The 144,179-nt window shown below is 39.9% G+C and overlaps 1 protein-coding gene across 1 annotated transcript; it reads right to left on the bottom strand.

The window, feature by feature from the left end:
* Positions 1–70,661: 70,661 nt before the first annotated feature.
* ARSB (arylsulfatase B) lies at positions 70,662–143,449 on the bottom strand. The gene is made up of 8 exons (XM_068423238.1): positions 143,180–143,449; positions 138,143–138,329; positions 135,500–135,690; positions 133,081–133,288; positions 106,858–107,101; positions 98,565–98,635; positions 71,779–71,907; positions 70,662–71,231 (listed from the first exon to the last, which is right to left on the bottom strand). Exons 1-8 carry the CDS (start codon positions 143,447–143,449, stop codon positions 70,966–70,968), a joined length of 1,566 nt encoding a protein of 521 aa, XP_068279339.1. The 3' UTR covers positions 70,662–70,965.
* Between the last annotated feature and the right edge of the window lie 730 nt (positions 143,450–144,179).

Genomic DNA, 144,179 nt, shown 5'->3' with positions numbered 1-144,179 from the left:
CTAAATTCTTGAATGACGTACCCGCTGCTGGTTATTTAAAACACAAATGCTTGAGTACAACCTTTAGCTAAGGAGGTCCCTAAACCACTAATTAAGGGACCTAACCATGGATAAAAATCACTATATATACTTCATGCATTTCTTACATTTTTCTCCCCAAGCATCTTTACTAGCTGCCTTTAGAGAGAGTATGGAACTAAAGGGACACTTGGCCCAACCAGAACATGACAATTCTTCTGTTCTCATGAAATACTGAAACACATACCAAATACCAGATGAAGGCAGACAAACCAACAGGCACAAAATGTACACAGACGTTAGACTCTTACTCCCCTCCCAGTTCACAAACAGCATTAATCACCATTTCTGCAAACGGCATGATACAATGTAGGACACAACACATTTGGACAGTTATGCATAATTATTGTGAGAAACAAAAATTACAAAGGAGAAAAATTATTTTACCTCTCTCATATGTGTGATTTCATTCCCTACTGGGAAACAAGCCATGATCCACGGCCAGCTCTCAAACTGGAAAGCAAATTAGGTACAACCAGATTTAAAAGCTGAGGCTGTTTGACCTACAAAGAAGTTAAATGTTGGCCCACTTTTAGAAAGCTTTTCAGTGGAAATCAAGATTGGACAAGTGGACCCTGTATCTGAGGAATACCCCAGTGCAGTACATAGATCCTGTCCAGGATAAGGAGCAAGAAGTCATTTAAGCTAAGATTTCTCTTCCCTTAGTGTCTTAAATGTTTCTTTTCTTTTGTCTAATTATTAAATTTCCATCAAGATCTACAGTCCCTTCAAATTTATCTCGAAGTCTGTGAACTGGCCAATAAAATCCAGCTACACAGGAATGGGGTGGTTTGGGAGGTTGGTTTGTTCTGTTTTTCATGTTATGGTACTTATTGCATAAGTGATAATGCAAGAAGAATTAGGTATAGAGGAGTTTTTCACAACTTTTTCTAAAAATGAGGGTGATATTAAATCTGATATCCTTTCTATGTGAAAAACAACAAATAGACGAAGATTTAATTTTGTCATCACCTGTTTGTCATGAGATAGGATTTGATTCTTTTGTACAGAATTTGCTGCCCAAATTCTATTCGCTGCTATGCTCAATAGCCATGAAGAATGACAATAATACTTCAGCCTGGAAAACTAGCATGACTCTGATGCCCACAGCAACTGAGATTCCCTGATTCCCACTTAGGTGACACATGAGAACCTGTTCCTTCTAGTAAACCAAAAGGATATCAAGAGGACAACAGTTTTGGCATAACTGCTTTAGTTATTAAGGAGAGTTAAGGGGAAACAAACCTTACAGATTGATCTAAATGCCTGAGAATACCTCTGTCTTCTTTAGACAGCGTTAGCTCTACTCCCATGATTAGTAATACCTTCTTGTTGGTTCTGGTCACAAGCAAGTCCACTGAAAAAATATACCACCTTACTGCTCTCTGGCGCGAGATTTTCCACATGAATGCTTATTCCCATGAAGCTACACCATGTTTCAAGAGCCAGTTAGTTTCCCTTAACTAACATTGTTCCTATATTAATAAAACTATAGGAGGAGCTAGAAGATAATTCAGAAGATCATCTTATCTAACTACTACTGTGAGATACAAGCAACTATAGTTAGATCCCCCTTGAGACTTTTTTGTGTCTAACCTGTTTCTGGAAACCTCTAATCTCAAAAGCTATTCCACAATATCTTTAATCATTTATTTCAGTGCCTAACTATGCACACAAATGAGTTATTGAGACTATGTAGAGGGATAAATCACATAATAGATGCAGCATATTAGGCAGCTGCCACAGAAACTTGCATGACTAAGACAGTTCTTATTTTTCTGTTATCCACCCCAAGTCATGCTACTTTTTCTGCCCTCTTCTAACGGAAGACAGCATCTCCTATGAAGTTTTTCGCTTCTCATGAGATGTCTCTCCCACAACCCTTGTTTTTTTCCTATGAGACAAAACAAAGTCACTTCCTTCAAAATTTTCTTGCAGATCATATTATCAAAGCACTTTATAACAGCTGCTGTATAGAGTCCTCTACCTGAGACCTCATCAGTGCTAAGCAGAGAATAACAACTATGACCCCTTACATGTGACATTCCTTGTTCATACATCTCAGATGGTATTTATCATTCGACCATAAAGCCCAGGTTTTCATTGGCTAGACCACTTTAGCTTTTTATTCCTCTTTCAACAGTTACACAAAACATAGCAAGCTGTGCTCATCTTTCAGAATTTCAACTCATTGCATTTGGAATGTCTCTCCAAATTGTCAAAACAACTGCTTTTCAACCAACCTTTTTCCCCATGTGGGAACCCCTTCACATTTTCCAGTGGAGGCATAGGACCCTGTGTAGTGAATTTAGGCCTACTGATAATAGGCTTGCTTTTGTTAATTACCCTTCATGACTCTTTACAAGCAACCAGTGAATTCACAGGGTCTGCAGACCACAGCTTGAAAGTCATTTACTGTCATCACTCTGAACTCACCTTTAATTTCAACATGCTAATGCCACATCCCATCTTGCTGCTGTCTACAAATACATTCTCTGTATTCTACTAGCGAAGTGCCTAATAAAAATACAGAACAAAACCAAACAGAAGATACACTGGACCTATCTGAAACGCCCTCTCGGTTGTCAGTGAGCCATTAACGACACTTGGAGACCTTTTCTCAACCACTTGCTTCTTCACTTTACAATGATTCCTTGTGGATTTCCCCAGCCATGTGAGACAGAGTCAAGAATATCACATGCAGTCACTGCATGAAAAAAATAATGAAGTCAAGACACCTCATCCCTCTACCACTGATCTTTTATCTACTAGGCCAGCTATACTGCCAAGGAAGGAAACTAAAATTGTCTGACACAGTTTGGTCTTCCCAAATCTATACTGGTTGCTCACCAATTTCATTATCCCAGAGGTGCTTATAAAGCAACTGTTTAATAACTTGTTAAAAAAATATGTGGGGATTAAGGTTTCATTGACGGGCTTATAATTCCTTTCCTCTTTAAGGTTTTATTGACTCGCTTACAATTCCCTTCATTTTCCCCAGCACCTTCAAAAAAAAAAAAAAAAAAGAAAGAAAGAAGAAGTAGGGAGTGTAGTTTTACATTTGCCCTTCCCCAGTCCTCTAAAGAATCGCCTCCTGTCCTCCCAAAAACTCTCAGAAGAGCTGGACTAAAGGGTCCCTGACAAAGAGGAGAAGGACAAGGCTAACTTTTCAGTTCAGCAGCCTCCTAGTTCTTACCTGAGCACAGTAAGCTATTAAAATCAGTGAAACAGCGAGGTAAGTTAATCACACAGGAGCTTAAGTAGTATGCTGCCGTCTCTGGAGAGGACAGAGAGGAAAATAATGAGAGGTAGACTCTACTAAGGGTGACTCCTGACCATCTAGACAAAAAAATTTCACTAGTTTGCTGCCTGAGGGGATATCAGTGGTTCAAATGTTTTAATAAAGATAGTAGGAAAAAACCAGCCTAAGCCACTAACCTTATTGCTTACCTTCAAAAGCCTGTTAAGGGTCAATAAAACAGACTGGTTCAACACATGTTTAACAACACACTTCTGAACAACTTAGTAAACTCCTTTGGCCAGATTTGGTAAGTGGGGGCCTGCTCAGGTATTGCCTTCAGCTGCGCTGCTGGGAAAGAGCAGGAAGCTGGTGTCTCTGTCGTTCCAGTCTGAGGCACTCCTTATTGCTGTAGCAGGAGACTATTGTGCTAATGGAAATCCCCTGTTAGCTCTCAATTGCAGTCAGCACTGTCTCTTTCCTGCCAAGTTTTCCCAAAATGTGAGTGCCTAAAAAAGCCTGTAGTTAAGAAATTCTCCATGAGACTGGGAGGCAGCTCACCCTGTCAGGGACAAGAAAGAGACAAGCCATTCTAACAGCCTGTCAGGACACAGAAAACGCAGCAGGAATAGCAAGAAGGCAATCTTTCTTTCTGTACCTGCCTTGAAGTAAGTGGAAACGTCAAGTTACCTAGAAGGTAGGCTAAACATGGGATTCAGCACACGAAGAAGACCTTACTCCACTAATAAGTGTTGTTACACACTGATGAGCTAAAGCAGCCTGCCGGTACTGCCAGAAACAACCCTATCGTATGTGCACTAATTTAAATATTGATCACACTAACCTATTTAGCCTTCATGACACATCAAAAGGTGATTCTCTCTTCTTTTTTTTTTTTTTTTTAAGTAGAAGAAAAATAAAAGAGGAGGAAGTTTTTAAAGAGAAAGAAAACCAAGACAGACATCAAAAACTACTTCCCCAGTTTACTCAACACAGATAATTTCTGGCATTTACACACTCTGGTTCTGGCATTTACGCACTCTGCTGGAAATACAACATGGCAGAGAGGAAGCAATCTAGGAGATTCCTCGAATGTGTGGAGGACAACTTCCTCATGCAAGTGGTAAATGAGCCCACTAGAGGAGGGGCCCTGCTTGACCTGTTGTTTGTGAACAGAGAAGGACTAGTGGGAGATGTGAGGGTCAGTGGCCATCTTGGGAATAGCGACCACGAAATGTTAAGAGTTTTTGATAGTGGGGGAAGTAAGGAGGGGCAAGAGCAGAACTTCTGCCTTAGATTTCCGGCGGGCAGACTTTAGCCTGTTTAAGAGGTTGGTGGACCAAGTCCCTTGGGAGTCGGTCCTGAAGGGCAAAGGAGTCCAGGAAAGCTGAACGTGCTTTAAAAGGGAATTGCTAAATATTCAGGAACAGGCTGTCCTGGTGTGTAGGAAGACAAGCTGTCGGGGAAAAAGACCGGCTTGGTTAAACAGGGAACTTAGACTAGAACTTAAGGAAAAAAGAGAGCCTACTTGCTCTGGAAGAAGGGTCGGGTAACTTGGGAGGTCTATAGGGACGTGGCCAGGTCGTGTAGGGAGAAGATTAGAAGGGCCAAAGCTCAATTAGAGCTTGATTTGGCTGCTACAGTAAAAGATAACAAAAAAAGCTTCTACAAATACATTAACAGCAACAGGAGGGTCATGGAGAGCCTCCACCACTTGCTGAATGAGGAGGGTAGTGTGGTGTCAGGGGATGAGGAAAAGGCAGAGGTGCTCAATGCCTTCTTTGCCTCGGTCTTTAATGTCAAGACCGGTTGTCCTCAGGAGACTCGGCCCCCAGAGCCTGAAGTTAGGGGCGGGGGGCTGTGTGAACCCCCCCATAATCCAGGAGGAGACGGTTAGTGACCTGCTGTGCCAGTTGGACATCCGCAAGGCTATGGGCCCGGATCGGATTCACCCCAGAGTAATGAAGGAACTGGCAGATGAACTTGCCAAACCACTCTCTATTATCTACCGGCAGTCCTGGTTAACTGGAGAAGTTCCAGCTGACTGGAAATTAGCAAACGTAACGCCCATCTACAAGAAGGGCCAGAAGGATGATCCAGGGAACTATAGGCCTGTCAGCCTGACCTTGGTGCCAGGCAAGGTGATGGAACAGATCATCCTGAGTGCCATTACACGGCACATGCAGGACAATCGGGGCATCGGGGCCAGCCAACATGGATTCATGAAAGGCAGGTCCTGCTCGAACAACCTGGTCGCCTTCTATGACAAAGTGACCCACTTAGTAGATGAGGGCAGGACTGTGGATGTAGTCTATCTAGACTTCAGTAAGGCATTCGACACTGTCTCCCACAGCATCCTCCTAGACAAACTGGCTGCCCAGAGCTTGGATGGGTGGACTCTTCGATGGGTTAAAAACTGGCTGGATGGCCAAGCCCAGAGAGTGGTGGTGAATGGGGCAAAGTCCAACTGGTGGCCGGTCACTAGCGGTGTTCCCCAGGGCTCAGTTCTGGGGCCGGTGCTGTTCAATATCTTTATAGATGATCTAGACGTAGGGATTGAGTGCACCCTCAGAAAATTTGCAGATGACACCAAGCTGGGTGGGAGTGACGATCTGCTGGAGGGTAGGAAGGCCCTACAGAGGGATCTGGACAGGTTAGATAGATGGGCCGAGACCAACGGCATGAGGTTCAACAAGAATAAGTGCCGGGTCTTACACTTCGGCCACAACAACCCCATGCAGCTCTACAGGCTGGGGGAAGAGTGGTTAGAAAGCGGCCCGGCAGAAAGAGACCTGGGGGTGCTGATCGACAGCCGGCTAAGCATGAGCCAGCAGTGTGCCCAGGTGGCCAAGAAGGCCAATGGCATCCTGGCCTCTATTAGGAATAGTGTAGCCAGCCGGTCTAGGGAAGTGATCGTCCCTCTCTACTCGGCACTGGTGAGGCCGCACCTTGAATACTGTGTCCAGTTCTGGGCCCTGCACTTCAAGAAAGATGTTGAGGTGTTAGAGTGAGTCCAGAGGAGGGCGACCAAGCTGGTGAAGGGTCTGGAGGGTCTGACCTATGAGGAACAGCTGAGGGAGCTGGGGTTGTTTAGCCTGGGGAAGAGGAGGCTCAGAGGTGACCTTATTGCAGTCTACAACTACCTGAAGGGAGGTTGTAGTGGAGTGGGGTCGGCCTCTTCTCCCAGGCAACTAGCGACAGGACAAGAGGACATAGCCTCAAGCTTCACCAGGGGAGGTTCAGGTTGGACATTAGGAAGAATTTCTTTTCAGAAAGGGTTATTAGACATTGGAATGGGCTGCCCAGGGAGGTGGTGGAGTCACCATCTCTGGATGTGTTTAAGAAAAGACTGGACAAGGGACTTAGTGCCATGGTCTAGTTGACAGGGTGGTGTCAGGGCAACGGTTGAACTCGATGATCCCAGAGGTCTCTTCCAACCTGATTGATTCTGTGAAATCAGTAAGGTTAACAAGCATAGGTCAGTAAGCATAACAAGCTGTCTGAGATCTCTTGGTGAGTGACTATATTAATACTTATTTTTAAATGCTTCATAGAATCAGTGTGGAAATTCTGTGGTTCCATTCTCCATCAATGCTAGCTGCCACTACAGATGCTGAGTTAGGTTAACACATGCATCATAGCTTTAAACCTACTGTAGCCCAGAAAGTATAATAGTAAAGTCACTCCCTTTACCAGTACCCATTCAGTAAAATACCCATACTTTTTCTTTTAGCTTGATCAGCTTGGGACCTGTGATATTACTTGTGCAGAGTTACTGCACAATTTCAGTTCGCTGTGTGCAATGCATATATGGGACTCCAGCAAGTACAAGGCCTCATATCTTCTGTATGCTGGCAATACAGTGATGTACCTCATCAGACAGTAGAATGCTAGAGCAGTTAAAAGACTTACCCAAAACCCAGTTAGAAGAACTGAACTGAATACTAGCATACTAGAGAGAACCACAATAAAATACATGGACAAAGGAGGACTGGATCAGCACATTTCTTATCCCCTACTCCTGACAAATGTCCAACTTTCATTAATTAAATTCAGAATTTGAAATGTTTCTTGCCAGCAGTAACTATTTATACCTTCTTGTTCAACAAAGACTTGGCTGAAATCAACCATGCCTTTACCATGACGTCTTAGAGTCATTCAGAAACACAGCTGGCAAGGACTCTTGATCCACATTGGCAAACATCAATTTAGGTAAGCAGGAACCCTTCCATTGGGATTTCGGTCAAAATGTTACTGAAAAGGATCAAGGTTATAATACCTATACTGGTCTTCAAATACACTGCACTGAATTGGACAAATTCTTTTTTATTTATAAAGTTATGTATTAGCAGAAAGAAATCACTTTTCACAGAACACGGCAGCTGAAGGAATTAGATTGGGCATTCTCTTACTAGTTTAAGCAAAAGAGAGATGTACTGATTGTCTGACTCTGACCCTTTGTTCAGGAGCAACGTGCTTCCACTGATATATTGCTGTGTGTCCAGGAGCATCCATGTAATAGATACACATCACATTGCCTCGTCCAGTTCCTTCAACTACTCTATAGAGAACTAAAGGTAACACAGGGGTGAGCTGTAACACACCTGTCTAAAGCATAGCATGAGGAAAGGCAAGCCAAATAATTAACTAAATTTATAGCTATCCTTCTAGTACTTTAAGAATATGCACCTACTATTCACGTGACAACAAAACACCCCAGAAAAGAAAAATGGTGTCTTGACCCACAGTCCTGTTCCATGTTTTCCCCTTCTACAATATATAGTTCTTCATTATGTATTTGTTTGTAAAGGACTTAAATAAACACTTTGTTTAAACAGATCCTTCAGTCTAGAAGGATGGTTTGTAGCTCCCAGTTAAACAATTACAGTGGTGCATACCTGACTACCGGATTGCCTTAGCAGACCTTAACAATTCACAAATTTGCAGAGGAAACACCGCAGAAGCAAAAATGCCAGTGTTTGAACTAAACAACGGCAAGCTGAACAGTGAGCTTTGGCATCTAGTTTTACTTCACAACAGTGATCCCAATGAATTCAGTAGTATTTTTCCTACAGTTGTTCCAAAACCAGCGCTAATACCTTCTCCTTTTTTAATGCTAGGATCATTTAGTTCAAGACAAAAATGCATTTATCTGCGCTGAATAGATATGAATGTTTTTAATAAGATTTTGCCAGACAAACCCTTTTTTCAGATACATAAAATACATTTATTATCCCAATTAACATACATTTATGCTACATATGAAGTAAAGCAAACTCATGCTATTAGTAAACTAATTAACATGTTTCTAATGACACGCTAATTCATGTCATTAGAAAACAAAACATGTATTTCTGAATTATACACCTTCCGCTCCCAACTTGTCAATAAATTCAGTCTCTCTCATTGTTATTTTTTTCAGGATCTCAAGTTTTAGTACTGGTTTTCTATTTGAGTAGTCTAGCATAGCACCATAAATTGTTTTATCTAAGGCAAAAGAAACTACATGCATACAGATGCAGTGGATATGTTACATCCTTACAAAAATAAACCAAAAGCTGACAGCTCCCCTTCGGAAAAATAACCTGTCTTCAAAAAGAAGAAAGGAATATACTTTTGATGATTTCACAATACAGCCTGGCACCACATTTCATTTATGTTGTGGGTTTTTTTCTATTTTTGTTTTTCTCCCCTCTTGAAGAACTAGAGCAAGCTCTATTATGCATGTATTTGGAAAGTACAAGTCAGCCAAAAGTCGCAGACCTCACAGGATAGACACGTCCATCTGTCATTTCACAGCAGGAGAACAATAGCAGCTTCAATACAGACACAACAAACTCACACAATCCTTACACAGACAGACAGAAGGTCTGCCTTAGCTGATAGCTAGCTACCTTAGAAACTCCAGACAGATGTTCCTGCGTAACACCAGGATCAATTGCTGCTTTCTTGTTTCTGTATTTTCAAATTCCTCATTTGTTCATAGCAACCAAAATATAGTCAGTTTACTGCCTGTAATCTCTACAGAGCTTTGGGAAAATCAGATTTCAGAAGCAACAGACTTAAGACATAGAAGCATAGAGTACATTATTCTTTAATCTGCAATTTTTCTACTCTTGGGGCCTATTTTAGAAGTAGGTGATCCATAAAGCTTGACAAAGAGTGTGCTTGTATTCGTATAATGATTTTCTAGAGCTATGCTCAACAGCCTCCAACGATCTTCTCCATAGATCTGTTTAACAGACAGCATATTGCATTGCTTCTCTACTGTTGAAAAAATCAACTTTGATTTTTTTAATCACAGAATCAATCAAGTTGGAAGAGACCTCTGGGATCATCGAGTCCAACCATTGCCCTGACACCACCATGTCAACTAGACCTTGATTCATTTCATATCCGTAGATCTTGAAAACACAAGTTCTAGACAGAAAAAATAATTATTTGTAAAACACACTAATCTTTAAGTGGCTAAGCAGAAAAATTGGCAAAGCACTGGTTACAGTTCAAGTAAAAGAAAGTGTTACTGATAACACTTAACCAATTTACACATCTAAAAATAATCTCATCAGGCCCATCCATAAAACTTTTGTTTCTGTAGTATATGGGGTTTTTTTTCCCCGATAATCAGTCTCATTGGGTTTTGATTACAGCAAATTTGCAACACTGGCTCCCTCACAGTTCCCACATTTTCCAGAAGTAAACAAATGGCCCCTTCAAACAACAGAATAGTGCTGGTGTCCTGGGCCCTACTGTAAAGTTTGCCTGATTGAGAATAAGCTTCTAAAACAAGTTTGACTGCTCATAACTGAGGGCCCTCTGAAAACATTCGCCTTGGAGTACCTTCAGAAGTCAATGCTGGAATTTAAAACTAAGGAAACCCCAAATTAAGCAAAAGAATCTCAAATATTACATAACTCTACAAGATGAAGACTGACGTGTTACCCTGTAAAAACCTCACCAGTTGTTTTCAACAATGCTATCATCTGCATTTCTCCTTTTCGAGGATCACAAAGACAGAGAATGGTGACGGTCCAGGAATGGAAAGAAAATGAAGAAGCTTGGAAAGAAACAAGAATAAAATGCATGGAATTCCAAGACAGAATGGAATTATATGCATATTACTGATAGAAATGCTTTATACAACCTTTGAATTCCAAGGCTTTGCTTCAAAAACTTATCCGTGCCTCTCAAATATTTCTGGAAATTTTCCAGGCACTGGATGCAAAGTTCTTCTTAGCAAAATCATTCCTCTTTTTGAAACTATAAAGCAAACTCTTTTTTTTTTTTTGACATCCCACAAAGATGTAGTTCAGTCCTCCCTAACTAGCAAAGGCAATTAATCATGCATTAACTTTTAGTCTTTTAAAGTTTGCTGGGTAGGAACAGTATATAAAACTTGAATAAAGAATACCTCAAATCCCAAGACAGAGTATGTGTGTCAGAGCAGGGGGAAAAAAGGCAAAGAAAACTCTTCTAGAGAGGCTTTCGTTTAGCTTGGTTTTGGATGGCAGGGGTTGTTTGCTTTCTGTGTTGAAGCCTGGAATAGCCTGAAGCCACAGATAACACAGATTGAGCAGGAGTAAGAGTGCAGCTGGAAAAGTCTAAAGGTAATAGCAAATAGAATTCCTCACTATTAAGCAATGGAACAAAAGTTAAACATGCCACAAAGGAAAATTAAATTTGAAATACCTGCTTTTCACTTCTATCTAAATCTGTTAATATGGTTGGTCACTTTCCTTGTACATCAGCACTTTTTGTGAAGCCATATCATACTACATAAGCCCTGTATTTTCCAGTAAGAGGTGTTTTCCTAAATAGTAGATTTTTTTAAGCATACTTCAATGAATTTCTCATTCTGCAAAACAGACTATGTTCTACCTAGTAACAAATTCAAACTCTAAAAGGTCAATTTCCACTTTTTAGCAAGATTAATTAAGCTGACTTTAGCAAGATTAATTAAGCTGACTTAGTTGATGCAAACTTATCCTTTGAAGAAAATAAAGTTTCAGGTAAACATTACAGTCTTCCTTTTTTCCTTACATCAAGGTCCACAGATCCATTAGAATGGGACCTGTGTCTCCAGGAAGCAGAGCAGAGAAATAGTCTTCTGGTGCAGACTTACAGCACACCATAAATCAGCATCCCCCTCCTTCATCTGCTCTTTTCCCCTCCACTTTTCTCCCTCTCCTGTGCTCCTTCAGAAATTAAACATACTGATAACATCTGCAGTAAATAAGGACCAAGACTGAAAAAGAAAAGTGCACAATACTGCGCTAGCACGTGACTCAAGTTCTACAACAGTTCAGGGCAGAAAGTTCCTGAAGGACACAATATTGATATTAAAATGAAGAAGGAACAGTTTTCAAATTAATACAAGAGAGTGAATGGTCATGACAGTTACAAGGAATGGTTTCATGATTTAGAAATATTTACAGGAAAGTTCTTAAATTCAAATAAAATCTCCCAGTGGAGATGCAGCAGACCTCAAGATACAGCAAGACATTTTAACATAGTGTTGGGAGAAATAAAGTCACAATCTATAAACTGCAGGGCTGGAATGAAATTTGTACCTTAAGGAACCATTTAATGCTAGGATCCTTGCAAAGAATACTTTTCTTGCATGTGTTAATATCATCAGTGTAATATCATCATACTTTTGTCCAAAACTCTCATAAAAGGTCATTAAGATTATGCTTCATGTGTTTAACATGGTATTTAACTGCTGGACTTTACATAAACCAGTACAACACTTGTTGATGTTTTTCTGGAGCCTAGCTCAGCAATGTACCATCCAATGTATCATCCAAACACTCCATTTAAATCCATACCCACCCAGATGGAAGCCTGCTATTCACCAGGAATCTCCCTCTGCCAAGGTGCATTTGCAAAGCCTCCGTGTTTTGTTAAACAAACCAAAGAACAAGGAGTTCTTCAGCCAGAAATGTATAAAAACAGTGCCAGGGCCACTCTCTCAGTCCTATCTTTTGTTCCATTACAGGTGACCACTGAAAGAACGAATAAAATTTTTAAAATCTCATCTAAATACACCCTTAAAAAACAACAACAAAGAAAAAAGGCAAAAAACCTCCACCAGTTCCCACTGTGTCCTCACACACTGACTGGAAGAACAGGATTATCATTAGCAGTTTCCAGATGCAAAGAGACTGATGGGCAGGACTCATGACGCACTACATACTTCCACCCGGCTCTGAGAGCTGCTCTGCCTGCCAGGACCATCACACAAGTGCCAGTCCATCTTCCTTCATGTAAACACAAGAAGTGAGTGGACAGTTCACAAAGCAACAGGAAATTTTGATTCCCCTGGCACAGGGGAACTGCTCTGCAGGTCAGGAATAACTACAGCTTTCATAACAAGTATTGATGTACTCACCAGAATGTGCCTGCTATTTGTGTAGGCAGCAGCAGTGTGACACCTCAGACAGTGGCAGGTAAATGGAGCAGACCCTCGAATGCCCTTCACCTGAGCTGAATCAGGAAGATCTCTTCAAACAAAAGTTGTTCTCTACCACCAACGGATGCAGAAGTGGACAATACCCACAGCAGATGAGGATGCAGAAGGGTAACTCAACCACTGAGTATGTCTCTGCAAGACAGCAAATATTTTGATAGGTCTCAGGAGGAGCTAGGCTTTGTTTCTGTGATACCACTTATTCCTTGGTGCCAACAACTGTGTCTTCCATTAACGTTTTCCTAGGGCACAGCCTTGTACCTGGAAATGCTCATCTTAGCGTGCCTAGTGCCACATCTCCCAGTCACCCCTCAATCCAAAGTACTACGTACAGCGGCCACAGCACCACGGTTCTCCTTGTTGCATAAAGTGCTACTTCAATTTCCAGGAACAGACCAGCTTATTTTCCCCTTTCCAAAACGATCATTACTGCTACCGCTACTGGAAAAAGAGATACCCAGGGGAGAATCAAAAGGTAACAACATAAGTTGCAAAAACAAAATGGCTTCCTTCCATCTGCAAAACATAACCTCTGGGGAGGGTAACGGGGGAATGCTTTGAAGAGGAATCTCCGCATTAAGAATTTATTTAGATGTGTTAGACAGACAGTGTCCTGCTGTGCTTGTCCCCAGTTATCTGGGAAGTAGAAACAAGATCGGGAGTAGATTGCAAAGCTTTGATGTGAAGTGGAGCAAGGCTGGTTTCATGATATCAGTCATGTCATGGCCTTTACATGCTGCCAAGGCTGAGATCTGTTCCTAAAACTCTCATACATCTTATAGTCTCCTGTATCCACTGACCTCCTTTGATCAAAATGATGAGTAGCCCCTTTGCACCCAAAAGGAAAGCATCTGGTAGAAGAAAGAGGCCTGCATGTAACCCCACGGCTGCAGTTTCAGGAGCAGCTGAAGCAGTGTGAAGGTTTCCTGCCCCACGAAGAGGAACACCACAGAGGCCTGCGCCCTCCCTCCCGCCCTCCCTTCCCACTGCCCTGCACCTGGCCACTCAGCCCCGTCTCCTTCCCTCCTTTATGCCAGCACATGACAGACCCTCCTAACAAGACACTACACTTAAAAGCCTGGGTATTTTTTCTCTTGAGCTAAATTGGGAGAAGGGAAGAGGAAGGCTGGTCAGGAGCAGAGCCAGGGTATGCCCTCACTCCAGTCTGGGGCATCTGGACACTGGGTTGCTCTCAGGACTGCCCTCTACAGGCACCATTGAAAAAAGTTGCTCATCTATGAGATTTTAAAACATCTCTAATTCACCTCCTCTGTAATATTTTTTCTTGTATCATTTGACAGGAGTCAGGCCCATACATTAATTTTTTTCTGATGACTCCAGACATTTCTGCTTTCTATTAGGACTGCATAGTGAACAAATACTCGACCTTGGTAATTGCACATGCTAAGGCTTTCTGCAGTCATGGAAGAAGATAAACAGAAACACTCTGATTTTGGAGAGACCTACCTAAAGATGTTACTAGTTTGCTTGTTTGTTTTAACTGACTGACGGGTACAACAGTTTAACATAAACAAAACCATTTTCTTATTAACACAAACACCGTTAAGTTTGTAGCACACTACTTCATTAAACAACTGTAAACTAAGTAAAGAGGGCATGCTAGCATTATGTGTCCTAAATATTTTAATACAGACATATTCACAGTATTTTGTGAAGTAAACAACAAATGGATGTAGACTACAGATGTGTGCATAAAATTATCCCATTTCAGAGACAAATGCACATTTCATATTTTAGTTAGAAAATAGGATGCTTCTGTGGAATATTATACCTAGTCTCTGCCACTTCCCTTCGTTTGTTTAAGAAAACCAAGTTTAAAGTATATGATAGTAACTGCTAGTGATTTACTGACCTGCCTTTTTTAGGATACTTAAAGGATACTACTTCCACTATTCAAGCATCCAGGATCTCCTAGAATACCACATATATTTTAAATAGTGGTTTAGAATTGCGAGCTTAATTGAAGAACAGGAATTTACATGGCCTAAACTTATCCACCAGTTAACAAACTAATTTTATCTGACCATAGCTGATCACTTGGAATTAAGCCCAAAGTGATAAAGCACCTCTGTTGTGCCATTTTTAAGTCTAGCAAGACAATGCTCAAAAAAATCTGCCCATTTACCACTGTTTTAAACATCCGCAGAAGCTCTTCAATGGCCGAATGACCAAAAAAGCAAACAAAAAATTACTTCACAGAATCACAGAATCAACCAGGTTGGAAGAGACCTCTGGGATCATCGAGTTCAACCGTTGCCCTGACACCACCCTGTCAACTAGACCATGGCACTAAGTGCCATGTCCAGTCTTTTCTTAAACATACCATAAAACTTGCCTCATACCATCTGAACACTCCTACTTAAAGGAGAGTGCCAAAATTATATCAGGGTAAACGTGATATCCAAGCTTCACTATTGCAAGGGTGGATACCCTCTGAAGCTAAATTGTTTCCTGATAAGAAACATCAAGAGCTGGCCATTATGGAGAATAGACCTTTACCCTTGTAAGTGACAACAAAGTAAATTGTGACACCGGAGGAACCTCCTGTCCCAATCTTTTTTTCAGATAAGATTTCATTTGCAGCCTTCTGTGGAAGCAAAAGAATTGGCAAGCTCCTGTCTTAAGAGGGCAGAGATTTTACAAGGGAAAAAGAAAAAAAACAAACCAAACAAAAAAAAACACCACCCTTTTATAAAGAATTTCCAAGCTTTCAAGTTGGAAAGCACCTAGTTATCACAAATTTACTGCAAGTTGGTAATAAAAATGCAATAGTTCTTGTAATAGATGAGATAAAGACACAAAAAGATTACTATAATTCTGGAAGTAACAGAAATGTATGAAGTCATACTGCACAGAAAAATAGGCCCATTAACAAAAACAGTGTAAGTAGGATAACAGCATCCAGTCTAGCAACACACATGCCATGAGTAAACCACTGGCCACAGCTCATCAAGGAGCAGATCAGTGGCATTCTGTTGACTACATTAAGCTTCCTGAAACTTGCCTGCATTGGATCCCATTGGAAATGGTGGGATGTTTTAGTTCACTGGGTCAGAAGGCATTCTTCAGTCACATTCCTTTGAGATGATCAATATCCCAAATAAAAGGGAAAAACCACTCAAGAAAAGGCCACTCTTTATGCCTTTATCAGAGCCCCACTTCTTTGCTTCTACCCAACCACAAAGAGACCTACTTTCCCAGAAAAATGTTTCCCTTTTTTTTTCCTGGATACAACCAGTCTCCTTACAAAAAAAAAAAAACCACAAAACAACAACAACAACAAAAAACAAAACAAAACAAAACAAAAAAAAAAACACAAAAAAAAAACACCAAACAAACCAAAACCGCACCTCTTCCTGATCAGATGACAAATTAACCTGATTCTTTTCTTTCTAGCTCTCCTCTCCATGTCAAACTGCTATTACAGGTGTTGCAGAGAAAATCTGACAGGGCCCATAGTTCTAATTAATCCTCATGTGGCCAGTATACTACTTACACACTAAATACAGTGAAGCTCAGTTCTCAGTAAATGCAGGATAATTCCAAAACAGTCTCCAAAATATTCCAGATTTTAAACCCATTCACAAAAGAGCTGGTTTTAAATCAAATTAATTCACTTCCAATACACATGTCTTGCTGTGTCTCTACATCTGTCATCTCCATCTCTAGCAAGCTCCATGGACCTTTAGTTAACTGCATCAGTAACTTACAAGTATTTTCACCATTTTGGAAGAAAAAAAAAAAAAAAATCCACAAGACTTCTCTGGCAACAACATGAAGCAAAATTAGTTCTCACTGTATTTCAGAAAAAGTTCTCTTAAACCTAAGAGTTCAGTCAACAAACATTAGCCCCTTACAACAAATGTAGCCTATAAATGATAAAGCTCTAACAACCCCTACCCTACTCTGGAGGGTCAGATAAAATCTGTTGCTTCTTAATTGGCAAAATATTTAACTGCTCTGAATAATCACTTCAAGAGAAGTTAACCCCTTGATTTCACCTGTTTAAACATTAACATTTTCAGTCTGCAGAAAGTATAAGCCAGTTAGCCTTCAAAAACCATTTGCAGCCCATTTCCTTTGATGTGGAAATATATACAAGAGCCACTAGCAAATGGCAACATTTACTGATGAAGTAACTGTTTTTAAGGTTAACTAAAAACCTGGTGGTCTGAATGCTCTTTCTGATTCTTCATGATCCAAGAAACTATTTTAAACCAATTTTCTCAATTAAAGTCTTTATAATCTTACCTAACAAACAAACCTCTGAAAAATTTACCTGGTGAAACATTTGAAGTGAATTGCTGGATAAATTTCATTTTCTCAACTAGCAGAAATCAGAGTCTTTTCTTATATTTCTTCAGGAAGGGATTACCAATTTTAGAAAACAAAATCTTTTTTTTTTTAAAATCCATTTCTGACAAGCTCTTTGGAAAAACTAACATATATTAACACAGCTCCAAGTAAACATTCTTAAGCAAGCACCAAAAGCAAAAGATATGCTAGTAAATAGATGAAGTCTACCTTTAATCCTAGCACGTTTAAGAAAACCAAGATTACTTCCCTTTGATGTATGATAAAATGCAGTCAGGGTAGTGAACAGCATATCTTCCACTGATTTTTACTGGAGCCATTGGTTTTCAGCTCTCTGGAAATAATCAAGCCTTGAATATGAGGAATGTCTCAGTGATAAAGGATACATCACATCACATACTTCCAAAATATACTAGCAAATACCATGTAATTCCCTTTTTCTGGTGATAACTGCGAGTGAAACACAGCTGGTAATTAGGTGTTGCTTAAGTTGCTTATGCTGGCACCTAAAATTAGAATTGTGAGGAAGTTAACTTCTGAAATACAAGTCTAAGGAGACAATAGAGCAGCAGCCAGCCTGCCTGCCCACCTGCCTCACGGCACCAACAGCTCAGCAGTCATCTCTTTGTTGGCTGAAAGAGTTTTTTTCACCAGTGCCAAAACATGAGCACTCTTCACATGCAGAACTGTACCACACCCAACACCTGCCTTCATCACCAGTCACAGATAATCCCCCAAAATTCTGATTAAATCATGAGATGCATGTGATGCTTTCCACTCCCCTCTTTGGACATTTTATTAGTTCATATATTTAAGAAGTGACCTAAAACCAGTCATGCTCCTAAGCATAGGGACCAGAAACAATAACTCCTCACTCCCCGCTGCAGGCACCACTCCCAACTGCAGGCATCAGCTAAAAAGATGTACAGAATCAGGTTCCCTCAACCATTTTCTCCTTTCTCCTGGCTCTCTTACTCTCAGCATGAGTGGGTCAGCTTCAGTACGAGTGGAAAATACTCCAACTCCTCTCCCTCAGATAATTCTGTATCCTGGTGGTGAGGACACACCACTCGGAGGTGGTGACCGCACATGGGTCCCCCAGGCTGCAGAGAGATGTGAATAAAGGTCATCCATTTTCAGTGCAAGTGCCCCAACTAGCAGGCAAAGGGAGGTGACAGCACTACTTCTTTAACCAATATGCTGTGGGACTATGGAGCAGGGCACAGATCGTTCACCTACACGTCCTCAAGAGAGGATCTCATGTTGGTAGACATGACCAGCACCCACCAGCCAGGTACCTGTGCTCCAAAGGTAGGCAGGAGATAAGCAACACCTTCCATGGGCTAATTCTGCAAGGCTCACCGTTCCCTTGGAGACAGACAGTTCTGCAGGCTCTAAGCTCAGGTAACGTGAATCAGGTGCGGAATTTTTCATCTCTACATGGGATTTGCACGTGGAGTTGCTTTGAAATTGTACTCAGCATTTTTATGACTTAATATACTGGTATATCATTTTCTGGCAGAATTTTAAAGCAACCTATTCTGAAAACAAATTTATGGAAAAAAATGAGTCAAGGGAGAGAGAGATTCAGTTTCCTTTTACATGCATGACTCATTTTAATTATCATCCTGCAGGCAGATCAGTTAATTGCTAGAAACCACTGATTATTCACTCCTTTTCTTATTAGGTAAAAGTCATTTCACACACAGACTGAAAATTAACACGAACTAAAAGTAGACCTTCTTTGATATTTCTAGCATTTTTACTTTATTTTGTATTTTTACTCTATTTTCAAACTACTGTTTTTGCAAAACAATGGTAAGTCTACATTGCTCAGGCATGTTTTTCATTTGCTTTTTTAACATCTGAAATTGGCTACATCAGCAAATAAAGCATTGTACTATCTCATTTTTAAGCTAAATATCCAGATGTGTCTCTAGAAGTTTATATTTAAATCAATATATTATGAAGCCTTTATTCTACAGCATAACTCAGCACACACGATTTTCTTCAAAGCACTACATTAGATCAAGGGGTTTTTTATTTTACTATACCATAAGGGATCTCAAACAAAGCTAATTTTGCAGGGAAGGGCAAAAAAGACAAGAATTGTAATTGCTTTTTTGGGTTGGGTGGTTTTTGTTTTGGTTTGGGGTTTGGTGGGGTTTTTTTTTTTGTGAAACAGCAGAAGTCATGCTGGAAAGAAAAGACTTTAAAATCAAACAGAGTCTTCGTGACGTGACAAGTGCTCAGCTAATGAGATCATGCCAAAACCAGCACCTATAACAGACACGCAATGCAATGACAATGACAAAAGCTCTAGAAAAGGTATCTTTCCTTCTGTCCTGAATAAGTTGTGTACTGCAGCTGGGAAGACACTTTTCTTCAAAGAAATCAAATACACATGTTGGTGTTTCAGCTTGGAAATAAGACATAGCAGGTATAAATAAAGCAGTCCCCCAGCTGCCACGGTTTATTACTGAAGAGTAATATATCTGGAGAAATTATTTGGATTTACAGACATTCTCAGTTACATTCAGGTCTTCAAGAATGTATCGCTTCATACAAGAGAAGTCTCCAAAAAAGCATTCAAGCTTGTGAGGGGGAAAAACTCTAGGCCACAGGTTGCTGCCAAGGTAAGCACTAGTGGGGTCCATCTCACCAGCTAAACATGGCAATACTGCACTGATGTGTAAGTGACTGCGCTGCAGGAGGGACTATCCCAAAACAAGCTTACCAGGGTAGAAAGCACACCCAGAGACACACTGGTTATCCTGAACACTGGTTATCCTGACTGACATGAAAGCAGTGCTGCAGCTCAGCCAATTTCAATTGCTGCTAACTTTTTTTTTTTTTGGTCCAGACTTTTTCTAGAGTTCTCAAAGTGCATCACCTTAAGGGACTTCAGTGTTCACGAATCCTGTCTGGCACACAGATTAACCCAGAGTCTGATATATGAAAGCCATGGTTTTGTCAGATGGCCTCTATGGCCTCTATGCAAATACAAACAGCCACAAATACAGCCAATCTTCTGACCAGCAAGTGAAATAGATTCATACCGTATGAAGCTAGCAAGGAAGGACTGCTAGGTAACTCAAGCCATATGACTTCCCTGAAATAATTCCATGTTGAATTACGGTTTATTTTTCAGGGGGAAAAAAGTGTAATCTGGATTCTAGAATTGCCCATAACTTTCTTACTGACACCCTAAACCAAACAAGTACACTATAGGGCATAGTTCTCAGTCCACTATGGATTTATCTGGCTCTTCTCTGGTCACAGTCAACATCATCTTTGATTCATTGACATTAGCAGGGTATTCCAGTAGCAGCTGTACCAGTGCCAAATACATTATATAACCTCTACTCCTAGGCACAGCACCTCACTTTTAATACCCAAGAATTGCACTAGTCATTTCTGGGCATACTGCTACATTGAGAACTCATGTTGAGCTGATCATCTGCTGTGACCCTCTATTCAGAGTCGCCACATTTCACACAGGACATGCCCGCAGGAGTTATTAATGTTTCCTATCAGGATGTCTTTGCCATTAACCAGACTCAGTTTACCAACCAATCCACATCACTGTATCTTTTTGTTATTTGTCATTTCACTAATCTCTGTATGTCGCTGGTGGGGAAAGGAATGATTTTTCCATCACTGGGGATTTTTAAATTCACACAGAATGCTCTTGTTATGTTGCACCTCAAACAAGAATTCATTCAGAAGTGTCCTAATGCCTCCATTGCCCAGGAAGCCAGGCTGTCTGACCACAGGCGTCCTTTCAGGCCTTGCAGTCTCTGGTTTTCTGACTCTTCAGAGTTTGGCAGGGGTAATGTGATTTTTGTTTTATGTCACCAATAAAAAGATCAGTGAAGAGCCAGCAGCTTACCTGCAAACCCAGCTAAACAATGACAACTCCATATTTACCGTTACATTAGGCACCTGTCATTTAGCCAGGTCAAAGCTGATCCTTTGATTTTGCTCTGTTCTACTTCATGAACAAAAATGGCTGTTGAAAGATTGTGCTTGACCCAAGCCTGTTACATCTTTATCCATCAACTGAACTTGTCCCTTTACGTAAGAACAATCAAGTTAATTTTATCAGATAAATTTTCCACAAACCCGTACCAGTTAGTATTGCTTTTATACACTTCTTCCAGCACCTATTAATTCAACCCCATCATAGACAGCACAATGTCCTACCCTAAAGCCTGACTTTTCCAGCATTTCCACCCAGCTCACCCAGCACTTTTTCCCTGGAGGCGGTAGAGTGCAGTTTTCAGGTAGCACCCGCTGCTTGAGGAGCAAAATATTGCTGCCTACTACAACCTGATGCAGAGGGTCAGGCTGAAGCTGCTGGCGATGGGAGCCAGTGACTGCTGCTGGTGTACCACTGCCCACCACCATCAATCTGCTCTCAAGCAATCTGACCGTTCAGGGCTGACAGTACAGTCCACCCGCCCACCTGTACATCCAGCTGTCTTCCTAACCTCTCCTCCCCAGCAGCCTGTAACAAAACCCAGATCCAGCCCACAAGTCTGTGTTGTACAACATTAAGTCAAAACATGTAATCTAATAAACTAGAGACAAAACACTTATGTCATATTCCAGTCTCTGAAACTTCTCCAGAAGTAAAAAAAAAATAAAAAATTGGGGGGAGAGGTGATGAGGATGGGGTTGTAAATAGCATTAACAGAGCAGAGAACTCACTGCTCAGCTTTTCCAAATTTTCTGGATGCACTTTCTTTGGCCCTGGTGATTTTAAAAGATGCTGTTCAACGGCTGGCGTTACTTGACTGGAATGTGTTTTGTTACAAACCTGTGAAAAGAGCTACAGTGTCTCTTCCAAATACTGAACAACATCATCTAATAAAATCCTTGCTGGTTTTGCACTCTCATTTACAGTTATACCATTCCTATCAAGTAACACACCAACTGTAATGCTGCAGTTGGATCTGTTCCTCATAGAATAAACTCAACAGCCCCAAACACAGTGATGAGCACAATCACACCCATGGGGCAGAGTCTTGGCTTCTTTTAAACAAGATTTGTAGCTGGATCCTCTTCAGTGTCCAAAGATTGAAGTCACCTGTGAGGTGAAACAGGAGGAGACTAAGAAGTAGGAAGAGTGGCTGGAAAGCCACCAGGCAGAAAAGGACCTGGGGGTGTTGGTCAACAGCCAGCTGAATGTGAGCCAGCAGTGTGCCCAGGTGGCCAAGAAGGCCAACAGCATCCTGGCTTCTATCAGGAATATCCTCCAGGCTCAGGAGCAATGCATTGCAACAAAGAGGAAGGTAGGCAAAAACGCCAAGAGGCCTGCACGGATTAACAAGGAGCTCCTGGATAAACTCAGACACAAGAAGGAAGCCTACAGAGGGTGGAAGCAAGAGCAGGCAGCTTGAGAAGAATACAGGGAAATTGTCCGAGCAGCCAGGGACCAGGTTAGGAAAGCTAAAGCCCTGATAGAATTAAATCTGGCCAGGGACGTCTAGAGCAACAAGAAAAGCTTCCATACATATGTCAGTGATAAAAGGAAGACCAGGGAAAATGTGGGCACTCTCCAGAAGGAAATGGGAAACCTGGTTACCCGGGACACGGAGAAGGCTGAGGCACTCAATGACTTTTTTGCCTCAGTCTTCACCGGCAAGTGCTCTAGCCTCACCACTCAAGTTGCAGAAGGCAATTGCAGGGACTGGAAGGATGAAGAACCACCCACTGTAGGAGAAAATCAGGTTCGAGACCATCTAAAGAACCTGAAGGTGCACAAGTCCATGGGACCTGATGAGATGCATCCACGGGTCCTGAGGGAATGGGCGGAAGAAGTTGCTAAGCCGCTATCCATCATTTTTGAGAAGTTGTGGCAGTCTGGTGAAGTCCCCACTGACTGGAAAAGGGCAAACATAACTCCCATTTTTAAAATGGGAAAAAAGGAAGACCCAGGGAACTACAGGCCAGTCAGTGTCACCTCTGTGCCCAGCAAGATCATGGAGCAGATCCTCCTGGAAACTATACTGAGGCACATGGAAATCAAGGAGGTGGATTGGTGACAGCCAACATGGCTTCACTAAGGGCAAATCATGTCTGACAGATTTGCTGGCCTTCTGCGACAGCGTTAGAGTGGTGGTGGATAAGGGAAGAGTGACTGATTTCATCTACCTGGACTTGTGCAAAGCATTTGACACTGTACTGCATGACATCCTTGTCTCTAAATTGGAGAGAAGTGGACTTGACGGATGGACCACTTAGTGGATAAGGAATTGGCACTCAAAGAGTTACGGTCAACAGCTCGATGTCCAAGTGGACACCAGTGACAAGTGGCGTTCCTCAGGGATCAGTATTGGGACTGGTCCTGTTTAACATCTTTGTCGGTGACATGGACAGTGGGATTGAGTGCGCGCTCAGCAAGCTTGCCGACAACACCAAGCTGTGTGATGCGGTCCACACGCAGGAGGGAAGGGATGCCATCCAGAGGGACCTTGACAGGCTTGAGAGGTGAGCCGGTGTGAACCACATGAAGTTCAACAAGGCCGAGTGCAAGGTCCAGAATGTGGGTTGGGACAATCCCAAGCACAAATACAGGCTGGGCAGAGAATGGATTGAGAGCAGCCCTGAGGAGAAGGACTTGGGGGTGATGGTTAATGAGAAGCTTAACATGAGCCGGCAGTGTGCACTTGCAGCCCAGAATGCCAACAGTATCCTGGGCTGCATCAAAAGCAGCGTGGCCAGCAGGTCATGCAAGGTGATTCTGCGCCTCTACTCCACTTTCATGAGACCCCAGCTGGTGTAGTGCGTCCAGCTCTGGGGCCCACAACAGAAGAAGGACATGGAGCTGTTGGAACGAGTCCAGAGGAGGGCCACAAAAAATGATCAGAGGGCTGGAGCACCTCTCCTGTGGAGACAGGCTGAGAGAGTTGGGGTTGTTCAGCCTGGAAAAGAGAAGGCTCTGGGGAGACCTTATAGCAGCCTTCCAGTACCTGAAAAGGGCCTGCAAGAAAGATGGAGAGGGACATTTTACAAGGGCATGTAGTGATAGGACGAGGGGGAACAGTTTTAAACTGAAAGAGGGTAGATTTAGGTTAGATATTAGCAAGAAATTCTTTACTGTGAGGATGGTGAGACACTGGAACAGGTTGCCCAGAGAAGCTGTGGATGCCCCCTCCCTGGCACTGTTTAAGGCCAGGCTCGATGGGGCTTTGAGCAACCTGGTCTAGTGGAAAGGTGTCCTGCCCGTGGCAGGGGGATTTGAACTAGATGATCTTTAAGGTCCCTTCCAACCCAAACCATTCTATGATTCTATGAATAGTGTGGTCAGCAGGATGAGGGAAGTGATCATCCCCCTGTACTTGGCACTGGTGAGGCCACACCTTGAATACTGTGTTCAGTTTTGGGCCCTTCAATACAAGAAAGACATTGAGGTGCTGGAGCGACTCCAAAGAAGGGCAACGAAGCTGGGGAAGGGTCTAGAGCACAAGTTTTATGAGGAGCGGCTGAGGGAACTGGGGCTGTTTAGTCTGGAGAGAAGGAGGCTCAGGGGAGACCTTATTGCTGTCTACAACTACCTGAAAGGAGGTTGTAGTGAGGTGGGTGTTGGTCTCTTCTCCCAGGTAACAAGCGATAGGACGACAGGAAACAGTCTCAAGTTGTGCCAGGGGCGGTTTAGATTGGATATCAGGGAAAATTTATTCACGGAAAGGGTTATCAAGCAGTGGAACAGGCTGCCCAGGAAAGCGGTGGAGTCTCATCCCTGGAGGTGTTTAAAAGACACATAGATGGCTTAGTGGTGGGCTTGGCAGTGCTAGGTTAATGGTTGGACTTGATGATCCTAATGGTCTTTTATCAACCAAAGCAATTCTATGATTCTATGATTCTGAGAACACAGATTATTATTATTACCCTAATAAATTAAACCACAAATGATTAGTGTAAAAAACAAAGTTATTTTTGTATATTTGGAACCTAATACAGATATAATGTGTGTCCTAGAAATGAACAGACATCTAGAGTTTAATGGTAGCACTGGAAGCATTCTGAGTTGCATGTCATGGTGAGTGACGAGATACTCTGCAAATCTCTTAAAACTAGAAATATACTGTATAACTGCATTCAGCCACTGGAGACTAGACTTTGGGACCCAGAGGTCCTCTGGCAATTCTGTGCTCTTAAATAATTCACAAGGAAAGTGCCTGGGTGTTCCTCCAGAATTTTATGACAATTGAAAATGGGCATGGGGCAGCTGCTGCTGAAAAAGGGCTTTAACAGTGACTACATCAACTATGCTGGATTTGCGTTTTTAATTAAATTTCCAGCTTACATTTTGCATTTCTGCACATGCAGAACTAATTTCTTCTCATCTCTGTGATCCTAAGTATATATATCATGTATAATCTTGATGGGTGGAAACCATACATTTCAATTCATTTCCTCTTACCGTGCATAATACCTCTATAAACTTAAGTCAGATCTCTGCTGGCACTGCAACACTATCACTGCCAAATAGGTAGTTTGTCTTTCAACACTTTTAGGAAAAGTAATTTTCTTTCATTTTAGATCAACAGATTTGTATAAACTTAAAATACAAATATATAGCTAAAGGCTGTCTATAGCTATTCCTAGTTATTAAAATTTCCAGTATCAGTTTCTGTTATAATTGATGAGATATTTTCCCATAAAGTTAGTAAGCAGAGTTTTACAAAGGAATGGAAGATGTCATCTCTTAAAAGCCAGTCAAGCTTCTGAGACAACTTTAAAAACAGCCCAAACTCTCATTAAAATGAACTCAACACTGCATAATGGCCTTGAAAAGAGAAGCTCCAGACAATATTAATCAGTAATCAGTCCTGAAGAGAAGGAGAAGTAGACACAATGCTCACAGCACTATCTAACATAGTCTGGTTCCTTTTTTTTGTTTTTTAAACCCCCAGATGGAAAATGTTCCCTGTCACTCTAACAACTACAGTTCTCCTGAAAACACCTGAAAGTATGTCATAGGCAATTCATGGTGTAACTGTTATCTAGGCTTACCATATTTTAAGAATTGGAATTCGTGTCTTCAATGCTAAATTATATAAATAAATAAATGGAATTAGGCTTCTGTAAGTGATTGAAAATTTATTTTCCAACCCAATTTTACAAAGGAAAATTCCTGTTCATCAAGTACTCAGAAATCCTGACCTCAACTAGGTCAGTATGATCAATTCCACCCTCTTCTGAGCAAAATCAAACATTTCCCAAGCTGTGCCTATTGACTTCCTTCACAGACCTCTAAAGTTGAAAGGCAGGGCAGTTCTGCAAAAATGGTTTAAAGCAACAGACAAAAGATGAGCATTAGCTTTCCCCTTGGCCATTCTGAGATTAAAAGCTGATACAACATATGCAACATGACTCCCAGTTTCATTTTGGAAGTGTCCATTAAATAGAGGCTTTTGTGCCCTGTTCGTTTGGTACCACATGATGACTCCCTGTCCTGGACCCCCTTTCCAAAGCTGCTGACATGCAGTCTCAGAACTTTCTTCTTCTGTCAAAGTCAGACCAACCATAAAAAGAAGATAACAATGCTGTGATGTATCCACAAGAAGTATCAATGTAAGCATGACAATTTCTTGCTCACCAATCACGTTCCTAAAGGTAAATTTGTATTTCAAGATGGAAAAAGAATAAAATTTGAAGAGTTCTCCATCAGGTATGGGAGATTAATGAGATCTGGATGTGACAAGCTAACCAAAAGTGCCGCAAAATGGGACCATATGCTTGGTGTACATGAATGTACACCACACATATGAAGAGCACATGGAAAATATATTAGCATACACAGCACATAGGTCAGCGTGCGCTTCCTTGATAACAGCAATAGATCACTTACGTAAATAACCTCTCTCCTTTCACTATTATCTGCACTCATTTCTTTCTCAAATGCTCAAAATAAGCTTTATTAATTGACTGAAGGAATAACAAATATAGGCTCTGAGGAACAGGCAGGGGCAGCAGAGAAAATAATTCAAGGTACTGAACATGCACTCTCTTTTGAAGCAAGTGTCTTCATTTCAGCTGAAACAAGACAAACAGGCTCCCTATGATAGGCATGTCTTCAATACAAAAATCAATACTTGAAATTTTATCTAGAAATTGACACCACTCAGCCAAGATGGCTCAAATTTCTGCTGCCCTGTTCCTGTCAAACCAAAGGAAACTCCAATCTCGAATCTAATTTTGCATCTTCATCTGTTTATAGGATGAAAACAAAGATACTATCAGAGCGTGTTTTAGAATAACCGAATCAAGTGTTTTACAAATCTACAGAAATTGTTTTAAATGATCATGTTTAAAAAAAAATTCCCTAGCTATAAATGAAAGACCAGCTGATACTGTACATGTTTTACTAATCACACAACAATATTCTTCTGTTATGTTTCAGAATACTGAGGTGTCTTAGAAGCACTTTTTCTCAATAGCAGCCATGCCAGAATACGGACAGTTGAGGATTTGGTTGCTTCTTTAAAAGTCAACCGACTAAAACCATTCATGCATTTAAAAAGCCTCATAAGTCAACAATGTGATGAAAAGATAACTGTAAAAAGGAATAAACTAACTTTGCCTTTAGGAACTAGTTTTGTTCATTTTTTGATAATGTTCATATTTTTAAAATATCAACTGTAAATACACAAACTAAAAATAAAAGCAGACAGAATCACAGAAAGCTGCCTATGATTGTAAAGTATTCAAGTGCCTCATAACTTCAAAATTTGCATTTACCATAGATAATTAATTTAATAAACCACATTTCCTGGCAGTGTGCCACATCCCACCTCTTCAGGAAACACCAGAAGGATGTATGACTACGATGTGGTTGGTCCCTGAGTTATCTGAAAAGTACATTGTGAGCAGTACTTACTAATTCATAAGAGGTGACTTAGTCATGGGGTTTGGAAAGGGAATGGAAATAGCTCAGCTGTTCCTCCTGTTTAAAAAAACCTGCATCAACACTTCCTCATTTTATAAAGCAGAGGTCGTATTTGCTTGTTTTGTTTGATGTAGTTCACTGTCTGGTGGTTACATTTAAAGTTTCCAATGAAAGGTTTTATAAACCACCTCTTCACATCATCACACATGAAAGACTGGAGACTTTTCTACCAGCTGTACCATCCCTATCCAAAATATACAAATCCCCAGTATTTGTCCATGCTTTTAAGATAATAATGACTTCAAATGAGCTTGATACAAGAAAAAGGAATTGCATGGCTATGTCTGGTGGATGTTTGATGAAATGGAGAGTACACCCTTTTGGTTACTGCAAGACATACAGCTTCTCAAATATTCAGTCATAAATAACTGTGTATATACACTCATGCAATCAAAATGTATAAATCCTAGTTAACATAACAGGTACAGCATGATCTCTGGCTTCATGATCAGTATGTGTCCTCCAGTCATATGGCCATGCATCCACAGTGGACAAGGACCCAGCCCTGCTGCCTGGTGGGACTGTGGAATCCTCACGAGTGAGGGAGATGGGGGCAGGATACAGTTTGCAATTCATCCAGCTCAGTGCCCAATCTCCGCTTATGGCTGACGGGCCTCAAGAAAGAGAGGAGATGGGAATGACAGGCATAACCACATTATTACAGAAAACAAAAAAGAAAACCATAAAAGGGGAAAAATCATGGAAAACATGCCAGTTTAAATGCATGAAATGGAAAAGCTTCCCAGAGACAGAGAGTGAAAGGCTTAACTACAAACCTACACATCTAAGTATCGCAGTGACCCTTCAGGTTCTGTATATTAAAGCCAATATCGAACAAGTATTTCCATCACAACTTTAACATAAGTTCAAGAACTAGTGAACTTTAGCACTAATGAAGCTAAAGTTCGTTTAAAAACAAAACAAAACAAAAACCAACCCACAATCTGTTCTTAGAAACGAGATAGGGGACAGTCTGCTTAGTCTAGGTCAATGCAAGACTGCTCGTTACAGCATTGCTTTCTGAACAAAGCATCCTATTTAATTTTATCATACCTGACTAATGCAATTTTTGGTATTTGACAGGAAACAGTTCCAGAGAAAATTATTTCAATACACAAAGTCACACTGACACAAAGCCCACATTTTCTTCATTTCATCCTATTACCACCTTGCTTCTTTGACCTCATTTCACCACTGTTTAACAAAGCTATTAAAAGAGGTTTTGTTTTCCTCATAAATCATCCCACCAACCCTTTGATCCTATTGACACCTTCTTCTTAATTCCTTTGATTCTGTCAACACCTTTTCATAACAGGTACCTTAAACTGCCTGCAATTCAAACAAATGTAAATGTACTCCAGGACAGAGAGGCGTGTTATAAAACAGGGAAGAAACGCTTTTTCTTTCCCCCTTTCTGGGTCAATATAATATTTTTGTAGACAACTAGAACTGATGTTTTTTCCTTACTCTCTCAAACCCAGATCTTACATATTTTCCTATTTCTTTAAATATTAACAGTTTTTAGGCTTCTCAGACCCATTTGCTTTTTAGTTTAAACTGCATAGCTGCACATTATTAAACAACATTTCTCAAAATAAAACTCAATATAGTGGTTTTCCTGCTGATATTTAATTTGGGAGGCTTGATGATGAATGAGGGATGATACTATGATGTCTGTCTCTGCCGGTATTTTCTTAAGATTCCTGTCCTGAGAAATTATGTATTAGTTCTGCACAAGGGTGAACTGTGAGTTCTAAAAAATTATTTATGAAATCATGTCAATTATGGTCACATAATACTTTTTTCACATATCCAAGTAAATAAAATTAAGACTGTGTGTGTACACAAGACTCAAAATACATCTCAAAAGTTAACTACGTAACAAGCAATCACTTTATTATAAATATTAAATACCACAAAAACTGCAACACACAGCCACTTTTATAATATTTTCTAGACAGTGCATGTGTTTAAAAATTTAACTGTTCAGTATTTAAATAACTGTCTACCTTGTGCTGGAACAAATCAATGCGTAGGTGGTCAATCTTCCAGCTGAGCTGAGCAAAAACATTAGTACACAGACAAATAAGTGAAAGGGAGCCCAAATAAGTGAAAGGGAGCCAAAATAACTTCCCTCTAAAGGCAGAAACTCATGTAAGAGTATGAAAAAAACATAATCATTAGGGAAACTAGTTTATCTTCTGTTTCTGAAAGGATATAATAAGGAACAAACACAACTACAGTGTGGGCCACGTCCAGGAAATCTGTGAGGTCTCTTGGACCACACACTCCCTCCAGAAAGTCACACATAGTTAACGATGAAGCAATTAACCCGCTCAGGGCAATGCTCACATCACTTACATATGGCTAGAAATGTAGAGACAGTCGTTCACCAAATGGTTACCAGCACCCCAAGAACTATTACCACTTCCAGACTGAACACCGGCTATCCTAGTGGCACTTGAGGATGCAGGAACAGTTACAGGCCTCTGCACAGGCTTGCACCCTCAAATAATGCCAACGTGAGAGGATAAACAAATTCATTTCCAGATGAAGTCTTCAGTTGACCACTTCCTTTATTTTATCGAACTTCAAGATGCAAAAGCTTTCAGAACTGCAGAGCTCTCTGAGCCACACTCAGTGATCACAGAAGTGGGTATGGATTGACTTGTGCCAGCCTACAAGTTACAAACATCCAAATCTCTATGCAAAACGAAAGGGAAAACCAACTACTTACTGACCACATTAAATTCAGGAGAAGGAATATGAAATTTTTCATTCAACAGTTGCTTTTCCTCCAACCAGCTGACAGGTAAAGAACGTCTGCCCTTTTTAAAAATCAAACATATCCTATCTTCAAAACAAAATAGATTAAATAGGAGCCATTCAAAAACTTGGCTCTCAGCAGAGCCATAATCCAGGGGGAGGGACCAACACTGAATCATTTATTCCACTGTGAGAGTATGCAAACTTCACAGAACAACAAAAGAAAAAAAAAGATCAAGCTTCTGCTGCATAGACAGGTTTAGGCTGACTGTAGCCATACATAGTAATTTTCCCCTTTAAATCTTTATCTCAGTCAAATGACCACACACACAACCCCCCAACCTCTAAAATAAAGTATGCATGGAAAAATTAAGATTCAAAGTTTAAAACATGGATCAGCATCTATTCACTAAGGACAATCCTGAGCAGCAATTTTCATTCCTCTCTTGGTTCACAAAGACTGTTACTACATTACTCAACCATTAATGAAGTAACAGCATATGAATGTTGAAACAAATAAAATATTTAATTTGAAGTAGTTAAATCCAGAGCTACTAGGACATAACTGATCCAGGATCAAATAATTTAGAGTTATATGCAAAACCAGAATGGTAGTGTAGAGCAGAGAGGAAGTTGCCAGTTGTAAACAGCAGACAGAAACATCAGGTGGACATATTTATTATTTTTTAAACAGGACATTAGTTTCAGTGCAAGACCAGCAGACAGACTTTTTCTATCGTCTGGTAATGAGATAAACACAGATTAAGAGGTACACTGTTTGCTTGTCTCAAGAGAAATCAAGATGTCCGTGGCGATCCAAAGACAACAGAGCGCTCCCTGCCCTCAGCAAGGAAGCTCACAGAAAGCTGTTGGAGAGAAAGGAGAGAGCAGCAGGTTTTGCCAGCAGGAGCCCAAACTTCAGAGTCCATTTGTTGAGCCCTTGTGTCGACTCCTGCACCATCACTTAGACCTTCTGCCTGCTCCTCTCTTCATGAGGACAATGCTCTTCGCACAGGACTCTTCTAGACATCTGTGAATATGAAGCCAGTGCTTATTTGTTACTGTTTCTTGTAATGTTTTTAGCTATTTTTATCAATTACAGCTCCTTTAGAAAAAAATAAATGCTTGACCATACCTGCTTCCTCTCTGAATAACGAGATACATAATGATGTTCTGAGCTTCTGAGGCTTTTCAGAAAACTATGGGAAACGAATGTTAAAAACAAAACACTGCTTTCTAAAAAAGAAACTGGAAATAGAATCATAGAATCATAGAATGTTAGGGGTTGGAAGGGACCTCTGGAGATCATCAAGTCCAACCCCCCTGCCAGAGCAGGACCAATCTAGGGCAGGTTACACAGGAACGCATCCAGACAGGTCTTGAAAGTCTCCAGAGGAGACTCCATAACCTCTCTGGGGAGCTTGTTCCAGTGCTCTGTAACCCTTACAGTAACAAAGTTCTTCCTCATGTTGAGGTTGAACTTCCTGTGCTCTAGCTTGCATCCATTGCCTGTCGTCCTATCACAGGGCACAAGTGAAAAGAGGTTGCCCCTTTCCTCTTGATACCCAGCCCTCATATATTTATACACATTAATCAGATCCCCTCTCAGTCTTCTCTTCTCCAGACTAAAAAGCCCCAGGTCTCTCAGCCTTTCCTCATAAGGCAGGTGTTCCAGTCCCTTAATCATCCTCGTAAAGCTTTGTATTTTTGAGAACTTGACTGAGAAGGGGCACATAATGGTCTAACTCAGCTCACAAAAAGTAAGTATCGGATAATTTCGTTTCCCCCTAAACTGCAAACTGCTTCAGCATGTTACTCAATGGGACTATAATTGCCCATTCTTCCATTTATCAGACCAACATCTTCCTGAAATGCGCCGTAATGTCTGAGGATTTTATAGATAATGCGAAGCATATTATGTGTGTTTGCAAAGATGGCTACACATATACTGCTTCTCTCAGCCAATGAATGATGCCTCAGCCCAGACAGGCAGACACAGGTCTGATGCACTGGATTTTAATTAACCAGTGCTTAAAAATAACCTTTCATATTATCAGATACAGAAAAACACAAGCGAGTAATGACAGAATTGATTTTGATCAGTTGTTGTCTTTGTCAGTCTTTCCAGTAGAGGAAAGCACATTAGAAAGAGACACATTTGTTTTCCAAATTATCTGGCTTGTTTGATGAAAATCTGAACTCTTCATCCTCACTGAAAAAAAAAAAAGTACTCAATAATATATTCTATTTAGTCACAAGAACAAGCATGAACTGAAAGTGAAGCAATAAATATCAATGCCTGCAAATGTAGACTGTCCCTTGTCAGACAACCCTATGCCCATAGATAAGGATTCAGAATGAAAAACTTGAAGTGGAAGATTTGTTAATTGGTGATTAAATTATTTTTTATTAACTCAATAGCAAAAGGCTAAATGGAGAAAAACTATTAAAAATATTTTCTTTGAACTGTTTTCACAGATTGTATCTACAATATGAGCCTCTTGGATGTATTCTCTGATTCTCTGGCAAAGAACCTTACAGTATTCTTCAGCTAAAAAGCAGACTGTTAGATATCTTAACAGTAGCTTCATGTTACCTGACATACAACTCACTATAATAAGTAATGACATGGCCGAACCTTCCCCTGCCCGTATAGGAGAGGTGTTTTAGCCAACAGAAGAGCTGGACGACCTTCCTGTCTAAACAGAAAACTTATCTTCCTTTATCAACTCCGAAATACTCACCTGTGATGGTGTTGGCTATGACTAATTACATTTGGCACAGCTTTAATAAATCTTCAGAGAAGACAACTGTATTTGCAAAATGCAAATATATCATCAGTTCAAATATTGCAGGTATCAGATGATGATATTTGAACATGAGAATACTTCTGGGTTTTCCTACAGTTTATTCTTAAGGCAGTCACAAAAAACAATTCTGCTGTAGTAACGTTAATTAACGTTCACTCAGTGTGCAGAGATCAAAGTAGCTACTATATACAAACTTCCCCTCAATAACAAAACAGCACTCACAGTTATTTACAACAAACTTCAACAGTCTCACCTACACAAATCCAAATGTTGCCTTTCTTCCCCCATCTCCAAAGCCGCACACTTCAATAAAGCCCACTTTGGTATGTGAAGCAAACTGTACGGAGTTTCAATATGATCAATCTACTTCAGCAGTAGATGCAGGAACAGACTACAATGCGTTAGGAACTTCCTAATACCTGCATGGTCCTTGCCTCTTTAACCCAGCCTCCACTGCAGCAGCACAGGATAACCTGCGAACTCAACCACTGGTAACATAGAATGATCTAATACCTGGTACAAAAAAATCCTCTATGGCAGTATAATCACTGCATAGGCTTTCCATCTGCAGGCAAAGTTACTTTCCCCCATGCCTCAGACCACAGAGAAAAGGAGGATAAAATTTTTATTTGGTATTACAAGAACAGAGGAAACATCCAGGTGGTAAGACATGAAGAAGCCTGCAGATACAGTCTGGAGTGAAAGGCTTTGTTAATTTAACTCCCATAGCCACTTTGTAAAACCCAGTGAAAGTGTGTTAAATATATTAATACATGACAGAAAAGTGAAGAATGCATACGTAACACATGGCTGTGTCTTCATTAATGCCAGATTACCATCTGGTACATTACCATCTGGTATGATCACCATGCAATACAAATCTCCCCCCAAGCAGGTGCGGACACAATCCCATTTCTGTCAAGTTTGCCAGAGAGCCGGATGCTGTATTCATGCTGACTTCACACCAGCTGAAGGAGGATGAACAGTACCTGGTCTGGCATTGTCAGAGTCGTAGAGAGATGAACAATATCTGACAGAGCAGAAAACCTACTAGTACAAGGTTAACAATAAAATTTGGGCTGACAAGGTATGTTTACACAAGATGTTTGCATCGTGTGGTTATGCGTTTTTTAATCTGCTGGCAAGTGCCCTAAAGACGTACTATTGCATCAACATTCTTAAACCAATCCAGTAAATCAGTGTCTGTAGAACAATAAGTATCACAGCATCCTCCTCTCTCTGTACTGCTCTGTCCCAATCAGAGATCTAAGAGCTTTCAGTCTTTTCTCTAACTCTACGGGGAAACTCGCATATTTTGTGATCATGTCAGCAGTTAGAATGCATCTATAGTAGAAGGGTAGGGAAACTAAAAACTTCCATATTAAATACAATTCCACACACGCATAGGAGAAAATAACTCAGAAAAAACAAGTTAGGATTACAGATGTAACTGCTCAGATTCCCTGAACGAGACAATATGTATTATCTCATCTGGCAGTTTAGCATGACTGAAATGAAACATAATTTGTAGCTGACGCCAGCTGGCAGGAGACAGACAAGCGTTCATGGTAATTTTTGTGTTTTGTTAAAAATGTACTTCTGTCTTAAATTATAAGGAGAATGAATATGAGGCTTTAGGTCTACAAAGTACAAGATTTGCAGATGCTACCCTGAGCTGCTTACTCTCAGAAAAACGTGTCTTGAGTTTTTACAATTTAAAAAGACAACTCTAAAATCATGGCAGGTCAAGTCTTCTACCCACTACTCCCGTTTCCAAGAGCAGCCAAAAGCAGATGTGTGGGGAAGAGAATAAGAATAGTGTAAGCATTTAGTCATACTTTCCCCAAATACTCTCCAGTCTCCAATAATTTTCAGCTCAGGGACTTTCAAAGCCAGAGGTCATGCTTATGTATTTAATAATCCCCTACAGACTTTTTCTTCCATTCATTTTGTCCAGTCTCCCTTTGAATCAGTATAAATTTTCACTATCCACCACACCCCGTGGAGTTACACAACTTAATGATAAGGGCGTGAAACAAAAGTCCTCTTTTTGCTGTTCTGAACCCAACACCTGCTAGTTTCATTTCCATGCTCATTAGTTCTTGTACTGGGGGAGACAATGAACTGATCCCTATCATACTCATCATGCCGTTCATGTTTTTATAAAACTACCATCACATCTCCAGTTGTCTCTCCTCCTCACCAACTTAACCGTTCCTTGTATGGAAGGTGTTACGCATTTCTGATTGTCCTTGCAGCACTTCTCTGGGTCTTTTCCAGCTCTCCTGGATCCTTTTTGAGATGATAGTCCAGAAATGCATACAACATTCAAGTTGTGGGTACACCATTGACACAAATGGTGGATTTGTGCTCCACTCCTTTAAGTCAGAATTATAAAAACTCACATTTCTAAGACTCAGTTTGCTTTTCTGACCGTGACATACTTGCAGAACCATTTATTACAAATCTAGGGTCTTACATCCACGAGACAATATTCAGCTCAGAGCCCATCACTTCACAAGCAGAAGTAGGTCTGCTCTCCCTGCCCCCTGATACTTCATCACTTTTTTTTTCAACACTGAGTTGCATATACTGTTCTATTGCCTAGTTACTTGGTCTTATAAAGTATTTCTGCAGCTGTTTACCACTCTGAATAACACAGCAGCATATGCAAACTCATAATCCTTTCATATGAATCTTGTATGAACAAATGAACAGCAGAGGCACTACAACAGGTCCATGTGCATCTCCACTGGTAACTTCACTCCATTGTGACAACAAACCACTTACGTGTACCCTTGGTTTTATGCTTTCTTATCCATGCAGGAAGCTTCACTTTTCCCCCCATGGCAGCTTGCTTTCCTTAAAAGCCTTTCTGAAATCTCAGAAGCCTAAAACTAAAACTATCATCTATATGCTTGCAGGTTTATGAGGCATTATTTTCTCTTCGAAAATTTATGTTATCTCTTTCCCGTTACCTTGTATTCATAACAGTGTCCACTATGTCTACTCCTTGGTACACCTGTGTATTACAGACAGCTGGCATGCTGCTCTGTAGTTCCCAAATCTCCCCTGGAACCCCACTAAAACTGCCATGCATTTACCATTTCCAGTCATTAACAGCACACTTAGCAGATATTTCATTTCTGAGTGAATCTGAATATGGCAGTTTGTTCTTGTTCATTTTTGTCAATTCTTTTCTCTCTCCTGCTAACATTTTCAATTTGACTGACCCTCTAATAATAAATTATAATAAAAATAAAAATAATAATAATAAAAAAGAAATCCTCTGCAGAAACCTCTATCAATTTCTTCCACCATGAAGAGAAAAGCAAAATATGCACTTAGTCTTTCTACTCTGGCCTTACCTTCCCTGAATGTTCTTTTTATTCCTCAATAATCTGTTGGCCCTACAGACTCTCTGTAGCAGAGTTCCTGCTCCTTGACTTATTCCTCAAATTCTTTTTTAACCTGCCTTCTTATGGACTTTTAATTCTGCCAGAGTATGACCTTTCCGTTTTCCTCTGTCACATACAACTTGTACTTTTTTTAACTATAGCTACTACCCCGAAAGTGCATTTTTCAATGGGTTTCAATTATACAATGAACAAGTATTACTATTACAAAAATAGACAAGGAGGGAGGCCAAAAGTTTCTTGTGAAAATATTTACCTCCGTTACCTGTAAATTAATGGAAAGACTTGAGGAGAATAGAGGTTTCCCTCTGAGCATTAGCATCGGCATGAATTGCTTTCCCTAGTCCACAGGAATACCAGGAGTCTGGTGAATTTTTCTTTCCACAGATTCTTCAATACACATGGCTAATTTAAATCACTTGCACTACAAGGAAAATACTTTGTTCTAAAATCTTCTCTCTCCTCTACATTTCCTTCCCCGAAAAGGATCATTACAAGCAGAAAAAAAGAGAGTTAAAAATTTCTTCTCTTTTTTTAGGTTAAGATTTCTGAAGAATATTTGTTTCAATATTTTCAGGATCTGTATGATGTATTAAAGTGAGCTATTCTATTACCAGACAATGTTAATCTAGAAAAGGTAGCATATTTATTGGAGAAAAAGATGAGAATTCAAAATGACGAACTGGAGGAATGACCTGAAAAAACAGTGTCATCGTAAGTAAGAACATCTGCAAGATGCTACAGTTAGGCAAAAATAACCAGCTATAAAACGATCAGTGAGAACAATGTCTTAGAACATGTGTCCTTGGATGAGTATCTGGTGGATCACTGCCTGACCATGAAAAAGAGTCACAGTGCTGCAAAAGAGACATGCATTGTGTCAGCAAGTATGAAGAGGATCCCATTCAATTTTATTCAACATCATTAAAACCTCAAGTGGAATACAGTCTTAACTTGGACAGAACAAAATAGACGTGAAGTAATGGAAGATAACCCAAAGAAAAGCAAGAAAAATAACTGGTGTACAGAAAACAGCACCTGTGAGGTCAAAGAATGGAGCTTAAAGAAATAGCAGGCTATGATAGTTAAGAAGAAACATAATAAAACACACTGTAAGAAGAAAAACAATTATTTGCTTTGTTCAAGACAGATGCAGGATGACCAGTTATGGTGTTAAACTGCAACAAGAAAGGTGTGAACTGGATAACAGGAAAAGAAAATTTTCTCATGGCATGATGATGTAAGGGCAACCGGTGAGGTCCTTAGAACAAGTCACAGATGACAGATATGGATGATCCTAACCTGAGGCAGATTAATGGACTAGATGACTTTGTAAGGCCTCTTCCAGTCCTGTCTTTTTGTGTTCTTTTCCTTGGGATCTGAGGAAGAATCTCTTCTTTTCAGTGACTTAACAAAAAAAAAAAAAGGGGGGGGGGGCGGGGCAGGAATTAGGTTACAAAAAACCTGCTCACACATAAACTATTCATCCAGACCTTTTCCCTGCCCAAGTCCAAGAAGCCTGTGGAAAGAAAGGAAGACTAGCAGCCAAGAGCTGGAGAAATGGTGATGAAAGTATGGACTTCTATTCTCTGACCCTCCTCAGACATTCTTTAAACGTGGCTTGGAAGCAGATCCACAGAGTACACACTATACAGTACTCTGCAGAGTACAGTGCATAAGTGTATGTGCGACATTCCTGATGCACCCTGAAAGCAAGAGATTACACATCTACTGTGCAATGCATGCAATGTGCAACAGAAAAACTAGGTAAACTCTGTTGATAAGGGCTGGTCAAGCACCAATGAATTAGAACATTCCTAAGGCTCTGTTTAAGACTGGACTTCCACTCTTTCATGTTAACATGTCCCATTCTTGCACTGAGCAAACTCAAGAAAGGCTGGATATTCCTGTACTCCAAATTTGGCTGCGATGAAAGGCAAGCTCTAATTCAAGCTGTCAGGGCTGTCATGGAATGTGGTCTGGGTCACTTAGATATAAAGACTGGTTGAAGGTAATTACACTGATTTTATGCAGTCATGATCATGACTAATGACTGAATAAACATGTATGCGCAACACAAACCTCATGCACATTTCTGCAAACTGGATACCTCTGCTAAATTTTCTAGCATCTCAGCAGAGCAATCAGCTGGGCAGTCCATGGAAAATCTTGCACGCCAGCTGTCTTGTACTATGTCTATTAGTAGCTTAAAGAAAACCTAAAACAGAACGAAAAGCAAGATCTTTGTAAACTCTTGAAAGGCAAACCATACCAGAGCAACACTCTCCTGAGAAAAATCAATGCAGAGAGAGAAAGAGAGAAGAGACATAACATTGCATGAAACTTTCTACTGAGCATAAAACTATAATTTCATTACCATGCCAAACTTGGGCCATCACTTAATGCTGAATTCATAAGTTAAAGCAATTTTCTAAAAGCACAGAAACAAATCCACAAATATGACTGAATTTAAAATTAACATACGTGCAACTAATCTCAACATGTAAAAACTATAAAAGACTACATTATCACATTCAGACTAGTACTTACATCTGACATTTTCTTGTAAACTTTACATTATTGAGACTTGCCTGTGCAGAATAATGCTCAGGTTTTATCAGGTGTCTGTTCTGAAATAGAGTTACAATTGCTAAAATTGTCATGATGACCACGTACGTTTACTGCCTTACTTTGCGAAATAAGTGAGTTCCACGGGAGGCTAAGAGAGCTATAGTATTTGCATGAGATACCCTCTACTGTTTATATTACAAGCACAATTCAATACGTACTATTCATCAGTACTAAACAGTTGTGCAGAAAGATGCTGTTCTTCACACGCAAAGAACTCTCTTGAGAAATTCTGTACAAATCTCATTTCAGAAAACTCCAGACATCTGACAAATTGTACTCTTATCTGCAGCACCTTTTCTTTTACAGGTACTTTACTGCAGGAACAGTACCTCTATATGAAAACATGTTTTCTAACAGCTTTCACTCCACAAAACTTCTGTTTGCACAGGACATATCAAAGCAACACACACACACTAAGAGACAAAACAAGAGTACATAACCATTAAAATAAAGCTTGTCTCAAATGCATCTGCAGCATATAAAACTGGTGCATTAGCACCACCACGCACTTTAGAGGTGAGGTCACGTTTTGACAAATGAAAGTTCAGTGAAAACTCTGAAAAACCTGTTTACAGTGATCCCAGACATAAGCCTTGCAAGCTGCAATTCACTGACCTTTGTAAACTGATTTGGCTTTCAGATAATCTCTCAGTGAATACTATTGCAAAATCTATAAACACAGATGGCACCAACTGGTACCCTATCTGCAATCTCAACAGAAGATCAAATACAGAGACTGAATTTATCCTCCCACATCACAGGTGATTCTTTCCAAACAGGTTTAAGGGATTATGCCTGGAAGCTGAACCAAGAAAGTTTTGTCACAGCTACCCAAAGTCTCAGCCACCCTGAGATGCCGCACTGCTTGAACGAACCTGGTTTAAAAACTGTACAGCTTTTCATAAATCAATGCAACATTCAGTTCAGACCAGGCCCAGGTTTAACTGCTACAATTACCACATTGACCATTTCTATTAGCAGTAAACTTACAAGATTTTTTTCTAAAGCACGGCAACAGAAGAACCTACTTGGGATCAAAAAGAATCTTTCAACATGAAAAGGCCAACAACCTACGGTCAAACTTTAAAATAAATATCAATTGTACTATTAAAGCCTATTATATTATTTTCTCTACAAAACTTACTGTTATTCATGTGGAACAGAGTTACAGCATTAATACTGTTATTGGTGAACTGTCATAAACAATGCATGAAAATACACACAACATATGCAATGTCAGGTGTTTGCAAACATGAAGGTCAATTAGTGAACTTCAAAGCTATTTCAAACCCAAGACATTTTCACTAGTAAGATATTAGATACCATGTATAAAACATGAATCTAACAATCTCCACAGTCTTCAGGATAATAAGACAGTATTAAGACAAAGTAATTTGAAATGGAGCATTGACACAAATGACAAAGGAGGCTGTACAGCTGCTTCAGCAATATTTCTTCGTTAATCCTTTCTAAGCACTAGAACCTGCATAAAGATGAAAATGAAAAGATCTGAAAATCAGCTTAAAATAAGGCTTCCTTGTGTGTTTGGGTTCACTTATTATAGTCCTCTGACTGGCTGCAACACAATATGATGCTTTCCCCAAGACATTTTTTCCCTCTTTTTATAGTGTTTATTTTCCATGATTTATCATTTATTTCCCAAGCTTTCACCATGGGCCTCAAAGAAACCCTCAAAGAAAACCCAACAACATTTAAACCAATATAAATCAGAAATGTTTTAACGAACAAATATCACTGCAACACTCTGCTCATGCAGCTATGTCTTAAACATTCTGGATTTTCCTTTGAAGAACTCACATGTAACTTTACTACACAGCTCCAGGCTGAGAAAGATAGTATGATTATGAGGACCAGAAGACAAGGAAAACCGGAGAAATTGATCTTCAGCAACTGACTGTGATTTTTTAAAATTGTATTTTGTATTACATATATTGAATCAGGAACTGGATCCTATTGGTTGTGTGAACAGCACAACAGTCTCTAAATATCTTCCGCCATGATTTATTTGTGCTTGGTCATGGAAAAGATAATTGCCCAATTGCTACATGTATTCCTGAGTTCAGAATTTCAGATATATTCCACTCACATAGACTGGGCACATTTGCAGTCATCTGCTTGCTTTTGCAGCAAATTTATAATTTAATTATCTTTTCATTGTGGATTTTACTTTCTTTGGAATTATCTTCCAGTAAATTATCTTATAGGAAAATACTTCTAGGAAAACTGATTATTCTCTGATTAACTGGTGTTGAAATGCTTATCTGTGGTTTATGTCCGACCTCCTAAAGTCTAAACATTGAGAGAAACAAAGGCAATTTAAAAAATTTAAGATCTCAGATCAGCAGTAAAATATTTTCTCAAATGCATTAACTACGTTCAATAATATAACATGAAAATGACTGAAACTATTTGCTTTACTTAGAAGACTGTTTAAAAATAGAATAATAGAACTGATGTTTACACAACTTTCAGAGTACCTGACCATACCTCCCCAGCAAGTTTAAAAGACAAATGGTAACAACACTAGCTTGTCATCTGGGTTTTACAAAGGCCCTACATTCAGCTTAATTCCAGTTCATCTGTATGTAGGACAATGATTCTGGAAGAACACACCCTGTTAGCTCCATATTTCCAGGGAAGATTTTAGGCACCATGACCCAGGAGAATCCTGTTAATTTTTGTGGAAGCTAGAGAACCAGAAGGGAGAAATAATCTAAGTGAAAGCTTTTGGCATCATTTTAACAGACTTGTCAGCTATAATCACATCAGCAATTGTCTCTGCATCAAATAAAGGGCTCTGAGAGCCAGAACACCTTCCAGCCGCTCACCACTTCTGCCCATCTTCCCCAGTGAGTTCAAAACGTTGACACCCCAAATGATTTATCCCCTAGGCAGAAAGCAGAGAAATGGGAACTGTTGTGGGGAAAGATAGGAACCAAAAACAGAGAGGAAAGCGGCAAACAGGAAGACACAGAAAGCCCCTGTTCATGGGGAAGGAAGGAATGGGGACACAAAACAGCTTCCCTCGTTGCCAAAAGCCACCAGCAGTTCAGAAGTTGGTCTTTGCTCTCCACCCTGCAGGCTGGATGGTGCAAAGGGCCAGCCAACAAAAGCAGTCGCGTGTGCTCGTGCCTGTGCACAAACACACACGTGCGCATAGGAAGCAAGGAGAGTTAGGGACTGCACAGCAGCCATCCTCACTCCTCCTCCGAGCTTTACCAAACAGCTCTGGGACTGTTGCATGGTGAGGGGGAAGCCCAGCTGCTTCAGTGGGGGCTATTCCTATGTTAAGAGACTTTTTCCTTTTCCTCTTGTAACAAGTTGGCTTTAAGATGCTGAGGGTGAAATTCCTAGAAATTGGTTGTTGCCTACAGCGGATAACCAGGAATCATATCCAGTAGGCACTTCCATCCCGTGTTCAACGTGTCCCCTCGTCACAACCACCACTTCTCTTTTATTGGGGAGCCCTCCAGCTGGTACTGAATGTCTAACAAAGGAGAAGCTTCTGGAAATACAGATTTTGATGAAAAATAATTGTGTTCTTCACATCACTCAGAAAAATAACGCATCCTCCTTTTCATGTTAATTATTATTTAAACAATAATGTTTACACTGTAAACAAAACAAAACATTGGGTTTCTTGCCCGGTGCCAGCTATACAGTTACCTGCAGCCCAACCAGGTTCTGCTGACGCAACAGCATACAGCACCGAATATGTCATTGTCCTACAATGACAGACCACCACAAGCAATTTTCACAGCTACAAGCTAGGACATGAAAAAGGATCATGGCAGTTACTGGTTTCCTTTTAGTCTTTGCTCGCAGTATTCCTGATCCAAACTTACCAGCCTAGCACAATCAAGAGTGACTTAGAAGACGTGGAGGAATATGTTCTGATTAAATAGGTAAAAAGAAGGACTCTAACATTCTTACACAGAAATGCTACATTCAGTTCCAGTGATTTATATTCTTAAAAGCAAATGACACACTATTGTTACTTGCCTGACATGCGGGTACATTATCACCCAAGCATTTCCCAGAATGCTTAATAAAAACAGATGATTAACTAACAAAAAGATAAAGTGGGCAATTTCCTACATACTGATTAAACCCACTCCATGACCCAGCAGAGAAAACTTGTGAAGAAAGCAGCAATGTGATTAAAGCTGGAGTGGCTGCAACTAGCATATACAATGTCAATCGAGGAATGGTCCCATGAAACTGTGTATGAGATAAAATCCTCTCGACGGTCTGTCTGTGTATGCTGCATCTAAGAATGGGTGGACATGGAGAAAATACTCAAGTGCCAGAGATTAATTTGGATTATATTTTTGTAGCATGTTTTATTCAGAAGAATAAATTGGAACATTGATTTTAGTGTCGCTGACACTTTCTTATAAACCACTCTGGGTGCACAGTATATATTTAGGCCTTAATGAGTTACAGCTCTATAAGGTTTCTGTGACCAAAGCAAACCCCCTGAAAACAACAGGTCTCCTTGCAGGTGTGAGCTTCTGCAGCCAGAACCCACTGCAGGACTGGGACTGAGCAGTCATTTTCATTAAGGTATCTGTAATGGTGCCTAGGAACATTTCCCTAGGAAAGGCAAACCTTTTAATTAACATATGTAATGTGTTCTTCTAGATGAGGTCAGCTAGAGCTTTTAATTTTTTTTCAGTTATTCCTAATAACACGTCTCTCATCAGGATGCGCACACTCGCAGCGTCTTGTCTGCTTACTTCTGGCTCAGTGTAAACTTACTTCGATGGAGCAACTCAGGCTGCTCTGCCACCAGGCACTAGCCGCACACACACTTGTCCAGACACAGCACTGCCAGCCCACGTTGCTTTACCTGACATTGCTCCAACATACCCGCAACTTCTGAATTATGGGATCCAATCTCAGTGGTGTGTTACCACCGCTCCTTCGGAGTGACGCCTAAACTACCAACAAACCTTCACTGGTAACTTGTGCCATCCACTTTTTGCCCTTTCCTGAAGGACCATAAGAAACAAAATACCCTCACCCACACTCCTCCCTCAAAAACTGAGACCAGAAAGGCGAGGGAAAGGAAGAACATGCTCCAGAAGGGAAGGTGCCAAGGTGAGCTTTGAACCCTCTCTCCCGAAGCAGCTCGCCGAGGAGACGAAGGGGCTCCCGTCCGCCCTCCCCGGGAGAGGCCGCAGGTGCCGCGGCCGGTGGGCGCAGGCCTGTCTGGCGGCAGCCCGCCTCCCGCGTCCTCCCCTCCTCACGCTCCCTGTCCCGAACGAAGCCGCCACGGGACTCCCCCAGCGGGCGGCTCCCCCACCGTTCCGCCCGCCCCGGGCCCCCCCGTTCCCGCCCCGCTCCTTACGGCGCTTCCCGCAGAAACGGAACCGGAGGGAGCCCGGCAGCGCCCCGCCGCCCTCCCCGTGGCGACCGACACCCCGACGGCAACCGCGACCGCTCAGTGCTGCGTACGTGTGCGCGCGGCACCCCCTCCCAGCGCCGCCGAGGCCCCGCCCGGTACCGGGCGGCGGGAGCCCCGTCCCGCCGGGGCTGGCTGCTCGGCAGCACCTCCGCGTTGGAGGGAGGGAAAGAGGAAGAGAGGCAGCCCGGCGCCTCCGCCCGCCGGGTCGCCCTCTGGCTCCCCGCCGTTCCCCGTGGAAGGTGCGAGCGGGTGCCCTCCCGCCCCGCCGCTTCCCTGGCGGACGCAGGGCGGCTCTCGCCGGCGCCACAGCCCCGTCCCCACCGTTACCTCCGCGCCGTCCTCCGCCCCCGGCGGCGGTTTCCCGGCCCGTCCTGCGGCTACAGCCCCGGCTCGAGGGCAGCTGCAGCCCGGCCGCCGCACGGTCAATGAATGGAAACGCGCCCAGGGGTCCCCGTCCTCCCTCCTCCCTCCTCTTCCCTCTCCCTCTCCCTCCTCCTCCTCCTCACAACTTCAGTGGCAGAGCCGCCGCCTCGCGTCTTCCTCACCTCCGCCGGGCAGTGGCGGCTCCTCCGCGCTGGGTCTCCGCTCCCGCCGCCGACTCCTCCGGCCCGCGCCCCGCCGGGCTCGCCCTCCCTGCCTCCCGTCGCGACCATGCACCGAGGGAGGAGGAATGGGATCCCGACGAGAGCCGACTCGGCCGCCCCTAGCCGGAGGGAGGGAGGGAGGGAGGGAGGGTGCCGCGGCGAGGGGAGGGGAGGGACGGGACGCGGCCGCCCTGCCCTGCCCGGGGCCGGCCCCCTCACACTGACGTCCCCTGCTCTCACACCGCAGGCCGCGAAGGGGTGCCCGTGCCTGTGCCGGGGGGTGCGCGCCCGGCGCGGAGACAAGCGGGAGACGACCGGGGGAGGGTGTCCCCGCCCGGCCCACTCTGGGCCCCGCCGGCACCCGCCGCGGCGAGGCGGGCACCCGGCACCTCGGCCACGGGCGGGCTGGTGTGCCCCCCGGTCAGTGTTACAGCTGTCCCGGCGGGATGGCCAGAGGGGAGAGTCTCTGGCAACAATCCAAATAAACGCTGACCCGACATCCTGGAGGTCTACATAACCGGCAGTCACTCCCCTGCCTCCTCCAAGGGACCCGGCTAAGAACCGGCCTGCACGACCGGCACCGTCAGGCCCGGTGTTAACTATTGCACTTCTCGTCGCAGTTAATCTGCCCCATTAGACCTAGTCCTGGCGGATGCATTGAATGTGAAGCGGCAAACACCAGCTCCCCCCATTTCCACACATTCCTCTTAGTCTAGACCTTCTGAAAAAAATGCAGTTAAGACTTATACAACTTACATTGCAAGAAAACGTCTCAAAAATTGTCTGCAAATTTTCAGTTTTCAAACCTCTTCCCCTCAGAACAAATAATTTCCCACCAGTCTCCCTTTAAAATCCCAGTTAACACTCTTCCAGTTTCAAAGCAGCTCTCTGATGACCCAGACTTTTCAAGAATTTTGTAATTTTTCAAGTGTCTTAAGATGTCTAATGCTAAGCACATATGTGTCTACTAGCAATGATACTCATTTAAAGCATCTGCTGAGAAAACTAAAGTTTCGGCTTGGACATGTCTCCGCATGCCTCTGCTATTCCCTGCTCTTGTGCCCTCATGTAATGCGCTGATCCTGGCAAGTGGATGACAGGTGTCTAACTTCACACAGCTCTTCTCAACATCAGCTTCACTTGCTAGATTGGAACTGGCTGTTGTGATAGATAAAACCAGCCACTAAATGGGTAAATAAAATAACTCGCTCTGGGTATCTCAGAGACATAAATGAACTGCTATACCAATGCAAATCTTGATTTGCTACAGCTAATGCTGTCCTCCTCCTGGGAGAGTGAGTTCTCTTTTCACAGCTATCAATCAGAGCAGTATCTTTCACAAACACTGCATTTACTTGAAGCTATGGTTTTGAGCTGAATTACTCTCTTACTCTGACGATACCGAGGGATTGGTGCAGGCTAGCCCTGCTGACTGCTTGGGACTCCAAAGTCTTCAACTGTGCAAGGGCACCCTCCATCTGACTGGGTCCAGTTCCTGGATCTGTGCCTTTTTTATTAGTGCCTGCTGCTCAGAAAACCAAAAGCCAGTTAATGTTTTCCTAAGTATGTAGGTTTAATAGGAAGAAACAAGCACAAAAAAACAAGAATTATGTTCCTGTGGCAGAAACATTAAAAACATACACAGATATCTACACTTACTGAAAACAGAGCATATGCTTTCATGTCTGATTATTGTCCAAATTTGTATCCTTATGTTACTTTCCCTCTTCTTTCTGGACAAGTAATCAAATGAAACATTCTAAAAAAGTTTTATTAGAGACATTTTTGTTCCCATTAAAGACTCTGAAAATTCATTTTCTACAAAATAAGGGTGTCTTTGTAAAGCTGAACTCTGTGTGACCTCCGAGAGCAGCTACTTTAAGGTACAATAGCAGACAGCTCAATAGGCCTGTCAAAAAATAAACATCGTTTTAAAGAATATTTTAACCCTAGAGACTTCACACAAATAGAGCAGTCACAATGTTACTTGATAATACAAAATTAACATAATAGTTGTATTAATTTTCAAAAGCTATAATACTTCTGCATTCCAGTTTTTGAGTGCACTTTAGGCTAGTCTCTGTAATAGATGACTGTACTACTTTCATATCAGTTTTTCCAAAACAGATAAATGCTCCATGCTGTTTCAAAAGGACGTGTTAGAACCAAGACAGTCCATCAACAACGAAACCAGAAAGTATAAAACCTACACTGCAAACATTCTTGTATCAAAGATCAGTTTTCTCACTGATCATCTATTAACTTCTAAGAAGATAAAGTGAAGTACCTATTGATTTACTTAAGCTTACCTAGCTTACCTAGAATGAAAGGAAATAATTATTAATGCATCCCTGCCATATTCATTTATGAAGTTTGCTTCTAAACATAGACACCCACGTGTGTCCAAATCACATATAAGTCTCACTGCAATTAAGAGATGCGATAAGGAGTGATGTTTTGATGGCTGCTGTGGTATTAGATCCAGTGGCAGCAGCAGCCTCTTCTTCCTCATCCATTGATTGTTTAAAAATTGTTTGCTATTTAAAAATACACAGCGGGAACAGTTACAGAGTCCTGCTATCAGTGCTTATATGCAGGTTTAGCAACTGGATAAAGTAATTACTAATGGAAATGATGACACTGGATAATAAGAAAATGCTAACCCACAGAACACTATGATAAAGTTTTCAAGAAACTGAATACAGACTCACAGTAATACAAAGGGCAACCATGGCTTAGAACATTTTAATATGGGCTACTGGATAGTCCGAACCCACCAGGTGCTGTCTGATCCTCAGCATAGATTGTTACATTTACTTTTTACCATACTACCCTGGATGTAGAAACTTGTGTGGCAAGCTCGGTGCATCAGGTTGTGGGGCTGAAGGAGTCTGCGGGTAGAAAAACAGTCACAATCACGCAGTTTTTACTAGGAGGTAGGAAGCAGCACACTGAAATCCCCTAATTTGGCCCTGAAGACCAAGGATTGGGACTCAGACAGACCTAAGCATAGCATATAATTTTCTTAATTTGAAATGCTTATTTATTTGGAATTGGTGTGAGGAACTTGTTATTTCCTTCTGTCGAAGTAGAGAGGTTTTAATGCTAACTAATTACGATGTTGGCTTTGATGTGCAGCTCTAAACATTTTTATTTTGATTATCTGAAATCCAACTGCACAAACAAATAACTCATCACCAGAACTTAGCACATATGCACTATCCAAACAGGAAACAGAGATGTCAAACAAGCACATGTTGGATTAAGTAATATATGAGATGGAAAAGATGATATAATGGCTTTTCCTCTTGCTCATAGATCTTCCCATGTATTAACTTCGTAGGCATTCATTTGTTTAGACAGTTTTCCTCCCTAAATATTGGTTTACTTATAACCCCAGATAGTAATATCTAACATCATTTTGATTGATCTATTTAAATTCTCCACGGACTGTTAGAGTGAAGGATTATTTTACCCTGAAATTTCCTGAAGTTCACCTGAACAAATACAGCCTTGGATGTGGCCCAAAAAAACATTCTCTGAAGGTTATAAGAATAGAATATAGACAGGGCAGACAAAACAGGACAGCAGAAAGTACAACCAAAGAGGCTATGACACCCAAATAACTAGCAAATAACATATAGGTTGGAAAGCAGAACAGACACTATTTGGCTCAAAATGAAGCTCTCACTTAGTCTGTGAATAGTCACTGGAAACTATTAAAAATATTGGAGAAGATACAAAAATGTCTATATGGTGCCTAGAAAAAGCTAAAAATGACAAAGGGAATATCATGTATGCATACTGCAATTACAAGAAGTAGTTAGACTAAACAGCTAATCAAACTCAACTTTATAAGCTTCAGATATATTCATATTAGATTTGTTCCCTGATTGTATTTACTTTCCTTGGTTTTTTTTAAGTGGCTGCTGTTCCAAAACCTTCTCATTGCAGAAGATTGGAATAAATTTCAACATTCTATTGAAATTAATGGTCTGACTGTAGAAACACAGAGGGAAGAATTTTATTGGAGAACCATAATGTTGGAAAAACAATGTTAAAACTGGAACTTGTCCTAAGAACTCCAATGAAAATGGAAAGAGAGGAGTTAAGGAGACAGAAAATGGTGGGAAATACACAAAAGAGAGGACTCAACTCTGAAAGAGCTAAGGAGAGGGAGGGAATTGAGTGAGGGCATGGGTGTTATTTTATTGTGTTTTGTTGTTCTTCTACCCCAAAGAAAAGCAAGATGTAAAACATCAGCTGAGATAGATCTCCAAGAAAATGTATCTGTCGCATGTAATGCTTGTTTTTGTTTACAGCTTCAGAAATCTCAGTTCCTGTAAGCACTTAGTTATGACATTTAATTTTTCAGTAGTTCATTCCTGTAGTGTCAACCAGCATATGGTGTTACAGAAAAGAATCTGATCCCTCTACTCTATAGCCAGTGACAGTAGAGACAAAAAAAAGGACATTTGAAGAATGGAGAAACCCATCTGTTACAACTTGGTTTACTACAGCTTGTAGGAACCTTGGTCACAGCTCAGACTCACACTGTACTGTAAACACAGAGCAAAATGAGGGTGTCCTGGACAGAAACATCTTACACTCCAAGCAAATCAGACAAAAATCTCAATGCCTAGACATAGACAAGCAGAAGGATGCTCAGAACTAAATAACAACTACTGATCAGCATTTTTGGCAAAAGTATCATTTGAAAAAAAAAAAAAGGCCCCACATTGATCATCATGGATTGTTTCTAATATAATGGACCTTTTGTTAGCAAATGAGAGATGAGAAGAGGCTGTGGTTAAGCTGAAAAGGACATTCAAAATTAGCACCTCATGTTGTAGATAATAGCAGCAGCATCCAGAGCAGGTAACAGCAGTATCATATTGAATCTATCAAGTTCAGAGAAAAGGAATTTTATAGTTCAGACCCAAAATAAAGTTTACATGAGCGTTTTAGCCATGGATAGACAGAAAACATACTATCTCAAAGTTATTATGCACAGAATCAATGTACAATATCTAGCCTATTGGCCTGTGAGTACCTAGGGAGAGATCAGTGCTGGGTAGCGGAAAGCATGGAGATGTTGCCTGCAGTGAGACAGGAAATGGGAGGAAGGTTTGGAAGGCAAGGCTGGGAGCTGTCTTTAACCATACTGAATTTGAATTTATGGCTTAATTCCAAAATATCCAGAGAGATATCTTGAGATTTTCATCTCTAAAGGAGAAAAAAGTCTAGGGTGACTCAGGAAAGTTAGTTTAATAGTGTGCAGGTTATTTTGATACTAGGAACAAGTGAAGGGGAGAAAGGACAGAGCTCCTTAGAGCTTCCATGGGAAAGTGATGAAGAAAACACTCTACCAGACATGCACACCAATGCAAGGCAGCAGCATGCATTCATCAAAATAAAAATAAATTGAAAAAATAATGTCGGTTAAAATAGTGTCTCATAGATTGAGACCTTTAAAAAGAAAGCAACATGAGAAGAGAGGAAGGACTTTGGTGGGTGTCAAGAGATCTCCATTGACCCTGGCTGAGTATTCTGAGATCTCACATTCCAGCTCTAAACCAAGCTCAGTGTTCTGGGGACAGTATTCATTAAACTAATTTGGGACTCAGCCAGTGTGGTACAAGCAGAAATCCACCACTGTATTTTAAGAAGGCTGTAATTGAATGCAGACACTCAGGCTCACTGAAGGGATCCAGATTTATCACTATGTCTAATCTGTATTTTTGAAACACATATTATTGTAAGTAGTATGAAAAAAAGCTGTCTGGCCAAATAAATGTTGCCTGACACAACAGCAGTAACAGCTGTTTTATCTTCTTTCCCATAATTTGAGGCTCTAGGACAGAGAATATTTTTAAGTGTACTTTGAGGTGGTAATTAATGGGAATTTAAACTAGCAGTATCCTTTCTGCTGAACAAACCGAGACATCCATTAGGTATAAATAATTAAAGAGGCAGTGTTTTAAATATGACATTCATCTATTGAAATTCCCACACTAATACCCAGCTATGCTAATCTGTTTCTCTTCTAATGTCTTAAAATCTCTTTTCATGTCCTAAGGAGTGCTAAGAGAAAACATATACAGTCAAATGATTTAATGATCTTGAGCAGGATACGATGCATATAATATTTGAAATTAATCTATCAACTCATATATCCAGTTGAAAAAAGCAACTCCAATATGTTCTTCAACTACTAGCTTATTTATCACAAATGAGGCATTTTCTAGGACTTTGTCCAAAATATCCTACAGTTCTACTGGCTGTGTTACAAATTATAAAAGGAAATAGTCTAGTGCTATTTCTAGGAATTATATATCTCAAAATTATTTAATATTTTTCATTCATCAGTGCTAACATCATTAGAGATAGGAAAATCTCAAAGATTGTAACACTGCCAAGTTTTTCAAAGCAATTTAAAACTTGAAGAAATTGCTTAAGAATTGGGAAGATTCACCCAAACTATTCAAAGAAATACAGTGAAACATCCATCTTACTCCATAACCCCAGCTCTAGAATAACTGCTTGAAACTTTTATCAGAATTGAAATGGGCATCCCAATGAGCAATCCTGCCTCGGGAAGAACTGAACCACGATTACACTAAGGCTTTCTAAGCTCCATGTGGAGTGTCAGTGAGACGCAGAGCAGCACAAATCAGAGCAGTTACAGACACCGACTACTCCCACTGGCAGTTTGTGCTGCTTTTGAGCTAATTTCCACACATTCCCCACGTTCAAGGATAGGAAGTGGATTCCTAGCATATTTTATGCTTATCTGGATGCTCAGGACTGTACACACTGACCGTGGCATTGCCAGGATGGAAAAAGAGGAAAAAATGATGATGTAGATCGTTTTTTGTTGGATTCCCCTTCTTTGTTTTGTTTGTTCTGTAGACTCATTTCCACACCTTGCACTCTAATAAAACTGTTCTTACAGAAGATATAATTATACCTTCCAGCCAGAGGTCCAAATTAGTAGTCTGTCCTCATCTTCTTGTCAGCCATCTGTAATACAGTACTTCAGGATGCTTTTGAAACTTCTACCTTTCTTGTCTCATGTGGCTCTAGTTTCACTCTGTTTTCCTTTCCTGCTCTTACCACAAATGTATTTGAACCCTCCCTACTTCTGAATATGGATAATATGAAATGATCACATCCACCCTCAAAATGAAATTATGTAACAGGCTTGATCTATCAGCTTTTGATTTCCAGACTGTGTAAAAGAAGGATGGAATTCTCATTTACATGTATATGGTTAGCAATACTGTCTTGAATCACACTTTCACCTTGATCCTTGTTTTTCCCTCAGAAGCATCTATTTTCTGTTTTGAAGCTTATTGACTGTAAAGTCAAATTTGAAAGCATGCAGTCTAGCGCTTTTGCCAACACTATATATTTTGGCTAAACCAGAACTCTGAAAATAAACACGACAACACAAAAAGAATTGTTCTGCATTTAAATTTGAGCTTCCTGAGAAGTAATTCTTTTTCCATCTGCATGGACCTTGCCACAAACTATTCCAATATACTCAAGATTCAAAAAATTAACTTTTGGAGGACATACTGTACAAGCCATCTTCGTTAAGAGAATGTATTTCATTTTTCCAGAAGGTAGTTAGCATGTAATGTATCATTTAAAAAATAACCTTGAGATAGTTTTAGCTGTAAAATAGCTACAACACCCATCAAATATGAATTGAAAATAATAATGTTACAGGTTAGACCAACTCTCTCAAAAAAAAGCCTGCAATACTATTAATGCATCCTTCACATCCTGTGGGGCTACAACATGTTTATGGCCTCACTAGAGGACTAATCTGACGTGTCAGATTAAAGAGATTCAGATGTCCTAAGCACCCTGGGTACATACAATAGCACTTCTCTTCCAAAGAACTGAAGATACACACAGTACATACTGATATTAATTTGGCAATGATCTTTTAATGTGGAGGAACAAATATAGTGTATATGACTTGGAAGAACCTGGATCTTGCTAAAAGAAAAGATTTGTAAACTGATCGGGAAAACGCCTTTATACTCGAATCCTGTGTTTTTGGTATAGCCTGTTTACTGTTTCTAGTGCCGACTCACACCAGGAGGCTTTTCTCTGTCAATCACTAATCACAAGTAAGTACTAACAGTTACATGGATGTAGCAATTTCCTTGTAACTGGGCAAACTACAGAGTATTACAATATTAGCTTCCTTGGGACATGGCCATGAATTCTGAATTTGAACAGAAAAAATTAATGTAAGATATACAAAGAGGTTTACACTTCATACTTTAAAAATTCAAATGCTTTTGAAATGAAAAGATTTCATTGTGCAGAGCAGCATGCAACACTAAATTTAAGACAGTCAGCCTAAACATTAGACACTTTCAGGGAGCTTATACTGAATACATTCGGAAGAGTGAGCAACCAATTGCCTAAAACTAGCAAACAAACTTGGTAATTTTACATTATTTTGAAGAAAACATATAACCTCAGAAGTTGTTCAGAGAGCTCGAACAGGAGACTAGAAAAAAATCCAAATCCAAAATTTGTGTCGGCACACTTACAATTGTTCTGGTACCTGAAGCTGTTAATGACAAGGTAATGTAATTCTTCTTTTAGATAACAATGTAAAGTCAAGTGAATGCAATAAATTCTTATTTTTTATATAACATATTAAAGTGTTTAATTGTCTTCACATAGAGCATAGTGCTGCATGAAGCTGCTTTGAAAAAATTGTGCCTTTTCTTTAAAACATGGCATTTCTGTAAAGTAATATTCTAACTTTGCATTTCAACTTAATAATGGCTTGTATGTATTATTAAGCCACAAAAATTGAGTGTTTTGGTTTTAAGATCCATGTAATTGACCTTACTGGTTTTTAGCAATAAAGTGTTGTGCTGACCAGAATGCTGGCTCAAACAAAGTTTGAAAACAAGTTTAATTACTAGGAAAACCCTGCTGAAGGAGCCTGACAATTAGGATTTACGGCAATTCCCTCTAGAGAGCATTGTCTTTCTCCAATTATTCACTGGAAGCTGAATCCATCACTTTGTTTGATATGGTATCTCTATATCAACTTTAAAAGAATGTGAAAATCAGCCTCAGGAGCTTTTGCTGGTCTAGAGCTTGAGGATTCTGGACCACAGGCTGAAGCTGGTGAAGGGTCTAGAGGGTATGTCCTATGAGGAGCGGCTGGGGGAGCTGGGATTGTTTCGCCTGGAAACGGAGGTTGAAGGGAGACCTTATTGTTCTCTACAAGTACCTGAAAGAAGGCTGTAGCGGGGTGGGGGTTGGTCTCTTCTCCCAAGTAACAAGTGACAGGATGAGAGGAAATGGCCTCAAGTTGCGCCAGGGGAGACTGGATATTGGGAAAATTTGTTCCCAAAAGGTTTGTCAAGCATTGGAACAGGCTGCCCAGGAAAGGGCTGAGTCACCATCCCTGGAGGTATTTAAAAGACATGTAGATGTGGTGCTTAGGGACATGGTTAGTGGTGGCCTTGGCTGTGGTAGGTTGGACTTGAGGATCTTAAAGGTCTTTTCCCACCTAAATGATTCTGTGATTCTATGATTATAAAAACTCAATATTTGAATCCTTGTCTTAAAATAGGTTGATGGCTCTCATGGAAAAAGGTCGGTTTTTTTCACAGCCCTTAAAATTGTCTACACTGTAAATACTGCTGCACCACCTCACTACAAGGGATTTAAATTTCTCTTCTAGGCCATTTGTTTGAATTTGTATATGTTCAGTGGTAACCCTGTCTTGTCATGAGTCAGTTGCCTTGTCTCTGTGAAATAATAAAATAATCTTATTCCCGTCTTATGGTCAGTTCTGACTGCTGCATAATACTAGTTTCCACAATAGCTATCCTTGTTAAAGACAGTTAATTCAAGATCTCTTGTATCACACGCTTAGGAGCAGTAAAATAGCCTTTTATTTCTCAAAGATTTTCTCACATGCTAAGTGAGTTTTGGCAAGTCACACTGCATCTTTAACTATTTTGTGCGTAAGTCGAAAACATTAGATTGCATTTTTATGTTTTTCATCTCTGTAAGAATTAAATTAGCTTTTCAGGAACTGATGAATGATCAACATTAACACAGGAATGAAAATGCTCAGCTGGAGATAACATTAATGAAACACTACAGTGATGAGTCCCAGAAATTCATGCTTTCATTATTTGAACAGATAAGATGGAATGAAATAATAGCTTGGAAACACAGTATTTCCATTTAGCTGCAGATGGTACTGATATTGCAAGGACACTGCAATTATTGAGAATAATAAGGAAAAAGAAATATGAAATGAGAATTAAAATACCACAATTGATTAAAAGTAAACATTGTTAATGATGATAATTATAGGGCTAATAAACTCAAGAGGAAAGAGAAAGGAAGAACCTAATTACAGAGAAAAATAAGGCACATATTGACCAAGAGTAGGTTGCATAGTTATTAGCCCATGCTTTTCCTGCAGTACCAAAACATCCGTGAAGAGCTGTAGTGAATAAAGAAAAATTTGACATGCAAAGCCAAAATAATAGAAATTGCAGTTTCATTGTCTAATGATCTTACTTAGCTATTACCTACACCTTAGGGCTTGGCATCATAGCCAAATTCAATAATTATACAGTACATCAGCTGTAGTTCACTAAATAATGCTGTGCTGGTCACCGCACAGTAATAAACCTAACTATCCCATTGAAACCTTTAATTATATGTGTTTTTGCTAGGTGAGTTAGTTTTAGCAAAATGGCAGATTTCAGCTTGAACTATTTCTCTTAAACGTTTTTTTTTCTAGCCTTTTCTTATTTGGTAGCTGGAGGACAGTTACACAAGAAATTGGTAGGCACATTTGCAAAGCCACTGAATGACATGTAAGCAAAAGTCGTATCTTAACATCAAAACTAATTCAGTTGATGATCTTTCCTGGGAGTCACATTTGGTGACAAATCCTTGAGACAGCACTTGGAGAAATTCCTAAAGAAGAAAATTGTAAGTATAATTTAGTAAACTAAGAATTAGATCTCTTTGCTGCAGTAAAGGGAAGCATCACGTTTTGTCTGGGAATTCACACCACAGCAGGGACGTGCTCAGTACGCATGGTCATTCAGAGCGCCGCAGGAAGAAAGGAGATGGTGCAAGGTGATTAAGAAATAGTTCCATGCAGCAGTTTCAGACCAAGTACTACACAGTGAAAGTTAGGATTAAAGCTACTGTTAGTATACAGACTATATATGTATTCTGGCTTTGGAACAGCAAACAAAGAAAATCAGCCTCGTACAGCAAAGTGCACATGGTTTCTCAATGATATAATGGCAGCAAAATTAACAAAAGTCTAAGCTAAGGGTACAGCAGAAGCTTTTATGTATGTCCTCTACTTACTGTGTGTATGCCAGTCTTGTGGATTCACATTTTTGGAATAGTCACCATTTCTAACAAGTTATACTCTTGTGGTTTTGGCTATCTGATTTCAATTGAAACATCTGGCTTGGAGCCAAATCATGATCTTTCCAAAACTGATTGTAGGCCAAGTGGACTTCAGGGAGCCTGATAGAGTATATGCAGTAAAACAAATAAGGGTCCTTTTTTTCTCTCATCTTTCAAATTAATTAAAGAACTATAATGGCCATGAATCTCCATTAGTGCTATTATAATCAGAAAAAATTAACCACTCCCTCTTTAAGAAAAAACAAACAAGCAACCAAACAGCAAACAGATTTATTTCTTTATTGTCTGGTCATACAAAATAAAATCCAGTGAATAAACATTTTGCAACTCATAGGTCTACTAGATCATTTGAATGACAGGTATCTTCCATTTTTGTTATGTAAATACAGAGAAAGAAGAATTGTAGAGTAACTCACAATAATAAAAATAAAGATTTTTCCCTGTACTTGGGGAAACCCTGTTAAGATTACCAGAGAAATGGATGGTCCGTGCCAGAATTTGAACAAATGATAATCATGGCTTGAGGCAGAGATCCAAAAATTGAATAAATACAAGGAGGTTACACATTTAGCCATTCAATGATCATCTCCAATGTCCTTTGCTGCAAAAATTAGTTTACAATGGAATTATTCTGCACTTAGAAACTGTTAAAGAAAAACAAGCATATTAAAGTGTTCAGCTAAAATAACTTGTGAACAATTGAATAAGTAAATCAAAGACTTGGAGTAAAATGGTTGTACAGTAAGTGGAACTACATTCAGCATCTTTATATTGCTTTATTTTTCTCTTAATGTTCAAACTAATAAAAATGAAAGATGTCTTTTTTACCCCATTAGTACACCATTAAAATTCAGTTTCACTGATTATAATTCACCATCCATTATTTTGTCTAGTAATTTTAACTATATAGGATTTCCTGTTGGCTTTTCCTTTTAGTTTTTCTGATTACAGTCCTTCTTTGTTATAAATACAGCAGGCATTTAGATCTCTAACATCTTCCAGAACAGTACCAAAAAAATCCCTACCAGAGGCAGTGAAGAATGCATAAATGAGTGACCCTTAGACTTGTGAGTCAATAGAGAAAGTTGATATAATCCACCCTCAACAACAACAGCACATTCTGTCAACTCAGCTGAAGTTGACAATATCATCACATTTGCGATAGAGATACAATTATGGCTGGAAGATTCCCACAGCCCTGCCAGATTCCTCAAGGGGATTAGCACTTGTCTGATTGCAGCACACAACAAAGACATTGTTAAAATATCAGTGCATCAATCAGGAGGAATTCGAAGACTTTGGAATTTAAAAAATAAAACAACAGTGTGGGAAAAAGAAGCAGTTACAATAGTTAAGTGCAGTTATGTTCATATGATTTAGTTAAATGACATACTTCTGACGAGAATTTTATTCTTGTCAGTAACAAATTTAGAAATAACTTTTTTAAAAAAAATCATAACTAATATCAACAGTTACTTGAAAGTACTTCAGCTTTATGTGATCTTTTCCCGCAAGGAAGAAACTAGCAAAGTATAAAGGAACATTAATCACCATTAACCATGAGTCTCAGGCTCCTAATTAACAGAGTGCAGCGCCTGAGACTGCACTTCCCTGTGCTATTGCCAGTGTTCCCTCCTCCCAACAGCTGATTTCAGAAGGTGGTGCAGAAATTCTAAGGTTGTGGACCTATTAAGAACAGGGTGTTGTAATTGCCAATGCACTCTCTTCTTAATCCCTCTGCTTTTTAGGCAATGCATAAATTTCAGCTGTATAGCATTCACTGATAGGAGTGAGAATGAAAAATACCCACATAATTTCCTGTGAGCATAAAGTCATTGTGCTGGAATTTACTGTTGCGACCTCCTTATAGTAAACATACAGAAATGTGCAGGCTTTTATTTTGCTAATTTACACGATTAGTCTCTGTCACTGTTTGGGTATGGATCCACGCTAAATGTCATATACTAAAGGTGTCAACTATAGGGATGTACTCAAACTCAAGGTGTAAGAATGCACCAAAACCTTGCTATGATTTCTGAAGAAATTTGCACTAGCTGCAGGAGTGGACTTTCTCAGAACTTCTCGTGCAAGTCCAGCAAATATTACAGTTTTAAGAAACATTCAAAAAATCAATCTCTCTTGAAAAGCATCTCTAACAGATTAGTTGCATAAGTGATTACAGATACATAAATTCAACATACGTGGGTAAAGTGCAGCACATATATTGAAAGCACAGAGAACATCAACCAGAGATTTCCTAATTTCTTCTTACTACATTTGTTCCTACTACAAACAAGACTTACGGAAGTTTACACAGTTCCAACTGAGTTTGCAGCTCGTGTCATGCTTGGTAAGTCTTTCATTGCAAATAATCTGATTTTTTTTCAAATAGCACTGAGGTCTTCCAATGAAGTCAGAGATCATGCTGACACCAGCATGAACTTGAACAAATCCTGAATGAGAACAAGCAGTTAAAGCAACTGGGTAACTTCCTTAGTCCAGAGTCCACAGACTTTGCAATGACCCTTGTAAAAATATACATCCATCATTTACAGCATCACAGAAAGATGAATAAACAGAAATGATACCAGCAACTAAAACTGCACGGCAATGAGCTTGCTCTATCCAGTGTGTTACAACTGTGTTCTACAACCAATGCAGCCAGTGGTCATCGGATGAGCAGGTTTATGCGCTGTTAGGACAGGAGCGTGCTTGGATAGACATACTGTGCTCACAAAAAAATTGTCTGTTTTTAAATTTAGCTGGCTTTCACCATCGCCATATCATTGGTAGATAACGAGCCTGTCAGAAAGAAATTACAGACTGACTGGAGTTGAGTTACTCACTCTGAGCATGAAGAGATCCAATTGTTACCACTACAAAAATATGCAGAAGCATGCCACCGCCACATGCTTGCTAGAGACCAGAAAGAAAAATAGAAAAAAGGGACTAATATTTTTCTAATAACTGCATAGTACTTACATGTATAAACTAGTATACCTCAGTTGGCTACATGAGAGGTATATCAGCCTCCTAACATGAAGATCTTGGCTGTTCTATGACTCCTATTACTCCTCAAGAGTTTGGAACAATAGGGCTGAAATCAGAGAAAGATGAAAGCACGAATTCTCAGTGAAATGTGCATAACTAGACGATGTGATGATAGCAGGAACTGACAAGAGAAAGGCCAGGTCATGAAGCTTTCAGTTTCTACGTGCCAACAAATCATTAAAGGTGTGTGAGGCTCTGCAAATGCTACACAATTTGAAAACCTGTTCTGCCTTTAATTTTTTGGTTTACTGCCTTTGAGAGGAGAGGAATGAAGAGTGTCAGATTACAAAGTGGAATTCCTACTGCTGACCAGAAAACACTGGATTTCCTTGTTCGGACCCTAAGGAAAAAACCAGTAGCCACTGTTAGGGCTTTTTGGAACTTGATTTCTAAGCAGTAATGTAAAGCTAAATATGGGCCAGTTTTAGAACTATAGAAATCTACTAGATTCACTGGGCTCTCTGTATGGGCCTTATTATGAGTCTGCCAGAAGAAAATTCTATCTTAAACATATTTTTTCTTTCTATGGTTTATAGCTAATATTTGATTTTTATGAACAAACCTCTTTCATTTCCAGGTTTTTGGGCAGAAGGATGAGGAAATGGAGATTATAACATTTTCAAGACAGCAAATTTTATTAATGATAGTTCCTAATACTAGCAGGTCTGTTTTGAAACTGAAGTTCTATGAATAAATGTATGTTTGATATCTTTCTCTGGAGTCAAATCTAGCCAACATTTATTTTAAAGATAAACACACAGTGAAAAAACTAAAATAAAATTAAACAAGAATAGAGTGTTTTTAATATGCATAGATTAAAAAACTGAGAATTTGTTAACTAAGTAAGTTTCTCTTCCTCCAACAGTGACATAGGTTAGCAGTAGTCATCACATCACATCTTCAGATTACTGTTCAATATAAGCCCATGATTCCACAACAAATATAACTTTATCAGCGAACAAAAATCAAAGAGCTTTCCCTGAACTGAGAACATGATTCCAGTTTACATTATAGATGGGAATCTTTAATTCTGCTCTACAACTGGACTGGGCCGGTGCATAATACAAGCTGGAACCATGACTGCACTCAGGTTGAGTGCCCAATATCCTGAACAAAGTTCTTCCAAAAGGCACTGGTTTTGGCACAGCCCTGTCTCTGTTTCTCGCAATATCCTCTCCTCTCCCTCGTCATATGGCAACTAAGACAAACAGATGTTAATTAATCATTAATTAATTCAGAATCTTCTGAGTGCAGCTCGTGGGCAAAGATCTTTCAGGAACACTGCATTTACTTGAAGCTATGGTTTTGAGTGGAATTACTCTGACTTTCACTCTGACGATACAGAGGGATCTATGCAGCAGCAGCTCCTAAGACACCAGTGGAAGAGGACACCGCTTCGAGGGTGCTGCAGTTGTGTGTGCATTTTGGGCTGAGAGTTATGGAGCTAAACTGCCAGATCTCTACTACATCTAGAGTTTTTATGATTATCAGTGTGTTATAGTCACTTATGGCCTGGCTAATGTTTAGGGTGAAACCAAGTGTCCTAAAACATTGTCTTTTATTCTAATGCACATCAGCATTACATTTATGCAAAGCCAAATGAAAATAAACTATGGATAAAACCAGCACTTACATATAAAAAGAAGTCATTACTTTATTTGAACATGCCATCAAACAAATGTCATTAAATCACATTAGGTAAAAAGATGGATAGTGGCTGCTATTAAAAAGTCAGCTTTTGCTAGCAGCTCATGCTGCTTACAAATACAATTCTATAGGACATGAGACGAATGGCTGTTAAATGATGTTGTTATAGCAGGGTCTCAGCATTATCACTACTTCTGAAAAAACAGATGCTAATGCACTGAGCAATTTCACCTTGGTATTTAGAATCAGAGACCCAAAATGTGAAATTCAGAAGTACAACAAACTTAGATAAAGTAGAAGCTTGCTTTGTTTAGTTTTGGGATTTGGATTGGGTTCATAGATATTTTATGTCACAAGTTAAACATAAAATGCGTAATTCATCGAATAGTACAAAAATCCTCAATAATATTGGTGGGTTAATAATTAGACTTGCCTCTTAATCCTACACTCAGTCTTTACAGCCAGAAAGATGGTTTCCTGCAGTTTTATTTATTGCTATAAATAGAAGAAACATTTACATAGAAAATCTTCCTTTTTCTATGAAAATGCTCTCCATTTTCTAGAGGCAGAATAATAATTGAAGAAAATTCTACTTTTAGCCATTTTTTTACTATACCATGGCCTTTTCTTTATTATAAATTAAATACAGAAAAAGGGTGAATTCTAAAAAATTCTCCATGTAAAACAATGTATGTTAAATACCTGTGTACTGTGGGCAGAAATAATTACCAAAAAATCCTGTTGTCAACAAGCAACTGTAACTCAAAGGAATTTCAGACACATTATACCTGCTGCCTCTAAGAGACAATCTCTCAATCATTCACTTCTGTAAATGTTTCTTCAGAGGGGGCTACTTTGTAGGGCAAATATAAACAGAAATGCAATTGTTCCACTCTATTCCCTCCTACATTTTTCAAAATCCAGCTGGGATATTTTCATAAGTCTTTGATATTATAAATGTGCCTATTTTTTACTCAGCCAAATGCTGTGCCATTTCAGCTGTTCTGGATTTCTTTAGGCTGACTTTATGGCAAAAGAAAATTACCAGTAAATTCTTAGCCAGGCTTCTCCACTATATTAGTCTCAGAGCTTTAGCTAGAAGAAGAATAATGGTAATGTATATGTTGCCTTTATCCAGTTGTTTAATATAACATCACCACGCTCTCTTCATTATAGAGTAAAGCCAAAACAGAACTGAAAAGGCAGGAGAATGATTTTGTTTCTACAACATGTCACTGCCTGGGCTGGGGGATGTGACCAGACCAGACTAATAGCCACCTTGGGATTATTTCAGATAGTGCTTTATCAATCAAGTATGACTTGTAAAACAGTGTATTTGAAAACAAAGCAAAGGGGACAAGAATTAAAGTGAAAATTCAGTACATCTGTAAGGGCCACCCACAGGACAGTAGTGTTTTCGTGGTTCTTGGGATGGCAGTTGTTCTGATTCTCACAGCCTTTTAAAAAGGCTCCTCTTACCACCAATACACAGGGCAGAGAGGAAAAAAATATGATCCTCCAGAAATTGACCATTTTCGTGGATAACCCCACACTGGTGAGCAACATCAAGAAAACAGCTTGGAGTGACGGTATTGCCATGACTGTAATCTACAGGAAAAAAAAAATATATTTGTTACAGTGAGTTGAGTCAAGCTGGAACGGAGAGTATGTCTGCTTGAAGTGAAGTCAAGCCTCTAACTTAATGGTCTCAACATTCATCTTCTCATCATCCAGAGAGACCAGTTAAACCTTTTTCCCCAGTGAGGCAGAATAAATGTAATGGTAACTTAAGGGCTCAGATGTTCTTGAATAAGCTATTTCAGTGCTTTCTATCCAATAAAAATTGATGACTCCTACTTCACGAGTGTTCTGGGAGAATGTACACAATGAAGAAAGTCTCCAACATCCCTGGTTAATAGGGCCATCGAGTGATGTTCCCAGGAGAACTGTAGATCCCATGAAATGATTTGGGTAGGCCACAGATGTCCCGATCAAAGTTTTCCATTCATTACCATGGGCTCTATGCCCAAAACTACTCAACAAGCATTGCTGAATACCAAACACAGCTTACTTTGTTTGTATGCGTATTCACTGCATTCTAACTCCTTGTTTGCTTGAAGAAATCACAAGAATGCACAGCACAAAGCAAGACAGAGCTCTTTTATTTTTATCACTGTCCTGAATGCCAGAATCTGGCAGCCCAGAACTGTGGCTTTGGTGTAGTACCTTGTTGTGGCTTTTGAAGACTCATCCAAATAAGCACTGCATTCCTTCGATCCAAATCTAGTGATTCTGACTGTACTTTTTTCTAACTATAGTCCTGCAGACAAAATATAGCTGCCTTTGTTACTATTGAGTTTAGCCAGAATTAGGGGATCAACATCCGGGAGCTGCTTTGATGATGGCAGCCACTTTTTTGAAACTTGGCAGCAGATATATCGCCAACCTTTCCAATATCTCCCTACTCCACCCTACAAAAATAACACTCTCAGGAGGGAACACTAACACAACAAGAACTGAATGCATCATCCTCTTTGCCTCTGCTAACCGTGGTATGCAATTATCACAAGGGCCGTCACTGAACCCGTCCATGGTTGGATGGTTGGCTCACTCTGCCTGCTCTGTGCCAAAATGTTTTTACTGTTCCTTGCAGCAGGACTGCTCAATGTAGATGAGCTCATACATGCATTGTATAGCACTGGATGAAGACATGTTAGAGCACTGGAATCAGAAAAAACACCTTGGGACCCCAGGGAACTCTCTACTCCCTATATTTAACCAGGATCTTCCCACATAACAACCCAACCTGAAACTGAATCAAGTTCACTGCATGCAGCTAACAAAGACAGTACACTGAAAGAGTTAAAACACTCAGCTGGAAACCTGCTGGCAAAAATATTGCTTAAAAACCTCCCCAGTCTTAGCATTGGTGGGTTTTTTTCCCCCCTCTTTTAGCAAAAGCACTACTTTCCCATTACAAACCTCAGCTTATTTATAGCTAGAAAGACACGAAACCTATGGATCCACTTAGGGTGGGGCTGCAAAGGGGCTGCCAAGGGAAGGGCTGGGCTGTAGAAAGGGTCTTCTGACCCCTCCATCACATCAGAGCTAAAGTTAATGTTATGAGAGAGACACAGCCTCACGGTCCAGCTGGAGGGGTGCCTGTGGTGGGCTGCCAAAGGGGCTGGTAGGCAGGAAAACGAATTCTCCCTTGCCAACTGCTATGTCTTGGAAATGATTTGGTGTTCCTAGGCTAAGCACAGCTCACCCCTACAGTTAGATTCTGGATCACCATGTATTGCTTGACATTATTTTTTTTTCTTTCTCAAGTTTTCTTTCATTTAGACTGTTAGACTTCTGTGTTTCGTGATTCAGTTGCCTGTTTCTCATTTGGGTTTCCCTGGCCCTAGGATTACAAACACAGCTACCCATACAGACTGCACGTCCTCATGTGCCAGACTCCATCACACGTGCCGCATCAGTGGCTCTTTCACTATCACCCCTTTCATCAGGACTCTTTGGTAAAACAGCAATAGGTTGGCACAGGTCTAATAGGATTCTTTGTGTAACCTCAAGCTCATTTAGTCCTTAAAGAAAACACAGAAGAGCTTCGGGAATATCCCTAGTAGCCTTACTACCATTAAACCACTTTGTCAGAAAGTAAGATGAGAGGGAAATTCACGGAGGCCAACAGGGACTGCTAATGGAGCTTCAAATCCACACAGACCACAAGGGTTTAAACTCTCGGTTCTTCTGTTCAGAGATTCTGAAGAGGATTAAACTCATCCAAGACCATTTATCAACTTTGGGAAAGTTGGACAAATTATTTTCAGGCTCAATATAGGTCCTCAGACTCAAGAACAGGTCCAGATCTTCTGCTTTGCTTATAAAATCATCCCTCCCTTGTTTGTGTGCATCTTTTTGTAAATAAGCAATGCAAAATTAGTAGCCAGTGTGATCATTCTTCCTAAACGTGGTTACTTTTCTGAAGCTTAAATCATTTCTACAATACAAAAATGAAGACTTTTGAATCCAAAATGTTCAGATGTTTGCTAGATTAAGAATGAGTCGTAACTTGGAAAGGGATGAAATGAAGTTTTATTTAGACAGTTCAAAATGCTTGCATTTTTGAATGTTACTCAAGTAACCACAAAACATATAAAGAATTCTGTATTTCCCAATTTGAAACAACTGAACAGTATACAACTCTTTGCAGATGCCAACCTAAACATGTCAGCCAGATGTTTTTTTCCCTAACCTAGTTAAATTAAAATATTTTATGAAGGACCACCCATGGAAAATAAATAAGAAATAAAATAAATAGTTATGTGTACTGTAGCTAAGAAAATAATTAATCCTTGGATTTTAAAATACAACAAGAAGAAATACAGGGTGAATCTGATACCTACAGAAGACAGTGACATGCCACAGTCTCTTCCTAGTAGATGAATTATATGAAGTAGAATATCAGCAAGATATTAAAATGCAGATTGCAAGACACAGAAAAGAGAACATATAAAAGCTCTGCTTACCTCTGAAATTAAAAGTAGACATTCTTTAATCTTTTGTAACTTTAGCCAAGGAGCTGACATTGATGGAAGACTCAAACACATTAACTACTTGAGCTTTTACAAGTTACGTTTCTGTCTTTTCCATGAAATTGGATATCAGCATAAAAAGAACAGTACCTGTAATAAAAATACCATTAACAAAAGTTCCAACTTTTGTGGGTAAGCCAACATCTTTCCTCATGTAATATGAGCGCTGAGTGCTGAATGACACCCAGGAATGTAGGGCAGAAATTCCCCCTGCCCCTGAGTCCAGCTCCTTGTTATTGTGGCAACCACACCCTGTAATTGCTACTATAAACTCAAATGTTGTATGTGGGTATTGACGGAGAACAGTTAGGTTCCTAGCTTTCCATGCCTGCTTGTGTAGACAGAGCGCTAAATACATATGCCCTATAAAAAAAACAGCCAGCTCTTTCAGGAGCGAGAATAATGCAAATTCATTGGATCTGCTTGCCTTATATGCTGGGGAATGTCTGTCAGCTTCTCCACCTGCATTTTGATTGCAAGAATAAACTAACTGACACATTCTGAACAAATGAGGAATGAAGTACTGGACAGATGGAACCTCTGATATTTGGATGATTTATTTCAAAAAGGGATTTGAAGGCCAACCGGTATCATTAATGCATAACATACAGAAATAGTAACTTTAAAAGTTGCACAAGGTGATTTGACACCTTATTCTTTCAGAACCCCATATTCCAAACCATGCTACTAACTATAGGTTACAGAAAATTAGGATATGAAACTTAGAAGTTGCACTACTAAACAAATAAGTTATAAACTAGCATAAATCATTATATTGGTATAAAATCAATAAGCTGCAATAGTTAGGAAAGGGAACTGCAATAAAGGTTTTTTAGAGCTCCTGAAGGAAGATGTGAGTTTTGTGAAGGTGATGCAATAGCTTATAAAAACGTTTTGTTGCTTAAATTTTCCATCCCTTGCTATGGTCAGTAAATAACAGAACCTGAGCCTCAGTTATCATAAAGAGTCTTCAAAAGCGAAACACTACTGTGCTGTGAAGCCAACATTGTCATGGTCCGTTTGGATCTCTCAAATTTACAGGACAATGTACTCTGTAAATTATTTTATGAGCTCATTAGGAAAGAAAACACACACCTCAAACAAGGGCTCAATCCCCTTCGTACAGACTAGTCTAATAAATGAATTCACTAATTCATCCCTTAATTAATGAGGTTTCTAACTTACAAGTTGTCTAATTCATAACTTGTAATTCATGCACCTATAAGCAAAATACTTACCTAGACGATGATGAGTGCTCACCCTTCCTCCTCCAGCACGGTGCACCCCTCCCCGTATTACACCAGGAAGCACAAAAGCCTCAGTAGTCTGGCTGCTGTTGGATATGCTTCAAAAAAGCCTTTTGGGTAAGCTGACGTGTTTATACCTTCCAGCTTGGAAATTTGGTCTGTACCATTTCCATAAATTAGTGGATTTTGAAGGAACCGCCAGACAACCAATAGCAAGGATTATGGCTGCAGGAGACTGCAAGCTGCAGGTGATAAAGGCTGCGTAATGACTTGCAGCCCTTCCTGCGGGTTGCCTACATGTTGCTCTCACTTTGAGTTAATGGTGCTGCTCCCAACACACATCAGGCCTTTGCATGAGCTGTGTGTTAGCTAAAATCTAAGCAGGGCTGAGTGAACAGTCACATGTGACAGAAAGAAAAGTTAAATGTGTTTGGTGAAATGGAAAGAGATATGATCAGGTATCAGTTTGGAGACTACATTTGCAGAACATACAAATTCTTTTTGATATTTTTAAGATACTGGTAATATGAAAGCTGCTAAATGTGGTATAATAAGAGCTTCTGCTCTTATAACACAGCATATATATTTTACCAGAGAAAATTCAAATTACCTGGAAGTGGGTCATAAACAAACATACAATTCTTCACACAGTGTCTAGTTAAGCTGTGGAAACATGTGATTGTGTGAATACCAACAGGTTACAAGGTATTGTAAGGCTATGCACTATGCCCAAGGACCCCAATGGAAAGGTTGTGCAACCTCATGGAAGAGAAGAAAAATCACCGAAGGCAACTAAATACACATAAGTTAAATCTCTGAGGCTCTGAGTGATTGTTTAGAAGGTGAGGGACAATTTGAAGAGCTTATCACATATGCTTGCCCTGGTCATATCCTGCTTCAGCCCCTAATGGATGAATAGAGAAGGATATTGAACCTTGGTCTAAAACAGGGTTCCAAAATATATCCAACCAAACCACACAGAATATACGTTTGCCCACTACAGGAGACTTTTTTCTTCCCAAATTATTTTTCTTCTTTCCCCATCTTCAAAGCTGAAGAAAGTGAATGAAATACAATAGAAAAATTACTGAAATAAAGGAGCAGAAGTGACAAAGGAGAGAGAGAAACATGAGGCTTTTGGGGAAAAAGACAAACAGCTGAACAGGCTTCTGGAGAGCTTTGGCTTCACTTCTACTTGTAGAAAAACATCAAAGGTGGAAAAGGAAAGCTAGATTTAAGACAGCGTAATGGAGAATCATCTGCATTAGAAAGCAGAAATTCCTGTTAATTTTTATATGCATTTTCAGTTCTCTTAAGTTGCATCTTTTCTGTGCTTTATCTTTCTATTTAAAAAAATGCACAAATTCTGTCATCCGTCTCTTCATGCATCTGTTTGTTTGCTAACAATTAGCACAAGTCTCCTGAGGGAAAACTGGGAAAAGGTGTGCAAAATTTTAGTCCAATTTATAGGAGTTGGTCCCGGAGCCAGAAAATAGGCATTTTCTGGAGAAGATGACAGCTAGAGCTCTGCAGCCTGAGAACTTGGCTAAGGACACTGAGCAGCAGTATCAGAGTCTGGCCAGACTCCAGAGGTTTGAAACATTAAGAGATCTGGTGGATTGATCTTGCATCAATTTGATGAGTAAGTGAGAAATGTTGCTTGGCCTGGTTTCTTCATGGCTCAGAGCCCACTCCAGAATGAAAACAGTCTCTACTACAGTAATAAAGAAACAAAATCTGAGAAGATAGGGTACTCACCAGGCAGGCAATAAAAGTAAGGTTTTGTTCATCATAGAATTATTGAATAATTCATGCAGAAAGGGCCCTGTGGAGGTTACCTGGTTGTTCCTCACCACTACCACCAAAGCAGGACCAACTTCAAATTCGACCCAACTTCAGGGTTAGATCACATTACTCAGGGTCTTCTCTAACCAAGGACTGAACATCTCCAAGGATAGGGATACCATAGTCTCGCAGTTCCCATATTTTACTAACCTCATGGTGTGATTTTTTTTTTTCTTTTCTTATATTGAATTGGAACTCCATGTATTCCTTGTGTATTTCTCATCTTTGTGCACCTCTGAGAACAGTCTGGCTTCATCTTTTCTACGCCCTCACATTAGGTAGCTGAAGATAGCAATATCCCCTGTCTCTTTCTTCTCCAGCATAAACCCATTTCTTTAGCCTCCCCTTGTTTGCTCTCCTTCCCATGATCATCTTCATGGCTCTCCCCTGGACTCACTCCGATTTGTCAATACTTTTCTTGTACAGGGAAGCCCAAAATGTGATGCTATGCTCCAGTGCTGAACAGAGGTGAATAAACACTTCCCTTAACATGCTGGCTACATTCTCACTTACATGGATCAACATGTGCTTGGTCTCCTTCACCAAGAGAGCACATGGAAACTCTTGTTCTATGTATTGCCCAGGAGGACACCTAGATATTTTTCCCCACAAAAATGCTTTCTAGCTGGTCATAGCCCAGTGTGTACTCCTGCATGGGGCTATTCTACACCAAGTGCAGGACTCTGTCTTTGTTGAACTTCATGAAGTCTTTGTTCACCCATTTCTTAAGCCTGTCAAGATCCCTCTGCCTGACAGCCCTGCACTCCAGTTGACCACCACTCTCTACTCCAGTTTGATACATTAACAGTGAACAAGTATTAGGGATTTTGTTGTATTCTGGGAGGTTTTGTTTTTTTTTACTGTGGGAGATTTCCATCTGTTCCCTTTTCTGGATGGAGGTGCATGTTAAATGCAAAAAACATTATGTCAGCAGTTGTATTTTTTTCCTATTCTTTACAGATATGCAACAGCTTCCGATAGAATCCGTCTTCTGGATAAACACGAAACCAAAAATCAGTTTATTTCACAAGATGGATGCATTCTGGATGTCCCTGCTGCCATGATTCATTGCAGCTTTTTAAGAAAAGTAATCTCTTTCAAGGAGGAAGGCAATGTTTTACCTTCTGCATTAAAAGCATATTCTGGACAAAGACTATTCGAACAACAGATTTATAATTTTAACAATATTTCACATACAAATGCTGGGAAGAAGAGAATGGGAAAAGACTGAAATAAGATTCCCAACATATTTTAAGAGTAAGAAATACTGAATTACTCAAGGAATGAGCTCACAATTAGCAACAGTTTAATAAACAAGGGAAGAAATACGTGACTAGGACCCTGAGTCCATAAACCAGACTCGGCTACAGGGTTGTTTTGCAGGATGCAGTGCTGTGCACTATGCCCAAGGACCCCAAGCCCCAGTTGCTGCTGGATCACAGTGGGGATCCTCATCAGGGTAGAACACGGGCACTGAATGTTTATAATAATACTGAAGCCGTGAAAGCAGTTTTTCCACCACATGAGGATATTTTTCAGACAAATCATTTTTCTCTTCAGGATCACAAATAATATCAAATAGCCAAAGTCTTTTTGTTGGTGGATCAGGTGACTGAATCCTTGACTCATTGAATAAAGATGGTGGAGGGAACCAATGACCGCAGCCTGCAGAAACAGGAACAGATCAAGAGTTAATTCTCAGATACAGTGTGGAGATGTAGAGTTACACTGTAATCAATGAATTCACTAGGTCCCTTGACAAGTCACTGGCCAGTTAACTGTTGTTGCATTCCTTAACTCTAGCCCAGCATCAGAGTCTCTGTAGTCCAGAGCTACCTACAGAGGAGATCCTATTTATTCAAAAAAGCTGCACCATTGGGATTCAAACTTCCACGTCACTTAATTTCACATCAAGTAATTTCATGGACTTTCTTCTTGGATTCGATGATCCTTACGGGTCCCTTCCAACTGGAGATATTCTATGATAGTTTTTCCACTACTGTGAAAGTCATTTGTATAAAAAAAATTGCAAAATGAAATAATACGTTGTTTGGATTTTAGAAGTGCCCCTTCTAGATTTTTGCATGTGATCAAAAACCTGAGAAGTTAGCAGAATACTTAAAAGAAATTAAAATACATTAAAGAGAATTAAACTATGTTTGGGGTTGGTGGGAGATAGAACACACTGTATAAAAAGGAGTTACTACATTACCTGGATATCCAGTTAGTAACTTCCATTTTCCACGTCGGATTGCTGCATGCATGGATATATTGAAAAGTGTATCATCCCATGGAGAAAGATTGCTTTGTGGTAAAGATGTCCTGTTGTCAACGCCAAGACCTTAATGAAACAGTAAACTAAATTAGGTACATTGCATATGCATGAAGTCATTTTTCGAATTCTGTTGGAAAACAAAGCCGTATCATCCATTTATTTTTATGTATTGGATAAAGAATTCGTTACACATATGTGCAAAGATCTGTGCTATGATTCGCTGAATGTATTTAACTAAGAACTTGAACTGCATCCCAAAAAATTACCAGTGGAAAATGTCACACCTGATTCCGGGTAACTGGACTCATTTCATAATAACAGATATTATATGTGTATCTCATATACCTATATTAAGAATGCTTATGATTGGAATTGCTCAATTTGCTCATAGAAGTATCTTTTGCCATTTAGGAATATAGGATTGAAAGATCTCCTGAATCAATGCTACTACTGTTAATTCTCTTAGATCACTCCAGGAACCAAGTCCCAGACCCTCTATCCACATGCAGAGAGCTGTCTCTCTGGACTGAACTGGCTACATTTACACAGATCCACATCTGGCCAGTGAGGTACTTCTATGGCATGACGCAGTACGAAGCATGTCTTCATGCTGTCTTGGGTAGAGTCGCATACAATATGGCCCCATATCCAGATACTGCAGAAAACTTTCAGGTGTCAACTATGTGCAAATTCCCTCTCAAAAGGAAACCTGAGCTCCTTATAGGATGGAGCTCAGAAAAAAAATAACCTCCATACACCAGGGATGATCAGGAGACCAGTTCTTTACTGACACCAGGAGGGAGTCAGACAGACACTCCAGGAGCATCCAAACCATCTTGCATATCAGCTTTCATAAACAAGACAGAAGTTTAAGACATAAAATCTAAGAGTTTTATATTAACTGTATCAGTTAATACCTGTTTACCAAAAGACTACCAGAAGGCAACTCTATAATCAGACTAGAAACAAGACATCAGGAGGTAGAGAGAAACCAATATTGATTTTCTAGTATCTTTCAAGAGATGACTTTCAATCAGTTTAGGGAATTTGAAGGACTCAGCTGACAGATTTTTGCCACTGAAATGAGAAGAGGTGTACAATGTTCATGGGAGTTCCAATATTAGAAGCAGAACTAGAGGTTTCTAAAAAGAGTAAATGCTGTACATCACAGTGGGGCAAATATACAACTGATAGAAAAGAGCAACGGAAAGTTTGGAAAGGAAATGCTGGGATACAGTATCTCTATTTTTTATGAAGGTCCTGCTAAGTTTCTATTTTATTACTGGGCTTCACACTTGAATCAGTTTTTCTTTAATAAGCACCTTCTGTGCATACCCACGTTCCCTGTTTACATCAGACTTGTATAATGTTCCCACATAAATAAGGCTATAAAAGGGGACTACTTGTTTAGAGTACGCATACACAGATTGGGGAGGACTCAGCTCATCTTAGATCATGAAGCACTGAAGTTGATGGTAAAAAAGCCCAAACCCCTATAAAAACAAGGAAAACTTCATAAATACCTCCAGAAGAATCTCCCCACACAGCCATGTGATGTCCATAGCAGATACAAAACAGTTTAAAGATAAATATTGCTTACTTTTCAACATCATTATGTTATGTATTATTCTGTCATACTGTTTGCTACTGGGAATACTCATCTTTGCCATCTGTTTTCTTAAAGAGCACAATGAAAGACATTCAGCAGATCAAAAAACACAACAATGTTTTTTAAACATTATGTCTCAATATTACAATATTAAGGCTTGGTCTAAAGGAAAAATTATGTGAGTCTGCATTTTTGATTTTAATGTTTAGCATAGAAAATATGCTTCTGATTGCAGAGCTACGGTATGTGAAGCCATAGTATTACACAAGATAAATTATTTAAAATACTTCAAATAAACGTAAAAGATTGTATTTTTAGATATACTTTGCAAAATATCCTCAGAATGCCATGTATGAGACTTAAAATAAGATTCAAGAAGATAAAATATTTTTTAAAAATCCTTATTTGGTCCAGGTAGCAAAACGAAACGCCTAAACTAAGACATGCTCATAGTTGAAGCTATTTGGTGGAACATTATCTTTCAGCAAAATTTCTTGAAGAAAAAAAAGATAAATTCCCTCATGTTGAGCTATTATAAACAGAACTCCGTCAGTCATTTTAATTCACCCATTGCAAGCACTTGTCTTGTGCCACAGAAATGTAGTGTCTATTAGTCAGAGAAGTGCATTGCTTCCCAGGCAGTACAGGTCAACTTTTATCAGACGTATCAGCCATGGAAAAGAGGCTGATGCTTGTTTGAATGCTGTCTACATAGGATATTTATAGGATAGCCAGTTTATTACATTATCCAAGCACCAGACACAGAACTAAGATAAATAAACATATTGCTTGATATGAGTTCTCTTCTTTCCATCATATGACTTTCACCTTAAGCTCGGATATTCCTCCCCCTGCATTTACCTGACTTTCTCCTTCTCCTCATCCCAGCTGTTAAGTTTCTACCTCTGTCTTCATTCTTCAGCTTCTGCTAGTGCAGGTGAAATGCAAAATGCCTGGGCAGTCTTCTCCCTTGCCGTATGAATTTTGCAGGGATCCCTTTTACCAATTCGGCAGATTAAAGAAGTCACATTTTTTTTTGATTTCTTTGCAAGATAAAACGTTCATTCCCATAGCATCTAAGCACTTTTTCTCTGCACCCGTTCTAGATTGTTGGGGTTTTTTGTCTTCTTTTTTCCCATTTTGGTTGACCAGGCAGTAACAACAGCCCCATGGACTAATTCAGCAGTCAGAGGACAGATGCCTTTTATTGATCTGTGTAATCAAGTCTGCCTTCACATGCCCGCATACTCTTCTTATAGACTTACATATAAAAAATGTGATGCTTTTGCTTGTGCAAAGAGGCTAGACATTTTATTTTTCTGCTGTTTGATCACCAGTGTATCAGCAGCTAATGAAATACTAACACTTTGTTTTTACCTTAAAAAAAAAAATCACACAGCCTTTGCCATGAATTTTCTTATTTTCAAACAGAAGCCACTGTTTCCTGAAGCCCAATTTCAGAGCCTTACCAGCTGCTGTATTTCTTTTTAAGTAGTCTCTTGGGAACTTTTATTAGTTAAGATAGCAGTGAAATTTCAATCAGATACTTATTCTCAAATATTTAATGCTATGACAAATTGATCTAAATATTTTTGTGTTTTGTTTGGATTTGTGGGTCACAAAAAAGTATTCAAATAGCTTTTATATCTCTATAGGAAAAAAAGTCCTTCAGAAAATGTTCCCCTTGGTAAGTGATTTCAGAGTTTGTATCACATTTCAAGACCATCCTTAGTCTTAACAGCTGTCCTGGTTTGGCCCAAACCAGGCCAATTAGTCTTAAAGAAACCAAGGTCACTGCTAAATTCCTCACTGCTTACGAGTGAAGAGCCGAAGGGGGGTTGCACCTGCAGGAAGGAGCAGACAGGGCAGGTGACCCAAGATTGACCAACGAAGTATTCCATCCCATACACGTCATTCTCACTTTCCTGTTTATCACTAACCCACTGCCTCCTGGAGGTGGGGCCCAGGAGGGAGGGGCCCTCCTGTCTCCCACTGATTGGTACCAGCTTTCCCAATTCTCCAGTTAAAAGCCTGCAGGTGTGATGGCAGAGGGAGCTACTGCATTTTCCTTTCTGCCCGTGCTGGGGGGAGCAACTCTGCCTGAGGAGGATTTCCAAGCTCTCAATCTTGGTTTTGTATATATTTGTATATATTTGATTATTTCTATTATTCTTATTATACTCTTTTTCATTACTATAGTTTATTAAAACTGTTTTAACTTTCCAACCCATAAGTCTCTCTCCCTTCTCCCTTTCCCTGGGGGGGGGGGGGGGGGGGGGGGGGAGAGGGTTAACAGAGAGCATCTGCCACCAGGTTAATAGCTGGCCCAGCTTTAAACTGTGACAGATTTATTGGAAATAAATGAGGATGGTTTCGATCCATCGACCTCTGGGTTATGGGCCCAGCACGCTTCTGGGTTTCCTATTCGAGCCCTCTGTGTAATTAATGCAATCCATTTACTCCATGTAGCATCAGTTGCATGATGGGTAGTGGGAACCTTACCCTTGAACATCCAGCCTAGTACTGGTAATCAAGGTGCCAGGAGAAGCTGTGCTTCAGTACCAATTACCTCTGAAGCAGCTCTAACTCCTTCATATGCTGCCAGTATCTCTTTTTCAGTTGGGATGTAATTGGCCTCAGAACCCTTGTATCCTCAACTCCAAAATCCTAGGGGTCGACCTCGAGTCTCCCCTGGTACTTTCTGCCAGAGGCTCCAGGTAGGACCATTGTCCCCAGCTGAGGTGTAGAGCACATTTTTAACATCTTGTCCCGTGCGGACTGGTCCAAGGGCTACTGCATGCACAATCTCTTTTTTAATCTGTTCAAAAGCCTGTCGTTGTTCAGGGCCCCACTGAAAATCATTCTTCTTTCTGGTCACTTGATAAAGAGGGCGTACAATCTGGCTGTAATCTGGAATATGCATTCTCCAGAAACCCACAACGCCTAAGAAGGCTTGTGTTTCCTTTTTGTTAGTTGGTGCAGACATAGCTGTTATTTTGTTGATCACCTCTATCGGGATCTGGCGACGCCCATCTTGCCATTTAATCCCTAAAAACTGGATCTCCCGGGCAGGTCCCTTGACCTTGCTTCTTTTTATGGCAAAACCAGCTTTCAGAAGAATTTGGATTATTTTCTCCCCTTTGTCAAAAACTTCTGCTGCTGTATCACCCCACACAATGATGTCATCAATATATTGCAAATGTTCTGGAGCTCCACCCTTTTCCAGTGCAGTCTGGATCAGTCCGTGGCAAATAGTAGGACTGTGTTTCCACCCCTGGGGCAGTCGATTCCAGGTGTACTGGATACCTCTCCAGGTAAAAGCAAACTGTGGCCTGCACTTTGGTGCCAAAGGAATAGAGAAAAATGCATTAGCAATGTCTATGGTGGCATACCACTTGGCTGCCTTTGACTCCAGTTCGTATTGAAGTTCTAGCATGTCTGGCACAGCAGCACTCAGCGGTGGCGTAACTTCATTTAGGCCACGATAGTCCACAGTTAATCTCCATTCTCCATCAGACTTTCGCACTGGCCATATAGGACTATTAAAGGGTGAGCGAGTCTTGGCAATCACTCCTTGATTTTCTCATTGTCTAATCAGTTTATGAATGGGGATCAGGGAGTCTCGATTGGTGCGATATTGTCGTCGGTGCACCGTGGTAGTAGCAATTGGCACCTGTTGTTCTTCAACCTTCAGCAACCCCACAACAGAAGGATCTTCTGAGAGGCCAGGCAAGGTAGACAGCTGTTTAATGTCCTCAGTCTCTACAGCTGCTATACCAAAGGCCCATCTATACCCTTTTGGGTCCTTAAAATATCCTCTCTTGAGGTAGTCTATGCCAAGGATGCACGGAGCATCTGGGCCAGTCACAATGGGGTGCTTTTTCCATTCATTTTTAGTTAGGCTCACTTCGGCCTCCAATACAGATAACACTTGAGATCATCCTGTTACTCCTGAAATACTGATAGGTTCTGCCCCTTTATGATCCGATGGCATTAGGGTGCACTGTGCACCAGTGTCTACCAGGGCTCGATACCTTTGTGGTTTTAATGTGCCAGGCCATCGAATCCACACAGTCCAATAAACTCGGTTGTCCCTCTTCTCCACCTGGCTGGAGGCAGGGCCCCCCTAATTAAGAAATGGATTCATGCTGCTCACAGGGACTGGACCTTCATTTCTCCTATTCACACTTGGGAAAAAGGAATTTGAGGCCCATCTCCCCTGACTGGGGTCCTCCTCACTAGTAACTGGAGCAGCCATCCTCCTGGAAAAATTCTCTCTGGAATTTCTTTTAGCTTGCAACTCACGTACTCATGCCTGTAGGGTACTGGTAGGTTGTCCATGCCATCTGCTCATGTCCTCCCCATAACCACGCAGGGCAAACCACAGGATACCTCGTGACGTGTTCCGTTTCCTTTGAGCTGGTCCTGTAGGAGAACGTTTTCTCTTAACAGCTGCAACGCGTGCCTGTGTAGGTAGAGAGTCAAGTTTATTCTCGATCTTGGACAGTTTGTCTGACAGTTGTTTAAATGAGTCCTTGTTTTCCTTAGTCAGTTTTTCCACAGCCGAGATGCGTGCCTGCAGTGGGGAAGAAATACTATCTTCATACTGTCGCATACAGTTAGCTATTTCGCCCACAGTAGAATGTGCCATATCATCTTCTCCCCATACTAATATTGACAATGTATGGGTATGTGTCGGTGGAGCATTCTTCACAACCTTCCCGAACATGGATCGGTTGCATTCCACTTCATCAGGATCTACAATGTCCCGTGGGTGTCTATAAATGATCTCTTGCACAGCTAGTTCTCTCAGGTAGTTAATACCTTTTTCTATAGTGGTCCATTTGCTTAGGTGGCTCATAACATCATCTTTATAGGGATACCTGCTCTTTACAGCTGACAAGAGTCGCCTCCAGAGACTGATAGTGTTTGACTTTCTTGCGAGCGCCTTATCAATACCACCATCTCTGGACAGGGATCCCAACTGTCTGGCTTCTCTGCCATCTAATTGCATGCTGTCTGCCCCATTATCCCAGCATCGGAGCAACCAGGTAATAATAGGTTCACCCTCATAACGGCTGAAGTCTTTCCTTATATTTCTCAGGTCCTTCAGGGATAAGGAGTGGTAGGTTATCTCTACGTCCGAGTCCTCTTGTGATAGTTCTGCTTTAGAAGGACCTTTCTTCTGTGATGGGTCTGCTTTAAAAGGACGATCAAGGAAACCCCCATCTGTGTTGGGCCCTAACTCTGCCTGAGAAGGGCCCTCACCTGGGTCATATGATGGCTCTGTCTTAGAAGGCTCTGAGTCATCATCCTTCTCTTCATGAGCTGATTTCTTTTGGTATTTCTTCCTGGTTACAGGAGCAATTGGTACAGATTCGATAGATGCTGGGGTCTGAGTAGATGCAGTGGCTGTCGTGGGAGTGCTGAGAGTCTGAGTAGCTGCAGTGGCCATCTTGGGGGGTGTAGCAGCTGTGGTACCGGCTGCCGAGGTTTCAGTGGGTTTAGTGGCTGTAGTGGCAGTCCACACTGTAGGATCTGAGGTGGCTGCATAACACCTACAACTGTCCCTGCACCGATATTTAATCTTATCCCACATCAGAAACACATTCAGGACAACCGAAAATAAAAACATGCCACCTAGACAGCACCATCCTAATTTTGCAAAATCTAGTGGAATCAGCTTGGCAGAAAAGGAGAAGGTACTATTTCCCAAAGTAGAACTGGAAGTGCAATCATTAACAGAATCAGCTAAAGGACGCCTGGAGCGTGCAGATGAAGTTGCTGCTACTGATTCACGATTAAAGCTGCCCATCATTGTGTCATAGAGATAAGAGATCAGAATAGTAACTGCCCAGCTTATCACAGCATAAATCAGTATCAAACCCCATACCAAAACAATACATTTCGACCAGCGCCCACTGCTAAACTGCATGTAAACATTCATAAGAAGCAAGCAATAACACAGTGCCCACAGCAGGTAAGGCATCATTGCAATACTCAATTGTGAAAGAAACTCTATAAAAAGACGAGATAACACAGCATTCAAAAATGACATCACCATTTTCACTATTTTAATTTCCAACCCCTTGTAAATCTCAAAGGAAGAAATCTGTTACTCTCTCAGCTGAGCTCTCCAGGTCTCCTCCCACCAGAGCCAGGATTCAACTTATCAGAGCAACCTGTTGGAGCTTCTCTCGTGCCCCACGTTGGGCGCCAATAAATCTGTCACAGTTTAAAGCTGGGCCAGCTATTAACCTGGTGGCAGATGCTCTCTGTTAACCCTCTCCCCCCCACCCAAAGGGAAAGGGAGAAGGGAGAGAGACTTATGGGTTGGAAAGTTAAAACAGTTTTAATAAACTATAGTAATGAAAAAGAGTATAATAAGAATAATAGAAATAATCAAATATATACAAATATATACAAAACCAAGATTGAGAGCTTGGAAATCCTCCTCAGGCAAAGTTACTCCCCCCAGCACGGGCAGAAAGGAAAATGCAGTAGCTCCCTCTGCCATCACACCTGCAGGCTTTTAACTGGAGAATTGGGAAAGCTGGTACCAATCAGTGGGAGACAGGAGGGCCCCTCCCTCCTGGGCCCCACCTCCAGGAGGCAGTGGGTTAGTGATAAATAGGAAAGTGAGAATGACGTGTATGGGATGGAATACCTCGTTGGTCAATCTTGGGTCACCTGCCCTGTCTGCTCCTTCCTGCAGGTGCAACCCCCCTTCGGCTCTTCACTCGTAAGCAGTGAGGAATTTAGCAGTGACCTTGGTTTCTTTAAGACTAATTGGCCTGGTTTGGGCCAAACCAGGACTTTAGCCTGAAAAACGGTTTCAGGATCAGATTTTAAAAGGAATGGAGGTGGCCAACTCCCACTACCCACAAAAGCAGTTTATTATCTAAATGCGTTAAAAGCCTGGCCCTTTGCCCCTTACGAAAACTTCAGCTTAGTTCTTTTATTTCCATTATCATACATTGTCTCTGTAAACATATATATATTCCAAATTAGGATGTAAAAGCCTAAATAATCTTCAATAGCTAATTTGTGTCTTCAAGAGACCTGATTTTTCAGAAAGCCAATGTCATCAACTCTGAAAAATCTATGGAAGATGCTCAGAAAGCATCAGTCAAAAATGTTAGCTGCATTTGCAAAAATAATTGCCATTTTTATAATTTGAATATTCCATAGCATACTCTTCAGGCAGGATGTTGAAAAATTTACTATGGGTAAGTAGATAAATAACATCCTGAATGATGACTAGAGAATACGTCGGACTTTTCTAAAAAGTGAACAATCTTTCAATGCATTAAGCCTTGCTAATGCACAAACATAAGTACAACAAAACGCAAAGTAGTGAACATGGGGGAAAAAAGCCAATCCTCACTCTGCATACACAAAAGAATGTGCTCTGAACAAGCTATTGCTATTTAGGGAACAGTTGGTGAAGTTGTAATGAACAGGTAATGTCCAGCAGCAGTCAAGAAAAGTAAAACCAATATTAGAAGTGGCAAAGAATGGAACACCATGCCACCACCTTGTTGTGCCTCACATGGGATACTGTGTGGTTTTGGTCCCCATGTTACAAAACGGACAGAGAAAAACTGTACAAGATACAAAGAGATGTGACAAGGAAGATTAAAGCTATAGAACAGCTTCTGTGTGAAGAATGACTGAATAAATAGTACTCTCCATCCTCAAAGATGGACAACTGATGAGGGACAGGACAGAGGTCTATGAAATTGTGTGGCCATGACAAACTGAATAAGGAAAAACTGGTCTTTCCTAATAGGGGTATCAAACAAATTATGAAGTTGCATATTCAAAATAAGCGATAGTATATACTTCCGTATCACAAACCCAACTCAAGTGTGGAATTCTTTTCCATGGAATGCTGTAGATACCAGAAGTTTAGGCAGGTTGAGTGATGAAAAGGGTTCACAAAGTGGAAAAAAAATCCATCAAGGATTCTTATGTCCAAAATCACAGCCTAAAGATCAGGAGCCCCGTTAGCTACAGGTTGTGGGGGGCACGCAAGAGAAGTACATTTATGTGCTTGCTTTCATACACTCCTTCCTACACAACTGCTACTCTTGGAAACAGAATAATGAGCTAGACAGATTTTTGGCCTGATCATACAAAAGATGTGTTACCAAATCACTTTCCGTTCAGGACAAGCCAAATATGTTGTTTACAAAAGAAAGCACTATGTTGAAGCAAATTTATGCAACTGCTTTTATTAATTAATCACTGCATTTACTGAACTGAAAGTGTCAAAACTGTCAAAAAGGTAAGTATAGAATCACAGAATCATAGAATATCTGAAGTTGGTAGGGATCCATAAAGATCATTGAGTCCAACTCCCTGCTCCTCACAGGACTACCTAAAACTAAACCATAGGACTAAGAGCATCATCCAGGCACTCCTTGAACTCTGACAGGCTTGGTGCTGTGACCACTTCCCTGGGGAGCCTGTTCCAGTGACCAGCCACCCTCTCAGTGAAGAACCTTTTCCTAATGCCCAATCTGAACTGTCCCTGACGCAGCTTCATTCCATCTCCTTGTGTCCTATCACTGGGCACCAGAGAGAGGAGATGAGCACCTCCCCCTCCACTGCCCCCCTGTGAGGAAGCTGTAGGCTGCCATGAGGTCACCCCTCATCCTCCTCTTCTCCAAGCTGGGCAAAGCAAATGACCTCAGCCACTCCTCTTAAGTCTTGCCCTCGAGACCTTCCACCATGTTGGTCACTTTCCTCTATACGTATATATGATTCACATTCTGGTTTAACTGTAGTTTTACAAATACATGAACACCATGAGTTGTTTCTAGCACACCCTTTAGTTTACTTTCAGTGCTATTCTTAGAAGGAGGGACAGCATAAAAAATGAGAATATTAATTTGAATTAGCAATGGCTTTCAATGCACAGATCAGTCCGTATCAGTACAGACAAGTCAGTTATTTGCTTAAGGCTTGTTTTTCGCTTATACCAGAACGTAAATCAAGAGTAAAGTAACAATAAATAAATAAGAAATAATGGATTCATACCAGATTTATACTACTGTGATTCAGATCACAGTAGTGATACCTACATTATTTCCTGCTTTAGTCATACAATTTTAAATTTTAAAAAAGTCCCTATAATTTACAGAAATGTTACAAGATGACAGGTTTTGCCACACTGAAGAAGTTATTTGGTACATTCAGTCCAGCAGTGTGTCCCAAGAAATAATTAATAACTGATGATTCAAAGTAAAATAGAAAAGATAAACCAAAACTGCTTACTTCACCCAGCAATCTGTTCTTTCACTTCACTTTCTAAGCATAGGGAAGATCATAAAAAATGATGCAATGTGCTTAACCCTGCTTTTTTCCTCCTAGCCTTTCAAAAAAGTTCTTCTGACCTCATTCAGTATCCCATGTGTACTCTTGATTTAAGATATATCATTTAGGTTAGGTGGATAGTTCTTCCAGAGAAAAAAAACCTGTCTTCCTATGTGTTTTTGCATACACTTACAATAGCCTTCTGCTTAACTCATTAGTTCATCTGTCCAACTTGGCAGTGATTTCTGGGGGTGAAAAATAGGAAGAAACATGTCTTCACATTTCTTCCCTGGTCATCAACGTATGCTTGACAATTGATCTTTTATTCCTTGGCTCATACAATCCTAGTTACCTATCAGAAACTTATCTAAAATAAAAAAATACTAATTTATCTGACCACCATGAAAAAGACAAAAATGTCTGAAATCCATTTATTTTCTATGTAACTCAAAACCTTTTAAATTCTTCTACTACTGCTGTACACCAAAATAACTTTGTGACCCCTCTGATGCTACACGGTAATAAAAAAAGAAGGATTGATCCAGTTTTACTGCATTTTACAGCTTCAGATGTCTTATCAGAAGCTCTCTACTGCTCTTCCTGTATGGGCCCTATAAATACAGCTTGTTTATTTTTCTAAGTCTTATGATGTTCCTGACAGGTTTCACTGATATTCTCTGACATATTTAATATTCAATCAAGAGCAAATACTAAAAAACCCCTGTTTTCCTAATGCAAGCAAAATAAAAAAAATAGCAAAGACACCAACAAAAAGCCACTGCAACACAGTACTTGGTAGGTAGGCTGGAAAATTCAGATCTGTCAGCATCTTTGTAAACATTTCCTATGATTTGTTTCAATCTTTTGCTTTCTATTTTGCAAAGCAAATGTTTCAAGTAGCACATAACCTGAATTTACAAAAAAAGATTTAAGGATATTCAACACCCATAGTGTGTAAATTTGCAAGGCTATAAAAAAAAAAAAGGTCCAATCTGAACTTTTTTTTTTAAAAGAAAGGCTCATTCTTTAGATCAGTCTAAAAGACAAACTTGTGGAAACATTTTATTAAATGTAATAAATTTCTTAAGAGTATATTCATTTAACTTTCACTATCTAATTTTTAATCATAAGAAGACAAATGGCAGATTTTCAGCTGAGATTTAAAAAGGGAATATATAGGGGAATACATACTCTATATCAATATATGTATGATATTTGCACAGATCTAATAAGCATAGATCAATTACTCTTCTCATTTCTCTAGCCCTCCTTCCTTCTTTCAATAAGACCAACTCAAGCAATTGGTAGAAACCTAAAATGTGGAGATACAAATAGACAGTATATCTAAAAATAAAATATCTGCCTTCAGTCTATGATTAAGATGATGAAAATGATCCATATTGAGAAGTTTTCTTAGCTGGTAAGAGATCAAAGAACACACAGTTCTCTCTAACATGCCATTTAGCGAGGTCCTGACCACAAAATTTAAAGGGTCCAAAACAATACTCCTTGAAGCATGCTATATTTCTGTACTTTGTGGTCTACAATACTAGTGTGCAGGATGGCAATGTTGGATACTGGAGAGTAATTTTGGAGAAAGACAGAAGAATGTTAATTTATTATTTATTTGGGAGACAGAGACCTGCTGTCCTTACCACTATGTGACAAAAGAGATCTCATTTTGTCAGTAGGCATCACATAAGCCACAATTGTCACTAATGCAGCATTGCAATAAAGTCCTGCTTGTTTGCAAAGACTCTTGGGAGGATCACTGGGAGCGCTCATGTTTTCAGACATATTTCTGCTAACAGAGGCTAGAGAAACACATACAGAGCTACAAGTGTGACAAGAGGCACCCACCATGGGATTCTGTCAGTTATGCCCCCAGAGCAAGGAAACAGCCATAACAGGGTTGCATCACATAGCTAGAAGGCAAGAAAACTACTGAACTGCAGAAAACAGTGGGTTGCAGTAAGGCAGCTTTACAGAATGAAGTGGCACTTACACATATGTCCAAAAAAAGATACTGCATTTAAAATAATTCAATCTTCTGCATACAGATTGCGGACTCACTGAAGACTGTCATGCTAGGAAGACAGGCTTTCAAAAGGTAGTGTCACCTGGCAATGATAAGTCTCAAGGGGATAAATTAGATATTCATTTTTTTTTAAATTCTGCTGAGATGATACTCTAAAACATTAAGAGTGATTTAAAAAAAAGTGTCTTTACTTTGTAAAAATGTTTTTATTAGAGAGGACTGAACAACCCTGGATGTTGCACAGTAGAATTCTCCTTAATAGTTGAACCAAACACTGGGAAAAAAACCACTCAGGCTACTTCCACTAGAACTTAAAAGCAGCAAACAATAACCAGTATTATTTTCATAGTAAGGCGATGCATATGCCCTCCTGCCTCTTGTGATCTGATTAGTAGTCTATAAAAACCACAGAGGAGATCCCCAGACAGAAGTCTGGGACTGGCAAACCAAAACCCACTTATATAAGAAACCCAAACAGAGAGAGAGTATTTTCTAGTAAGTTCGTTATCGTCTTTAAAATCAACACAGTATTTTAATCATCCAAGAAATCCCTATTGTATTCACCAGCTTCTATATATTGTCAGAAAAATGGTAATGGTATCATTCTCCCACTGCTTGCATTAAAATAAATCAAAGGTTTTGCACATCGCAGCTTCTGTTCATCATTTGACTCTAATATCAAGATTTAAAACATTTACTTACATGATGCCCATTAAATAGAAAAGAAAGAAAACCCAAGCAGTTCAAATATCACAGGTGATTACTCTTCTATCAATAGACACTGCAGACTCCTTCAAATCGCCTTAAGACTGTTTTTGTGCTACACTAGCAGAAGTGGTAGGCAAAAAATCAGACTTTCTTAAATATTATGGAACTCCACATAAAAATTACCCTCATGAAAGCAGTCTTCAATGTCCTAGAAATCTCACCACATTCACACACACAAAACCTTCGCGATTGGCAGGCTCACTGTCCCTTACTAATGCTCAACTGTGGAAGAGTGGGAGGTCTGTTAGGGCTTGAAGAAACCCACACTGAAACTAATGGGAACTTTTCCATTAATTCCAGTGGGCTCTGGTTCAGGCTGGTTAAGCATCAGCAGTAACAAACAAGGAATTTATACTCTACCAACTTCTCTTAAACAAATGAAGCTAAATTCCCCTTTATCCGTACAGTTCAATAGACACAGTGTGTTTTCCACAAAACCTTTATATGAAAGGCTTCCCCATGTGTATTCACAACAATGATTTCTGGCAACAACACATACGTTTTAACCACACCCCTCCCAAATTATCCCCAAATTAAAGTGATCCTGAAATCAAAACAAAAGTGCCAATACGTGATTTACCAATTCTCAGAAGAAAAAGCTTAATAAAATAAAATAAAATAAATCAGTAACAGCACACAATCCCATAAATGTTATCAAAAATTGAGGCTAATGGTGAATTCCAGAGTCATTTTCCCTGCTGCACAATCCATGTCACTAAGCTCAGAAGTGAAGACCTAGAAACTGTTTACTTAAACATGTCACTTGACCTTCCCTGAAGCACTGAAACAGCAGAATAAAGGCAGAATTCAGGTAACAGGCACCCAAATACTTGATTCTTTATAGGAGCATGCAGCCAGAAAAGGAAACACAAAGTCAAGAAATGAAACATAACCCCTGCAGTAAAAGTCAGGAAGCCAACCTATAACTTTTCTTTGTGGTCAGCGCTGCTTCCCACAACCACATCTTCTGAACTTTCCTCCAACAGCATTTTTCCAACTGCCCAATAGTTTCCTCCCTAAAAGAGGAAATTCTCAGGTCACACCGAAAGCCCTAGCCACCTGCATGCTATATAAACTATTGTTTGTCCACTAAAGCAATTAGAAACAGATTCCAATGCAATGCTGAACTTACTTAATTTTCAGTAAGCTGGAAATAAAGAAAAGGCTCAGACCAATTAAATGTTTAACTTCCATACATTTTTAATAAAAAGAAAATTAAACTGGAAACTAAGGGTTAAATTCACATGAGGATGTACCTGACAAAATGAGTGGTTTTCTCCCCCTTCCAAAAAATCAAGCCCAACACTGGGGATATGTTTCTGGGCTTCAGGGACCCAAATTCATGCTCTGAGTAACCCTGACTGTTGCAAAGTGTTCTGAACTGTCATCTCCCATCTTTCAGGAGAGATTTCTCCCCAACAGACTGTATGAAACTCAAGGATGGAGGTTTTCTACATATTTTCCATTTTACACCATATAATACAAATATTTTGAATGACAACAGAGAAAATAAGCCTTTAACTTGGTGATGAGATATCCAGATGGGTTTGGGTAATTTTGATTTCCACTCATATCAAATTTGTACATAAAACTTTGAATTCATATTAAGCAAATAATATAGTAAGCAAATTTAGTGGGAACACCATTTGGAACAGATTCTTAACTTTTTATTATAATCTAAATTTTAATTCAATGAACTATGTGTTTTTCTAGCATCCATAGATGCAAAATATTCTGTAGGTACAGGGTGGTTTTGATTTGCAGGCAGCCTGGGCTATAGTTTGATTTGCAGGCAGTCTAAAATACATCCAAATTAGGGATTCAACATTACACCATAAAAACCAGAATGGTACATGAAAAAAAAAATCCAGATTTCCTTCGGTATTTCCCAGATTGGAAGTACCTGGATCTGGGGAGAACAGACAGAAGGTGGCAGGAAGGTTTAATGTGGGAACATAAGAACATATAAATACATCTCAGCACACACCGTTTCTAGTGAAGGCCATTTTAGCAACCGGAAAGCTGTAGACCTCACTTTGTTCAGCTGCACACATAATAAAAGCAGTATGAATTTATGGACTGGGTCAGAAATGACACTGGATTTCCATTCTATTTGAATTTATTTGCTTTATGTTTCTGGATTAAGCACCAACATGCTTTACTTTAACAGGAGATTTCTTTCCTTGTAAATATCAGGAAATAATATATTGAATGTGGTTCAAGTTTTTAATATATACACTAGACCACAGCGGTTATAGCATTGACAGCAGTGAAAGTACTACATTTTTAATTTCCACTGATGAATACTAAATCAAGTCTCTTCCAAACTCTCTGAAAATCATAACTGTCTCTAACATAGTAATATAATTTATACAGTCCCTAAAATCTTAAATCAGCCAGATGAATCTACTCACCTCCAAGATAAAAGACTACATTTCGAAAGAAAATTTTATCAAGAAATAAAAAAGAAAAATAACAAAGGCATAGTTAATATTTTTACAATTAGGAGATGCACTTAGACCTTATATATCTTCTATTTATAAACATAAGGTCTTTTTAAATGCCTCATTTGTTTGCCAACAGTATGGAAACACATGGCTGTTCCCCATACATTTATAAATGGAATCAGAGGGAAAGAGAGAGTATTTCTCTTCTCTATAGCTGCAGAAGCATAAAAAGTCTTAGGTACAGTAAATGAGGATTCCCCAGGCAAAACTATCACTTGCCCATAAACAGAAAACTTCGCACTGTGTTTCACACAGATGCATTAGAAACTTTGTAGATGGTGGTGTACTGGAAATTTATTTTTAGCATTTTATACAACGGAAACTTCAAGACAAAAATTACCTTTTGCAAGACTTGCTTCTGTGAAGCACCCTGTAGCTTAGTTTTCAGAGAGATGTACAAGACAAAGCAAACTCTGGGAGGATTTTTAAGAAATTCTCCCTATTGCCCTGGCAGTGTATACTGTTATCTTGGCATGAATGCAACTCACGTTCCTCCTGCAACCGATTCAGCTCTGGGATCCAGTGCACACAAGACAGTCAGCTGAGGTATAATCAGTCCTGGCTAAAAGTGTTGATCTCACCAGGATTGCTTTGATCCTCTGCAAATTGTCTCAAGGTCTTTATTGATAACTGCTAAACTCCAGCAAATCTCAGTAAATGAACTGCCAAAATGAAATCAGAGATACCTTCCACAAAATGCAGGAAATTTTTAAAGCTTCACGATTATAACAGTTAATGCCATAAATGTCTAGCCTATTCTTTCTTGAGATATGTGATTTGAAGCAACTTCATTATATTTTCTCTGAATTAACTCCATTATATTTTCTCTGAATTAACTCCTACTTCCATGACTGGAATTTTCGAAAGAGATGGAGAAATGGGAAGAGATGGAGAAACAGGCAGGAGAAAATGTTATGGATACTTATCATAACACTCACAGTCGTCATCATCCACAATAAAGTCAAAATTTAGAGCTTACTGCATGTCTCAGAAAATACACATATTTTAAAGTCTTGATCAAGACTTGCTCTATTAGATTTGTAGCTGTTTTACATCCATTGCAAATTTAGTCTTTCTGAGACCAAATCTACAGGGAAATATAGAAAAAAAATATTCTTCTACTATGGGAAAAGTTAAATATCAAAGTTTCAGTGTCTCACTTTAATAGATGAACAACACCCTGAGCCCAAGCAGATTATTTAGACTGTTTTAAGTGAAGTATCAATAAGATTATCTTGTCTGTGAACAGACCGTTTTTGCTTGTTGTGCATTAACAAACCTATAATCAGTAGGTTATTTAGTGCTTCTTAGACTTTTGCCTTCTTATGAAGCACCAAGCCAAAAAATCTCATAGAAATCAAAGCTAAAAGTTATAAAGTAGCTTTGAATAGCACTGTCTAATTAAACTAGCATTTCCCCTCTTTACAATAACAAACAAACACCATCAATATGAGAGCAGAATAAGTTCTTCATGGTTATTTCTAGGCCTACTGCAGTGTTATGGACAGCTGTTATTACTGATGGTCTGTACTACAGAAGACAGACAACTCTATTCCTTACCAGAGAGAAAATGTTGCATATTTTTTGAAAAGGCTCAAAGCCAGATGATGCACCTTCTTCCATCTACACTTGTCAATTAATTTTTGCTTTTCTTCTCAGTCTTTTAAAGCCAACAGTTTTTCCTTCATGCTTATAATGAATAAAATAAATAAAATATTCTACAGTGTTTCTAAATGATAGCTCAATAGTCAGTAGCCCTTTAAAAGTGATAATTTTTCCATTTCAGTTACATCTGTATAACCTTTGTCTTTGCTCATCCTCACTCATAAGGTACATTTTTGAAGTTGCACATGTGTTTGTATGTGTGATGCCTTAATTAATGTGAGAGTCCATGAAAATGTGCCAGAAGGAAGGACAAGCTTGCTATAGTCACTTTGAAATGCGGATGGCTCTGTGGGCTAACAAGGCCTTTGCATATATGTACTTTTAACTGATTTCTCTTTTTTGAAATGGGATTTATAAAGCAATTATTTCACCTCAACAAGGAAACTCTGGAAATGTCAAGGGCTCTTCCAGCTTATACTATGACAATGAATTACTGAAGAAAAAAGGGGTTTTGCTACTTCACTGAGGAAAGACATTTTGTGACCTTTTGCTGCTTTATGGCAATAATGAGTTTTCTACAAAACTCTGAGTCTTTCTGTTACTTTATTAAAATAAAAACGTTTGAGGAATAGCCATGACCTTAACCTTGCAAGAATGAATAGAATACTGATCTTGAAGGAACAGATGAGCCCTGAGACACTGCAACTCCCTGCCGTCATGTTGACAAGGCGCAGGGCTGTGCCATAGACAAACTCACCCAGCGAAGCTCACCTACCTTAATTCCCTTAGTTGAACACTGTGAACATAAAGATCCACTATTAGCCCTTCTAATTTCAGTTTTCCCATAGCCGTGTTTGATTCCAAAGGAAAGATTTGTACTAGAATATCAAGCTCAGTCTCTTACCTTTCAAAATGCATACTCTTCTTAATTTCAATAATAGTAAGCATATGAAAATACTCCCATTCTTGTTTCAAAGTATCCACCTTGATTTTTACAACAGATCATATCTTTACAAAAAAACACACCACACAAACAATAGAGTAAAATCGAGAATTACTCATGGCAGAAAAAAATTCCTGTGGACATCAGCAGGGTGAAGCATTTATCCAGAGTATTACGTTCTTACACAATTACTGAATAAAAAAAATAAAGTTATTCTACATAAGAGTGAACTTATTAATACAGCCTACAAGGTCAAAGAAATGAGACAGTAAAAGGAAATGCTCTACTTTCACTTTTGATGGAAAAATAAGGAAAAAAATTCAAAATCTGATTTATCCAGGGAACAGATTTAAACTGAATGGAACAGTATTTATGAATTACTGAAGACATCAAAGATCATGTTGAGATAGCCTTATACATGAAACAGCCAAATCTCACTTGTGACACTGTAAGGTAGCAGTGTTCAAGGTAAAAAGAACCAAGCAGTGTATAACCTGACTCTAACATCCTGTGCACAATTAAAACTTTACAGGTTTCCAGCTCAGAGATATTTCATTTGGAAAATGTAATCTAACATTTATGCCAAGATCTGCATAAAAATATAAAATGTTAGTGTTATGTTCAAATAAGTATAGGATATAATGAAGCATAAAAAAGAAGCAGTACCAAGGAATTTCTGAATTCCAGTCATGATACTGGCATTAGACACTTTATCAAGTGACTTAAAATTTCTAAATTCTAAAAGAGATTATCCACATCCCAAAGGAAACACGGGGATTATTATCTATGAAGCTCACCAAACCCGCAATCCCATACACTTAGTATTGAATACTGCAGTGATGGATGCTTCACACTGAGATGCAGGTGGGCTAAGAGCCAAGGCAACATATAACCACAGGCCAAACTTCCTAACAGCAGGAGCTACACCCCAGAAACTTCATATAGCCGACAGCCAAAAGAAAAACACCACTTATCTCTGATGTGAATGGCAGCAGAACTGGCTGGAACAGCAGCCTCCCATGAGGGAGTGGAGCTGAGCTCTGCCCAAAACCGCCAGACCAGGATGAAAGCACCGCGTGAAGTGGTTGAGGGCCACGCATGGCTCCAGGGTCACACGCTGGCAACTCCTGCCTTATAAACTTACAGGGGGTCATTGCAATTTATGATTTTCTTATAAGGAAAAGATGACAGAGTCCAGATGGTCAGCATGCGTATATATAATTTTGCAGAGAAATGGAAATTCGGAGAAGCAAGTAATGCATCTATCTTTTTCCCCATTCTTGACCATTCTCCCATTCCAGCTGTCACTATGTAAGCTCAGTCAGCTAACCATACTGGTCACTTTTCTGCACATTTTGACTTCGGGAGTGGATGCCGGCTCTTAGCCTGGCACAGACATTGAGTATATTTATCCGATTCAAAGCCCATGCAGCACACTCATCCATGCATACCTACATCTTCTGCTGCTACTGAATAACTCCATTAACAGGGATTTTTTTTTCACTTTTTTTTTTTTAATAATTCTAAACCAGCTAAATCATCAGTAATAAAAGTGGGGAAGAAATCACTTCTGGCATGCAAAGTCTCAGGAATCACCTTTCACCTGGGCAAAATAAGTAATAAATGGGGCCTAAAGGGACCTACAGTGTCTATTCATTAATCAAGATGAATCATTTTGGTATATGTATAGATCTAACATATAATGCTACAGCCATTATAATGCAATTTTAAGGCCCATGAATGATACATCAGTCCCAGAACTGAAATGGTTTCCCTATTGTAATATATCACATATCCATTCTGCATATAGCAGATCTACCCCCTTATAAGCAATCTTTTATTTTGGCAATTAATAGTGCCATATATGAGGTAATGCCTTTTTTCAAATGTCAAGGAGAGCAATGTAAAGTTTGATTAATTTTGCTCAAGGCAAATAAAAGTTTGGAGAAAAATCACAAAATGTTTTTACATTTTACATCTCTGTCTTGGATGTCTGCCTCTATGAATAGATACCTTCAAAATAAATTGACTACAATTAGTAGCCTACAATTTTATTATGTCTTTGAAGTTTTAGTTTATGGTTAAGTCTGGAATTTTAAATGAAGGTAAAAGTTGTTTCAGCCTAAAACAACCCCACCCAACAACATATTTATTTTGAATACATCTTTCCAATTTATAGAAATACAAATTCTTTTTGAAGAGAAAATGATGCTGCACATGTAGTCTACAAGAATTTGTGAAATCCACGAAATTCATTAATAAATTTAGCAAGTTGGATTAAAAAATAATACAGTATGTACTGACAGATACTGATTAACAACCCTGAATTAAAGGGTACATTTCCTTTCACCATGTCATTTAGTCCCGATTCTCAAAATAAAATTGCCTTCTGTGGGATATAAAGTTTCAATGCTGCTTCAAGACAGGCCATCTAGCAATGACTGTGTGGTCAGAAATACATTTGGTTTAGCAGTTAGGGGAATTTAGACTGAAATCCAGTTGGTTTTTAATTCAGCTGAATCACCAAAACTTGATGAAATGCCATAAGGCTGTCTAAAAGAAAGCAGATCTTTCACAATGGAAGAACTGACGTCACCTGCACAGCTGCCAAACCATCAACAACTTGGCTTTTTTTTTTTTTTAAAGACAAAGTCACAAAAATAGGGCAAAACAATTTTGTTTCTTTTTCTTTCCAATGCATGTAAATCAGATTTTTGATTTATGCAACTTTTAAGTTACTTTATGCATTTTATTTGCGCTTTCTTAACCTACACATTACAGAGAAAATTATACTCTGTTTCAACATAATTTTAGCTTTCTGTTTTTATTTTCCTATTGTGCTACAAAACTCTTAAAACTAACAGAAAATGTGAACGTTTCAGACCCAAACCTGGAAGACAGTAGATCTTTCATACCAATGTCCTGCTTTTATGTAATTGCAAACTCTCTAATAAATTACAAACCTACACTGAGACCCAGCAATTGAGGCATGTATTCATCACTTTTGAAAATAACCAACAAGGTGATGAAGAAACAACCAGAAAGACAAAAGCAATGGCTTTTAGCAAGGAGGCAGAGGAGCAACCACCTTTGAGGAGCCTGGGTCCAGCTCCATCTGCAGAGCTCACCAGACTGGTTTAGCACAGGGAGGTCCAAGCAGAAGGTGCGGTTCCCTGCTCCTTTGCCCTGGGGCTCTGGCTCTAGGAGCAGCCAGACAGTGCTAGGAGAGTTGGCTCTCCCTCTGCCTCCCTGCTTCCAACCGCACAGCCCTCTTCGTCCCCACCTTGCACTGCCTCTGGCATCCATCAGCCCCTTCAATGAGCAGATTCAACCTACCTGACAGAGGAAAACCAGCCTAGCAAGTTGGATCGGTCCATGGAGGTATCCAAGGAGTGCCAGAATGGATGCCAAATAAGCACCAGGAGTGTGCGGCTGGGAATGGGGAGGGGAGGAAGCGGAGCACATCCCCAGCAGAAACCTGCTGGACCACTCCATCACATATTATGAAGCAGAAACCTCAGGGCTTAATTTCAGAGCCAACAGAATCAGTCTCACCTGTCCCCCAAAATTCCTTCTAGTCTCACCCTTTGTGCCAAAATGAACGCTTGGCTGTCCAACACACATCCAAAGGAAGAAGAAAAAAAAGGGTTACTAAAATCTGAACCAATATACTGACCCGGTTCATATCCTGGCTCTGTGAGTGGTTTTGGTGACCCGCAAGAGAGGGGAGTGGTGGTGAGGCGCTGTGGGAGGCAGGATTTCCTCTTTGGGAGCAGCGGTGACCTCCACTAGCTTAAGCTCCATGAAACTACTGCCTCTGCCTGAGGTTCCCGGTGGCCTGAGCTGATCTTAGCTGCCGGGTCCTGTGGCCAGTCCCTCCATCTACCACCAACCACACATTCCCTGCCCTGCTCCCAGTCATACAGCTACAGGGCAAGTTGATTCAGCTGGCTGATGTGGTAGAAACCTTTCCTTCTCTTTCCCCTTGTCACCCAGAATAGTCTGAAGGCTGATCTGGCAGAAGACTCATCTTGTCACCATGTGATTTCCAGATCCAACCCAAGGGAAGGAGGAAGGGATGGGAGACAGGGAGAGGACAGGCTGGCTATCTTGGCAATAGCTTACTACCAGACTGGCTTCACTACAAAGACTGCAACCCACCCTCCTCCTCATTCTAGTTTTTGGAGATCCCACCCTAGTTTTTTACTCCTCCTTACATCACCACAATTGCTGTAGGTCTGCACTGCAAACCAGATCAGTTCATTGAGAGAAAAGATTGGTTTTAACCCTGATCACTTCATGGGGCTGCCACAAGTCAGAAGCCTGAGGTCAGGGACCAGAACCCCTTTTTTAGCACTGAAGACGACAAATGAGGAATTACAGTCTAAAACACTGCAATATGTTTCAGACCACTGGAAAGAAAGTCTGCCCTGTGACAATGACGATGATTACTTGAAAGAGTCAGTGAAATAAAACCTGTCAGCATTTTTTTGTAAAATGGAACTGCAGACAAACTAGTTCACAATGTTTTCCCTCTTACGTGGTTCAGTATTAACAACAGAAGTACAGTACTTTGATACAAGACTCCTGTAGGGCTATAGTACTTACCACTGGACATGACCTCCTGAAAAAAGGTAAGTAGATGCTTATCAGTAGATTCATCAGATCCGCTGGCGTAACCCTAGCTGATGCCCAGAGGTTAGAAACCAGCGCTCAGTCTGAGAACTTGAAAAGTTATATGATGTTACCCCGTGAGTGGTAAACACGCAGGTCAAGGTCAGTTCTAACAGACTACAGCAGCAAAAATGTAGTTAGCTCTGTAATCAAGATAGCATGTCCTACCTTTAAATAAACGTCTTGTTAAATACTTGTCTGTAACACTTGAGTTGACCTAAATTAATTAACGTCTTCTGCACAAATTCTTCCCTGAAGGAATGCTTATTTTGGTGTAAAAAATCTGAACAGAACAAAGCTCAGTTTTCCTATTTCAGTCAAAAAAAAAATCAATGAATTGCATGAGACATTCCATCAGTCATGCTACTAAAAATATATAGTATCAGTTTATTCAGAAAGAGATGAAGATAAATGCATCCATTAAATAAAAATATTATGCTGAAAGAATGTATACATTATACACAAAAGCCCTCAAAAGTTCAGGAGCACTGAACCTGCACTGAGTGCAAGTGCAAGAATAATTTAATGCCCTATGTGTGCACAACTACGACAGCACAGTGTCTTCCTTAATAATGTTATGATCAGAACTCGCCTGATTATGCACAAAATCCTGAAAGTTTTTTTGGTTATGTTTAACAGTATCTTGAGATTTAATTTCCTCTTTGCTCTTCCACAGTACTCTGCAAACCCAAAGATTTGGCTAATCTGTATCTTCCAGTCATTTTTTTACTTTCTAATTCAGTTTCTACAAAAAAAAAGAATGTATTAGTACAATATGAATACTTAATCTGACACAAGATGATTTAGGTAATGTGATCTTTTTGGTGGACTAGGACAAGGGCAAGGTGAGTGTAAAGAAGGCCAAAGACTACACAGGAGGTGAGAAAGAACCCAGCAAAACTTACATACATATGTTTTAGCACTGTAGGCAAAAGAGTACTCTGATCTCAAAACAGTTAGATCAAGGAAACAATAAACAGTCAAGGAAAGAGCAAGACTCCAGAGTGACACACAGTTTATCACCTTGGTGATAGGAAGATTGTATGGGCAGTTTACTTTAAGATTTTTTTTTATGAAGACAGACATGATTGCTGAAAATATGAAAGTACTTACATATTCCAAGCCTTGTGTCTCCCTAATCTATCCATAGTAGAGATGCCAACATCATTTATCTGGATCTTAATTCTAAACTTATGACTCAGTTTGAACAAATGAAAAACAGACACTAAGTAGAAATCAGCTCAGTTAACATACATATACAGTTACTCCTAATAACTCAGATTGCTAAATAGAAATTTTAATCCTTATATGACAAAGCATAATTTCACTAGCTGGGTCAAAAACAGAATAATAAATAATACAACGACTCATCCTGCAAAGCACGAAACCATTCCAACTTCTAGTTAACTTGTAAGAAATTGAGCACATTATGATAATAGATGAAGTACAAAGAAAGCTGGATTTCTTGTCCCTAACAGTGGACTATAAATCAACATGCTCTGTTGCATTAGAAATAGTATCTTAATTAAAACAACAGCAATCTGAAAAAGCACAGTTTAATGTGTATTTTGTCATATATAGCAGTGATACATCTTGTCAAACCTACCAGAAATACAATTACTTACTCTCAAATCCTTTAAGAATGGTATTATAAAATCAAAACTAGGAAAAATGTAAGGTATACTAATTTGGAGGTCAGCTCTACCTGTTCTTGACCAAAGTGCTATTAGGGGAGAAAGTAAACCAGGTGGCACAAAGTAACTTGCCAAAATTTTAGGCATTTGCTGAGAAGAGACAGGGAAACCCTATATGGTGCATAAGGACATGTGGGTGAAGAGTTATGTTTTTGTTTTTAATGACTCCAGTTTTGAAAGATACATAAAAACACTGTAAATTTACAGGCATGCATACTCCTTCCTCTGTTCATGATCCTTAAAAGTCACATCTCATCCAGCATAAAACTTCCACTTACTACAGCTTCTGCCCACCTGCCCCGCTCCCTGTCCACAGCTCACACAATACACACAAAAAGTAAGGACATGCCATATGTAGCAAACAGTGAAGCATCATCACAGTGGCATCATGGAAGCAATCCAGGGAAGTATTTCCTGAGCTTCGGCTCCTGAAAACTTCCCCTGCTCATCCCCTTTCTATTTACACCAGGAATTTGTCTACTCAAACACCTCTGCTGAGCTCAAACACAGCAGTTCCCACAAAGAAAAGACGGTTTCTGAAGTATGCCAGAGAATACCACATCAAGGTATAACATCGTACAGGAATGCTACGACTCACTGAGCATCCTTTGAAGGGAAATTGGAGTAGCTACACCTTAATTCCATCAGTATGTAGGAATTATCTGCAGGCAGTGCTGCCCAGCCAGCACTAGATAGGCACAATGTTGCTCCTTTTGAGAAAAGCACCACAGAATCAGATATGCATTGCAGAAGGCCACCTTACCCCTTTCCATCCACTTACTACAGCACAACATGTATCTGTCTTGCAGGCAACAGATCACTGTCCCCACTGCACTACTTTTCCTCTGCCTGGATTTACTTCTTTATTTAATGAAACAGAGTAATGCTATAAAAACCCTGGAAAGGACCTGTTCCAATGTTCTGCATGAAAAAATCTCTGCTTGAAAACTTTGTAGTCCTTAGCAAACTAAGTAATTTTGAATCATAAAACAGATGGTGCTTAAAGAGCTATAGGATTGGCAAACATAAGCTCCAATTCATGTGATTTTGGTATTAAAGATCCAACCCACGTGATTATGGAACAAAAGCAATCACAAGGCTTGGAACTTCTCAGCTTCTCACACACTCAAGTTTTCCATTTGCAAGGTCGTATTATATTGATGTATCAAGATGCATTAGGGCAAGCGGTTCATTGAGAGCTATCTGCCAACCTGGAACACTGAAGACAGGGTTTGGTATGTTTTTTTGGCAGCATGCCTCCCTGTGCACCTCAGGCACATGGCTGCTCCTCAACATTTCCACATCCCAGAGTACTTTATTCATTACTCAGCAGTGCTTCAGAGCTCTCTGAAACAGGAAGCGTGCACTGGTCACGATTCAGTAAGCACTTACAGCACCTGGAGGATGATGTTTCTGTATTTTAAAGCTATATACTTAAAAGCAGAAGGCATCCTACTCTATTTTGTTTCACCTAGAAGGAAATACTTCACTTAAGGAAAACAAGGAGTGTTCAGAAGATAAACTGTATGTTTAATAAGTCCTGAACAATCAGTAGCATACTCACATGGGAAGTCATCCACAAACATGGGATCTATGTTATGCAGCAGTTCCACTCTGGGGGAAGGTCTTCCTTCACTAGGAGAGATTTCAAAAGGAGATGTTAATTTCCTTCTACAGCTCATTAGCATTCTGCATGTTTTATTTTAAGGCTTTTTGTCATCCTAATACAGAATGAGCTCATAACCATAAACTAATTGCTATCAACTTTAATCTAAATGCTCTTTTCCAGCCTAGTAGCAACGGCTTTTGCCCCTATCAGTCTTCCCTGACTTCACTGGTGTTTACTGGGATTATTCATAAATTTACACAGTACAGAAGTGGCCCTACCAAACCAGGGTTTTACAATAATCAACTTTAAAAATCAAATTTCACAGGATAAGCTGGCACGGCACTTGCTATTCTCTCTGCATACCTGAATGAGTGCTGAAAGCGTTTTGGCTGGGTGCCGCAAAAAACACTGGAGGCATTGGCTACCCCTCAAAAAACCCATCTTCAATTTGTAATTGAGGTCACAAAGATTAATCAGATACTCTGAACCTTCTCGTGGAAAAAAAAAAAATCATCCCTCTTTTTCTAGCCATTGGCTACACAGGAATGGTGTGGAATGAGCCTCTGAACTTACCCCAAAAATTCTGAGTTAAGTAAATCCCAGTCCTAAAAAACTAAGTAGAAGAAATTTACTCCTTATAAAGGGCAACATGAGTAGGAAGACATAATTAGAAAGACCTTGGCTACATCGTGACACAACAATATTTTATTATCTGACAGTGAACCTAGACACATCTTTTTAGAAACTTCCAAATAAGTTAAATTGTTTTCTTTTTGTTAAGGAGCTTCATTTAAGACTCAAAAATTCAACCAGGGCCCCTAAACCTCTTGACATTAAGAATAAAAAAATCAGGTAATAAAAAACTTAGTGGAAACCTCAAAAATGGCTGTTATTTTAATACATAAAATATATAACTAAACAATATTTACCTGTAATTTACAATTTTCAGTAGCAACTAATTAAAATTAATATTGTTCTATTCCATTTCTAAAACCATTTTTGCATGCTACACATTTTGAATAAGTACAAAATTAACAAGGAGGACTGGATTAAAGATTAAATGTGTTCAGATAATACAGCCTTGCAATTAATACAGAGGAAGTAAAATAATTAACCTACAGTGTTAGTAATTCATTGTACAAAAACTGCCACAAAAATGTTTTTCCGAAAATCTGTGTGAAAGGTTAACTCTCCCAGCACTCTAATATCTATAGTAGTCACACTCCTAACTAAGGAATTCCTAAGGAATGCCTGGCCTTATTTAACCAAATTTTATCTTAGATTTAATAGACTGTTACTGTCTCTGGGTGCTCCATTTACAGCTGTGGTCAAGCATGCCTTTTGCCATCTGTTCACAGGTAACAGTAACATGAACCAGTTACAAGTTAAACTAGGATGCAAATTTATAGCATGTGAATGACCCTGCAGTAACTGCTTGGGGAGATATTCTTATTTTGCAGTTTCTGAGCTGTATCTACATTTTTCAGTATCCTTTTAAAAGAAAGCAAACACCAGAGTTATGCTAAGTAATCTAGTATCTTCCACCAGGGTCAAATACAGAAGAAAGAAGTAACTTACTCCTATGTGCTTCTCCTGTTTATATATCCAATATTCATACAGTACCACGGTAGACAGAATGTCAGAACCAAGGATATTCATGCTGTTTGAGCACACTAGTATTATTATGATATCATCAAAGGTAATTTCCTTTATGGTGTTTAATCTGGAGGGTGGATACTGTACACTAAACATGGCTATGAATGTTACTGCACAGCTGATAGAACACAAAATATACAGATTACACTTGCATTAATTTAAGCTTTTCATGCTGCAGTTGTCATTTTTATTGAATCCATTTTTTCTGGGATAGAATATCAGTATTAGTAATTTGGAAATGTGATATATGTATTATCATGAGATATACTCCCTGAAGCTTATAGTACTACTGCATTAAGCTCTGTAGCACTATTAACTGGTACTGAACTGCTTGTTCAGTTTGGGTGTTACTCCAATAATTCTGTTGCACACATGGAGGTTTATAACCAGCATATATATTCACAAATCAACAGCCAGAGCAAAGAGGATGGCATTGTACGTTGATGAATGTGGCTGGCTGACCGAAAAGGACATCAGGAAGACAGAAACAACATCCTGGGGACAAGAAGCAGAGAATTCACACTTGTAGTGGAGTTCCCTTTCCCTGTGCTTAAACTCTGTCCTCCTTCTCATTTACAGAGCTCCATGCTGACCTTAGTCCCCTCAAAAGACACAGCCTCAACAACAGATTCACCTTAAGGATATTTTAACCAAAAGGATATTTTGCATCAGGAATGTAGCCTAGCCAACACAGCTAGAATAAGAAAGCAGCAAGATACTCTAAGGAATCCTGCCTTTGTATTTTAGTAGCTTCCAGTGTAACCATATCTTACATGGTCTAATTTTAGAATATTTATTTTTAGATGCCAATATTCTAATACATTGCTCCTCTCCCTAAAAATAAAGAACTCTTTATTTTGTCTGGTTATTATTCTACCATATCTGACTGACTATTTAATTAAGCATTTAAAAGGCATTGTTTCCAAAAAAGTCCTCTATGTAAGAACACCCTGATGAAAGCATATGGACTAACTTCAGAGTTGGTATGAGAATCAGCTAGTTTATGCTGAGAATGTCGTTCTATCTTCTGCTTTGTAAAGTTTAAAAAGCATACAGAAAGATCTATTACTCCTTACTGAATGTGAACAAACATCTACATACCATCTTTCACTTTTGTTGTTGCTAAATAGGCAGAAGGTGTCCTTGGGAAGGAATCCAAGGTTTTTCAGGGTAAATATGTTTATCTTGCACAAAAACATCCTCAGTGTCACTCAGCAAAATCTGAGCCTTTATAACCTTGCCATGTATTGTATTTCTCTGGTCATGTCTGTACACGCTTTCCTAAACTAATTATATTTCAGATATGCTGGAAATAAACATTACTCTCGGCTTTAGATTGCTCTTTCTTCAGCATTAATATACACCACAACAATGACAATTTTTTTCAAACAGGTGTTTAATTTCTAAAATGAATGTAAGCACTTGATACACAAGAGTTCAAGTTGATCTTCATTTACTTCATCCAATCAATTCCGGTATTTCCCACATTTCAAAAATATAAAACTGAAACTTGCCCTGCAAAATGTATGAGTAAAACTTGAAAGTTCATGCTTGCTAACAAGCTTTGAAGAAATATTGGTTATTTTGACTGCATTTTATCCTGAATCCCTCAGTGCCTATCATACTGCTTCATGTGCTCTACCATTTGGTTTTCCATTTTCCTGTTAATGCAAAATAAAATCCTTTTTCTCAGCACAGACATACTAGATATTCAGTACTGAAAACCAAAATATATCAAAACAATGTATCAGCCAGGGCAAATTTCTACATAAGGAAAATTATTTTGCTTAGTGTCTCGATTTCAATAGAGTAGCAAGCATCTGGAGAACAGATGTTTCTTAGAAACTCAAGTGTCTTTTGAGATACTTGCTTGGTAACATGCATTACAGTTTAGATTCCTTGACTAGTTGCATTTTAGTATTGTTTTCTATTAACTGTTCTTAGTATTCTCAATTACTATTCTTGTAAAATATATTAGTGATATTATCACTGTATTTTCAGAAATAATTTCTAATATGTACATGGTTTTAGCAGTTCCAGCTATATTGTAGTGTTACCCACGGTAATTTAAGGTATTGGAAAAGTACAGTCTACTAGGATTTATGTAGAAGGTTTATACCTGAGATTGGAATGGTCTGATGAATATCCAAAAACGGGTTGATATTATCCTGAACTATTTTTGAAAAGAAGTTAGAGACATTAAAGGTAAAGTTAAGTCTAATTCCAAAGGTACTTGGAGGAAAATAAAGTTTAGGCACTACTGCTTTAAAGATATGCTGCAACAAAATTTTTCACGCAGAAGTTTTTTTGGTGGCCTACTATATTTTACTGTAGAAAACTGTAGCTGAAAGGCCAAGAATGGAGAAAGACTGGGAAGATCTGTGTGTGGAGACAACAGCACAAACACACAGCAGGGAAAGTGCTCTCCTAACAGCCTGTGTTAACGACACCCAGATTAGCAGGTCAGCAAGACCCCAACACACCTAGGCCAGTTTCACAGGACAGGGACATCTGAAGACAAACCAGTGATGGGACCTGGTGACTCACAGAGGTGGTACAGGACAGAGAAGCAGCACCAAAAGGGTACAAAAAGGCATAACCAGAACCTCCTCATGGTTACAAACCTAAGAAGAACACAAAAGATATTAGAAGGACTTCATAGCTGGTGTCCCTCGACCTCTGCACCATCACAACAGATCCTGGGCCTAGCATCTGGTCACAAGCACCGTGGTGCCTGGCTGCCAGATAGATGGCTTGAAAACCCCTGCCCTGGTGCCTGGCTGCTGGACAGACTCCTTAGACACACACCTTTTGGAGAGTGAGGGTGTCGCACCGTGAAAGTGCAAGTAAAACCTGCTTTATTTCAGTTCTACTTTAAATAAAATCACATTTCTCTTCTATTAGGTCTCTCACTGGTACAGTGTTGCAATTGTATTTCCTACACCACTAGGTCAGCAGACTAATTTGGGAAGAGCAGACAATCTCTGGAGTTCAAAGTCCCTCTCAAAGAGCTTTTAAGTAGCATGCAAATTTTTACCTAAGAAAAGAAGTTCAAACAATGAGAACAATAACATTGTATTTCCTCAGTCTCATGCATTGTATAAAGAAACTTAAAAGTATAGCTAGCTGAAAAGAATGCAAAAGAAGATGTTTTTGTCCACAAGAAACAGGTACCCCTGAACTCTTATATTTTCGTGCCATTTGCTCCTAACTTTCTTCTGGTTCTTCAAGTCAAAATTAAGCAGAGGAAGCACAAAGCAAACAGTTGTATACGCAGGTGGTTTTCAGCACTTCTATTTACTACAAGAACGTAGTATTAATCAGTGTCATGTTAACACAATTCCTAATTTGGACTACCAATCACCTTAAAATCATGACAGAAAAATTAATCTTTTTTAGGATTTCAAAATTGATATATAATTTCTATATTATTTATATAATGATCTATATTAAAAATTATATATTTATATGTAGTTAGTTTCAGAATTATATTATTCATATGTATTATATAAATATCATATTAAGAACACATCCTTTGAAAACTGACCATTTAGAGACAGAGATCAGACAGATACTGGAATGGATCCCACATTTTTTGTGACTTCTGAGAGTATCTATCTGCATTGTCTCATACATTCTTTTGAATATCTAAATCAAGGTTCCAAATTTATTACCTTTTTCCCTCTGATTACACATACATGAAACAGTAGGTTTAGGATTAAAAGTCCACTAAAAAAAAATCACAAGAGGCATATGCAGCTACTTGTATTAAACTTGGCTACAAAAAAAATGTAACATGGGGATTGGCTATTACTTTACTTTTTTCAAATGAGGTAGAATCTTAGCAAAACTTAATTTCACTCATTATGAGCAACATATTTGAACTTTCCATCAGATGTCACCAAAAGGGCACTGTGCCTTCATCGTTTGCTATCCAATATTCAAGTGACCTTTTGAGTTATGATCATGAAATTTAATACACTCATTTCTCCTGATTACACAGGAAAACCATGTGAAATTTGACATTTCAGCTGCAAGGTCAGCCAAAAAGCAGCTTAACAATTCACAAAAACTGACCTTCTTCCCCCCTTCTGGACAGAGGCCCTCCAGTTGGCACTACTGAAAATATTGGGGGTCAACTATTCCCTAGCAGTGCCAGCAAACATTGCATTCAGTCCCTCCATGAAGAGCTAAGATTCAAGTGCCAGGAGCAGGCAGGGGATACACAGCTGTATCTATCCTTCCCCACGTATAGTTTTCCTGCTGAAGTAACCTGATCAGAGAAGATCAGTCCATGACAAAGAATACCTGGTTGAAACTGAACCTGAATTAGGCAGGAATTCTGCTGGTAGCTGGAAGAAAAGTCTACAGTTTAGGAGTACCCGAGGATCTGGCTGATGCTGTTTTCCCACAGTAACATCGACATGTGAAGTATTTTACTGTCTCTGGCTGGACAGGAGTCTTCATTCCTTCCCGGTAGTTAATGGTCCCTGGCCTCATTTATACACATCCTTATCTTCTTCCACTTGGAAGAGAGCCATACAAGTACACCTGGGCACAAGGCCATGAGCTCTCTGCAAACTCCGGCTGGTACAGAAAACCACACCATAGCTCCTCAGAAACAGAGGCAGCACTGAGAAAGAAATAAAGCTTAGCAGTTTCAAAACAGGTAATCTTACTGAAGATACAAATAAAACAATTCTGAACTCAAGATATGGGGATTTTATGGGTTTGGGTTTGGTTTTTTGTTTTTGTTTTTAACTTTAAGGGCTAACCAGGGATGGGTAGATGGGTTCAGCTCTGCCTGCTCTAACTCTCAATTTCTCATCTCAGTCCCTAACCCAAACACTCCTGCTCATGCTCGTTTAGGAACTAACTCCTGTAATTCACAGTCTAGGATGCTAAGACACACAAAAATCACTGTTTATCATAACGCACTATGTAGAAAATTGCACACAATTCAGCCATTGCTACATAAATACCTACACTTCTCCTGCAAGCTGGGGTGGGAACCCTGAGAAGGGGACAAAAGGTTGTAACACACATAATATAATATTGTCTGACTGCTATAAAAACAGAACAAAGACTATCAAAAGAAACAAAACACTAATTCTCAGATGAATGGAATGTAGGAAATAGGATTGCTAGTCCTTTTATTCTGCTTTAGCAGTATTAAGCTTTCCATCTTAATGATTCTTACACAAAGTAAAACTATATTCAAAGACCAACTAAAATACATATAGCTTCTAAGAACACAGACAATAGGATTTAACCAAATCAATGAATACATCACATGTAGCACAGAAGAAAAAACAAAGGAATTTAAACCAATGTCACCATGCAATTTTTGCAAAACTAAGGGTTGGTGACAGAAGTTTAAAATTCTGAAGCAACTCAGGTTTTAAGGACTCTGCAATCCATTTTATTAGAATAGAAGAATATTAGAATAAAAGAAAAGCTTTGAAGATGAAGGACTGATTGAATATAAATCTTGACTGAAGATATCACAAAGGGGCAACACCAGGGTTTCTTTCAATAGTTTGTTCCAGTGAAAAAATTACCTTTATTACTTAATGCATATTTCATTTATTCTTTTACATTCTGTTCTACTTACTCTGCTGAGCCCAATGCACCAGTAATAAGCACATATTCAGATATGCCAAGAGGCCCCAGTATCCAGCATTTGTGATACCATTTTTATTGTTCTTTTCCAGGGGAAAAATGTATGGGATTTAACTCATCTTTCATTTAATGCACAGAAGACTCTCCATTATCTGAACTAATGGGGTTTGGGATATCCCAGTTAATCCAGAAAGCATGAGAGGTGCATAGAGCCAGAGAGAGCCCAGTTAAAGTCATTAACTTGGTCTCAGTGTCAACCCAACTGGAGCTAAGCTGCCTCTTTTTTCCAGCCATCTGAGCATGTTTTCACTGTGCTCCTGAGTGCTTCATCTTGCTTAAATCCAGCATAACACCACAACCTCTCTGGAAGCAAGTCAGGTCTACTTTTGTACTCAACCTCACAGGCTTTTTGAGTCACTGCACAGCATGATACAGAGCTATTCAAATGGTTAGACTTGAAGCCAGCCTGACAGGTCCCGTATTGAGCTAACAAACCATCAAAGTAGAATCCATGTCCAGTGAGTTTACTGTCTACATAGATTTCCCACATGCCCAATTCCAGATGCAGACTGCAGAGACACCTAACTGGGCTCTGTAAAGAGCGGGGCTGGATCTATAAAATTTACTAACTTGTACTCCATGCTGTGCAAAATCAGTGAACGTACTTTTGGATCACAGGGCGTTCTTAAAAAGTACACCAGTGTTGTGGCCATGCTGATAAATTCAACATACCAAGTTAAACCTGTATGGAGGCTTTGCATCTGTGACCAGGATTAATTTGCCATCTGGATAATTCTCTCATGGATAACAAAGATAACTGCACTTATACCTGCCCTTTATTTAGGGAAGGGAACTTGTAATATTCCTGCCCACCCCCCCCCACCCCCTCCCAGTTCCAGCTCCATTCTCTGGGCTGATTAAATTCTTCTCATACCAGAATGCTGACTCGGTGATCTGACATGCAAGTTACCTGATAGCTTTCCAAACATCAAAGCCATCCAAAGGCTTAGTGCCATTGGTATGTCCTCCAGCAAGGTGCACCAGCGTTGGCAGCCAGTCAGAGATATGGATGAGTTCATGACTTTCTACACCCTTTTGTTTCAGTAAAGGACTTGCAACAAAGCCTACTCCTCTCACTCCTCCTTCCCAGAGGGTCCATTTTCTCCCTCTCAGCGGCCAGTTATTCCCACCTGCCAAAGTCTGTCCTCCGTTATCTGGAAAACAAGTAATTAAAAGGAATTATTGGTAAGAAAGAAACAGAACAATCCTTCCCACATCATTTACTCATCCATTTGAAAAAATATTTTCACAATATAGGCATGTCGTGCAAGTACTTGCATAGTGCTGTTAAGTGTTCATAGAGCATATCGCATGTTCAGAGCACATAACAAACATACATTAATTCTTGCCAGAGTTGTACAAATTACTACAATGAAAAGTCATTGCTAGGCAGAAATGATACCAGAAATGATACCATACTACAAGCCAATGGTTTAGGAAGACTTTGTTAAGAGCAACCTCTGAGGTTGATTCTAAATATCATTAGACATCCAAAGCTTCCAGAATCAAAGACTTTAAAAATTTAGTTCCATCTACTTTACAGACCACAAGAAGAGTTGCTATCAATGCCATCATTACTACTCAGAATAAACTGTTTTCCAAAGCGGTATGGTACACTTAAAATGGAAACCTGTTATTCCAGTGTCAGGCTAATACCTGTACTCCTAGTTTAGAAACATTTTTTTCCCTAGATTTTTAGGCAGCCACATTGATTTGTAATGTCACACAAAACAGACAGTTTCTCAGGCAGAAAGGAGAAAGCTCTAACAAAATGAACTGAAGCTAGTTAAAATAGTTGAAGTGATTCAGAATTATACTGAATTTATTGTGTTTGGTGAGAACAACATATAAGATGGTTACAGAAAAAGTTGAACCGTGACTACAGTAACTCAGAAATATCTACATTAATTAGACACAGCTCATTTAATTCTTTTTTAACTCTCTGACCAAGCTTCCACACTTATAATAAAATCCAGATTCCTAAGTTAACAGAATTAATGATTCTTTGAAGATACTTCTGTACAGTTGTTCTTGTTCAAACCTATTGTAATGATCTCGTAGGAGTCACTGATGGCAATTCTTATAAGCATAATTCTTCTGTATTTTAATGAGGTTAAAATTATTTCAAATAGTAGCTGTTGAACTGATATTCAGTGTAATTTGACATGTTTATACTGTATTTTCTGATTAAAACCCAGGAATTTGAAGGAAGAAACAATAAGTATATGTCCAACACCTTACAGAAGAACTGTACTGTAACCACAACATAACAAAATGATCTCCCTTCTGTTTCATTAATTAGGGATCAATGTAAACCGCCACTGTGAACATCTTTCTACTGCACACAGAAGACCCTGTTTGTTCTACTAAGGAATAAACGAATGCATGCCTCTGTGAAGACTTCAAAAGGTGGAAGCCTAAACTAAATAAAGTACTTGGAAAAAATAGCATGATTTGAAAAGTGTAAAGTGTTCTGTGGCCCAGCTAGCTTCCAGTAGGGCTGCTTGTGTGTCCAGCACTCCTCGGTTAAAAATAGATAAAGAGCTTTTTTGTCTTCAATATGAAATGCAGGCAACCAAATACTAGCTGCCAATATTTCTCACACAACAATGTTGAGCACTGGGATCTGAGAATTTAAACAGTTCCCGGTTACAAAAAAAAAAAAAAATAAATCAGTTTCAACAATTCCTTCTACTCTTAGTGTAAACAGGAATTCCTGTCAGGGATACTCATGGGACAGAGCTTTCAGTAGCTTTTAACCTTTGGAGGCCTTAGAATAAAAGGTGTCTTATCTACACTATATTAGAGCACAGTTTGGACATACAGTGGGATCAAATCTTAAGTATGTTAAATATCTTCTTCGTATCACAGGCTAACTACTGTCCGTAACAGTTTAATATTCGCACACAAAATTTTTTTTTTAGTCCTGAATATCAGCAACAAAGTAGCAAGGAAATTACAGAAGTAGACTGTCTTTTTGAAGAATAGAAAATGTGTTTCCTAGGTTACAGTCAAATCTTTCTTATACTTACTTTTTCTTTACTTTCTGTAGTTGAGTTGTACCAATTTCATTATACAATAAATTCCCCAAGAAAAGGAGTCTGTCTAACATATATCCTGTAAAAACTCGTGTGTGATATCAGCATTCAGACATAGTACACTGCTTAACAAAAGCGGAAAAAAAAATATCTTGTTTTGGTAGCTTATCTCACATGTAAATGAAAAAAACCTGACATATGAAACAAGCTTCATCCGACTCATTTTGACTTCTCATTTTCACATTGCTAGAACGTTACTATTTCCTTCTCCCTCAGGAATTCATGCTTAATTTCTGCCTAATTTATTGACTGAGTTATCAAAAAACTGTTGAAGGAGGGAAAAGGAGGGTTTCTGTTTTGATTACTGAAGTTTCTAGGTGGGCAGAAAGAGTTGATGTGTTACTGGCAGTTTATACATAAGGGATACCATTTTTTGAAGTTATAGGTAACGACTTCCATACGGTCTGAAATATTATCTAGGACTTCAAATATCAACAATTCTTTAAAGAGGAGCAAATTACATAATAATGAAAGATCATAATGGAGTCTGTATTGATGAAATATTAGGCTAACCACTAAATAAAAAAGGTGGGGGGAGGGAACAAACAAGAAGTCACTGATTGCATGAGGTATAGATGTGGCAGAAAGAAAGGCATGAACAACCACTACAGGACCATAACTGGAGTTCCAGTGGGTCTTATCTACGAGGGCATGTCTAGATAGCAGGAAACAAAATGGGTACTTGCCATGTGTGTGTATCTTTCCCCCAAGATACAGCTGTGGATGTATACAATTGATGCCAAAAGCTTGCGTGGGTTCAGAAAACTACTGGAGAAGTTAAAGATTAAAAAATAATTGATAGTTTTTACATGAAAAGGCATTACCTCTGCCTCAGGAATTTCTTTAGCCATAAACTGCTGAAGATCTCAAAGTTTTCACAATATTTTTGGTGAAAGGCACAAGCAACAAGCCCCGATACTCCTTCCTAGGCATTCACTACCAGGCATTGCCGTAGCAAGGGGATGCTTGGCTAGACGGATCCTTCATCTGTGGAAGTACAGCCACTCTCATGTTCTCCCAAATAAGCTATTCCTTACTAACTCCTCGTGCTATTTTAGCAAAGGATCTGGAATATGGAATAAATTCCAAAGCCCATATGGAAACTCCCAGTAGTTTAAAATACACACTTAATATGCACCTAGGTAAGAGACAAATAGGATCATGGTTGCTTCATGTTCTATACTGGCTTCAAATCCAATTCTAAATCCACTTCAAAACAATATTTCCTGAATGATTTATCATCCATTTCTGCAACTGCTTCTCTCCATGACTCATCCTAATACTTAATCTCAGCAGACAGTCTCCAGAGCAAAGCTCTTGGAATCAAGGTACCTACAACTAGAGGCTCTGGTTTATAACATTTCTTATTATTAAAGCTTCAGCCTTTGCTGCTTCAGCTGAAAACACAAGCCTCTCCCAAGCATGAAACTTCTATTATCTCTTTCCTGGAGACAAACATCAAATATGATTTTCATTAAAAATAATAGTGAAATAGTCTGGAAAATGTAGTGAGCATATTTTTCCTATCTGTAAGAATCATTTTTGTAATTATATCTATATAATTTAGACTTCAGTAGTACCCACAACATATTATGTGCATTAGAAAAATCATAAAACAAACCAGCTCTTGTCCTTAAAGAAAGGATGAAAGGGGATAGAATAAGGCTATACTTAGAAATTATGGTACTTGGCGTAAATGTTATCTAGCTAATTATTCAGTATTGTTTGCTTTCTTAAATGGAAGTATCATACATTTTTAAAGAGCTTTGTTGCTTGCTTTGTTTGGCTTGCTTTGATAGGTGTTAAGCTACCTTTATTTTCTCACGGTGTTTTTATCCCTCACATCATTCTGTGTTATTTTAAGGAGGGGAGTACCAAGATGCTTTTTTTCCATTCTGATGGTATTTTCTTCTACAAGCTGAAATTTGTGACAATGAAAGAGAACACTGGGGAGAGACATTCTTGCTTATACAAGAATGGGCCGAAACAGAGTTCATAGCAGGCATTACCACCACCAACGAAAAAATGCACAGAAGACATACGCAGGGTAAATGGCAAAATGACAGACTAAAGGAGACAAACAGAAGCATCCTGGCTACGTTAGAAGGTAGTTTTGATCAAAGTTGTGCACCCTTGAATTACTATCAGCCTTGTTGACTATGGAAAAACCTGTATAATGTAGTAATTGTATCATAAATACCAATGATATGCTGCACTGATTTGGGAAGAGGTGTCATTCCTACTATGGAAGAGAAAGGAAAAATCCTAAAAGGAAGCACATTGACAGTTGTAAGCATTGGGGAGGGAGCCTGCAACGGTTAGATCTGAGGGAATCATGTAGTCACAGATGAACAGTTTCTTAAGGGCAATAACTATTTCTGAGGGTCAGCAATCGGTCAAAAGAGTCCCTAGGTACAAAAGCCAGGCTAATCTCTAATATTATCATTCTCTGCCAATTTATATGGCTCATGTGAGTAGCATAATTCTCTTTTAATTTTGTGTTGTCCTTCAGTATCCAAGGAGTAGGAATCTGATAGGATCTGAATGTATCTTCAAAAAAACCCAAAACTGCTGCACTGAATAATTTCATTGGAACTGATACTAACAAAATTAGGAGGTCTAAACGCCCCGCCCCCGCAAACGAATGCAGTGCTTCCAAACCCAAAACACCACCACATTTTATGTTAGTTTCTCCATATGAGTGTACCTGTGGGACATGCATCCTGATAAAATAGATTGATATAAAGCTCTCCTGATTAAATAACTTTTCTCTTCAAAATAGTCATGCACAGTACCCTAACCCCTTGAACACTTTTTAAAGTACTGGCAAAGCTAACCCTCAGTAAATACCACACATTGCTATAGCAAAAATAAAATTTTGAAGTGAGAACTTCTGTCTTCTGTTTTGATTAAAATACTTGCAAAAAACCCAAATGTTTTTCTTCTAACTCTAGCAACTACCCAAATATGCCTTCAAGAAAGAAATAATTTCTTATAGGACTATTTTTTCACTCTCGTACACCTATTTACATCTAATCACTTCTCACCCATCTTAAAGTCCATACAATGCTGTTCACATGAAGAGATTTTAATGGAGCGAGTTGCAACAACACAAATTCATAGTACCTCCCTCCCAAAAGATTTTGGATGAAAACAGGACAGACTTCCCACACAGAAAATCAGAGAATATAATCTATTTTAAAAAAGAAGGAGACTGTCTTTCAAAGTACTGTGGGTTTTTTGTCAAAGGTAATGAAGAGAAAGAGCGGGTTATAAAAATTTATTTAATTTAATAAATACCTTTCAACATAAGCAAAATAAAAGCAAAATAATGCCTGTGCATCTTGACTATACCTTTAAAAATTAATGCCAAAGTTTTCTTCTCACAAATATCTGCTTTTGTAATTAATATTCATTGTCATATACATGAGAAAGAGTTTAATTTGTTAAATCTGTTATACGTAAACTGTAAAAGATGTTTTGCAGGAGTTTTTAAAGGAACCAATAAACAAAACTAAACAGAGAGGCCCTTCTGTTTTTCCCAAACACTTCTCTGAAGAGTTGCCAGCTGCCAAACATTTTCACCAGGGTAGTATATATATATGCAGTGATGGGGGATGCATGTAACTAGTAAACAGTTTAATGACTAAAACCTCTTTGAAGAGCAGCTGGACATTAAAAAACAGCAACAAAACTATTCTGACAGCAATAACTTACGAAGTGTGTATGGATGCAAGTCTTCAAGATGGACTCACTTTTTTTATTGAATTATCCTGGAACTGAAGCAACAGCCTGCTTCACGCTATGAAGATAACCCACACGAGCAATAGATACTCACAAATATGGGAAATGCTTCATTTGGGATTTATATCTCATTAGACAATAGGAAACCAAAAAAGGCAAAAGTGACTTAAGAATGAACCCTGTCGAATGTCTTTCCCAGGATCATAAATACGTCTCGCCTGTGCGCATTCCTTGCTAAGACAAGTCCACAGTGGTTGCTGAACTCAGTGGCAGTATTAATAGCATTAATAGATTTGCCAAAACTTCACACATCAGAGCGCACTCCTCCGACAAATTCAGTTTAAATTGATCAACAGGCTTGAAAGTTATTGTTGGGAGGAGAAATTAAATGGGAACAAGTCCTGTAATACTGTATAAGGCCAGTTTCTAAGAAAGTAAGCTTACTCTTCCCCCGTTGTATGCACAAAAATCATTATTGCCTATGTAGTGGAATGAAAAATTTATTTTAAAAGCTATAAAGAGACCCTTGTGTTTTATTTTTTAGATGGTGGGAAAAACACCATAAGAATAATTTCCAAAGAACGCTTAAGTATAGTATGACCAACATGCTAACTTTCTTCACCACGTGGACAAGTGGCCCATGCGACTTCCTTTCTGCGACTTCTACTACCTGCACACACTACCTTAGCAGCTTCTGCTCATGATGTTGCTCACATTAATGCTCTGGAATAAAGGTACTGTCTTCTCTGCAAACAGGCCAGAAACTGGTCTTCACTCAAAGATTTCCCTCACTGCTTTTTTGCCAGCTCTTACATAGGACTTAAGAGAGTAAATTAAAAATGGTAAATAATACATAAAATAATTTTGCATTTTTTTCAAAAGAAACAGTGTGCCTTGTTGTATAGCTACTTATTTTCTTCTAACAGACTAGATCTTGTTTCTATTATACTACAGAAAAGTAACTTTTTTTTTTTTTTAAATAGAGCATCCTTTTTTTGTCTCCCTTGTGACCACTCAGGTTGCTGCATTCTTCTTACAACTACAACTGCACTACACTCTGCAGTCCTGTTGACGTGCCTGGCAAATTGTTCTACACAAGCTCCTCAGAGAGGGCTTCCTGGAGTTTCTCCACAGATTCACCCAGGACTGTATTTGGTGCTGTTATTAAGCAGTTTTAACTTCAGTATTTCTTTTCAGTCTTTGTATTTTGTTAGTTCAATTAAGGAGCTACTCATAAGTCTCCTTATGAAAAAAATATCACCCTTGCTGACTACATTTAGTGCGCAAATTGTCTTAGAAAGCGAGAATACCTCATAAAAATATGCTGATCTGTATGTGTATAACTCATATAGCCACAGAGCAAGAAACAGCCAACCAACAATTAAAGGAAGTATTTAATTAGGAATCAGTCACCCAAAAGGAAAAAAAAAGAGAGAGAGAAAAATCAAGTGCTGTGTGCCAAAAAAGCCTTTTGACTATGCAAATGCTTTTTCATCCTATTCAGAACACAGCACAAAGAAAGCACTTGAAGTAATACAGCTGCAAGGGCAAACTAAGAAGAAAACTGAGCAACTAGGATCATAAGTACAATTGGATATCACAACTCAATTCACTAATCGTTTATCATGTACCAGTGCTTAATAACTTTAACCAACAATTAGAGTCTGTAAAGATCTAGCCTAACATTTCTGGCTCCTGACTACAAATACCCAGGTCTCCTTTTTTTCCTGAAAACAGTTACAAAATACTCACCAAATACTCTTACTGTACCTACAGTACTTTTTAAATCCAACATCGGCATGCCTTGCTTTTTTTTCCATTTTCCACCTCTGCTAAAGCTCCTGCTTTTTTTAATTGATGAATTTCTCTGAAGCTGCAAGAGAAAACTCCCATACCTTTTAATTTCTCCTCATGGGCCCCTGCAGTAAGCTGATCTAGCACACAACTGTCTGATACGCCACCATGCCAAGCTCCGTTTAAAAGGCTTGTCTAAAGCCACAAAGTGAGTACAGACCAGAAAAAAAAACAGCTCTGATTTATTTTGTAATGCAGATTTGGGCATTTCAATACATTATCAAATTAAAGCATTTTCAAAATAATGAGAAAAAGGAACCTTTTAAGCTCCTGCTACTCCTGAAACTGAAGGCTGCTGACATACTAAAGCCATCAACTGCATGTAATCTAGCAGGAAATATGTGCACAAAATGTTTGAAGGGGAAATATGGTCAATAATAATTCCTGGGACTTGTTCCAGTTTCTTGCTTCTGATTAATAGATTAATTGATTTGTGAAGATGAGAGTGGAAGTAAGGTGGTTTCTCTTTGTTAAAAGAAACAATGGAGTCCCTCGTATATGCTTCCTCTTTCCATTTAAAATAAGTGTGTTGTAAATGTAACTCAGAAGAATGTTCAGTTTCCCAGTGCATCCCTCCTCTCTCCTTACCAAACAGAAGAGATATGTCCATATGGTTGACAGACACTCAATAAAAGAAGGAATGGATAGGACTGACAAATGACCGCAAGTACACTGGGAAGCACTGAATTTCAAGCATTAAATTTTCTAAGTGCAGGGACTGTCCAATAGCTGGCAACACCTAGGTGTTTTTATTCAGTAAAAGCATTTGGATGTTTATTTTGAATACATTTGGGTTTCTTTCTCTGCTTCTGGAAGCAGCGTGACTCTCTCAGAACAAACCTAGTGCTGTTATCCAAACAATGTTATGGATCTCATTAGAGGGCATATTGATAGCAGCTTTTGGAGGGAAAAAAGCAGAAAGTCAGGCCACTGTTACTGTGCTTACGGACGCCCTGTATCAGCAGCAATCAGCCAAAACTAACGCATCCATACTTCCAGATGTATGGAAAAATACCTGACCTCAGGCCTGCTGGTTTTGTACATTAGGCTGCAGCTGTAAGGTAAGAAAAGAGGATCCAACTCAACCGTGACGACAGGAACCGGCAGAAAACTACTTTTACATCTATTGCCAATCAGAGTTGCATACAAGAAAAGATGCCTCTGACTTCAGAAGCAGCAGAAGCGTTAAGGTGTGCATAGCCTGCAGCGAAGGCTGCCAGCCTTAGGGGATCAGTATTTCACTTTTCTCCAGTTTCATCCTTTGAGGGTAAGGGAAGAAATGACTACTTTGACCTAACACCTTTTTTTTTTTAATCTTTAAAAAGCAAAAACAAAAAACCCCCCACACTTCCAGGGATATGAAGCTCCTGAAACAGAATTACAGGCAAACAGCAGAGACAAGTGAACAAATGTACAGGCATTATAGCCGCAGGGTTGTGCCCAGAACCCACATTTTCCATCCTAATAGCCTATAACTGCTCTTTCTTGGCGTTTACTTGAGGGGGGACTGCTCCAATTGCCTTCTGTCACTTCTCTGGCACACAATAAACAGAGCAATCTGGAGCTGATGTAAGCGGTTCAGCGCATCGGGATACAGCTGGGAAAGGTTTCGGGAGAAAGGCTGGCAAGGAAGAAGAGGGCTGTGCACAGTCAGGCAAGCCTGCGCATGGGAAGGCAGTGCAGATGGGCGCCTTCCCACAACGCTGCCTGCAGCCAGGGAAAACTGCCCCTTGTCGAAGCTCCCCAACCAGCCCAGGAACAGCAGAAACCTCAATGCAGGGAATTAAGAAGTCTGCTCCTAACAGCAGGAGTGGGAGGGCCACCGCTCAGTGTCAGGAACATTGCAGCTGACCTTTGCTCGTCCAGCAGTAGCCCAGCTCCTCCTGTGTGTCTACGACTTTTATATTTCATTTGCTATGGGCCAGACGTCTTTCTTCCTTCTTAATATTAAATGTAGGCAAACGCATTGGCACACAGTGCAAACTATGAATTGATTCCGGCAATTGGGCAGATTTACATCTGTTTTTCACATCACTTTTGTTTGAGAGGAGTGACTCGAGTTTTTAATCACTGGGGCCCCTAGCTATAACCAGAATATATTGGCTCAATTCACTAGCAGAAAGAAACACACATCTGCTGGCATAAAGACATAAAAAGGAAATAAAAACTCTCTAGTTATTACTTACTACACCAGACATTTGAAAAAAGGGCAGCACACACCTTAATAAGAAGTATCTGTCCCTAAGCTAACTCTCACACAAAGCACATAAACCTCAAAAACTGAAATTCCATCCAACAATTCTCTAAACCAAATACATCAATAAAAGAGTAAAGAAAATAATATTCTTTATAACACGGGGGAGGGGACACGACAAAAAAGGTTAATTACTTTGTGATCTGTTGTGACTATTTCGTCTCCTGTAGGCTGTTTCATTCTCCTAGAGATGACAATGAAATGAAACAGGTAAGTTTATTCAGCATACATGGACAAGGTGGAAAATGCATCAGTCTTGTACAGGTACATTCAGCAACGTCAAAGCCTCTCCCAACAGCTAGCTCAGCTTTTGCTAAGTGCAATCAAGCTTACAGGGGAGGAAACTGATTATTTCATAAGGTAACATGGTGACACAGAAACACACGTAATGAAGAGAAATGTAAATTTACATAAATAATTTTCTTTCCTTTTAATGATCAAAGCAGTGGTTTTAACCAGTTTTCATAAATCTGTTTTCCAGCAATGGATTATGTTTTCCAGGTGGGGAAACGGCAGAGAACATACTCGCTGAATGAGTATTTCAGAATAATTTTTTGCTTGTTATTTATTTCTTCAGCATCTTTGCTGGGTGACAGGTAACAATGGCTGAATAATGCACTGCTGAAACTAATAAAAAAGATGTTAAGCTGGGTAAAACTGAACCTATTTTCTCCAAATAAACAGAAAAAGCTTAGTGTTTACAGTGTGCCTAATATTCTCTTCCTTCTTAATTTTGTCACATCAATGCTACATTCAAGTGACAAGAAGAAGCACTTAAACTAAAAATTTTTTATTTAATAACAATTATTTTATTTCCACTTTCCGATTTATTTTTGTCCCAGCTACATGCCAAAACATGCCCTCTAATTGCTCCCATGTTTGAACCTCTCCAATACGCCTGCAAGACACCATGGTAGTTCAGTAAGGTCACCAGCAATTTCCTCCTCGCAAGACCCAACCCTTCTCCAACATCATCATCCTTGAACTTTCTGCTCCTTTTGATCTTATTTCCTGAATCCCGAAGTTGTGAAATCTCTTGGCAACTATCTAGCTTTACAGACCACATTCAGTCCTCAAATACACACATATAACTCTCAGTCATTTCAAAGGGAGCTGTTCATATGCACAACAGAAAAAACTATAGACTTCAAAGGAATAGTCAAATTGAGTATTTTGCTCTTGGTGGGCATTTTGGTTTTGATGTTTTTGTGTCTAATGATCATTCATTAGAAAGTTTATCCCAGAAACGCTATCCTTTACAGGTTAACTGGTTCACTGTTCCATTCCTGATACTGGGAAAGAAGCAAAAAAATCCATAATGCACTAACAGATTACTCTGCTCAAAGTATTTCACTACAAACACAGCTTTAGCTCTGGATGGCCAAGTGTTGCCCAGTACACCATAGTTCAGAAATAAGTTAATCCTTTCAGTTTCAAAAGACATCTTGCCTTCTTTTCTCTGCAAATTCCTTATCTAATGTAGTGATATTAAAGCCATAAAGCACATCCACTTTATGGTTCAACCTGCGCTTGCAAAAGGAGTCTGTCTGCTACTGCTTATCACCCCTGATGCCACCAACAGTCAGAATTTATAATTTCTTTCATATTATTGACCAGACCACTCACATGATCCTTCCTCAGTCTGCTCAGTCCAAACTTGCATTAGCAAAGATCTACTGTTTCAGTCAAATAGGCAGGGCCAGTCTAAACAAGAGAGAGGCGAGAGGGGATGGTGGCATCCTGTGTGGTGAGCTTCCCCCAATCTCCACAATTACAGCTGCAGTTTTATCTTCCTCATAAGGAGTTCTGGTCTACTGAGTAACCACCACCTGGCCCATATATGTGAGTTCAGAAGTCCCATCTTCCCCCTAGTCCCACTTTGGCAAAGGAGTTACTAATTCTACAAAAATCCAACGTCAAGTCTCTCTCAGGATTATGGAATAAGTGACCCATTAAATTAGTCAAGGTCTTCAGGTCCATGTTTTCCCAAAGCCTCTCTCCTCATCTGCCTTAGGCTGCAACAAGATGTGCTATTTTGGCTCTGACTAAACTAATTTAAAGAGTTAAGCTAATTAAAAGCGCTCAGATTCCACAAGAGGTCAAGAGCTCCTAAAAAAGTCTGGTATAATTGCATGTGTGCTTACTCTTAACACAGTTCCAACAAAATTATCTGGATTAATAGACCAAAACCACTGTAACTATTAAAAATGTCCAGGCTACCCAAGGTCACTTGGAGAAAATCACTGGAAGCCACATGCAGTCCCTGAACGCAGCTGAGAGACCTCAGGGGCAACTGCCTGTGAAGAGAGTCAGTCACCTGTGGGCAGAAAAAGCCCCTAACCTTAGTCCCACTCATCACCATCGCTGTCTACACAGATATTCTTCCTCCTGAGGCATGCATTTTTCCTTTTATTTTTTTTTTTGCATTTCCATTCTTTCTGCTACCTTTGACTTTCTAATGAACTATAATTGTTGGCCAGCAGCAGTCTGTATCTCCTAGTCAATGTGAACCATTTGTGGTCAGCAAAATGTAATTATTAAACTGTTTTAAACAAAGGCTTTGCTTTTTCAATCCATTGAAATCACTCGAATACAGCTTGATGGCAGCATAATGTGTGATACATTCAAGTAGGCAGATATGAATTAATATAATTTGCAGCCACAACTGCAACTTTGTACAACTTTCATGAGAAAAGTAATGTAAGCCACTTTTTTTTTTTTACCCCAAGAGAACAATAATGGAAGAATACAACCGAAAAAGATTGGACTTGATGGAAAAGCATACATAAAATGTAATTCTTAAGATCCGCTTACTACAAATGCTTATTTGATCGCAAAATGTGTTACAATGCTGCAGTGCAAACAGAAACCAGACTTCAGGAGACATAACTATTAAAATTGTCATTAAATTTTGTGTATCAGTTGTCAACAGTTTCTAACTATTTCATTGTTAATTTGATAAAATATCTTCTTGCAAGATATCAGAAGCAGTGCAGTGCTCCAATATATGCAGTTCTCTATAGTGATCAGTAGTAATCTTTTCCATAGCCTAAACATGTAGATAGTACGTAATACTAGAGTTAATAATGAAAAACATGCACTACAGTTGCTGCATTATTCGTTTTTATATGTAGTTGGTTAAAGCCATTTACTCCAAAATATAAGTGAAATTACCGCTGCAGATTTCTGGTTCTTCCCAACCAAGTTCAAGCAACTCGGGAATCTTAATACAGAATTCAGGGTCAGCTCAATTCAATGTACACAAAGCTCTGGCTATATTTTAACTTGAGAAAATGCAATTAGAGGTCAAACATAAGAGCAGACACAGGCAGCATTCCATACGGCAGCAGTGTTCAGATCAAAAGTGGGGGTGTTTCTTCCTGCTTAAAGAGAAATGTAAAGATAGATCCTGTATAGCGAAAGACACATATTCCAGTCATATGAGGCACATGAAGGTATCCAGAGACACAGAGATTTGCAAAGGGCATAAGGACAATTAGTAGGAACATATAGAGAAAGCAAAGGAAAGATTAAGACTGAGCTGTAAGGAACTGAAAAATACAAACAAGGATCCTTACAAATGGAGGGAAAATTATCTTATTAGTTCCAGTGTTAGTATGAAGAGCTAAAAAACCTGCAACGGACACTGCAGTAAGAGATCTCCAACCCAGTTTCACATCAGACATTTACATGATCTGATCCACTCACCCATGGCCAAATCTTAACATCCACGACTAATATACATAGTTACTTTCAAACTCATGCTGCTCAGCTTTACTAGCTCTGAGGACAGATGCTTTCCACCTTCAAGCCTTAGCTATTTTACAGATTTTTTTCCAATATGAAAAACTTCCATTATAGTTCCCAGCCCTGTTCCATCAAAAAAATCCTTCTTTTCTGCATGCATAGGAGATGGGCAACACCAGGCCCATCTAAGCTTAAATGCCTTCTAAATCTTAAGAGAAACAGATGATCAGCAAAATCTATATGCAAGAGCATAAAACTATGATACAAAACTTCCCTTCCACTTTTAAAGCCAATTTTTAAATGATACAAGATCTTACTACAAATTAATTGTAAATTGGAATAACTAACATGCATCTATGGATTTTAGTGTTTCTTTGCGTTTTGTTAAACTCAAAAATCTGTAAAATGTATGGCTTCCTTGGCATTCAGCACATCTATATTCTGACAGTCAAAGTGAATTCTGCTGATTTTACTCTCCCATTAATTAAGGCAAAGTGGGAAAATCTTGCTCCTTTAACGCATGCTAAAGTGAAATTGTCCACAAATATAGATCTGTTATGTTCTATGCATAAGAATAACATGGAAAAATGGAAAGTGAGAGAGAGAAAATAATACAAAAGACAGTTGCGTGGAGCTGTTATTTGAAAGTTCTCAGTTTCTTCTGTAGAGCTCAGCCTTCACTCACATGTTTATCTGGAGCATACTTTAATTCTGAAATATTCATAAATATATGAAACAGATGTACTAACCAAATCATACTTTATATGAACGTATAGGTATAAAAAAATAAAAAAGCACAGAGGGAAAATAGATCCAGAACATCTCAGCAGGGATTCAATAATCTTTTTCAGATACTACTTATTTGACTAAGGCCATCTTACAACACCTGCAGCTTCTTCCAAATTCTTAACTCAGACCAGACAATATTGCATGTTTCTTTCCCAAGTCAATCAATGATAGATTTTCCCTATGTTTCTGTATTAATTCATAGAAGCAAGGACTGCCCATGATTGACAAAGTAAGTCTCTTGGAGAAGCAGTATTTGTAAATAAATATGAAAGCTTTGTGTGAGACAATTCTGTGTTGTTCCAAACAACATTAATCAGTTACAAAGGAAATCTAAAAATTTATGTATATAAAATTTCAAACTTTAGTCTATTTGCATTTGTTCTACTAAACAATTATTTAAAGAAATACTGAAATACAAAATTATAAAAAGCTAAGTATTTCCACCAGAGTATTTGTATGATCTTCTATGATATAATGCACTGATGGAACTCACAGTCCTGAGGGCCATGGGAGACGCAAAAAATAAAGTTAGGACCCTGAATTTTAGGAAAGCAAACTTCTGTTTGCTGTTCAAGGAGTTAGTCAATAGGACCCCCTGGGAAACTGCCCTCAGGGACAAGGGAGCAGAACAGGGCTGGCAGATCTTTAAGGATGCTTTCCATAGAGCATGAGAGCTCTTGATCCCCAGGTGTAAGAAATCGGGAAAGGAAGGAAAGAGACTGGCATGAATGAGTCGAAACCTGCTGGTCAAACTAAAGGGCAAGAAGGAAATGCACAGGCAGTGGAAGCAGGGACATGTATCCTGGGAAGAGTATAGGGACACTGCCCGGTTGTGTAGGGATGGGGTCAGGAAGGCCAAGGTGTGGTGGAGCTGAACTTGGCAAGGGACACAAAGAATAATAAGAAGGGCTTCTGTAGGTACGTCAGCCAGAAAAGGAAGGTCAAAGAAAGTGAACCCGCCTGATGAACATGACTGGCAAACTGGTAACAACAGACAAAGAGAAGGCTGAGGTACTCAACAACTTCTCTGCCTCAGTCTTCACTGGCAGCCTCTCTTCCCACACCTCTCGAGTAGATGGACCGCAAGGCAGGGACTGGGGGAGCAAAGTCCCTCCCACTGTAAGAGACCATGACAACCTGAGGAGCCTGAACATACATAAGTCTATGGGACCTGACAGGATGCAACCCAGAGTCCTGAGGGAACTAGCTGATGTAGTTGCCAAACTACTCTCCATGCTATTTGAAGAGTCATGGCAGTCAGGTGAAGTCCTCGGTGACTGGAAAAAGGGAAACATTGCACCCATTTTTTGAAAAGGGTAGAAAGGAGGACCCTGGGAGCTACCGACCTGTCAGTCTCACCTCTGTGCCTAGGAAGATCATGGAACAGATCCTCCTAGAAGCTATGCTAAGGCACATGGAGGACAGGGAGGTGATTTGAGACAGCCAGCATGGCTTCACCAAGGGCAAGTCTTGCCTGACCAACCTATTGGCCTTCTATGGTGGAGTGACTACATCAGTGGACAAGGGAAGAACTACTGATGTCATCTATCTGGACTTCTGTAAGGCCTTTGACATGGTCCTCCACAACATCCTTCTCTCTAATTTGGAGAGATACGGATTTGATGGATGGACTATTTGGTGGAGAAGGAATTGGCCAGATGCTTGCATCCAGAGAGTAGTGGTCAATGGCTCAAGGTCCACACTGAGATCAGTGAAGAGTGGTGCCCCCCAGTGGTCTGTATTGTGACCAGAACTGTTTAATATCTTCATCAACAACATAGACAGTGGGATTGCCTGCACCCTCAGCAAGTTTGCAGACAACACCAAGCTGAGAGGTCCAGCTGACACACCTGAGGAACAGGATGCCATTCAGAGGGATCTGGACAAGCTCAAGAAGTGGGCCCACGTGAACCTCATGAGGTTCAACAAGGCTAAATGCAAGGTCTTGCACCTGGGTCGGAGCAACCCCCTGATGCCAGGGGATGAAGGGATTGAGAGCAGCCCTGTGGAGAAGGATTTGGGGGTACTGGTGGATGCAAAGCTGGACATGAGCCGGCAATGTGCACTCACAGCCCAGAAGGCCAACGCATCCTGGGCTGCATGAAAAGCAGCATGGCCAGCAGGTCGAGGGAGGTGATTCTCCTCCTCTACTCTGCTCTCGTGAGACCCCACCTGGATTACTGCATCCAGCTCTGGAGTCCTCAGTACAAGACAGACATGGACCTGTTGGAGAGCATCCACAGGAGGGCCATAAAAATGATCAGAGGGTTGGAACACCTCTTCTGTGAGGACAGGCTGAGAGAGTTGGAGTTGTTCAGCCTGGAGAAGAGAAGGCTCCAGGGAGACCTTGTAGTGGCCTTTCAATACTTAAAGGGGGCTTATAAGAAAGAATGGGACAGACTTTTTAGTAGTGCCTGTAGCAATAAGACAAGGGGTAATGGTTTTAAACTAAAAGAGGGTAGATTCAGACCAGATATAAGGAAGAAATTTTTTACAATGAGGGTGGTGAGACACTGGAACAGGTTGCTCAGAGAGGTGGTAGATGCCCCATCCCTGCAAACATTCAAGGTCAGGATGGACAGGGCTCTGAGCAACCTGATCTAGTGGAAGATGTCCCTGTTCATTGCAGGGGGGTTGGACTAGATGACATTTAAAGGTCCCTTCCAACCTAAACTATTCTATGACAATATAAAATCAAGCTATTCCAAGAAAACACAATAGCAGATACTAAAAACTATTAGTGCTCTACATGACAGATTTAGTATACATCCACTTTGCTGAGTGCTTCCTAGTGATACCAAAAGCAGTATTCCTCTTTTCCTTGCATATTCAAAGTTCCAAAGTTTGCTATAGTAGAAATTTAGGTTCTAAAAGAATAATGGCAATATATAAGAGAGATGTTGCAGCTATTTCCTTTGTTAATATTGGTTAAGAAACCAGTTGATTAATAAATGACATATATTTGGCTATATCTTAACACTTATTTAGTACCTTTAATAGTATTTGGTAATTTAATAGTACCCAATATATTTGTAAATTCATGGTGGTAATCTAAAACAACATGCAGGACAAGGAAGAAATACTAAAAGTCGTGCAAGGAAGAATTGTGAGGAAAAACAGAAAAAGCTTATTTACTCAAAGTTTTTCTAACCTTTTTTTTTAAATCACCTGCAGTGTTACATTAGCCGATAATCTCCCACAGGAAGTGGAAAACATTTTACCACTTGGATACCTGAGATGGGCAATCAGGGAAATGGACAGGAACTTATACCCACTGGGTCCTAGTAACATAAGGATGGAGAAAATTCCTTCCCTCTCCTCAAGTTTCTGATACATTTCCACTGTGCAACACCTGAGCTCAGAATGATGAAAGCTTAAAAAACCCTCAAATTCACATGGTTTGGGAACTTTTTTCCCCTTTTCTTCTTGTGCTACTACATCAGAAGATTTTACAATGAGTTGTAAACAGCAACAACAGAAACACACTTCTAATCCTTAAACTCACAGCATCTGAAGTGATCCCACCACTGTGCCACCATCAGCCAGGCAGCACAATTCCCTTAACAGAGGATGAACTATAAGGGATGATGGATTGAGGACAGATTTTCAACTACCTTTGTCTCACTGATCCAAAACAATATGAACCACTGAACTGGATGACAGAAGATGTTGCTTCTTTCTTTCCTTTGTGTAATTCTGGTTTTGTTTTCCAACACTGAGTTTTTTTATTTTTCTCTCTGATATTGTAATATTGCATTTTAAAAATCAAATGCAATTCAACCTTGAATACTAGTGACCACATAGGTTCCTTTAATCCACAACAACTAAACAATAATGGGTGTAACAAGTATAGAAAAAGATGGCAGAAATAAGATGGCATATTCAATTCATCCAGTTTAACTCTGTAAACATTTGTTACGTGTTGTATATCTAGTGCTCCTTCGAAGGGCTGGGGCTTTATGAGTAATCACGCTCTTATACTTAATCAGAACCATATGGAGGTCAGTGTGAGGGTCCATCCAACTGAAGCAGAACTAGAAAGTATATTAAAAGTTAACTGTGAAATTATTTCGTACATAACTTAAAGAGTTTAAGAAGCCAATTTAACAATGTTAGTGTCTTGGTATGTCAATGAAGTGACTCACACTACCTATAAGATATTTCTACAAAGCAAATTTCTGAAGATTGAAACTGAAAATAAATAGAAGGAGTAACATGCAACATGCAAACAATCTCCGACAAAGATAAACAAAAGACAGAAGATGGGATGAAACCTATATCCCTATACCTTTCTTGCTGTTGCCTATTTCTGATGGGGAGACTACAGAAAAGCCAAACCCCAGCAGTTTTGGCTACATGAAGTGCTGATACCTCTTTTCCATAATGCACAACTGGGCTTTATATGATTTTGTTTTAAATACTATTGAAAATATGGAGGCAGTCAATAGTTCATAGTAATAAAAAGCAAAGAAGGGGAACTACAAGCAACACTGATACAACAGTTTAGTAAACTAAATAAAAAGAAAATAAATAGTAAACACCCACAGTTATTTAGCAGACATGATACCACTACATACCATTTAATATATACTTATTTAAAAATGAAGTGATGGATATAAGCAGGAGACAAGTCTACATGCATAATTCTCACACACAGAAGTTTGGATGTAACACTACAATCAGTCACCAAAAATCAACAAAACAAGGAGGCAAGTTAACTGTCGCTTTTTTTCAAAAAAACCCCACTCTTTTCATTTTCTGGGTGAATTTCGTGTATACGAAAGGGAATTAAATAGCACTTACTAGTGCCAGACACAATAAGAGCAAGCACCAGACAGCTTCAATGCACAGCTCTGTAAATGCATATCATTTTTGACCTCCAACATTCTTGCTGAATGTCTAGGTCACAGAACAGGACTTCAGAGCCCTTCCTTTGTGTGATTTAAGCTCATGGTTGTGACTCACAGTTAAACAGAGAGCACTGTCGATAATAGCAGTAAAGGATCACATTTGGGGAAAATTTCTCTCCTCTGATCTTCACAGCATGAATAATGCTTATTCTGTACATGTTCCAAGTGCGGAACTCCCACTGAGGTTTCATTAAAAAAAAAAAAAAAAAGAGTACAGAATACACAGCAGAGATCTACACTGAGGATAAGAGACTCACAGCATGAATTAGAGAATACGTTTGCCCTTAATTTGAACTCAAGTTCTTCCCGGCTTCCCCATATCGCATCTGAGAGACCCATTTGTTGCTGCATTTTTCAATCATGCTACAAGTGTGACAGAAATGCAAGCACACTCCCTCTGATGGCTAACACGAAACATACACTTACAATGAAATGAACCAAAAATCTTTTGGTTAGTATCAGTTGATGAAAAAACATCTGTTGTACACTTCAGTCTGATGCTGTATACTCTCAGATGAAAGAGTAACCTTGAAGGTTCAATATAAGCAGCAGAAAAGCCACTCAAAAAAGTGTCTTCAGAGCGCTGACGCATTATTATATTTTCAGTGCTTAATACAGATTTTTTGGTGTGTTTGATGCAAGAATTCCTGAAAGCCTTTCCATTAGAGGGACAACAGAAATAGAAAACCACACCTTCTACTATAAAATTCTGCTAATGTAACTCTTGTGCTTTAAACACACCCATAGGGCTTTTATTTTCCATCAAGGGAACATAATACCTCTCCTCCATCAGAGCACCATTTGCTGAGCAACTTTACCGAGCATTTACAGAGCAACTTTTACTGAGTTGTGCTTTGATAAATCAGCCTCTACAGTTTTTTTATAATTCACAAGAATTGTCTCTTCACTTTCCTGACTTTTCTAAAGTGGAAAAGAAAAAAAAAAAAACGGGAAATTGATCTCATGGAAAAAAAATGCATTTGATGTACGCATGATTCCAATAGTTACAAATTTAGCCCTACCAAAGCTGCGTGCACAATGTCCTTTTTCATCCTATTGAATTTTTTTTTTCTTTTTTTTTTCCCTCCCAGTACAGCTTTCATTATAGGAGCAATCCTAGTGCAGACAGTTTCAGGCGACTGCTTTCATTGTAAGCAGCCTCAGTAATTAAACAGGTCTCAGTAGTTACAGACCTGCTGTGTCAGGTCTACGCTAGCATTCACCATCACTAAACACAAGAGAAACACAGAGGGAAATTTTAACCTAAAAACAACGGGAATAACCTGACAAACTGTTCATATGTCTGCAGTAAGCAAGTTAAATGAGACATTGTCGAGAAAACTTTGGACTTGTCCCAGAGACAGAGCATTGAACCTGAACACTGATTTGGACGTAGAAGATTCTGACACAAAGAACAATGGCTTCTTAAACACTATCATGGAGAACAAAGTAGTATAGTTTAATAGTAATCATAGTTTCAGACAACCGTTTGAGAGTTGTGGGAAATTACTAAACGTTGTTAACATGTAAAATGAGTTGTTTTCTGCATTCATCTCACTCTGAGAAAAAATTTGCTAGGATAACTATTAGCACGCTTAAGTCAAAGCTTTATACAAAAATGGCCAGCCTGCGACTCTGGGCAAAATTAACTTCTGAGTTTCATTTACAAGTGAACTTCACTTTAAGCACTGGCATTTGCTCAAAACACAAGGAAAAATTCAAGATTCCACTTATGTTGGAATTTTTAAACACAAAGTGAAAAAAGAAGTGAGTGTCTCTGGGCTCAAGGTCACCCTCTGTTCAGGAACTCCGGTCTGAAGTGTTAGGTTTTGCACAGGGTGGATGGGGAGGGGTTAATGCTACAAGGAAAATAAACATTTCCTGCAAAACATTTTGGGTTTTCACAGGATTTTAAAACAAGGGGAAAAAAACCCCCAACATATTGACTATCAACATCATCTCAGTTTTCATTTTGAAATTAATTTCCATCATAAGATAACATTTCTGCCTTTGACAATATATTCTTAAAAAACAGTCTACATGTCTCATTACTATTATCTGCATCATATGGCAGAGAAGATATTAAATTGTTTCTAAAAAATTTATTCTTACCACTCATATTTTAATGTGGAAAAAGCCTAAAAAAAACGAATAAAAGCCAACACTGGAGTATAAAACACCAGCCACATGCACCTTTCACTATTTATCACTGACACGCAACAACTCTGACCAATGCAAGCACAGTGATCAGCTGCAACTTTTGCCTGTATAATAACAAGCTTAAATAATCAAGAAATAGGAAAGTAATATTCGGGAATATATGGACTTGGATAACTAGTTTGATTGAAGGTGCTTACTGCTATGGCCCCTATGCTTATTTCCTCTTAGGAAGCAGCAGATGCTCAAGCAGGAGATGCCCAGGAACATTCCTCACTGGCAATGCACTGAACCTGTCAGAACCTCCCTACGAGACCAAATAGAGAGCAGGTCTTCAGATCTGTAATTGAGCAAGTTTACTAAAAAATCTGATAACAAAACCTTCAAAACTGGCACCTCTAACACCACAGCCAGAGAATACCTGCTCTAACCAATCTGTCCTTCAGTTGGCTTGGAAAATCAACAATTAAAAGTCTCTCTGAAGTCCCTTACCAGCAAAAAAAGAACTAGCAGGAGTTCATTCAGGAAAAAAGCCATCAGGGAGAAGATAAAAAACTGCCCTCAGGGAACTAGTGAAATTCAGATCCCTGGTTTCTACCAAAGTAGGAGCTGGAAATAAGCAAAAAAAAATCCCAACATTTTATTAGACAAAAGCTACAATAAGCAGGCTGGAATTAAAAAAAAAAAAAAAAAAAAAAAAAAAAAAGTCTCTGTTAGGGTGATACAAAATTTTGGGGGGGAAAACATCTAGGGGTATGAGAGAGAGAGAGACTGTATAAACACCAGTAAGTGTGTCCAAACCAATCTGTGCTCTTATTAATCATAATTCTAAAATGATAAAAAGACCCTCTTTTGGAGTGAAAACAGTCATCACTGTCACATGCTCCATTATGGAAAGGATTTATGTGGTTTCCTCAGCAATGTAAACCAAGGCTTGCAGAGAAAAGTTCCACATATTTAACTGTTCAAAGCCCTCTTATAGCAACTACCAGACACTACAGTGCTAATCCACAATTAAGAATTAACAGACATAGTGGACGAAAGAGCAGTAAGAAATTTTGCTCCAGAATTTAGTACATTAAAAAGCTGAAAGTTAAATAAAGCAAAGGATAGTAGCTTTAATACAGAACTGAGAGGTCAGATTTCTTTACTCTGATGTTGGCACGTTTCCACCAAAATTTCTTGTAATATGTTGCAGAAACTATAAACGCATGCTATTCACAACAAATCCCCACTTCTTACCTCAAATCATAGCTCTACATTTGAAGCAAAACTTGGACTCTAAGCCAGTGTTAATACTGCTGAGGTAAATTTGAACTGCTTGAATGCTTTTTATGACCTTTATGTATTTTAAATCAAGGCCCTCTTCAGGAAAGTTGGTAGTTATAGTCTCTCATGTTTCCTAAAAAGAAAAATAAACCCTGTGTCTCATTCTTTTTGATTTCAAGTGGTTAAAAGGCTATGGGTACCCAAGATACTGCTGCATCCATTTTTATCTGTTTTGCTTGAACAGGCAATGACTTAATTTTCACCACTGATCTCACTAACATAGACTTACTTGTACCTGCAGTACAAAAGGTACTCCATAAAAGCAAATTTTATTTCATATTGCACCAGTCAAGACTTTTCAAGCTACTACTTGATACAAAAATATAATATGTAGAAATAGCTTGTGTATCTGTTCAAGACACCAGAGATGTTGATTTACACAATATACTGACGGAGTCAGACTTTGCTAATGACCAGATTACTTCATTTTTGGCTCAGTGTCTCCATCAGGCCACTTTAAAGAGGAACTGGAGTTCTTCTACACATTTTAAAAAGTGCAGTATTTCCATTTGCCAACTGGCATGCTTTCAAGGCAATCCTGGTTGAACCATAACATATACAAATAGGAAGAAACACAAAAGAGTTTAATAAAAAGAAATCTACCATGAGAGCAAAGATTATATCATGTTCTAGAGTATTTGAATGAGCACTCACTAAAAAGAGATTTCTAATTTTGGGGTTGACACTTCACAGTGAAGGAACCACCAGGAAGACTCTATGTTTGTTGCAATGCTACTTGCTACAGCATACAGAATCACAGAATCACAGAATCAACCAGGTTGGAAGAGTCCTCAGAGATCATCGAGTCCAACCATCGCCCTGACACACCCTGATACAATAGCAAATGATCACTTGTCAATTATTTTGGGGTGGGGGAATTTTGAAGCATTGAGAGAAACATCCAAGTGTGAATTTTGGCCACAACTAAACTGGGAATAGTAATGAATCTAGTAAAATCTACCATAAAGTAGGGTCTTCACTTCTATTCCCTCTACAGGTTTCCAACACAACAGTTATCAAACATACAGGTTTATAATAAAACAGAGTGCTTTTATGATCCTGTGTCTTTAACTATCATGCTGAGGAGACACATAGATACTGCTCATTAAAATTATGGATATACTTTATCCTTCCCTAGATTCTTCCTTGCAGTCTTCATTTAAATCCTTAAATTGGTTCTTAACCCCACAACATGTGAAGAACTTTTTTGGAGAGAATTCCTGATCACAGAGGAAAATGTGTCTCACTTGCCGTACCGAGCAAGAGGAGGGTCTCCCAGTTTCAGGAGAGCACTTGGGGCAGGGAGAGGGGGCACAGCTTCCTCGTGCAGGCATGCCCTCAAGAGCTGAAGGTAATATCGTACTATAAGTATATACCCATATTATAGCTACCAGTACACACTAAGACTCCCAGTTACAAAGGACTTGAAAGCTGTGCGGAGAGATCTCACACAGCACAACTCTCTGAACAAGATGCTCAATTGCAGACCCTCTCATGTTTCTTTTCAACCACTTTCTAATGCCAATTTTAAAACACACCATCTGCAAAAGCAATAAATATAATAAAGAAAAGCTGAATAGATTTCATGCTTTTTTTTTGTCTTTTTTTTTAATGTTTAATGGTTTCGACATTTGTTTTTTGGAAACTGGATCTCTAACGCATGCAATTTTTCATGCCTATAGTTATTTGAAGTGAAGAGAGAACACCGAAAAAAAAAACGAATCGCTGCCCCCTGACCTGTTTGATCTAGGACCAATTTTCCTGCATTTCAATCACATTAAATTCCACTCCCTCCAGTTTAAAATGTCAATTAATTCAAGGTAAGTCCCATTAGATAGGGCAGACACTGGATTCTCTTGACTGTTCAACTCTTGTTGAAATGTACCTGTAAGTGACTGCAAGATACTTTTAACTACTGTTAAAAGCAGGGTGTAGTGTCATTGTTTGGAATGAAATGTTTTATAAACAAAAAAATAAATTTGTATTTTTAATTAGTCATACCCTGTAATTCCAACTCAGATGTCTCTAGTTTTATTCCACAACATACTGAACAAACATTACTGAAATAACTCTACCAGAACCCCGTCAGCAAAGACTGGATTTTTTCCATATGGAATAAATATTGGTATCATTTTCCATATGGCTTTGCTTACTTGCAGTTCTAAATATGAAAACATCATAAACAGAAACAGGCACAGAAGAGTTATCGAATCCTGTTAGAGGCAAAACCTGGACACAAATGTAACACCAGAAGGCAAACAAGTTTGGACTCAAAATGAAATTCCAAGATTCAAAGTGCTATCGGAAGCAGCTGCTAAACTCAAAACACATCACTGCATTTTCATCAAAACTTAGGGGTTTTTTTTGTTGTTGTGTCTTTTTAAGTGTTCATAGAAAATTAATTTGCCATTTTGATAGCTCTAATATGTAAAGCCTGGGCAAAAGAGCAACTGTAAGCACTGAAAGGCTACTTCCCACTCCCAACCAAACAAGAACAACTATGTTCCTGAAACCCAGCCAAGCAGCTGTATTTCAAAAAGGTTCCATTTCATTCCTAATTTGGAAACAAAGGAGACTGCTTTGTAACGTATTATTTGCATTATCCTAATAATCTAGAAGCCAGATTGTGTGCTAGTACATACAAAAACCTAGGCTGTAGATTGGCAGCCTACATTGTATCATCACATATTAAGCTCTTTTATTAATAGACCTTTGCTTTACGGGAGTAAGGTGCCAGTGAAATATTTCAAGCAAGATAAAAATTACATGTCACATGAAAGTAAGGGAAATAAAGACTTTTGGCTTCAAACTGCTTGCTGTCTGGCTGTTCGTGCTTCATGCAACACGTGGCAATTTACAGACTGGTCAGACAGCTACCTATAGCTCAGGACAAATTGGGTAGATCACTTTCAGTAAGGATTCAATTCTGACAAATACTCAGTAACCGCAGGGACAAATAAGATGCTCCAACTTCACCGCACTCCTCAGTTTTTACAGTGCTATTTTTACTCCAGTAGGAGTATGGCCCATTTGCACAGACACTTCTTCAGAGTTGTGTTCATTATGCTTAAGAAAGCCGTAAGAGGGGTGAAGAGAAACTGCTCCTTCTGGTATAGTCCTGTTTCACTTTCATCACTCTTCTGTAGTCAGAAAATATATGGAGGAAGGACAGCGGGGACAGATGTCTCTGCAGTCAGCTTCTTAGACACTGTATCGAAGTTATTACTGAAAGAATATTTAAATGAACTTACCAGTAGAGAAAACAAGAACCGTGTTGTCCCAAAGACCGTATCTTTTCAGGGCATCAGTAAGATTTCCTACAGCTTCATCCATAAGAGTCACCATCCCTGCATAATGGCGCCTCTTTGCATCTTTAATGGAGGAATATGGTTTCATGTATTCTTCAGAGACCTCGAGAGGTTCATGGACAGACTGAAAAGCGAGGTAGAGAAAGAGGGGCTGGGGTGGAAGGGATAGAATGGAAATTAGTTGAACATAATACATAGTATGTACTCCCCCTGAGGCCCCAGAAGAAGTCAGGATAGAGGACGAATCTGTCTTGGTAGATGAGGGCTGGGTCAGGGACCAATTAAACAATCTGGACATCCATAAATCCATGAGCCCTGATGGCATGCACCCGCGGGTGCTGAGGGAGCTGGCGGAAGTCATTGCTAGGCCACTCTCCATCATCTTTGCTAAGTCGTGGGCAACGGGAGAGGTGCCTGAGGACTGGAGGAAAGCGAATGTCACTCCAGTCTTCAAAGAGGGCAAGAAGGAGGACCCGAGTAACTATAGACCGGTCAGCCTCACCTCCATCCCCGGAAAGGTGATGGAACAACTTGTTCTTGGTGCTGTCTCTAGACACATCAAGGACAGGGGGATCATTAGGGGCACTCAGCATGGCTTCACCAAGGGGAAGTCATGCTTAACCAACTTGATAGCCTTTTATGAAGACGTAACCAGGTGGATAGATGGTGGTAAAGCTGTGGATGTGGTCTATCTCGATTTCAGTAGAGCATTTGACACGGTCTCCCACAGCATCCTTGCAGCTAAACTGAGGAAGTGTGGTCTGGATGATCGGGTAGTGAGGTGGATTGTGAACTGGCTGAAGGAAAGAAGCCAGAGAGTGGTGGTCAATGGGACAGAGTCCAGTTGGAGGCCTGTGTCTAGCGGAGTCCCTCAAGGGTCGGTACTGGGACCAGTTCTATTCAATATATTCATTAATGACTTGGATGAGGGAATAGAGTGCACTGGCAGCAAGTTTGCTGATGACACAAAACTGGGAGGAATGGCTGACACAACGGAAGGCTGTGCTGCCATTCAGAGAGACCTAGACAGGCTGGAGAGTTGGGCGGGGAGAAATTTAATGAAATGTAACAAGGGCAAGTGTAGAGTCCTGCATCTGGGCAAGAACAACCCCATGTACCAGTACAAGTTGGGGACAGACCTGTTGGAGACCAGCGTAGGGGAAAGGGACCTGGGGGTCCTAGTGGACAGCAGGATGACCATGAGCCAGCAATGTGCCCTTGTGGCCAAGAAGGCCAATGGCATCCTGGGGTGGATTAGAAGGGGTGTGGTTAGCAGGTCGAGAGAGGTTCTCCTCCCCCTCTACTCTGCCCTGGTGAGGCTGCATCTGGAATATTGTGTCCAGTTCTGGGCCCCTCAGTTCAAGAAGGACAGGGAACTACTAGAGAGAGTCCAGCGAAGAGCCACGAAGATGATTAAGGGAGTGGAACATCTCCCTTATGAGGAGAGGCTGAGGGAGCTGGGTCTCTTTAGCTTGGAGAAGAGGAGACTGAGGGGTGACCTCATTAATGTTTATAAATATGTAAAGGGCAAGTGTCATGAGGATGGAGCCAGGCTCTTCTCAGTGACATCCCTTGACAGGACAAGGGGCAACGGGTGCAAGCTGGAACACAGGAGGTTCCGCATAAATATGAGGAAAAACTTCTTTACAGTGAGGGTGACCGAACACTGGAACAGGCTGCCCAGAGAGGCTGTGGAGTCTCCTTCTCTGGAGACATTCAAAACCCGCCTGGACGCATTCCTGTGTGATATGATCTAGGCAATCCTGCTCCGGCAGGGGGATTGGACTAGATGATCTTTCGAGGTCCCTTCCAATCCCTAACATTCTGTGATTCTGTGATTCTGTGATAAAGTACTCAATGCAAAAGTTACTGCAGCAAAAGCAACCCTGACTCATAAAAAGCTGCAGGCACTGTTTTGATTTCTTCTACACTTCTCTCTCATAATCCCTAAGCACAAACTAACGAAACTTTGATAAAGGACTTTTGCTAAGCTGTGGAAAAACATCAGGTGCATCTTTTCTTCATAACACAGTTGTTAACAGTTTCTTTCTACGAAACTTCTCCCATTAAACTTTCCATTCCCTTTTCAGAAGAACAAACTACATGCTAAATCATTTGTATAAATTCATTACTTGTACTATTAAAAAAGAATTGGAGAAGGGTAGCAGGCCAGGGCTGTGCAGCCAAAGCTGATTCTGACAGCAGACAAGGCAAGTTTTACCAGTGCTACTTCTCACATTTAGTTCTACGCACCCTGATGAAAAGCTCCGAATTACAGCTCAAGTGCAGGTCTCTCCATTAATATTTCATTAACTTTTTTTTTAAACATTCTTTATTTATCAAAAACAGCTGCTGACTGTACCTTCTCAGTTTTATGATTGGCTATAAGTTCTATAGCTCTTTCCGTGAATAAATTAGTAGAATACATGTTTTTAAACCCAGTTGCAACTTCTTCTCCATCTCGAAAGTCCAGAGCACAGCGTGTTACATTCTTTGCTTTGATGAGGACGCAACGGTCATGAGAATAATAATCTTCACTCCCCAGAAGATAGCCTAGAACAGGAAAACACGTCAAATAAGCAGGCCAACATAATGTCATATAAACAGATACATAAGGGAAAAAAAAAAAGTCTAAAATAAACGTCACAACTTGAGTAGTTTTGAGCTGAAACACTCATCCAATATTTTACCATCTCTAGTGACATCTCTTGACAGGTCTAAGTAGCTCAACATTTAATACTTCACAGAGTTTTTATTGCTAATGCAAGTAGTAATTTCAACACACATTGAACATTTTGAAAGCAGTTCAGTGACTTTATATTCATAACTTGGTATCAAATACTATTAAACTAATGCACTGATAGCAAAAGGTAGTGACCTATCCATGTACTACTCAGATTTTTAGCTGGTGTGATTTTGTATATTTGTATTTTCACATAAGACTTCTCTATTAGAAAGTTTTAATTTTTTTTCTATTCAAAAACATTCAAGTATGAAGCATTTTTTATGTCAGCTGTAAAGCAACTTCTGATCCACTGCTGACACCAACTGGTGAAAAAAAGACACTATTATTTAAAGATATCCAAAAGAAACAAACTATGCAAAAATTCTACAGGTATAGATTTGTTCCTATCAAAGGCTATCCTGTTAAGCATTGAGTGCCTTTGCTTTTTATTGACCAGAAACAAACCTCTTCAAAAATTTTTGAATCTCAGCAATTGTTACTTTGGAAAATAGATTTCAGATATATCCCCCAATATCCTGAAAAAACAGACAAATCTGCAAAAATATATTCTTAAGTTCTGCACAACCAAACTAAAATTGGGGACAAAAATCCAAAATGGAGGAACTTTGCTTGAATTTTTATTCAGCAGCTTCAAGTACAGTTACCTGTGCAAAAAAGTACGTACAGAAAGAACAAAGTTCTTTTTTAAAAACAATATAAATTTCTAATACATTTTTAGGAGGGAAAAAAGGCTTTTGTTTCAAAGCTTAAGGAGAGATGTTGTGGGCAGACTGCCTATGTCAATGTACTCAGAGCCACAAGTTTCATTCTTCCGTTTTGAGTGCCCAGTGGGGAAGAAACTGCATCAAGTTTGCCAAAGAATCAAATGCCCCTCAATTGCAAAAAACACCTACTGGAATGACATGAACATTACACGATATTAAACTGCTACATTCTCTGAAAAATAATGTCATACTGGGCACTCAACGACCATTTCCAGAGCCAGTCTGTGTTAAGGCCCCTGCATTAAGAGCCTACTCGGTCCCAGGGTGAGATTTCAGGAGGAGCGCCAGTCTATCTACAACTGTGCCATCAAAAAGATCCCAAACTCCTGCGAAGGCATGGAGGAGACATATACGTTTAAGCAATGAGCTGTTATATTACAACCCATATATATTAGCTTAATACAGTTGTGAAACCACGGCCCCAAGCTCCCTGAAGAGTCAAAAGAGACAAACAATCTAAGGGAACAGTTCTTCCCACCCAAAGTTTGGATCACCACTGTCTGTAACAGGCACGTAGCACAGCCAGGCTCTTCATTTAAGTACCTAAAGTTAGACAAGAGGAACGTGGAGTACAGCATTTCTCTGTACTTTACTTTCTCAGCTGTAGAAGTGGGCAGCAGTACTATCAACAGCCTGCAAAATTATTTTGAAAATGATTAACTGTTTTGAAATTCTGCATTCAATGGAAGTGTCTTAAAACCAACCAAGTGGAGATGGACAACTTTGCATCCAGTACCACACGGAATAAGATGTATTGCAGGCAGCCTGATTCACATAACATCTGCAGCACTTGTGCAAAACTAATAAACATCCAATCAATATTGGGACACAAGTGTTTGCAAGAGGAAGAATAAACAGTGTGTATCTACAGGTTGCTCTGTAACACACTTGGACTTGGACAATCTAATTCTGGCATTATTTTTTTAATTTAAGGATTTGACTTCATAACCTGTGATCTCCTGCAACAGACCTTTCGGATAGTGTTTTATATAGGCTCTCACACCATCTTCCTTGCCACAGGCTCTGGAAAACCAATGCTATTCTATTCACAAAGCATGAACACAGTGTGGTATGACATCTATTTCTCTCTTAAAAATATCAGCTTTTAGAAGTGTAACATGATTTGCAGAGAGAGCGATGTCTACTGTCTGATCTAACACAAAACATTCAGATTAAAGATACTTATAAAAATAAATCAATCACAACACCTTAAATCTTCTAACTATCATGGAACCAAATTAAATGCAGATCATGAGAGAGAAATACTTTATTTGGAGTCACTCGATAATTATGATATTTTCTTCAATAAGTTGTAAGGCTTGGGCATGCATTTAAGGCACTATCTTATTTTAATCAGTCATACTTTGGAAATATGCATGCCCAGGTATTGATTTACTTATACACTAATAGTAAATCTGCTGTTCTTAGAAGAATTGGGCAGTTTCTCATCATTTTTAACTCTGCATTTGTTGCCCATGTTAAATCTGACCATTACCAAAGTAAGTATCAAATCCTCTGTGGGTTGGAAGGCATTCTTTTCTGTACATCCCTAAATGCCACTTCCCAATCATGTGAGTAACATATCCTGCCTCTTGAAGTAGTTCTGGGAGAAGTTTCTCATCCAGTGGCACACAGCTGGGCTGGCATGGCCAAATTATCTGGTGTTGTAAACCTGTGTGGATCTAGCAGAGAAAAGAAGGATGCAAGATTAGTTACAACACAGAATCACAGAATGGTTGGGGTTGGAAGGGACCTCTGGAGATCACCTAGTCGAACCCTCTGCTAAAGCAGGTTCCCCTAGAGCATGTTACGCAGGGTCGTGTCCAGGAGGGTTCTGAATATCTCCAGGGAAGGAGACTCCACAACCTCCCTGGGCAGCCTGTTCCAGTGCTCACCTCAAAGCCTGTTCCAGTCACCATCAAAGTAAAGAAGTTTTTCCTCATATTCAGATGGAACTTCCCATGTTTCAGTTTGTGCCCATTGCCCCTTGTCCTGTCACTGGGTACTACTGAGTCTGGCCCCATCCTCTTGACACCCACCCTTAAGGTATTCGTAAGCATTTAGAAGATCCTCCCTAAGTCTTCTCTTCTCCAGACTAAACAGATCCAGCTCCCTCAGCCTCTCCTCGTAAGAGAGATGCTCCAGTCCTCTGATCGTCTTTGTAGCCCTCCGCCAGAATCTCTCCAGCTGTTTCTTATCTTTCTTGAACTGGGAGGCCCAGAACTGGACACAGTACTCCAGGTGTGGCTCACTAGGGCAGTGTAGAGGGGGAGGATCATTTCCCTTGACCTGCTGGCCACACTCTTCCTAATGCACCCCAGGACACCATGGCCTTCTTGGCCACAAGGGCACATTGCTGGCTTATCGTGAACTTGTTGTCCACCAGTACATCCAGGTCCTTCTCTGCAGAGCTGCTTTCCAGCAGGTCAACCCCCAACCTGTACTGGTGCATGGGGTTATTCCTCCCTAGGTGCAGGACCCTACACTTGCCTTTGTTGAACTTCATTCAGTTCCTCTCCACCCAACTCTCTAGCTTGTCCAGGTCTCGCTGAACGGCAGCACAGCCTTCTGGTGTATCGGCCACTCCTCCCAGTTTTGTGTCATCAGCAAACTTGCTGAGGGTACACTCTGTCCCTTCGTCCAGATCATTGATGAATAAGTTAAACAGGACTGGATCCAGTACTGACCCCTGGGGAACACCACTAGCTAGAGGCCTCCAACTAGACTCAGCACCGCTGATTGCAGCCCTCTGAGTTCTGCCATTCACCCAGTTCTCAATCCACCTCACTGCCCACTCATCTAACCCACACTTCCTAAGCTTTCCTGTGAGGATGTTGTGGGAGACAGTGTCAAAAGCTTTGCTGAAGTCAAGGTAGACAATATCCGCTGCTCTCCCCTCACCTACCCAGCCAATCATACCATCATAGAAGGCCATTAGATTGGTCAAGCATGATTTCCCCTTGGTGAATCCATGCTGACTACCCCAATAACCTCCTTTTCCTCCACGTACTTAAGAGATGGAATCCAGAATGAGCTGTTCCATCACCTTTCCAGGGATGGAGGTGAGGCTGACTGGCCTGTAGTTGCCTGGGTCCTCCTTCTTGCCCTTTTGAAGACTGAAGAGACATTGGCTTTCCTCCAGTCCTCAGGTGCCTCTCCTGTTCTCCATGACCTTTCAGAGATGATGGAGAGTGGCTTCACAATAACGTCTGCCAGCTCCCTCAGCACTCATGGATGCACCCCATCGGGGCCCACGTATTTGTTGAGTACCCAGTTTGTCTAAATAATCTCTAACTTGATCCTCCTCAACCAAGGGAAAGTCTTCCTTTCTCCGGACTTTCTCTCATACCTCCAGGGCCCAGGATTCCTGAGGGCCAGCCTTAGCAGTGAAGACTGAGGCAAAGAAGGTATTTAGTGACTCCGTCTTCTCTGTATCCTCCGTCACAAGGGCACCCTCCTCATTCAGCAGCAGGCCCACATTTGCCCTAGTCTTCCCTTTGTTGTTGATGTACTTGAACAAGCCCTTCTTGTCGTCCTTGATGTCCCTCGTGAGATTTAGTTCCAAGTGGGCCTTAGCCTTCCTCATCACATCCCTGCATATTCTGACAACCTTCCTATATTCCTCAGAAGTGGCCTGTCCCTTTTTCCAGATTCTGTAGACTTCCTTCTTCCATTTGAGTTTTGCCAGAAGCTCCATGCAGGTCTCCTGCCCTCTTTGCTCAATTTCTCACTCACAGGGATGCACTGATCTTGGACTTGGAGGAAGTGATGGGAACACAGCAACAAGTTCCCATAGGCTACTTTATAAGCAGGTACACAAAGAAACAAAGCTACACCAGAGGCTAGCATTAGGTTTAGGGCTTCTTTTCCTCACCGATGTAGCACTGAGGAAGATGAGGAAGCCACTGGGGGATGGTAGGGGGAGTATGGAGGAAGACAAGGAAATAGCACCACAGGGGTTTACAAGATCTTCCCAGGCATAAATCTAATGCAATAAAAAAAAAGCAAAGCCTTTTGCGTTTTCATCTAAAAATCTAACAGGTAACAATTACCATTAAGGTCTCTTCGAAGGCTAGGGACAGTATCTCAACATTTGAGTGAGAGATTTTAAATGGGATGGAGATGGACAAAAAGGCACAAGGCAGGTGAAGCTACCGAGCTTTTGCCTGTACCAGAGAAGAGTCACTGGAGGAAAAGGCGATAAAGGCTAAGAGAATGCTTTTTCATTACTCTTCTAAATGTACATTATATACACACATTGTAGAATCACAGTGTGAGTGCTTTTACAAAAAAAGCATTTGGATACTGGGGATAACACAAGTTTTAGACACTGCCTAGATCTGACCTCTAATAGTTCCATATAAGTTTCCAGCCTTAGCAAGTGGTGAATTTTGTATCTCTTTACAAAACCATGACTGATAACGATACTCCAAGTACTACATTTTGCTTGATGCAAGAAATCTCTTCAGGTACTGTGTACTATAAGTTGACTTTTGTCAACTCCCCTATCTCCTCCAGAATAAAAAAATGCATTAGCCTGAACTTAGGCCAGCAAACATACACATACAAGTATAAATGTCTTATTTATTTATTAAATATTTCTAGTAATCTGCCTCTGTCAAAGCACAAACCCTCCAAGACTCCCTAGAGCACAAGACATCACATTTTATAACTCCAGTTATAAAGTTACAAGTATTCCAGTATAGCTAGCTGCATGACTAATTTTTAAAGCATCACTTTAGCAACACTTCGAACTCACTTTTAAACCAAATAAGCCCTGATCTTAGGCAAGTGGGTAAGCAGACTCTCACAAAAGGCCTACCAGTTACTAATTTTCTTTGAAACATGAGCTGGAAAAAAAAAATCATTTTTTAAAATGCAGTATTACAAAAAGATTATTAATATAGTGAAAGACACAAGCTAGAAAAGCATTGTAATTTTTTCCACTGTCTCTAAAAAGCAAGAAAAAGGAGAGGAAAATAATAATTAAAAAATCTATAGCTTTCATAAACCAACACCCTTGCTCTTCTTCCTTTAGGGACTGCAAGATGACTATCAAAATCCCAGCTCCAGATAGGACTAGATTCAGATTACTTTTTCAGATCTTTCAGGCACTGTTAATCATACCAATGGGTAAAACAAAACAAAATCCCACATATTTGCTACATAGTTATTTCCTGCACACAATATACCTTAAATTTTTATATGAAAAATTTCTTCCATTTTCTAATATTACTTATTTGTAACAAGGTCAGCACAAAGATGACTAAATTAGCAAGTCAGATGCATACGACAAATTTAAATCAGGACACAACTATGAGCATTTCCAATTTCCACTTTAAAGATCAGATGCAGCACTGTCCACTTCACCCTGACTCATTTCTAGGTAAGCATGTTCAGAGTATGAACTCTATTCTAGAAAGAGTCAAAATGGAAAAGCGTTTTAGGTTATTTAAATAAAACAATTTAAAGGGTTGGTAAAAAAAAAGTCAATTACATCTTCCTGTTCTTTATTATTGATTCTTGGAGTTTCTAGAAACAGAAAAAATGTTGCTTGCAAAGACTAAGTATCACCTAGATCAACCTTCCTACAACAACAAGAGATAACATATACTAATACAGGATGACACTAATTTTCATTCTGAACAGTTTCCTTGACAAATCGCTACAGTTAACATGCACGTGCAGGACTTTTTGAGAGAGAGGGTAAGTTTCTGAAATTCACTTAACCCTTTGTGAGTTTCTCCTTTTTGTCCGTGCTGTATTCTTCTTTCCCCCCGCCTCATTTTTGCCGAAGTTGCAATAAAAAGAAAAGGGAGGGGGCAGCACAGAAGTACGATGAAGTGAGGTTCTTGTACCTGTGCAACTGAAAACAACGGGAAAAATCATGACCAGGACTACAAAGCAGCTAGACACCCTGCACTTCATCAAGGGGTGCATAGATGTCTACACCTATGTTACCATATGAAGAAGAATGTACAGGTTAGGATGCATTTAAACTCTGCATTGGAAAACATGCTGTAGAAACGGAGCAGGGAGTGCTTATCCGCTTCTGGCTGCATGTTGACTGCATGCCTCTCCGTTTCAGAAGTACGGAACAGAAGGCGACTGTGACAGGAATATTTTCCACGATACGCTGCCACGCCTGTTAATACAACCGAAGCGTAGAGAGCACCTCAGCTTTTTTGAAGCAGAACAACTTGCCCTAAGCTCATGCTTAGTTTATTCCCGAGCTAGCAAGCCAAAAGTAAGTGAAACTTGCACATAAACGCAACTGGTTTTCGTACAGTAGCCTTCTCCCAAGCCCATCTTTGCATGAGATACAAGAAGGCCAAACTACACACAGCGCTGCCGAAAACGACCAGCTACCTGCCCGGACGCTGCGAAGGGCGGCGGGAAGGGGCCCGGAGGGCGTCTCCGCCGCCGGGGAGGGGTGGAGGGATGAGCGGATAGAGGGATGGAGGAAGCCCCGGCGGCGGCAACATCTCCGGGACCGAGCTTCCCCGGGTGTCCCCCGCGACCCGCGCCCTACCTGGTAGCGGCCGCTGAGGAGCTGGCTGCGGGAGGGGGTGCAGAGGGGCTGGGTGTAGTACCGCTCCAGCCGCACGCCGCCCGCCCCCAGCGCGTCCAGCCGCGGCGTGCGGATGGCCGAGCCGTGCCAGCCCACGTCGCCCCAGCCCAGGTCGTCGGCCAGCACCAGCACCAGGTGCGGGGCGGGCGGCCGCGCCGCCGCCAGCCGCAGCAGGCAGACGGGCAGGCAGACGAGCAGGCAGAGCGGCGGAACGCCCGCCCGCCGCGCCATCCCCTCCACCAGGAACTGGGCCGCGGGACCGCCCCGGGGCCGGGCCACGGCGGCGGCAGCGCCCGGCTCCTCCCGCCGGGCGGTCCGGGGCTGGCGGGGGGGCGCGCCTGCCCCGGAGCCCTGGCGCGGGGGGGATCACGGAATCACAGAATCAGAGAGCGGTTTGGGTTGGAAGGGTCCTTAAAGATCATCTAGTTGGCTCCCGAACGCCCGTGCTGTAGCTCGGGCCGAGCTTGTGCAGCGGTAAGAATGGCGAGGCTCCGGAGTACCTGTCGCGGGTGAAAGCGGTGTAGCTTTAGGCCGATTAATTTATGAAATGAGTCAAAAAAAGAGACTGTGAAGTTGTTGCCGGTGTTAGCAGAGTATGCAACTCGGTGACGCTGGAGTTCATCTTCCTTCAGTTCCTACATGAAACATCCCTTTTGAGCCACGGAGCCTTTCCTAGGGTAACCAGGGAACTATTTGCAAGCTTGCATTTCAGGTCAGCTGTGTTTCCAAGGAGGTCAACGCAACAGCTTGAGTAGAGGACACAGTATATTCTGGTACACGCAACTGGACTGTTACTTCTCTCTTCATACATGACACCATGGCAGCTCACCCAGATTTAATACTGCCAACAGAGTTTATTCTATGCACAAGAAAAGTGGGGCAGCTGCAAAACAGCCATGGCCTTGCTGCTTGCCTACCTGTGCTACAGGCTGGGAAAGAAAAATTGCCACCGCCACTGAAG

This window comes from Nyctibius grandis, chromosome Z (assembly GCF_013368605.1).
Source record: "Nyctibius grandis isolate bNycGra1 chromosome Z, bNycGra1.pri, whole genome shotgun sequence".
NCBI lineage: Eukaryota > Metazoa > Chordata > Aves > Nyctibiiformes > Nyctibiidae > Nyctibius > Nyctibius grandis.
The sequence above is the reverse complement of the archived record's forward strand: the minus strand, read 5'-3'. Positions and strand labels throughout refer to the sequence as shown.

Excerpts from the sequence above, each read along its gene's own strand:
- ARSB (XM_068423238.1), bottom strand. The coding sequence starts at position 143,449 with ATGGCGCGGCGGGCGGGCGTTCCGCCGCTCTGCCTGCTCGTCTGCCTG. Across the intron at positions 138,330-143,179 it reads TCCTCAGCGGCCGCTACCAG|ATCCACACAGGTTTACAACA; the intron begins GTAGGGCGCGGG and ends TTTCTCTGCTAG. Across the intron at positions 133,289-135,499 it reads CCAATCATAAAACTGAGAAG|CCCCTCTTTCTCTACCTCGC; the intron begins GTACAGTCAGCA and ends CTTCCACCCCAG.